This window comes from Argopecten irradians, chromosome 1 (genome assembly GCF_041381155.1).
Source record: "Argopecten irradians isolate NY chromosome 1, Ai_NY, whole genome shotgun sequence".
NCBI lineage: Eukaryota > Metazoa > Mollusca > Bivalvia > Pectinida > Pectinidae > Argopecten > Argopecten irradians.
Genome location: NC_091134.1, coordinates 49,160,833 through 49,265,617, shown reverse-complemented (window position 1 = coordinate 49,265,617; position 104,785 = coordinate 49,160,833). Strand labels below are relative to the sequence as shown.

The window sequence follows — 104,785 nt, the reverse complement described above, 5'->3', positions numbered from 1 at the left end:
TATTCGCGAATATCCTAGTTTCATTCCTGACTTATTTATATGAAACTTCTTTTACATTCACATCTGATGTGCTTTTCTGTTTCTCTTTTGTTTTAGTATAATCTGCTCAATCTATCAAATCTATTACATTGCAAACAACCGCGTCACTTTTACGCTGAAGAATATATATTCCAAAGCAGTACAAATACTTCTAAAAAACAACGGTTTATCATTTTCTAGCTCTAATCATAGTTTATTTTGTCGCAGATATGTCTGACCACAGCATGGGCAGCAGTTCATCATGTTTAAGCTAGCAGCTCTAGAAAAGTTCCCCAAATGTGATGTCACGGGGACCTATTCCGTAAAAGGTAAAATACTGTCATTGTTAATCTTAAACGAGCGAGTTTGCTTAGCTAAAAAGACTATTGTATGACCAGTCTCATTTAGCATGTATATTGGATACTCTAAAAATGAAAATTGAATAATTAGAATATATATACAGTGTAGAATGAAGCGGAAAATGGAGATTGAAAGTACTGCAATTCTCAAAATGCTGGTAACTTTTTGTGATGAATATAATAGAATATAATATCAAAAACTTATCTTGATTCGTGAGTATGGAAATACAGCACATATGACTTTAAAGGCACAGGTCATTTCCATATGTGAAGTCTAAAACACCACCACATGCAAACAGACACACGTATTCTATATCAGATTCCTGATCCAACAATGTATTTATGGATGAGCTATTTCTATCATGTCAATGACAGTGTCAATACATTCAAACAAAAGTTACACTGTAATACCTGAACATAACCTGGTTGAGAGGAGATGATCTAAGGAATAGATATCCAGGGAACATACTCAATGGAACGGTAATGGGACATTGTTTATTCTATTGAATTCACACTGGGATATCATCACTTGTCTCACCTGTCCAGTAATCACGAGTGTGATTCCTTTATATCAATTATTTGCAACCGACGCCCACCTGAAATTCGGGACAAACCTGATCTTTCTACATCATATTGAATTGTGATATTTTGTATCGAGCTTAATCGAGATTTCTTTTTAACGAAATGAGAGTAGACTTCCTCAAAGCTAGTCGATATTTAGAGCTACACTGTTTGTGGTTAAGTTAACAACATTGGCTGAAATGTGTATTTATTCATTTCGTAGAGGCAATATGCACTTTTGATAAGATTTCTTTTTATAGAACCTGTTATGCGTTTGCAACAATGCTATGTCTATTTTAAGTAGTATCCATAGTGCAAGCTGAAAAATACTGTGCCTTATTTATTTTTACCTTTTGTTAATTGTTTGCATCTGCATGAAAGACATTCAGTTATGTTACATGTGTACCTTGTCAAGAAACACCATGGCTAGTTGGTCTATTGTCAATATAATAACGGATGTAATGTTCCATAGTATGCTTCATTGAGATAGAACTGACAGACACCTGTTACACACAGCACTTGTCATTAATTGCTATTCATATTTATATTACGGACGTTAATTATGTGTTTCAGACTCTTTTGAAATTTATGTTAATGGACAAGAAATGTTTTCCAAACTCAAGACTAAAGCATTTCCGAAATTTAATGAGGTAAGTTATTTATCAAGTGCAAAAACTAATTATGATAATATCTAGGAATTAGAACATGTCAATATTGGGCTGCTAAATGCGATATTTAATATTTTCTTTAAATGTGTATGATATCTATATCGATTCCCTTATATTTGTACCGAGCATGACATGATTTTCTATATATATCATTATATCCGAATATATGTTCTTCCGTCATCCCAAACATAATATGTTTCATAGATTATTGTTCTTCATCCTTTCATCCTATAAACATCGAAAAACATCTTCATGTATTGCTGACAAGTTTTTAAACGACATTTCCGTCCAATCGTTCTCTACGTTATTCAACACTCATTAAACTACACTGCTTTGTCTTTCTTTGTAATTTTCGAATTATCATAACATAAGTTATTAAATGCTTTTATTCAAATACATAATGAAACGTTCTTTTTTGTATTAACAGGTACTTGATGATATCCAAGTAACATTTTGTAAAACCAAAGACAAACAGTGTAGTGGAACTTCCTTCTGTTCTATATTATAGAATATCAACAGGCAATCGCTTATCTAGAATTGAAAAGGATTTAACAAAGTGGGCGGTGAACTCCGAATGACTGTAACCAACCAAAAGCCTGTACCAAGGCGGGTTAGAACACGATGTTGAGTGTCACCAACATTTTCTTACATAATTTCATTATAAAAAGACATACTCTACAGGGTTCTCTCTTTTTGTCCTTCTCAAATTAAGTCACAATCATGATAAATCATAGAAAATTTCGAACATTCAGCAAAACAAAACAAAATGTGTTTTATTGTATTTGGCCGTGTTGTGCCTTTCGACCTTCCGAATGATGTGATGGTCAAATATCATAAGGTACGTATACAGAAAGAATACGGAGGTATACCGAGCTGGTGAATTCACATTGAATATAGTAGCAAAAGAATTTGGCTTAGCTATCTCTTAATCAGTGAGAAGTACCGTGTTAAATAAGTGCCGTGTTTGAACCACAGCACATTGCAAATTTGAATTACTAATACAGTATTCTGCCGTTATATCGTCTATTATATAATTGTCAGTGCAAGGGTTGTGTCAGAAGAGGATATATAGTAACCGCAACATAACTCGGACATTGAGTGTGTAGGTAATACAATGATAATATATAGTTGTACAATTTGGTACAATTATTGTCTTCAGAGATTTGTATCAAAATTTTAAAGAATCATTGGCAACCTGATATATTGAGAAAGACATCAACGACTATAGCTTATAAATATTTAATAGAATGATATACAAACGTTTGCCGATACGAGATGTATACGAGTTACTCCCCTTTGTTTGATCGGAAAGTGAGAAAGCTGTCAGATTTTACAATATAATATACACAACATAAACAATAGTTCAACATTATAGCAAGTGATGCAAACTTTCAAAGTATTGCATTAATTAATTTGATTAGTAATATTAAGTCAGTTACAAATTACCAAACGTTGTATCTGTTTAGTATTATTATATAAATCTGGACAGCAATTCGAGTTATCATGTCTTTTCTTATGTTTAGATCTCCGATCATTGCACTGATATACGCGAACCAATATGTATGTATGAAATGCTGCGGGTCAAAAGGTAATATCAACGGTTGTATTCCAGATACCACCCGTCCTTAAAGGCGAAAATATGGAGCAAAAAGTAATTCGAACAGTGAGGGCACAATATTGTCGTATTGCTAATTCGTGAAATTTGCTTGTTGTAACAATTTAACTTTTTTGTAGTTATATGTGAACCAGAAAAAGTACAAAAACATATTAAACACAATGTGATTTATGCATTACTGAAAGCATTGCTACAAAGATTAACCAAATAAATCAATGAAGATTTCAATGACGACATTTAATGTGTAGAATGTGATTATACAGTAAATGAACCTAAACCGCGTCAAGGATTTCAATTTCTATTTTCAACGCTGCCTTGTAAACAAGTGTTTTGTGCTTTATTTGTGATGTGCGTTGAAAACAATAGTTAACTAATACAAACTTCGTTTCATTTTCACATTATAAAAATATTAAAATATTTATAATAATTTATAACAACTTATAATTAATTAAGTGGTATGATATAAGAATAGAAATAGTTCTTTCAAGATATAATACAAATATTGACTTTTTGTAGGTTAATACGAGGAATTGATAAACCTGAGAAAGGTGATATTCCTCTTCATCCACGTATCCACGGTAGGTACTTTTAGTACTTCTGCTGTACTTCTTCACAATATATGTGTTAAAACATCTTTCCTAATCCTACCTCACTGCTGTCTGCCATGTTGGATTTGGATATATTGCCCGATGATTGGCATTGCTCTATTTTGATTGATCAAAAATATGGAAAGACCGGGAATTCCCTGAGTCTGTTTATAGCCAGGTTACCGGATTTGCAATGTCAACCTCTGAACAGGTGTTCATTGGTCTCAGGTTGACATTGCATTTTGTCAAGACCTGTCCGAGCGGTATAGACCAATCAGAAAACGGCAAAACTCAGTCATACAACAAATCCTATTCTCAACATTTAGGTGAGTTAAACTCATGATCCGTGTTGATCTGTCTTTTCAGTTTGTCTAATAATATTGGATGGATAAAAAGAGGATCATGAGCCGAAAAGCGCCTGAGCGTTGTTAAACAATACATAATTCAACGTTGGTCGCCATTACTGACCTATGACATTAACCGACAGTCAGAAATGTCGCGTCGGAAAAACCTCCTCATATTCCCCGGAAGTTGTGACATATTAGTTTTCTCTGACAGAGGACATAGTCACTGATATGGACACACATAGAATGATACACAAGTCTTCACCAAGTGTGTGGGGCGACTCCTCTTAACCCCAGGGAGTCATCAGACGAGATGGGGGCCAAGTAGACTTGTCGAGAATGTACTCATTCAGGCTATCCTCTTCATAAGTGAAGAATGAATGAAGATTGCTCTCTATGTTTATGTCTCATTGCCATCACACGTATGCGGCATGTTATATATATACACAAATGCTTGTTATTTAATTTGAAGACTTAGTGGTTAAACAAGACAAATTCTAAATCAACATTGTATGATTTGCATCATTGCTACACATTAAAGACAAATGCATTACACATAAGGAAAACCTACATAACGTATCTTACTTTCCTTGTGATTTTAATTACCACTTGTTTCATAAGCATATATTCGTTATAAATACAGAAATTGTTCCAGTGAAACGAGAAAAGCGCCAAAATTGTAATTAATACGTTATGTCAAAATCATATTTTTATTGTCAAGAAAAAAAAATCAAAACAGCAGGTAATCCGTAATTGAAGTGTAATGAACGTTGTAAGTCTGCTGTGTTAAAAGAGGATTGTCATAAGAAAAGTAAATTTAATATTATTTTCCAGAATTTCAGTTAAAATTCATGAATATTGAAATAAATGACTATAAATAAAGCATGAATTAATATTAACAGTATACCGCGAATAAGCAACTGTGTTATAAAAATATACTCATTTGATAATGTCATTTAAGCAGGTTATTTCTTCTCAATATTAAAATATTGAAATAGAAATAAGCGAAAATCTCCAGCTGTACAGAGTCTTGTAATTGTACAGTACTTTATGAGTCTATCCCCTCACGTTCGTGTTACCCAGTCTCCACTCCATTGCTTTGTGAACAGGTGGTCTTCCTTCACGCTGTTCTATCCGCTGATATCAGCAACCGGGAGTCTACTCACTTCAGAAGGTCAAAACTCTAAATAAAGGTTATCACAGCAAAACAAAATATAGATCTTATCTTAAACAATTACACGAATGTTCTTTATATGTGTTAAGGAGCTCCATTATACGGTTTACATGATTGCGTTCTCAATGTTCACAAGGCAGCAACAAAAAGAACATGTCACCATTTCGTATTAACAAAAGACGAATATTTTAATAATAATTTAAGAAACGCCTTGAGCATAGCATCACAACAGACTACAGCAGTAATGATGAAGATAATATAGTGGGATTGAATGATTGAGTCAAACCAATACAAGTGTATTTATATATAAACAAAAACAAGCTTAGTACATTTTTGTATTTTTTATTATTATTAAATGGCATCGATGACATTTTCTGTTTCTGACGTTTGATATACTTACTGAAAAACATATTTGGCCATTGATCAGCTTGAAAATTGATAAAATTTATGTAGTTGCAAGGTATTCATCAACACAACAATAAAAATGTTCAAATATAAGCTGTTTAGCACATTGTTACAACAACACATGTATAAATAAACATGATATAAACATTGACTCTCAATGCAATTGTCGCCGTAACATAAGGGCCTGATACAATACTGTGTATGTATAAAGTGCGTCACAGTGAAAATATTTCATCTATATACCACTCTTCACAAGCTCGCATTAACTATTTAACTTCTTCCTTTTGCACTTGAAATTCTGGTATAATAAACAATTCATGGTGGTGGCGGCGGTGGGAAACACTTGTACGTAACATACTTTCAACGTGTGTGCAGGGGCAACCTACGGCCGCTAGCGCATACTGTGTAGGATGCTTATAGTATTGATCGAAGAAAAACAGCAGCAGCATCTATTGAGGGGCTACTCACAAAACTATGGAGGATTCATCAGCGTCTAGTGTGGCGCTCGCCATTTGGATTTTAATATGTTGTACAAGCGCCAAGGCCGGTAAGTTAGCTTGCTCAATTATGTTGTCAAGTTTGTTATAACCACAAAATGAATTTAACATTAAAAGTATACTAACTTGTCCATGAGCCAAGCATATACAGATATGTAGTATGTAGTGGTGGTGAAATATGCACAGTCTCACTGCCTAGTCATCTTTATACAGATGCTATCTATCAACTCACACCTATATAAACGTCTAATAATAGACAACCTGTTCAGAGGTCAAAGGTCAATCATTAACATTTTGGCAATTGCTAATAATATGGTACGATTCACTCGAGGCATAATGCCGAATTGATACATATCCACTTCTGTTAAAGTTAACAAGTTGAAAGCGAGTGATGCTTCTTTTTTCATAAACTGTCGGTCTTCAAAACATGCAAAGCTGAAACATGTGAGTACGTAGATGTGAAATGTATGAAATAGCGTGAACAGACTAAGCGGTAGACCGAAAGATGCCGAACAGTTGCAATACAGAACTTTATTTTTAGAAATATTCACTGGTAGCAAAGTATTTAATAGTACGTATAGCTAGCACCTAGAATGTGTTTATACGAAAATATCCTAGTTCTATATGGAATTATGGACTAAATTTAAAACCGAGGCTATTTAGCTGCTTCCTCTTCGCTGAAAAGTTTGATGCCAGGCAACAGGTTTTATACATATGTAAAAGCTAGCTTGAACTTGGTAAAAACAGCACGTGTAAAGAATGATTCTAAAAATAAACTTAGAATGAAGCAGGTAGATGAATGGCGTATGTGAAGGCGTGTGGAAATGAACAAATTTTGTTCGTGTAATATCGGTAATCATGATCACAAGTGTGCGTTTTGTTGATATAAAAGGTTTTTAATGTCGATGTAAACATATTTGAGATGTATTGACGTAAAAGATATAATTCACAATATGTAAGATATAATTCACAGACCGTAAGATATAATTCACAGACTGTAATAAATTTCAATCACGAAGAGAATACTTACTTAATACATGGGTGCACACCATAAAACAATCATCTGAATATACGCAAGGTACGTCAGTAATTATCTTATCTTAAATATATCAAATACTGAAAATTAGGATGTCTACTATATATTACTAGACATTATCTCGTTTTTGTTAGATACAACACACATGAATCATAGCTAATCATAGCATCTAAAATATAAAGACGATTATGCTTGCTTGATAAATTGTGGTGCATTAGTATTTCATTGTTTGTCATGTTAGTTAGAATTGAATTTAAATCCATCTAAAGGAACAAAAGCTTTGAAAACTTGCAGAAATCAGTTCAATTTACTAATACCTTGCTCAAATGTATGACTCCACGTTATCTACGAGAAAGCCTTTAAGAGACACTTGTAACATTAAAATAAAGATAAGCGACACATGGTATCCATGACCTAACAAATTATCATTTTGATAGCAATTTAATGTCCATTGATATAATTGTCATATGCACTGTAATTATAAAGACATTTATGTTGTCATACACTACTAATAGCCTCGTGTACAAATCCAGTCTGTTTTATCGATTTTATATACCTATTAATATACTGTACTATAGCAAAGAACGAAAAATTAGACTCGTTTGTAAATTACCAACTATTTCAAACCATTGACTGAACATACTGAACTAGTTAAAGGTCAAGGAGAGTCATGTGCGTATCTCTTTTTTTGTAAAACCCAGTTGCACGACATGGTACAGAAGAGAATAAGCTAAGTAGGTGACAAAGCTACAACGTGATTTACACATACACAGCTCTTGTTTATAACAGGAACAGGAAATAGCAGGTCAGGCGGTGCACCCTCAGCCCAACACGGTTCCTAACAATTACAACTCTCAACAATTTAATTACATTTCAACGCTAGTAACATGGTGTGCTCGGGAGTAAGTCTCGTCTCGACAACACTACATTGTATGAATGAAGATGTGTTATACAGATTGTACATCTTTTTGAATATGTTAATAATTTGTATTTGAAACAACTATCAATTTACTGTTGTGTCCTGCATTATCAGTTAACAGTCAACTCTTTTCCCGAAGAAATGTTCCACAACGTCTCCCGAAATGAACAGTAAAATGAGCATATAACAATCTCATAACTGTAAACACGAAAAATATATAGCTACTTTACTGTGCATAAACCACACAGAGGCAAGAGTATTTTTCGTTTCAGCTGTAGAACTATATATCTAAATTGTAATATTGATAACAATGAGGAATGTATTGAGAAATCAATTAATTATCAATGTATTCGCTAGTTATATGGCTATAGTAAGTAGTTACATATACATGTTCATACATTACTGTATTAAAGTGTTAAACACAATATAACATATGTCTATATAAATGTGTTTACTAGGTTTTTAAGATATCTATTTTGATCCAATGGTTAAGATGTTCGAAATCCTACTAACCGTATCCTACCAATGCCAGGGTTGCGATTTTGAAACATTTGTGCATGGTGTAATCGTTACATGGGTTTTTTTTCATAAGCCTACAACTTTCAAATTTTCCACAGGAATGCATAACAGAAGAGAAAATATCGTTGAGTTCAGAAAAACTTCCTTGAATGTTGTTATGTTTACAATATGGGCAATTAGAAAATAGAATTTAGGTTAAGAAAAATCCTTTGAAACTGGGTTCTATTTTCATAAAATTAAATGTCTGAAAATTACCTAGACATATAATGTAAACCCCTACTTTACAACGTATGTTACATAAAGTATGAAGTTTGTCCGTCAAATGCACTCAAATGATAGTGTAACCATAGATGTTAACTGATTATATTTGCACTGCGAGTGTTAATTATGACTGATTAAATTGTGCGATTCTCTTCAGTATAACTAATACATCAGATAAACTTTTCCGTCCTTATCTCATCCTGGGGGTTTTATCTACGTATCAATTTTCTCTCACTTAAGGATAGAAAATGAATATTAATTATAACACATTATAGACATGATTTGCTAACGCTTAATTAGCTATTTTCATGCAGATGTGGAAAACCAGGGGTCGCAAGGTACATTTCATTATGGCAAGTACATAACTATTGCCATTGTAGTAAGTATTTCTTTCTGATACGTAATAATGAAATTTGAATGAAATATTAAAGTCTCAAATATACATTTACATGACCGTAAACGTTATAAAACCTCACTCTCTTCTGATCAAGGAACCATGTGTAGTGCGTTTGGGAATTTCGATAACATACAGAAAATTGTATAAACACATGATTAACATAAATAATCGGCAGACTATATAAATATACGTCAGTGGTGATACAGACCATCCCTGTCTGATGGGCCGATACATTCCCATTCAGGAATTTACAAACATTTAGAAACAAACAGCAATAGTACGCGGAATAGAACTTACTTTATGTAATGTGTGTATGTGTATCATTCATGTAAAATATGCTTACCAACAGTTTTACAGTAAACATGCTATTTTATAAGAGCACATTTTCAAACAGGAAAGAGAAAGTATGCTATAATCATTATTGAACTTCCAAAAGCTAAACACGTCACAATAGTGATGTTTTAAACTATAGGAAAGACTTGTCGATAGACCAGTTTATACAGATGATACAATTAATTATGTATTATGAATTAGCGTTACTTGAGAGTGATAAATATGCAAAAAAATATTTAAAGTTAGTAAAAACGATTCATATATATACTGATGAAATATACATTGCAAGCAAAAAGGTATATAATTGTTAATAGGCACAACCAATTACTGATTGTTTATTGATCAGCTGTTTGTGCTTAACGTCTCATCAACAGCTATGGATATTTAAGGACATCCATTCTGCTCCATGAGCAATGTGTTGCGTATCGTGTGGTAAATGCATGTGGTGTGTTTTGGGAGACTGTGGAATGTTCGTGTGTTTTAGAAGACTGTGGTATGTTCATGTTTTAGGAGGTCCGTTTTATAGTGCAATCACAGAGTGTTTTTTTATAAGAGATACCGAACAGTACACCCCAACCTGTTATATTATAATGACCACAGACAAACCAGTCGTCTGCCTTCCTTTATGCTGAGTGTTTCTCTTTGGTCCCGAAAGCTCCAAACCCTAAAGGTCTTATGGCTTAGATTTGGATGTAACCAGACTAAACTTCTGTTACTAACTAATGCTATAATATACATTAAAGTGGAATTTACTCATGTTACACTTACGTATGTTAAAAATGAAGCACAAAGACCTGTTATGTAAGGATAATAAAAACAGCAAATCATGAATCAGAATCGCGTCTTGTTGGGTGGTAGTTCGACTGATCACTCTTCTGCCGCACAGATAAGGGAAGATCTTAACATAGCCTCATTTACTAAAAAATCTATGTTGACATTAAAGTACCATAAACCATTCCGAAACATGGGCGTGTATTTGGAGGGTTGCAATTAAGAATATATCACCAATTAAAATTTTCTGACTACGTGCAAATCAGATAACTAAAAGAAAGGTCAGCACTTTTACACAGTTGGTGCATGAGGTAATTCGAAAAATATTTCATACTGGATTTTGCAATTCTATAAAATGTCATTTTAAGTTGCACATGATTTGCTCGAATATATGTCTGATTAACAGTGAAAGAAACATACTTTTGAATTAATAGTGAAGCAACTGGCCAATATGATTAGAATTTTAACTTTTGATTTTGTTATTGCCAAAATTATAAGCACGGGTTCATGTATGATATAATCATTTGTGTTTAACCTAATGTAATTCATATCAAATTACGACTTCAGCATTAACTTGACTGGTTTCTTCGTGTAAATGACAATTGATGTATACTGATAGCCACTTCTACATACGAAGGTATCACTATTTGTATATAATTGTGTATAAGATGAACAACACCAATATGATATAACCATATTTTAACTGTTACATATTTACAAATTTAGGAATAGCATGCACTGATGAAATACCATATTAAAGCCGTTGATCTTCGTAGGTTTATCATATTTGTGATTTCGTGCGACTTGGGTTTGATTTTTGAAAATTTAATACATACATTTATGACCAAAAGAAAATAAATGCAATAAACACGTGAGATTAAAATTCGCGGATGAAGAAATTGCATGGAAATACAAGTAAATTAAATTTTACAAGAATTGTGAAAGTTATCAGTTTGCGGGGATTAACTTTCGTGAATTAACCCTGATCGCAAAATTCTCGAAAATAAATCACACGCGAAAGAAAGTTAGTTTACAGTAGTAGCTTGATTTGGAAATTTTGTAGTATTTTATTTTTCTTTGTATGTTGGAATCTCCAAAAATAGATGTAAACAAACATGTAGACGAACACGTTGTATTAATGTTATTTTGGACTGAAAAGGGCACAATAGAGGCTGAACATATATTCAATAGAACTGATTTTTTATTTTGCTTTGATTTTTTTTTTGGCCTTTTATTTCGGATTATTAATATACTAGCTTTATACCGTTTTTACCTCATTATGGTTGGAATCTCCAAATTATGACTTCAGAAAATAAACAGCTAAACGATATCCCACCGCCGATCAGATAACACCATTTGCTTACCAAATGGTGTTGATAAACTATTAATTTTGATATTATGATATTATCGGTTGTTCATTGTGAACTTTTGATAGCAAACATCGCCTCAAACGAACGTAAGGACTGGTATGCTGCCAAGAGACAATGCAAGGATGAGAAGCTGGTGGAGTTTCCTGGGAAGGAGGAAGCCGTCCAGACCGTTGTGGAGAACCTTGATGGTAAACGTCGCGGTCCCGTATCACTGAGAATGCCATATATACTGTGGACGGGTGGACACGAGGTTTACACACACTGGATACGAGCCGAGGGTATGTAACTTGTAATAAATATCAATTGCATCTTATATGTGATAAAATTACACCAATCAACTATTAGCATTACTTATTAATTAATAAATATGTATAGGACTCGCTATTTAATATAATTGATAATAATGACGTATTTTGTCTATTATCTTAAATGTTTTGACGATGCAACACTAACAGATGCCCTTAAGGACATACAATATATCATTTTTAACCAATTCTCCAATCTTAAGTCTAAACAGTATTTTTAGTCAAGCTTATATGCTATTGTTTAGAAGCCTTTATCTGTACGTGCCCGAATTGAACTTGCGACATAGTTTAAATATCGGTTTACGTCGCATAGTGGTTCAAAGATTTGTCAGTATTAGTTAATTTTATATTACTTTATATTATTATTTTACTTTACTTTTTTGCTCTTTTTTGTTTTGGTTTGCTGTTTTTGTTTGGATGAAAAAAATCATCCGCATATAGTATAGTTGCAGGTCAATTGTGTATCCATTCTTACTTTTAGGTTGTCTGAGGGCGGATTTTAACATAAATAACACCAATAGCCGTTTGGAGACCCACACGTTCCGCAATAACCAAGTGTCTGTGTGCGCTATGGCATGTTCAAAGGGAATATTTTTTCGTTTAAATGTGAGTTTGTCATTCTCGCAACGATGAATCCTTATCTATTTTATGAGTGCAGTAGACGCTTATTGTTATGTCATTCCCTTGTAAAAGTGACTTCATGGTCAAATACAAATAAATGACGACTCAATCTACAGTATATATATTTATGTAATGAAGAAGACTCGCCAGAACAATAACAAATCGTTAAGATAAAACATAATTGCCGTAACAAAATTTATGGTTGTCGTATGACGTCAAATTTATAAGGTTACACGTCATCAAAATCGATTTCAAAGAAAGAAGAAGCCATTGGATTAAGAAAATTGTAATGGCAAAATGGATATGAGAAACACATATGATAGTTATACGTTTTCAGAGTCGCAACTGACGACAATATACTTATTCAGCAATCAATTTCAGAATACGTATTGAGGCCGTTTTATTTTTCAGCACTTCAACAAAGACAAAATAACATAACCATTCCTGTCGTTATTATTTCAGGGTGAGAAATGTGAATGTTTTGTTGAATTTGGTATACAGTTTATATCGTCCAACCAATGTAACACGAGTTGTCCTGGTAACAGTGACGAGAAGTGTGGTGGTCCCCAGGCCTATAGTACCTACACTACAAGGAATATACAGCAAGGTAAAACTATTGCGTTGTAAAACTTATGTATATGGCGGCATTAGTTTCAAAATATACAATTTTAATTACATCTATGTTGTAAGATTCTAACATGAAATCGGTTTTAACATAAAGACTACTTTAACAATTTCATTATTTGATTGTCGGAATTCATACCTTCCCCATCAAACTATATGTATCTAATTATTCTGCAACGTCCAAAAATACTGAACATATCAACTATTGTTACGAAATCTGGATGCGTTTTTTTTGTCAAATAACAATGTGAAAATGAAAAGTAGTTTATTACACAACGATATAATTTTATGTTATTATAGCACACAATTATGTTATTCTGTATTTGCTTATTACATAGTTATCTGACCTTGCAATATATTCTGTCTATTACAGTAATGCATTTTGTTGTTCTGTCACCTTTGTTTAGATACAGAGTCTGACTATCACTGTAATACATTCTGTTGTTCTGTCATCCTTTGTTTAGATACAGAGTCTGTCTATTACAGTAATACATTCTGATGTTCTGTCATCCTTTGTTTAGATACAGAGTCTGTCTTTTACTGTAATACATTCTGATGTTCTGTCATCCTTTGTTTAGATACAGAGTCTGTCTTTTACTGTAATACATTCTGATGTTCTGTCATCCTTTGTTTAGATACAGAGTCTGACTATTACTGTAATACATTCTGATGTTCTGTCATCCTTTGTTTAGATACAGAGTCTGACTATCACTGTAATACATTCTGATGTTCTGTCATCCTTTGTTTAGATACAGAGTCTGACTATTACTGTAATACATTCTGATGTTCTGTCATTCTTTGTTTAGATACAGAGTCTGACTATTACTGTAATACATTCTGATGTTCTGTCATCCTTTGTTTAGATACAGAGTCTGTCTATTACAGTAATACATTCTGATGTTCTGTCATCCTTTGTTTAGATACAGAGTCTGACTATTACTGTAATACATTCTGATGTTCTGTCATCCTTTGTTTAGATACAGAGTCTGTCTATTACAGTAATACATTCTGATGTTCTGACATCTTATGTTTAGATACAGAGTCTGTCTATTACAGTAATGCATTTTGTTGTTCTGTCATCCTTTGTTTAGATACAGAGTCTGTCTATTACAGTAATACATTCTGATGTTCTGTCATCCTTTGTTTAGATACAGAGTCTGTCCATTACAGTAATACATTCTGATGTTCTGTCATCCTTTGTTTAGGTACAGAGTCTGTCTTTTACTGTAATATTGTCTGATGTTCTGACATCAATTGTTTAGATACAGCTAGAGTCTGTCTTTTACTGTAATACATTCTGATGTTCTGTCATCCTTTGTTTAGATACAGAGTCTGTCTTTTACTGTAATACATTCTGATGTTCTGTCATCCTTTGTTTAGATACAGAGTCTGACTATTACTGTAATACATTCTGATGTTCTGTCATCCTTTGTTTAGATACAGAGTCTGTCTTTTACTGTAATACATTCTGATGTTCTGTCATCCTTTGTTTAGATACAGAGTCTGTCTATTACAGTAATACATTCTGATGTTCTGACATCCTTTGTTTAGATACAGAGTCTGTCTTTTACTGTAATACATTCTGATGTTCTGTCATCCTTTGTTTAGATACAGAGTCTGTCTTTTACTGTAATATAGTCTGATGTTCTGTCATCCTTTGTTTAGATACAGAGTCTGTCTATTACAGTAATACATTCTGATGTTCTGACATCTTATGTTTAGATACATAGTCTGTCTATTACAGTAATACATTCTGATGTTCTGTCATCCTTTGTTTAGATACACAGTCTGTCTTTTACAGTAATACATTCTGATGTTCTGTCATCCTTTGTTTAGATACAGAGTCTGACTATTACTGTAATACATTCTGATGTTCTGTCATCCTTTGTTTAGATACAGAGTCTGACTATTACTGTAATACATTCTGATGTTCTGTCATCCTTTGTTTAGATACAGAGTCTGTCTTTTACTGTAATATATTCTGATGTTCTGTCATCCTTTGTTTAGATACAGAGTCTGACTATCACTGTAATACATTCTGATGTTCTGTCATCCTTTGTTTAGATACAGAGTCTGACTATTACAGTAATACATTCTGATGTTCTGTCATCCTTTGTTTAGATACAGAGTCTGACTATTACTGTAATACATTCTGATGTTCTGTCATCCTTTGTTTAGATACAGAGTCTGTCTATTACTGTAATACATTCTGATGTTCTGTCATCTTTTGTTTAGATACAGAGTCTGTCTTTTACTGTAATACATTCTGATGTTCTGTCATCCTTTGTTTAGATACAGAGTCTGTCTTTTACTGTAATACATTCTGATGTTCTGTCATTCTTTGTTTAGATACAGAGTCTGTCTTTTACTGTAATACATTCTGATGTTTTGTCATACAGAGTCTGTCTTTTACTGTAATACATTCTGATGTTCTGTCATTCTTTGTTTAGATACAGAGTCTGTCTTTTACTGCAATACATTCTGATGTTTTGTCATTCTTTGTTTAGATACAGAGTCTGTCTTTTACTGTAATACATTCTGTTGTTCTGACATCCTTTGTTTAGATACAGAGTCTGACTATTACTGTAATATATTCTGATGTTCTGTCATCTTTTGTTTAGATACAGAGTCTGTCTATTACAGTAATGCATTTTGTTGTTCTGTCATCCTTTGTTTAGATACAGAGTCTGTCTATTACTGTAATACATTCTGATGTTCTGTCATCCTTTGTTTAGATACAGAGTCTGACTATTACTGTAATACATTCTGATGTTCTGTCATCCTTTGTTTAGATACAGAGTCTGTCTATTACTGTAATACATTCTGATGTTCTGTCATCCTTTGTTTAGATACAGAGTCTGTCTATTACTGTAATACATTCTGATGTTCTGTCATCCTTTGTTTAGATACAGATGTAAACCATCTCTGACATCAATTGTTTAGATACAGAGTCTGTCTATTACTGTAATACATTCTGATGTTCTGTCATCCTTTGTTTAGATACAGAGTCTGTCTATTACTGTAATACATTCTGATGTTCTGTCATCCTTTGTTTAGATACAGAGTCTGTCTATTACAGTAATACATTCTGATGTTCTGTCATCCTTTGTTTAGATACAGAGTCTGTCTATTACAGTAATACATTCTTATGTTCTGTCATTCTTTGTTTAGATACAGAGTCTGACTATTACAGTAATACATTCTGATGTTCTGTCATTCTTTGTTTAGATACAGATGTAAACCATACATGTGCAGCTATAACTTACATAGACGGCACGTGGACAGAACAAGCATCAGATTGCGATCTACGATTTCCATTTATTTACCAAGAAGGTAAGTATTTGACATTGTTCAATTTAAAATACTATGGGCCTGATATATTAGAAGAAGTAAAACTAACACTGCATCTAGACTAACTGTATTAAATGCTAAATAATGTAGTTAATGCATTGAAAAGACAAATTAACGATACTTTTGGACACTTATCATACGATGTCTTCTTCAGAAAGCTGTTTTTACATACTTTCCCCTTCTTTGTCCTCGCGAATGTTATCTTGTATATGTCAGGTCTACTGGGCCTACACATGATAATAAGATAGGCTTTTGATTTTGTTCTCAATGATTTCGTATAGCATTATCTGCGATATTAGATCAATAAACATTCACTACAGATTAACCGTACATCATTTCTTTAACAGAAAGCCACTTAAAATCGACAAGAATCAACTCTACTAGAGCGACATGGATGGAGATGAGAACATTTATAGACAGTACCCGTAACTGGTTTTTTACGGACGTCGACGCTCTAAATAAAGGGAAATTGGTAATACCTACAAACGAAACATACTGGATCAGCGTGTTTCGACGAAAAAGCATTATATGGAACGACGGTACAAGCCTAGTTTGTAAGTATTTCAAATTACAATGTCGTTAAATTTCAAGGCTAAATATTAGTAGCTGAAAATAGATGAGCATCTCGTTAGCGAAATGAAGGTTCTTATGTGGTCGAAGTATAAGCTACTTTATAGTATCAGTAGTTGTTCGTCGATAGCGAATTACAGTGAAATATGATGTTCTAATGTCTTTGTAAGTCTTCTACATTTTAAGAAAACTACCTTCCAAAATGTTTACTAACAAACTATGTATAGTAAAGTATCAGCATTATCAGAAATCCAGAAAGAGCACCAATCACCGAACCAGTAAACATGATAACATTAATTCGTGTCGTTGAAGAACTAACATGTAAAATGTATATTGTAATCCAACGGTAAATGTCAAAACCATCTATGAGGTTAGAGAATGACTGTGTGTTCTTCACCTTTCTATTTAAGATGGTGACTTCACTGGTCTGTGTTTGACCATGGAAAGTAGATCAATAAAGGATTGGGTACTCAAAAAGAGGCCATGTGACGAAAAACATAGATATGTATGCGAGTTATCGGATGTGGAGACTACCAGAGCGCCAGCAGTTATCCCGCCATTCACTAGTCCCCGTCCAGCTCATGGTGACAATATACGCTCTACCATCGTCACCACCAACGTTACAAACATCATAACGACAGAGGTCAAACCACCAAAAGAAATACTAGGAATGAGTAAGTTTACCTACACGTATCCTGGTAATATTGATAATGATTTCATAAATGTAATCCGTCATTGAATATTACAGATTTAACTCTCTTGTAGGAAGGTATTCATTGTGAAGTCATCATTTTGTGAGCGAAACGCACGTCGGTTTCTATGAAAAGTATGACGTAACGCTCGCAAACACATGATGTCACAATTTTGCGGGTAAAAAATTCCAATGTGCGTATGTAAACGTGTGCATGTATCTGGTTATTTGTATTATTTTTATTCTGGAATTAATGACTAAAGGGAAAGTATGCCATACCCTGTTAAATATACATAAACATATATTCTCTTGTATTAATGGAATTCTTTCTTTAAACTATTGTCCAAATTGGCATTGGTATTTAACCAATTATTAATAATCTATAGTAGTCCAAAAAGAATCGAAGATTTAACTTATGATATTATGTTTATGAAGCATTTACTCATGAAATATATGTAGATGACAGTGAGAAGTGTAAATGGAACCCCTATATAGAAGTGTTTGTGTAATTCCAGATGTGCAGCTGTATATTTATATCGTAATTGGAGTAGGATCGGCGGTGTTTGTCACTTTTTTGTTCAGCTGTGGAATCATGATAAGAAAGTAAGTACTTTTTGATATTAACATTACATGAGATAATTTTTGAATACTGTTTAAGGTCATTGGTTCTTTTATTCTTTTTTTATTCAAAATCATCAGAAGCCTACCAAACAACTTGAGTGTAAATTAGCAGAAAATAAACGGAGTTCAATGTTAAGCAGTGTTCTCGATAATTTCAAAATGTCGGTGATTGCATCAGATAGTGCACGTGCCTTCTGTATGAATATTACGTCAAATATGCCATCATGTGGTCCACACATGGTTGTGATATTTTATCACTAGATGCTATCAAAATATTTTATGATGCAAGACCATAATCAATAACCGTTCTGTTCCAGATGTCTGAGAACAAAGCCGAAGAGCAACAATGCTGAAGTAACGAAAACGAGCGTCGTTTCCACTTCCGAATGGATCGACACCAACAACAGCATAGGAGGCTACGAAGAGACCGATGACAGCGGCCACGATCCGGGAGAGGAGCATATTTATAATGAAATAGTGGATGTTGATATTGACGTCATACGAATAAACAACTATTCGGAACCACTTCCGCTCAAAGATCCCACAATCACAACGTCACGTGATTATGCAACACCATACGACGCGATCAAAATTAAAGCTGGTATCAAGAAAATGAAAAGAAAAAGAACAAAAAATTATAGTTCTGTTGGCCCAGTGAGTCCTAATGATAAAGCTCACTGTAGTACTAGTGGTTCAAATATAGGAAGTGACGTCACACGGGCGGATACCAATCCGTATGACGTATGCAATTTAGAAGTTAAGCATAAGGACTCTGATATTTTACCAATTGACCATTCACCAAAGAAAACTGAATTCGGTATACTAAAAAATGAACCTATGTACTCCTAAAAACATGGCACTGAGAGTGTTATTAACTTTTCCGAATGAATTATGCAATATTGATATGGTTTCATAATTTATGCACATAGAGTTAACACGCGGCTTTGATGACTCGTATCACAGTACGGGTTATATCAAGCCTATAATTTATATTGTGTAACGGTTATATCATCGCTTAATGGCATTTTATATCGTACAGGCTGTTACTGATAGTTGTGTATGGAGTCTGGACTACTTTGTAATGATGCAGCAAAAACATTTGTGTCCGTACTCAAGGAATATTGCTCCAGCTGAGAATTATATTCCTTTTAAATACTGCTTTCATACAGTTGGAACATGTTTGATAAACCGCTTTAACACTGGAAATTCCACCTTCAACTTATTATATATTAGATATCAATTACCCGTCAGAATTTCGACTTAATTTGAGAAAATTGATAATTTATCAAGAATTAATTTTTGCGATCCGTGAAATTGTCTTCCTTGCGAAAATTACGGTATCATCAAAAGAATGAGTGCCTGAGAAAAAGATGAACTTTATTGTGAATTTTGAATGTGCTACATAGGTGCGTAAGTTTTCATTTAGAATTATTTCATTAATTAAATGTTGTTGAATAGGTATTTATTGTATAAGAATACTGAAGAATTCCTCGAGGTTATGTTTTAAAATCTCTGACATTGCTGAAATATATATTTGCTTTCTGTGATAGTTATATATGGTGCTAGACATCACCTCGCTAAACTATGGCTATTATTTGCTTGCCTCTTTGATTACTGTGATAATTGTATGAAATGTTACTGTTTAATACTTTTATGCGTAAATAAAAATAATGTGACTATCGACTACAAATTCGAAATATACAATATTTAAGAATCATCATTTTCTTCATCTTTATTATCTACTAGTATTTGTTTTATTTAACAGTATGGTGCTTCTCGAGTGAAATGAAAATAGCTTTGAACTACACTTTAGTAATTAGCGAAAACTTTCACAGAGGCGTCATTCTATATCCAAAACCAATCAGCTTATCATTTAAGTAGTAAACTGCCTTCCTTTACCATCTATGGTCTACATAGCAGTCAATCTTCATAATGCTCGCTAGGTGATTATCTGCATACCTATGGCATCTATAGAGAGCATAGATGACATAGGACGATAGTTTAATACTTTTATTTCTATTATTAACTCATTTTGGGGGTTTTACATTAACATTTTGTAAGATAGGCAAGGAAAACTGTTCACCAACGACGATTTAATCCACAAGATGGACAACCATTTTGACGGTGATCAGTTGACTGGAGTGAAATATCACTTAAAATTTTCACTCGTTTTTGACCAATTAGAATGCAGCATTGACAGTGAAAACATCATTTTGATTTTTACGTCATTAATTCGTGCACAAAAATGACGTAATATTTTTGTGTAGAAATATGACGTTATGTTAAAAAACATACGACGTAATAATCGCAAGGGCAAATAACTCTATAGACTACAATGGCGGATTACCTTTTGGCGGAACTAGTATTGATAGTCTTCTGTAAATGGAAGCGAGAAAATAAATGTGATAAATAGAATATTCCTTGTTTCTTGATGAATATCAGTACCATTTCATCTCGTGAGGTGGACACTTTGATATTTTTCACTTCTGGTTCGCACTCTTGAAAAATATCAACGTTTCCAATCACTTGATGAAATATAACTGGTATTCATCAAGAACAATGAATATCCTCTATTCATCTGTTCCACAGCAATTTATATCTTAATTCGCAAAAAAATATGATAAACCGGTATTAATATAGGCACCAGTTCCGTCTCTGAAGGATTGAATAAATGTGATATGCACGAGTGAAAAAGAGGCAGTTCCTTGAGCCTACAAATATAACTGGGATATAAACATGAGTTATTTTGGTTCTTCTTCTTAACGTCTGGTAATTGTGTTATACCATAATTAGTATTGTAACAAATGTAAGCATAAGTCATTACACCACATAATATGCTTTGCTTTGGAGTTATTAGTTTAACGTCCTATTAACAACCAGAGTCATGTAAGGACATATGCCAAGATTATTGTGGAGGAAAGCCGAAGTACTAAGAGAAAACCACCGGCCAGCGGTCAGTACCTGGCATATGTCCTACATGGGATTCGAACTCACGACCCAGAGGTGGAGGGTTTATGGTAATATGTCGAGACATCTTAACTACTCGGTCATCGCGGCCCCTGCATAATATGCGTATGCGATTTATGTATTTGTAAAGAGACTCTTCTTTAAAAACGGAAAAAAACCATTTCAGTGTCAATTACAATAGATATACACATCTTAATGACAAAAATATATTAAATGATAAAATGAAACTTTCTTCATCATAAACAACCGAAGACACATCAAGGAGCAAGACGATGAAGACAATATGATTTCACTACATTCACCAAAAGTTGCTGATCTAGGTGGTATGAGCCTTCAGGACATTCCTAACCATGATAATTTCTTTTCAAAGCATGTTTTCATCATTTTCCTCGATTATTACACTTATGAAACCCCCTAGTGTAATCGGAAAATACCTCAGTTTTCTTAATCCGCCATTGACTAGTTTGCAGACCTCCGAGATGATGTTTTCATATTCATTTCTCCCATCAGCAGACGACAAATGACACCTAGAACATTTGGGACTCTGCCTGGAAGTGAGTAACCAAGGACAATGTAACCACTTGATATACCGAAGGATGAATAGATGTAAGTACCAGACGTTAAATTTACGACTGAGGAAAGGTGTATAATGTAAATGAAACGGTTTAATAAAAACACTGCCATTTTAGGTAAATATTAAATATTGTCACTAATAATTCATATTTCGTTGAGGTCTTGTAGTTAGATAAATACAGACATTTTCGATTGCCACCAGATGTGTCTGTTGTGCCATGCGATAAGTGTTTGTAACAACAATATTTTTGTCAAAAAACAATTACGTCAATAGCTATGTCGCAACCATAAAACGCGATGGTTCAAACACTGGAATCGTCCCACGAGTGTTCTTGGTAATAACTAGATAATATCGGCAGGACAGCATCACAACAATATCATTAAATGCCAACAGGGTGTAGCCATGCACCGAGAGATGATTCACGATGTATATATCATGCGGGCTAATTATGCTGGTGATCCGTTTACTAGGGCGCGGTAATATAGACCTTTTGTTGCTAGAAATGTTAAAACAATATAAAACATTGCTGTAAAAATATATGCCAGACTTAAAGTGATGCAAGAGTAAAAGGGAAATTTATAAGGTTAACACGATTTTATGTTCCATTTAGGCGATATTGAATTAACAACTAAATATCAACTATGTATATAACAGTGCATCACGTTTTGTCGGAAATAATAAATGTTTATGATTACACTTGTATATCTGTAGTTATCGGGTCTCATTACATTGGGTGATGAAAACCCGACAGAAATGCTTACGAAAGATGCGAATCCATGAAAATCTGTGTCGCCGAATCAACTTATCTTACCTAGATATATGCTTTACATGTACGTATGCGCTTGGTTAGCTTGGGACCTCGCGGTTCTTGAGTGGTTAAGATGTAACGACATCTTCGCCTCTGGGTCGCGAGTGGGTCAATATAGACTGCTGGCGGTGGTTTTCTCCTCTTTCCTCTACCAATAAACCTGAAACTTCCTACATGGGCCTGTTTATTGATATGACATTAATCTAATCAAACGTTAGATTTGTATGATTTATCATTTGAGTAGGGTTTGATTGTGGACTGACATCAAGAGAAATAACATAGTCCCATATAGACCTTGGACACATCGCATACATTGTTTTATCGAATTCGACTTAAGATCAACTTTTTAATAAAAAAACTGAACTTGTAAGCGATGGATATCTCGGATAATCTGGTAATACAATCATCTGATAAAAGGGTTCCTACATCTGGGTCATTTCTGCACATGGATTATAATTAATAATACTCTTTACGTATTGCTTTATACCATTATCAAAATTACAACAGGAATTGGATGTTTTGACAATTTATAACATAAACACAAAAATAATCGCATATACTAGTTAAACTCCCTTTTTAAGCGTTTTATGTACTATAAAGGGGACATTATTTTATGTTTATGCTATGAATTATTAACAGATCTTCAAACTCGTGTGAATTTAACTAATTGTAGTTAAACCCTTTTGTATACACAGCAGATCAATAAAAAATCGTATAAATCTTGCGAGAAATAATGTTTGAGATCATCGGACCTATTAGATGTTTCATTGACAGCCTACGTGATAATTCTGCATTATTCCATTAGAGAGGAAAACTAGAAAATAAAAGACGAAAAAAGTAAGTAAACCCTAATTCCATTCCGTGTGTGGTACAACACCGCGATTGTTTAATGTAGAGAAATGTCGAGTGGTGATTACCACCAGTAAGTGGAGGGAGGAAATTCGTACAAGTGTTTTCAAGTTGGGCACTTTCTAGCGATTGTATTTTTATAAATACAAGCATTGTGAGTATCTCTGCTGTTGTCACCGTCCACGGATAATGCATAATAAGGATAAATATATGTCCATAAATCTTAATCTTTTCATGTACTTGAACAGGGATAGTGACCTCGCCGTTTGTGATGTCATCATTGGCGATATTTCATATTGGTTACGCACAAATAGGCCTATATTTGTATCAGAATGTAAAAGCGCCAAACCAAAAGTATGTCCCCACAGTTATTTTCCCAATATATTAATGGTATATGTTTTTTTTAAATTGTTTTTTTTCATTTGAATTTTCCTGGTCTTATATATTGATGGTGGAGTTTGAGCAAATATGGTACAATTGTAGAATATTGTCTACACTTTTAACTCATATTTACATAGTTGTACGATATTTCATATTTCAAAATATCATTATATTTTGCATCACTTAAACTTTAAGATGTCATTTCCTTCTTTGTTCTTACCAAAATGCCGACGAAAACATTTTGTTTGCTAGTAATACACGGTTTTGTCAAAAAGTTCATAACGAAAAATTATGTCAATTTAATTTTGACAATCTTCTTTACATTGTAATTTAGTATAACGAAAAATTATGTCAATTTAATTTAGACAATTTTCTTTACATTGTAATTAAGTATATCAAATTTGGTTAAAATCTGTTTATAGATTAAAGCAAGAAAATAGAAAGAAAACAAAAATAGAAAAATTATATTGAGAACACATTTTTGGCTTAGCTTATCTTGGTCACGTGATCTATATCATGCAACAGATGAAAACTTTGTGCATGGGTAATTTTGATAAATGTCTTGTGACGAAATCCTTTAAGAGAAATCCAACGAAACGCTCATACGGATTTTACCTGGGTTGGTTGCTAAAGCTAAGGACATCATAAGAAAACGTAGTAAATGTCTGTGTTTTATTTAATTATAGACTGCCTGTCATGAAACAGAGAATCATTTAGACAATTCAAACGCCTTCCGAACTCAGAAAATGGACGTTTTAAATGAAGAATAGAAAAGAAGAGAGCATTAATTAAATATCATGTGATAAAAATACCCTATTACATGCCAACCAGTGCCTGTTAAACATCTATTGTCTTACAGTATTTGTTTTTGAACTTCAGGCTCAGAAGTTTCAACTTTGAAAAGAATGAATGCGTCAAGATACACAAGTATGTATTCATATTCACATTTTTATAACTACAATATAACAAATATATCACAAATGTTGAAAGTTTTAAATAACTTCTAAATGTATATTAACTAAACTAAAATATATGAAACTATTAACATTTAACGCAAAAGACAATACATCTAAACTATGTACATCTTTCTAGCTAGAAAACAATACTGTACAACAAAACCACGGAATGAATTTATGCGTGAAAATATCGTTGTGATGTGTTGTGATTATAACTTGATAGTTTGTATATTATTGTGTTTTAAAGTCACTTTTAACTATCTGCAAAATTATTTTCATTCATACAAAAATAACGACATGATACTAAAATAACGTTTTCATTTAACAAATCAATTTGTCAATATTGAAAAACTTCCCTTCGTCATGTTACTTGAAATCAAATCCTATGATATGACAATTACACTTAGAGTTTTCTTTACCCTTTAACATTTAAATTACAAAACAATATTTTTCCATGCACTATTGTATGAAGGCATTTACATGTTGCCCAATAGCCATGGATTATTTTAATTAAATAAAACGTTTAAGAAACAAAGAACTATAACGTATTTCAATAGTTCATTGAACTGACTATACAATTAACATGAAATTAAACATTTATAATTTGTAATAAAAATATATTTAATTTGTTGACAACTTCATATAATTATGAAAAGTAGTTTGACTATGTAATGACACTTTAACTATACAATACAAAGAGAAGCACCAAAGAAGCACCACGTTCAAGTAATATATATGCGTAATATTTCAGTCTTCGTATTGTGTTCTACCCTAAACACAATACAATAACTTCTTCTACTGTCATACATGGATATCTTAGTCTCTGCTATTGTTCTTATTTTTTTATATAAAATTGGCCTAGAAAACAAGCAGCTCAATCAATTGCATGATACTGTCTTTACATGGTCTGAAAAATACTTTATTTCTCAGAGTTGATAGTTTGAGCGTGCTATCAATTGATGTTCTTATCAAAACTGAAAGCCCGAGTTTCACACAAATGTATGTACCATGAAATCAGATCTATAGATACTGCAAACTCTACAGAATTTGTGTACACACAGTGTATGGAACTTTATCATACAAACAAGTAGGTGTACTACATACCACAACTCTGTGTAAAAGCAAATGCCCAATACATTTCATTTTGAAAAAGCAACAGCGACAAAATGTAAAACTCAAATATATGGTATACTTAAAACAAAGTATATTTCAAACTGTAAATATCTGTTTGGCATTAATGGCCCTATTTGAATCCTAGAAATAGTACATACATGTTTATTGCAGAATAAGACCAACAGGGATAACATAATATGTCCTCAACCACATTTTATGGCATGGGGAAATAAATTAAAATCTGATCATTATGAAATTAAGAAAATAGTGTGTAGATATCTTGATGATGGGTAGACATGAATAACTAATTTTCAAAGTACAGCATATTAAACTTCAGATACTTTACCAATCTGATTCAACCATAAGTTTAATTGCTAGTCAAACACAAATAAATAATAAAAAAAAATATAAGAAAATGGTCCATATCTTGGCCAATTGAGAAGTAAACAAATGTATACTAGAGAATAAAGTTGTTTAAATTATGTTTAAAATACCTTCAGTCAAATTAATATCAGTGTACTTAAAGTAACATGCAATTGAACATCGTAATTATAACGATCATTAAGATATAATGTAAGGAGTATTGAAATTCTGAAAAAAACCATTAACAAATTCAGTGGTTATAGATGGTGAAAGAACATGGGATATAATCACGCGTGATTACATCCCTTTCACCATCTATAGCCACTGATTGGTCCACTGTACGAATATGTAATGTACAACACAAAATTAAAATATACCCTCATGAAATGTTCATATTCATGTCTCATCTCCAAATATATATACACATTTTCAATAAAATCTATCATCAGAGACAAGTCTTACAATTATGCCGGATTTTAAATCTTTGTTTTCAAACCAACCCAAGTATAAAAATATATTGCTACTCTAAAACACGGTTATGACAAACCTCTTAATTGTATACCATAGAAAACACTTCATTAACAGACCTTTGTTATTCCAAGCAAAACAAACTCTTGTTTACCAAGCAAAACAAACCTCTTGTTTACCAACAAACCTCTTGTTTACCAAGAAAACACTTCAAAACAAACCTCTTGTTTACCAAGCAAAACAAACCTCTTGTTTACCAAGCAAAACAAACCTCTTGTTTACCAAGCAAAACAAACCTCTTGTTTACCAAGCAAAACAAACCTCTTGTTTACCAAGCAAAACAAACCTCTTGTTTACCAGGCAAACCAAACCTCTTGTTTACCAAGCAAAACAAACCTCTTGTTTACCAAGCAAAACAAACCTCTTGTTTACCAAGCAAAACAAACCTCTTGTTTACCAAGCAAAACAAACCTCTTGTTTACCAAGCAAAACAAACCTCTTGTTTACCAAGCAAAACAAACCTCTTGTTTACCAAGCAAAACAAACCTCTTGTTTACCAAGCAAACAAACCTCTTGTTTACCAAGCAAAACAAACCTCTTGTTTACCAAGCAAAACAAACCTCTTGTTTACCAAGAAACAAACCTCTTGTTACCAAGCAAACAAACCTCTTGTTACCAAGCAAAACAAACCTCTTGTTTTGTTTACCAAGCAAAACACTTCAATATAACCATATTTTTCCTACACGTATTACTTACATCTTATACATTTCAGGAACATTAACGAGAATAAAACCACTATGTTATAACCATAAATCTGTTGTATTATAGACATGTTTACTGAAAGAAAGAAATTTGATCATCGAATCCCACACTAAAATACATGTTTTACTGAAAGAAAGAAATTTGATCATCGAATCACACACTAAAATATCCTGTTTTTTATTATATATGTACTTTTATAACTAATTTTCAGTTTATTTCTTTTGAGCTCTTCATTTGTTTTGCATCAAAAATATCGTAAATTATTTTCTTTAAAACTACCAGTATGCAATACAAGACCTCAAGAAAGTATATGGGGACATATACAAAATGTAGCACAAACATCAATTTATCTATGTCAGGGGAGATACCTTCTTAAAAATAACAAAATAAATATCACATTATATCAATCCTGTTGACACCTTTGAAAGATGAAAACACACATACACACTCTATCACACATCAATAAATACATTTATCACAATTGTCTAAATTGTGGAAGTATTTATTGAAAACTTTTTAGGAATACTGATACATGTTCCCTTAGTGTTGAGTTTATGATTATAAGTTAAAGCATATATAAGAGTATTTAAAATAACGGAAGACATAATGTGGACAACCCTGGTACATCTATCATGATTGTGATATACTCAAGGTCAGGAATTTGTGATCCCTTATCTCCTGTAGAATCACAGACTCTGACGGCTCCTCCAAGTTTTCCCTGAAAAACATTCATTTTATTTGATAGAAATTAAGAAATAATTATCTTTAATGAGATTTTGTACTTTTCAATAGTTATTAATTCTATAGCTAGGCAAACTTCCGGAATAAGTTATTATTAAATTAAGATAATTGATTGATTAATTCCATTTGCAATGCAAATTCATGTATTAATTTAAAGATATTTTCTAATAGCATATGGCTTCAAACAATTTTCAATGGCTTCAAATAAATGTCAAATACTGGTAATAGATAACATCACAAATCCATAGCATCAGGTATGATGCAGTACATTGCATATAGAACCATGTCACAGTACTCTATTGTTATACTTGATTATTTTACCTGAACATTTCGTGGAGAGACATGTAGTGAAGAGATTCATTAAAACTGTTATTGGCCAGGTCTTCATTCCTCGACTGTTCCTGGTAGCGACTACTCCGGTCCCACTTCATGATAAAGTTCTACAGGGGAAAATATTTTATTTAGATTATTATACAGTCAATGTACTTTTCTTTAACTCGGTAATGATATGTTTATATCAGCTTACCTCTATACATGAAATGATTTCATTTTTAATCAATCTGGTTTCAGTATTTGGAGAAGCAATTTGGAGGCATACATATTTTTTCCTTTCAACATATGAATCAATTAACCCTTGAATATTTTAAAATTCTACAGTAGAATACAAAATTACTAGATCTTGTACAAATCTACTATATACACTAGAGGATTGAATTCACCTACCTCTATGATGAGGGCAGTGAAGAGTTGTAACACAATGATCACAGAGACCAGCCACCATACTATAAAGTAGATATAGCTCCACCTACAAACATTCAAATAATAAGTACTTCATGTATCTATTCGGACATCAGTCATGTGTACCCTATAATATAACATAATAAATATAGCTCCACATACAAAATAATAATTACCATATGTACCTGTTCGGACATCAGCCATATGTGCCCTATAATATGATATAATATAATAAATATAGCTCCATCTACATTTTTTAACTATTAAATATGCATCACAGTTAACTGTGTAAGTGTAAAATATATAAAAGCCTTCTAGCCCAAGAGTGTCTCAATGGTAGCTACAAATATATACATATGTAGTTTCTGAGTTCAAAAAGTTGTACCCGTTTTGACTAGAGTTGAATTGTAGAATGGAATGGATATCAATCAATACGGGACAACAGGTGACGAGTGCACAGCAAACTGACCTGACAGACATGACATTAGTAACTTTCTATGTGATCCCCTCCGATGTGTCTGGCGCTTAATAAATGAATCACATTGATTCTTTTCTTTTTTTATTTTATAAAACATTTTAACTTACTGAGAAAGAGCTTTGGCATAGGCAGCTAGGAAGATACTCCAGTTATTGACTACCATTACATCCCAGAGAACAACAATGGCTGCCTGCAATTAAAGGAGATAATTTTCAAACATGTTGCACATACAATTGTCAATGGGATCAGACAGCAAGCATTGTCTATTGATGTCTTTTCCCTTATAAATCAATAGATAGATATCTGTATTAAAAATAAAATAACCAATCTCAATTGTATATTTGATATCATTCGACAGTTGTTTTTTTCTACGAAAATCCCAATACAAAATCAATATTTTAATGAGGTCAGTTTAGCCATCATAGAATGTTATATTATGTGTATGGTTTAGTTTTAACAACTGAGATATTTTTCAAGTTAAAACTTACAGCAAAGTCATCAAAATTATTGGCCCAATACTCCAGTTGTTGGTATGTTCCACAGTCGTAGTCTAGGCTAAAGATATAACAAAATCCTTGTCAAGACAGAAGATAAAACAGTCATAGAATGCCTGTGCATGTAGAGTTATAATTCACATCAAAATGATTCAAAATAACTCCTTTAGTCCTATTATATAGGAGGAGTCTGTGTATGGAGGTACAACCTAGCTAACACAGACTTTAGCATACTTTATCTTTTTTTCAAAGTTATATTTTCACTAACTATTTAAGTTATATTCCACTAACTTTTTTGCAATTGTGGTGTAACAGAAAAGAAAACTAATTATCCGGGGAGCTCTATATATAGGATGGTGAGTAGTGAAGAAAGAAAACAGTTATTGTACATACCTTGTTCCTGTCTCATTTTTCTCTTGGAATTTTATAGCATCATGGAATAGTTCTATACCCAGTATGGCAAAGGAGTAGTAAATTACCTGGAGGAACACAACAATGATACACATCATATAAAACAGTGTGCAAAAACTTTTAAGAAAATGCCAGTTTTTCTTTTTTGTCCTTTGTTTGGTTTTGGGAGTATTTTCCACTAAATTGTGTTGGGTCTAACGTTTTCAAAAAATACAAGTTTGGCACCCTGTCATAAATACATGGCAATAATTAATCTTTATCTGTGTCATAGTAAACCCGACTTTCTTATTGGCAGATACTTTTTCTTCATATACTATGAAGAAGAAAATCCGAGATTGGCACAAAAACTTGACCTTATCATGACATCACAATAGTGACTTTGACGTTGCGTACTGATTTAGAAAAAAAATAAAAATAAATTTTGTTCGCAAACTTGCTAAGCAGATTCACAAAGTTTGCAAACAAAATTTCTTTCATACCCTGATGAAGTTAAAAACTAATGATATCAATGCTTAAATACATGAAAGGCTATGTTAGACTCATAATTTGACATCTAATAATTCTGTCTTAAAATATAAAATGATTTCTATATGAGAGGCTATGCAATATCTGTATCATATAATATTATGTATATCTTTAGACACATCCAGTGCAATGCCAAGACTTACCAAACTTTGATAAATACTACACATAATACCTTAATAAGTCAATATATTAATGCACATTCATAATAAACAGAATGATAAAAAGATCAGGAAGAGTAGCATTTTGAGTCATTATAAGATTTACAGCTTTAACTAGTAAGATATATATTTTATATTATAACTTACCACAAGGATACCAGCAAAAGCTTTTAGATTCTTTATAAGATCTACCAGGGTGTTGGCAACAATTGACATTGCCTGAAAAATAAAAAAAATAAAAATTCAGAATTAATCCAATAATTGTATTGACTTTAATAGGATTTTTTTATTTCCTAGAAAATTAAGTTCAACTAAAATTCAAACATGTATATTTTCCAGTTAAATTCTTTCTTAAATTGAACACATACAAGAACAGACCTTAACACTTAAACCTCAATAGCATTTATCATTAAAAATATAATCCAAATATTTCCTATTACACTAATATTAATGTTTTATCTGAAGAGGACAGATTATGAGGAGACATAATATCACCACTAAAGTTTGTACCAACATACACACAGTGAAGATTTTGTACCGACCTTTATGTGTGGTATAATCCTGAACAGTCGCACCATGATAAGGATGTTTATAATACGGACAGCATTCCAAAGTGTCAGCTGGTCGTGGACTTCTCCACCTCTGTACAATCAAGTGGGTATCTATTATTTAGTACATACTTATAGAATGTCTTTGGACTTTAGCTTTGTTTGTCATGAGAAGACTTCCACAGAATGTTTAATAGTTATAGAGATATGGAAAAGAATTTTCCCACAATTTTTCCATTTTGTATTTTACAAATACTACACTTTCCATAAAATTAGGAAAAATTATATCATTAATGGTCACATTATTTATGACAATGATGGAATAAAATAATAGATCTCAATTTGATCATTTTTATGCTTACCTGGATAATGGCAGGCCATATTTTGCAATAGAAAATATTTCCAATATCTGAAAATAAAAAAATATTTCATCAAAATAAAGCAATTTACATTTATTTAGCTTCTCTTGTACATGTTCATGTTGCAAGTGGTTTTTATGATCATACAAAATCACTATCAAACCTAAGAATAGAAGAAAAAACATTCAGATAGTAGCTATCATATCTCGTTTTCAAACCTATAGTCAAAATCTATGTAAAATTACTGTCATGGTTTGAAGATTATTAAACATTATTGACCAAATTAAGTAATTACCACTAGGAAAACTGTAGTAATTCCATCAAATATATTCCATCGCTCATACACATAGCGCTTCCAACCAAGTGCAGCAAGCTTCAACGTTTGCTCAAACAAATAGTACAAAATGAAGCCAAAATTCACGATCTGAAATGAAAGAGAATTAATAAGAATGTATGTAAGTCTGTTGAATTCAGTTTTCCTGTAATGAACAAAGCTAAAGAATATTGCAGCAAATCAATTACAAGGATAAGATAAATTTGTATTGAGGATAGAGACAAGCAAGAGAACTTTTAAATGACTATTAACTGTATCTCTGGTATACACCATCATGATAATCATATAATGCAGTCTTGTCTTTCTTCAATAAATAATGTTAAACAACTAATACATGTATATACTTACATTAAGGGCTGATTTACTGGAGTTCAGTGATTTATCATACTGTGTCGCAAGCTCAACCTGTCAAAAGTACATTACATGTCCATCATTGCAAATTAATGCTATTAATGTTATCTATAATTATATACAGTGGACCCGCGATAATCCGGATGCTGATAGTCTGGAAAACTCACAATCTGGACAGAAATATCAGGGAACATATTTCCGTAACGTTATTTATACTCACTAGTCTTGAAATTGGTATTATGTATTATATTTGAATTACATTTGAAGAAGAAATAATTTGAAAGAACTTGATAATCCTCAGAGATAAATGTAAAATCTTTGCTATAGTCAAGTTGGTTGCTTTTCTAAACATAAAATATATCTTATAGTTTTTATACGAACTGCAGTGAAAAAATCAAGATTTATAAAACTATTATATGACACAGAATATGTTCAATGTATTCTTTTTCAGCAATGATATATGTTCAGTTTCCTTCTGTTTTATGTCTAAAGGGTACACTATAACTATATGTAGTAGATCTGTGAACTTTGGCACAGACTTCATGACTACAAATATATTTGTATACTATATACTTACAGAAATCATGATAACATTAATTAACGCCACAAAATTGCCAAAGTAATTGTAACCACGATGTGCAATCACTCGCTGTATTCGACGGAGAATAGGGTTTGACAGCCATCTTATCTCTGGTTTCTGTGGAAAAGTTGCAAGTTAGATTATGCAGATATTTAGTTGAGCACTATCATTGAATGTAGTACTACTGTAAGTTACTTTGAAAATTATCATTGGCTAAAAAAAACAAGCACTATTATCATTCCAAAAATCAGGATATTACATAGCAAGCATAACTTTGTATAAGAGGAAGTAACTCTGATTTTGCACTACATATTTCTTATGTACTTGACAGTACTGAAAATTTCATTTGATCAAAATATTAACTAACATGTAACATGTATTTAGTGTTTAATCATCATACAATCATTTCTACTACACGTGTAATACTCACATGTCGAGTAAAAGATTCTTTAACAATAAGATCAAAACATTCTTGGAACTGTAGATTCTGTAAACAGTCCATCTGATTCATTTGTCTTGTACTCAAGTCCTGAAATAGATATATCAAACAATTCATACATGTGAGAGTTTTCAGGAAGATTCTAACTGATTGTATAGCTTCATTTTGATAATTACCTCCATTTGTTTCATACATTAAATATTGCTTGACACATATAGGTAATGATTAATATATATATGTATGCAGAGAAAGGTATCATTTGAGAACTGCTTGTATATTAAAGTCAAACTACAGAGTCCTATTTCCAATAATGAAAAACATTTGTGTTTAATCTTAAATTATCCACACTTTGATTGATTAACTAATAATTAATTGTTTTATCAGAAATTGTAGGATATAATGAATTTGACTTTAAAGTTTCCATATCAAATATGATAATATGAAAAAAAGTCATTTTGATTTTTTTTTTTAACTTTCTATACCTGAGAAAAAGTCATTTTGACTTGACCTTAGAAATAGCCATTTTTTCGCTTTACAGAAGAAATAGCCATTTTGACTCTACCTGAGTAATAGCCCCTTTATTTTTTACTTTACCTGAGAAATAGCCATTTTTACTTTACCTGAGAAATAGCCATTTTTACTTTCTTTGGTAACGTTACATCCTCCAACACCAGTTTTACTGTCTCTATGGCAACACCAGACCTGAAAACATGTACACATATATTTGGTGATCAATGGATAGCTAATATAGTTTATAGAACTGGATGTCATGGATCTTATTAAAGGCTATGCATATTTAATTACATACAAAGTTTTGGTATGTACCTATATAAAAAGAAAACACTGAACATATATAGGTCAGTGCTTGGCAGCTGGTTTAAATGTACTTTAAGTTCATGAACAAGATGGAGGCCAGAAACATGTTATTTTAGAAACCTCCATCCACCACTCATCACCACAGCACATAAACAACTAAAACTTAATTAACAATTTAACAGCTTCTTATCTAAACAATAAAATATACCCCAGTGTATAATATGCAATAGTTACAGAGGTGTCAAGAGTACAGTAAGTCTACAAGATTGTTACACTATTTAAAGGGACAATTCAGTCTAAGAGTACATTAAAATTTGCATACATACTGGAAACAAACCAGTTCTAATGGAAATTACTTGGTTTACTGTGATATGCCAGAAAAACCCACTGTAGTGAAATATTCAAACTCGCTTGCTGTCTGCCATTACACATTGTGGTCGGATGTCTTAACTTGTATGCCCAACCCTGGGCCTTGCCAGTGCAGTACAGAAATTTTAGTCTAGAACTTCTCAAATCGCTTACAGCAGTGTGTTTACGTTATTAGGTGCATGTTCTTGTCTAAATATAATTTCACCAACTCCTCAGTGGTTATGTATTGCATTTGATTAACGTATGTGACTTTGGCTCGGGTATGTGTACAGCATACATGTTATACTTGCTTAATCGTATTGATCAACAATTTGGAATTTCAACGATATCAATCAAAATACTTAACAATGTCGTGGAATTTGTCATTATTTCTTGTTAAATGTTTCATAAGGAATATAGAGAAATACATTTATGTCATATTTTGCTTCGTGGTTATGTAACATAATTAACCTCATTGAATTGTCCCTTTAAGCTTTTTATGTCAATGGTGATTTCTTTTATAAAGAAATTCAATTTTTGATAACCAACCAGTATCAAAATTCAGATATCAGCAAAGCATAACCCCTACAACACATCAATCTAAATCACCATGTATATTATGTAGGTACACATCTCAATATCTAATCTAAGCAATGCCCTGATATGTCTGACTACACAATCAGTAGTGTAGATAATATGTCAGTGACAATGTGATATGGTGAGGTCAACAACTTTGGCATCAATTGTTAACAAAACAAATTAACACATGATAAGATTCCTTTTAATGTTTATGCTATTTTTTCTTTCAATTTATTTTAAATTAGACAATTATTTTATCAATAGATATTTTGTACAGTAAATCTGCACATGGTACATATATATGTGTCTATCATAGATACTGAATATTCAATTTGGTAAATGTATAAAAAGTGGATTGACACTTGAAAGTTTTAAAGATACTGGACTACATTTCAATATACATACAAAATTATATATGTACAAATATTTATGACCAACAAAACAATTAATATGGCAGTGTAACATGGATAAACATCATACAATTCTTGATGAAATCATTTGTCTATAATGGAAAACATTGTAGAAAGCTATCTGCAAACATAATTCAAAATTCTATACATACACTGGAGAACTAGCCACATGAGTGTAGAGGTCTCGGTCTTTCAGTACCTCGTATGCAGCTCTCACTCCAACTCTCCGCCTCAGTAAACTGGCCTGCATGGAGGTCTGCAGGGATGGACGGAAATTTTAATGTAAATGTAACATGAAAAATAAAATAGATTGATATCTTAATGTCCTTCAATGTCCTAAGAGCTAAATTGTATTGAATCGGACATTCCAGAATTGAACACAGATCAAGAAGTTATAGATTAAAAACAAACAAATATTTAATTTTGGAACTCTTTTGTCTATCAATAATATTGTAAGATAGAATTTTGATACAAAACCTGATTTCTGCTGAAATTACACTGAATTAGTTGTACTTATAACCATTGTGAGGTTTTGTTGGTTTATTTTTGAGATATGTGCAATAGCAAGATATACTAAATAACAATGTACCTGAAAATATCCTCTAAACTGGTTATATATCACAGCCAAAAACATGTTCATAAAACAGTAATTACCTGGAAATGAAAAATGGATTTCAATTTAACATAAAGCAGCAACATTGATTTCTTCTATACATTATATTCAAAACTTTATATGACTTTGGAAACTTCATTTCATATAAGATATCTAGTGAAAAACTGGTAAATAAATCAATATAAAGTTTCTTTTGTTAAGCCTGTACTTTGGGGAATGTCAGAATTAACTGACTTTTTTTAGGGTTATAATACAATTACTGTATCTAAAAAAATCAACTAATATTTCTTATATGTGTCCTTACCAATCAATAAAAATATGATGAAGTAGAGAGCATAGAATCTGTTGTTTTGGTAGGCTGGCATCATCACTGAAAATACAGGAAACACAAAAAACAAAATATCATAAAATATTAAAGGGACAATTCACTCAGGCTAATTCTTTTACATAACCAAGAAGCAAAATTTGGCATAAATGTATTGTTCTGCATTTCTTATGAAACATATAACATAAGATATTGACAAATTCCACGTCATTGTTTAGTATTTTATTTGATACCGTTGTAATTACAAATCGTTGATCAATATGATTAAGCAGGTACAATATGTACGCTGTACCAATATCCGAGCCAAAGTCACGCACGTTAAACAAATGAACTACATAACCACTGTGGAGGTGATATAATGATTTTTAGGCAAAACAATTCACCTAATAAGGTAAACACACTTCTGTCAGAGCGATTTGAGCAGTTCTAGACAAAAGTAGCATTACACTACGAGCAAGGGACTGGGTTCAGCATACAAGATATTCGACCACAATGTGTAATGGCGGACAGCGAGTTTGAGCATTTCACACGCATTTCACCACCATGGGATTTTCTGACATATCACAGTAAAACCGACTGATCTAATTTCCATTAGAACTGGGGGTTTTCCGATATATATACAAATTTTAATGTTCTCGTAGAATGAATTGTCCCTTTAACGGAAAAAACAAGAAACAATTCTGAAAATAGTGTCACAGCATAACTCCATGATACAATTCTGTAATTTTAATTCATGCTATAAATGAATGACAGAGGAAATTGCCTAGATTTGAATGAAGATGTTTGGTAGCTAAATCCTATATCAGAGGTCACCTTTGAGAGATTCCCTTACTTACCGTCAGGGTTATTAGCCGTCGTCAGCAAAACCAGTAGATTCATGAAGGCGTTAGATATAGTTCTGAAATAGGTATGTCCTTCCTGTACCTGAAAATTAATAAATCAATTCATTAATGACCAATTCCATAAATGAGCCTCTGTAAAAAGTACAGGGTAAGTAATTATAAGATTTACAAGCCTAGGGGAAAAGACTTATTCCTACAACAAAATAATTGTTTTAACTTAAAGTCAACTGTACCATGGCAAATCTTAGAGTTAATATCTGAACATTCAAATTACGTGCACTTGAATACTTAAAGGAAAATTTTGTATCAACCAACATAAACGTCTGACTATAACAATATACTCCAAATTAAGCAGGGTCTTTGTGTTTTATAAGTTCAAGTTAACAAGAACCAAATTTAAGCTTAAGTGACACGTCCAGATTGACAAGTCTACCAGAGGTTATCACACATACTACAGGTTGTTTATCACACACATCACATGTTGTTTATCAGACATACCACAGGTTGGTTATCACACCTACCACATGTTGTTTATCACACATATCACAGGTTGTTTATCACACATACCACAGGTTGTTTATCACACATACCACAGGTTGTTTATCACACATACCACATGTTGTTTATCACACATACCACAGGTTGTTTATCACACACATCACAGGTTGTTTATCACACATACCACAGGTTGTTTATCACACATACCACATGTTGTTTATCACACATACCACATGTTGTTTATCACACATACCACATGTTGTTTATCACACATACCACAGTTGTTTATCACACATACCACAGGTTGTTTATCACACATACCACATGTTGTTTATCACACATACCACATGTTGTTTATCACACATACCACAGGTTGTTTATCACACATACCACATGTTGTTTATCACACATACCACAGGTTGTTTATCACACATACCACATGTTGTTTATCACACATACCACATGTTGTTTATCACATACCACATGTTGTTTATCACACATACCACAGGTTGTTTATCACACATACCACAGGTTGTTTATCACACATACCACATGTTGTTTATCACACATACCACATGTTGTTTATCACACATACCACATGTTGTTTATCACACATACCACATGTTGTTTATCACACATACCACATGTTGTTTATCACACATACCACATATTTTTATCAACATACACAGTTGTTTATCACACATACCACATGTTGTTTATCACAATACCACATGTTGTTTATCACATACACACATACACAATTGTTTATCACACATACAACAGAGTTGTTTATCACACATACCACAGTTGTTTATCACACATACCACATGTTGTTTATCACATATACACAAGTTGTTTATCACATACACAGTTGTTTATCACACATACCACATGTTGTTTATCACACATACCACATTGTTTATCACATACACGTTGTTTATCACACATACCACATGTTGTTTATCACACATACCACATGTTGTTTATCACACATACCACAGTTGTTTATCACACATACCACATGTTGTTTATCACACATACCACATGTTGTTTATATCATACACATACAACATACACAGTTGTTTATCACACATACCACATGTTGTTTATCACACATACACATGTTGTTTATCACACATACACATGTTGTTTATCACACATACCACAGTTGTTTATCACAATACAACAGTTGTTTATCACAATACACATGTTGTTTATCACATACCACATGTTGTTTATCACATACCACATGTTGTTTATCACACATACCACAGTTGTTTATCACACATACCACAGTTGTTTATCACACATACCACATGTTGTTTATCACAACTACCACAGTTGTTTATCACACATACCACAGTTGTTTATCACACATACCACAGTTGTTTATCACACATACCACAGGTTGTTTATCACACATACCACAGTTGTTTATCACACATACCACACACATGTTGTTTATCACACATACCACAGGTTGTTTATCACACATATCACAGGTTGTTTATCACACATACCACAGGTTGTTTATCACACATACCACAGGTTGTTTATCACACATACCACAAGTTGTTTATCACACATACCACATGTTGTTTATCATACATACCACATGTTGTTTATCACACATACCACAGGTTGTTTATCACACATACCACAGGTTGTTTATCACACACATATCACTACCACAGGTTGTTTATCACACATACCACATGTTGTTTATCACACATACCACATGTTGTTTATCACACATACCACAGGTTGTTTATCACACATACCACAGGTTGTTTATCACACATACCACATGTTGTTTATCACACATACCACATGTTGTTTATCACACATACCACATGTTGTTTATCACACATACCACATGTTGTTTATCACACATACCACAGGTTGTTTATCACATATCACAAGTTGTTTATCACACATACCACATGTTGTTTATCACACATACCACATGTTGTTTATCACACATACCACATGTTGTTTATCACACATACCACATGTTGTTTATCACACATACCACATGTTGTTTATCACACACATACCACAGGTTGTTTATCACACATACCACATGTTGTTTATCACACACATACCACATGTTGTTTATCACACATACCACATGTTGTTTATCACACATACCACAGGTTGTTTATCACACAACACAGTTGTTTATCACACATACCACATGTTGTTTATCACACATACCACATGTTGTTTATCACACATACCACATGTTGTTTATCACACATACCACATGTTGTTTATCACACATACAGTTGTTTATCCACACACATGTTGTTTATCACACAACCACAGTTGTTTTATTTTATCACACATACACATGTTGTTTATCACACATACCACACACATACCACATGTTGTTTATCACACATACCAATGTTTTTATCACACATACCACATGTTGTTTATCACCTACACACAATGTTGTTTATCACAATACACACACATACACAGTTGTTTTTTCACACATACCACATGTTGTTTATCACACATACCACATGTTGTTTATCACACATACCACATGTTGTTTATCACACATACCACAGGTTGTTTATCACACATACCAATGTTGTTTATCACACATACACAGTTTTTATCACACATACCAGGTTGTTTATCACACATACACACATGGTTACACACATACACAGTTTCACACAGTTGTTGTATCACACATACCACAGGTTTATGTTTATCACACATACCACATGTTGTTTATCACACACATACCACAGGTTTATGTTTATCACACATACCACATGTTGTTTATCACACACATACCACATGTTGTTTATCACACATACCACAGGTTGTTTATCACACATACCACAAGTTGTTTATCACACATACCACATGTTGTTTATCACACATACCACATGTTGTTTATCACACATACCACAGGTTGTGTTTATCACACATACCACATGTTGTTTATCACACATACCACATGTTGTTTATCACACATACCACAGTTGTTTATCACACAACACATGTTGTTTATCACACTACCACATGTTGTTTATCACACATACCACATGTTGTTTATCACACATACCACATGTTGTTTATCACACATACCACAGTTGTTTATCACACATACCACAGGTTGTTTTCACACATACCAGTTGTTTTCAACATCCACATGTTGTTTATCACACATACCACATGTTGTTTATCACACATACCACAGTTGTTTATCACACATACCACATGTTGTTTTCACACATACCACATGTTGTTTATCACACATACCACATGTTGTTTATCACACATACCACTGTTGTTTATCACACATACCACAGGTTGTTTATCAACATACCACGGTTGTTTATCACACATCACAGTTGTTTATCACACATACCACAGTTGTTTTATCACACATACCACAGTTGTTTATCACACATACCACATGTTTTTAATCACACATACATGTTGTTTACACACATACCACATGTTGTTGTTTATCACACAACACAGTGTTTTCACACATACACATGTTGTTTATCACACATATCACAGGTTGTTTATCACACATACCACATGTTGTTTATCACACATACCACAGGTGGTTTATCATACATATCACAGATTGTTTATTACATATCACAGGTTAATTATCACACATCACATGTTGTTTATCACACATATCACAGGTTGTTTATCACACATCACATGTTGTTTATCACACATACCACAGGTTATTTATCACACACATCACATGTTGTTTATCACACATACCACAGGTTATTTATCACACATACCACAGGTTGTTTATCATGCACTTACCACAGGTTGTTGTGTCGTATTAGAGATTGGAGTCATTGTGGTACTATTTGAATTATTCTGCATCAAATAATATTCTATGGAATTATTGCCTGGCTTGTTGATGTCCTAAAAAGAAGAGTTTGATTTGTTATTGATGGTTGTTCAGATTTAATGTTTTAATCAACATAAACATGTCAAAGATGTCAAAGATGATCATTGACTGCTCAAGCACCATTATAATTCAGACAATTTCAATAAGATTCATAAGTCTTGATTAGTGACTTATCCCTAGCAAGTTATTTGGATACGTCAACAAAAATTTACCTTCACTGTCTTAAGAATCAGCAATGGAATTTCTCTTAAGAATCAGCAATGGAATTTCTAAAAATATATTTTGTTATTTCCAAACAATTTTATTTTCTGAAAACTTTGAAAATAAATATAAGAATTTTATTTTGAAATTGACATAAATACAAATAGAAATCAAAGCTTTATGCACCTTCCATCACTAAAATTTATTATGATTTAATCTACTTACTCTTGGAGTAGGAAACAGCAACATGCCAAGGAGTGTGAACACGTATAGGTGTAAAGCCAGCAGTAACAGTACACTGGAAATATATAACAAAACCATGATGTGTACATATTGTATGTAATATTCTGAAACCAAAACTACATGTATATATGAACTGAAATCCATATGGAACCACAAGCATATAATATTTTGTAAAAAAAACATATTTCTACAAAGAGGAGATCTATAAATATAAAATGCATACAAAAAAAATTGATCTTTCTTGTATCCTCTGTGCTAAGGAATATTTATACTGAATAGAAAAAGGAGAAGAATTAATGTTAGAGAATTTATTATATTTCACGGGAAGCTCCAATGTGTGTAGTTAAATGCTCCACACAACTAAGGAACAGATAAAGTCAAGCCTTACTCAAATTACTTTGGATCTCATGTAAAAGCTTTCCTGTATGTTATTTGCTAAGATATATCCACCAGTTATAAAAGTGAATCAATTTCAAAACTATCCTAGCTGTTCACAAAAGATTTATGCAATAAATGGTACAATGAATGATGTTAATCAATTGAAAAACTTACCTTGCCACTTCAGGCAGGGTTCTCTGTACACATTTAACTGTCTTTTTCATCAGGTTTGAGTTTGATATAAGGAAGAACGGGCGTAATATTCTCCGAAATCTTTTTGTCTGTATATTGATAAAAAAAAAAGAGAAATGAAAAATTCAGAAATACAAGGTGAAATATTCATTAACAAAATATATTATTTAAAAGTTTTGAGTTCTTATGCTGCAAGAAATAAGATAAATGTACATTTACAATTTTTTCAATTTGATAGTTTCAAGATTTTTTTCATCATATCCTTGATGTTGTAAACGGGCGTTTCTTTTTCAATCACTAACAAACATTTTTTTCTCACATCAAACAATCATAAGATAAGCATGTTATTGTGATCATGTACTTTCATTTTTTACCTCAGTACAACTCAAGCCGATGGTGACCATCCAGTCAATTAAAGAGAAAGCGAGGACAAGTACGGCAGCAATAAGCCACTTCTTTTTTAATACCTCCACTTTACCAATCAGATAAATCTATAGAAATGAAAAAGGAAAAATGATTAAATTAAGTATCTTAAACTTTATACGAAAGAGAATTATTTGATTTTACAATGTAGACATGTACCAAAATTAAAAACAGTAAAATATGTTTAAAACAAACACGTTTACAATGAATTCATTGTTATAACATAATAATTTTCATCTCCATCACGGTTCCTATTGTAAAAAACTATGCTTGTAACAAAGTGATTTTGCTGGCCCCTTGTGGTTTGTGTTTTACTGTATTATAAAGTCAATTTTCACAACAAATCAGTAACTCAGAATTACCTTAAAACAAACATCAGTTAATAAAAGCAACAAACAGAGAAGTTCAATTCCTTCTGTTATCCCACAAGGAAGTGTGATTCTGTCACCACGGAAACGGATGTCGGAGGTCCAGGTGAGAGAAGACGGAAACTCAATAAAGGCCAGTAAGTGTAGTACGGAGATGACAACTGTCCGAAATCTGAAATAAGACATAAATCTGGCCTATAATGGTTTTGGACAACTTGATAATGAACTGACCTAAATTGAATATTACATCATTCATATCAAAGAGCTTAATGGGTGTATTTAGGTAGCGTATTTGCATACTAAAGTTGTAGTAACATATTACTGCTATTCATTTCAAAGTGTATTGCAAAAAGGAAAAGTGCTGCAATTTATCAAATTTAAAAAGATCCAATGCAAGCACTAGTACTGATGACAAGCATGTTCAAGAACATACTAAAAGGTTTGTTGAATTTGATATGCATACAGAAATGTTGCTTCTAAAAGATAAAAAAAAAATAAAAGTTGATACATACATTTCAATTGGTTTGCAGTGATAGATTCTGTATATGAATAGAGCTTTTCTATCAATCTTGTGGCGTATGTCTCTATACTACAAAAAGAAAAAAATGAGGAAAAATATTATATCGGAATACTATTTACTTAATGTATATGGTTTACATACAGGCAATATACTGATTTTAGCAATCAAATGCTACATGTTTTTGACATGATATATATACAATGCATATAATGACCCACAAATTCATTTTAAAATTAATAGGTTAAAAACTTTTGAAAATGAGGTTAATGATTTGAGTGTTAAATTGACTTTTAAGATATATTTGGAAATTTACCTTAGCAGCGTCTTCAATAAAAACCACTGCTTGCAGTATACTTAAGTCTTCTGAAAAAAAATGAAATAAAATTGAAGTAAATCATTTTGTTGAATGGCAACATAACAAACTAATTTTAACATCAATGTTTATGCTTTGTATAAGTTTGTTTTTTTCAAAAACTAATAACCTATTAAAACTTGAACATCTATGTGAAAAGATTGATGTGAAAAATTACCAGCTAACATAACCAATCTTAGCTTGTCCTGCAATACATGTATTTACACAAATTCTCACATTTTCAACACATTTAATTTGTGCAGAATCAAATAAAAATATGAATCATGTGCTATAAATATTAAATGGATATTAAGCGACATGAGGTGCAATACATATAAAAAACCCATAGATCAATGGAAACAAAATATTATAATACATTCAAATATCATTTCCAATTCTACACTTGCAACATATAACTAAAATGAAGCAAGCAGCTCTTGAATTGATCAGAGGCTCATGACATAAGCATGTAGGAACATACTACCAGAGTAATTACATTATTTTATATATTGCACATGGGGTTGCGTGGTGCCAGTGGTGCTGTGGATGGCATTGTAAACAAAGATGCGTGCTTGTTTTCACATATATACATCAATACAGTCAATTGTGCATGCATTGTTCTGTATCACATGTACATTTGTACATGGTGCTGTTTTTACAGTATTTAAAAAGCATACCTTCAAAGTTTTCTTCGTTTGATAACAGGGATTCAGACCTATTTACAGCAAGACTGACATCTGGGTTAGTACATGCATTAGCTTCTACATGGATATGCTCTTGTGGTATACGGTTAGTAAAATTGTTATGCAAATTATTTCCATCTTGGAATTGTATATTATCCTTCATGTTTTGGCATGGAATTAGACTAACATTATTAACATTGTTAGAACCATTAAAACGTTTGCTAAGTCTAACATTTGCTTCATCTTGTGGAAGCCAGTCACCCGACGATTCACTTGTCATCCTGTTTTGTTCACCTTTTTCATGATGTCTAGGATCAGGAAACGAATCTATGTTGACATTGCTGTTTTCCTCTTCTTTCTCACTTCCGTCGCTTCCTTCATCCATTGTCACGTGAAGTAAACTATTCGGGGTTAACGGTGGGTCAGTTTCTAACCTTTCCATTCGATGACAAAGTTCATATGCTTGATATTTATCAAAAGTAAATAACAGCTGACTCAAGATAACTTACCGGAAACGCCCCTTGTGACAGGAAGTAGTACAGTAATTTTAATATCGACAAACCGGGTCAATCTATCCGGATTAACACAGACTACTACGCGTACATCTATTAAATCTCTGTGGATAAGAAAATACAACTGTATTAACTCTTTTTGAAAAATAAAGATAAAATCTTTAATAATATGAGAAGTCATTATTAATTATGCACGTTTGTATGATTAAGTCAGCTAATTTTCTTGTTACATTACAGTATATGTACAAAGATTTCAAGTAACATATGTAACTTATACGAACAATGTACAGTAAGTAGAAAAGTGCTCAATGCATTTTGACATAAATGTATATTTGATCATTTTTATAGATGTATTTCCTTGCTTAATTTTCTTAAATCCGGGACGAACTTAGATTGTTTATAGCTACTGATTCCCGCTATATATCTGTGAATGATTTCAAGAAATACTTGTCTTCCCTTTTCACTGATTTACATGTATGTCCTTTCACAGTGGGATTCACAAGAAAGAATTAACAAGAACAAAATAACTTCGGCAATTTGCTACAATCCACATCGTGCTTTCGCAACAACACAATAAAGCAAAATTGTCTAAAAGGTATCAGGATATTTTAGATAAAGAACTGAATTTATTACAATATCTTGCATGTATAAGTTGCTTAGTATGTTGTTTAAGGACCTTGAAACGAGCGTGTGGTTTAGAGATGAGTGGATACTTACATGTATTTATCAGAGAGTTAAGAGTGAGTTATGGGCCTGACACGCACATTTAGTTCAGGGAATTCCCTGATTTACATCAATAATATATAATGAACGATTCTATTTGAACTAATTGGTGATTAATTTGATATACATTTTTTTATGAAATACATGACAAATATCTGCACGTCTATATTTTATCTATCATTATCACAAATGCTATTTTCTTTTTATCTTTTGTTAGGCCAGGTGTGTGCAGTATGCTTGGTAAATGTTGTCAACTCCAGTGTACATATACATCGACAATTTTTTGAATCAACATCACGTTGAACACCTAGTTGGAGATGAAACGAATTCAAGGTAAAAATCACAGACAAAAATAATGCTTCATGTTGTCAAGATGACAAAAAGTAACGAGATGACCCCGTCAAAGATATTACTGGGTCTGTCCAGTAGAGAAAGCAGTTGTTGGAATATGACAAATTACGGGAATATATCAAAATGTCATTTCTTAATTGAAGCCAGAATAAAAACAAATATCGCATATAAATATCAAAACTGGCGTTTGTTTCTGCTGAAAACTGTAGAACAGACTGAATAATGTTCGTCTAGTGATTTCATTCGGGGTCAAAATAATATTTGAAAAAAACAGTGCACACCGTCAAGTCCAAGTGAAGTAAGTCTACGAATAGGATCAGTGATGAATACAAGAGTTGCGCAACGAGAGATGAAAGAAATGTAGAATATGGAATAGGATGATCATACATAGACAATATATTGACAACAAAGGATCAGGAGAAAAAATCACATGTAGAGAGTGTTAAATGATGTTATCTAGAGAACAATGCGAAGTAGAAAGGAAGCTCAAAACTACAATAGGGTATATGTGATGTGTTAATTGACTTAGAAGTGTGTTTCAAGCAGCAGGAGGAAACGTGATATAGCAGAATCGCTGTACTAGGTGTAATTTATTACTTGAGTGCAAAAATGTCGACAGAGAAAGAAACTTCTCTGTTGATTTAGACAACATGGTAAGACAAACTCTCTACCGTTTTTTAACATATTTCGTGAGATAAAAAGGCAAAGAAATATTATCTATTCATCACTAGCAAAATGCTATGACTGCAATTTGCATATATTCGCTGGTTTTCACATACATATCAAAAACCAAGAGAAAAAAGTTCATTTTAAACAGAAGTTAAAACAATTTTTTGTGCTTCTATTTCTACAAAATTCATACGGTCGATTTAAGATACAATTTTGTGACTTAATCAGTTGAAACCAATGTTTAATGATACTAAATTCCATGTAGTATTCAAGAGGCATCATGTTTAGTTACAAGACAAGCATTAGAAATAGGGACTTGTCACATTCACTGTCACCAAATAAGCTGTGAAATGGTTGTCCAGGGTGTTTAGATGGCTAGGGTAATGGTTGAGTAAAGAAAGTCGCAATCTTGAATGTGCCTCCTGTTCCCAGTCATAAACACATATGTGTATTATTTAAGTATTAAACACTACCTTTCCGAAACGGTTTTTGATTTTTAAAATGGGAATGTAAAACGAGATTAATAATTTAGTCGAGTGGCAAAAGTTATTAACTTAACGTTAATACTATACTTATTATCACCTCCTAAACAATTTAATTAAAATAAATAAAATGTTAATTTTCATAACGCGGGTCGTCTTATGATTTCCCCCGTCGTCCTAAATACCGCGCGGTAGTTGACGATCACTGCGGCAGACGGTAAAACAGCGAAATGACTCTCCATTGTTATCATATATTACGCAGGAAATCTTGCATATGTTTGGTGTTGCAACCTCATCTTAGGCCATCGGTATATATTTTCTGAGGTAATTAATGTTTTTAAAAAATCTTTATATTTTGCTCCGGAAAGGTAATGGGCCTTTAACATTCCCATTGAAACATTGTTAGTACATGTAATTCCAATGTATGTCATTTATAAGTTTAACATCATGGTAAATTTTGTACTTGTATTGTAAAGGCCGTTAAAATACACACGTCAGGAAAACAGAGTAAAACAACTGATCTTTATTTTGGTTTTTTGATTTTCATTCGAAAATGCGTCAGGAACCACAATATTTCTTGTAGAATTATTTTCAACCAACACTTTATTATATACTATTTCTTCAACACTTATCAATAATTTTCATATAAGAAGTGCATAATCAACAACAGTCATTCGTATTCCTTATAAAAACCGATGATCACTAATAGAACAAAATAAATGATGATATTAATAATGATAATGGCATTTTGACGACTTTAATAACAATACATCATGTACATAATTAGTGTAATAATAACAGAAAGTATAGAAAAGAAATCACACATTTTCCTCTGGATATCGTTCTGAACCGAATGTTTATTTATCTTGCTGTTTAAAAGTCATATGTATTTTAATTTTAAAACTCATACACAATTTTAATTGATAGATAGGTTGAAGCAAAATGTGAATATTGCAATCTCATTCGTTCGTGCATTTCAATAAAAGCAATAGATTCATAAATTATCTTATCCAAGAGAGCAATTTGATTTTATCCCAGTAGGAATTAGTTAAAGTGATTTCTTTGTTACTTATAAAAGCAACTTTCGATAAAGAATGATCACGAGCTATTGGAAATAATTATCGGGTATTGAATGACCCCACTCAAAAGATAAACAAGTTTGATTAAATGTGATCGGCTGATAACCACTTACTAATTTTGATTAAACTCTATTCACGGGCGACCTAGGGAATGATATGCCGATCTCCAGGGGATATATCAAATAGGATTCTATAATTGTTAGATATATAAGGAAATCTCCATCAGGCGAAGTGCATTTTTATTGGGTCTAATTAAATAGTTGCACTGTCGAGGGCTATAGGGTTAAGTCCGAGTAGACATTGGGACGGGTAAAGACTACCACTATAAAAAAACCATTCATATATATTGTATTCACTTATACTTTGATTAACATATATCATTTCATTAGACTGCATGATAGCGAATTCACAGAAATGTGTCTAATGTTTGTCAGACTGATTTTCCTTATTCTATTCTCTATAGATAACAGTATGCAATTGAAACTCGATAAGTCGCACAAGTATACCTCTAAATCATTGTTAAATTCGAAGTAGATGATTATATCGCACAAACCCTTTGTTATACATTAAATACATTTAACTCAAATTCCTGGATTATTCGAAGGTTTACCATGGCGGCCTGTCTTTGAGTTAACGAGGTTTTACTATATAATACAATGTCATAGTAGACAGTGTCATGTATTGTTGAGAAGAAATGTGTCTTTGGAAAAATGTTTCTACATATAATCATAATTGCAATTAACTGTTGCTGTGTTCTTTATTAATATGTTGATTTGGGGATTTTCTCTCTCTCTCTTTGGTTGGCATCATACTTTGGGATTGGTTGTCACAACCATTTAGCTCCCAAACGCTTATGCATGTATCAACCACACCTATTTTGCACTAAACATAAACATCCGTGTCAACATCAACATATTTTTTCCCCTGAAATGTTTGGCAAAGACATGCCAACATGCCTCCCTGAATGTAATCATTGGAATGATGAGTTGCCTCAATGACAACGGTGTAAATAGCAGTTCTATAGCCGAGTAAGTTTGTTTGGACATACGCCTCTCGTAGTTTAACCCCGATGGAAAACTTAATTTCATGTCAACCGAATATATTTCAAAGGGAATAAACACCTATTCAGTATGTTAAACTGGCTTATACCTTTTTTTTTTACTTTTACATTTCAAGCTCGCCGTTTTAAGTATTTCTTACACCAAGACGTCATTATCGAGTTTATAACCTCACTCACCGCTAAATTTTCATAATCAACTGTACTGTTCCAGTCAAAGAGTTACGGGATTTAAAATAGATCATCATGGATGAATTAGTAAATATCATTACTGCCGTTAACACGCACAGGTCACCAGCACTATAAAGCAAGATTTTTACCACTTACTCTACACAGGTGTGATATTAGACTATTCACTTTTGCTATCGTTTGATAATTGATTTTTGTCGCACGCGAGTAATAGTTCAAATGCACAGATCTCGTCGTCAGATTGGAAAAATATTAAATCGAGTTAGGTTCATTGATGGTACACATGTATTCAATACATATGGAATAACTTGTTTATGCAAAAGTGTTCACAGACGCCAGTAATTTACTAATCGTAAACCTACATTAAAGAAGAGCAGCCAGGGTCGTACTTTATTCATATTTATTTACGATATCAATGTCAATTATAATTGTCCCTACAATATTGAATTCAAATTTAATACATGTATTATTTCACATCTATATAATTGCATTTAAAAGTATTACATTAGGGTGTTCATTTATTTTCCAACCCGCATGGAGACGAATATCCTTCTTACACATCAGGACTTGGAATTCAAGATAAGTTTTGGGGCAATGATATGTGGGCTTTATGTGTAATGAAAATATACAAGAAAGCAAGTTTATGTGGAATGGTAAGTAAAAACAGTTCAGGTTATAAAAATTATTTGGCAAAGGTTGTTATAAGATAAACGTATGACACCAATTAGATGATATGTACATAGGACAGGAACTGTATTGATAAAACAGTAGAGGGTAAGAGCCGCATTTTCTCGTGATTTAGACAGCTTGCAGTTTTCAAGCCTCTGAAGTTAACTTATTGTATATATCCATGCACAGTAATAATGATAATCTAGAACATTCGCGAACCTACATTGTTTTATGTCAGGCATAATATCCACATCTATAATTGTAAACAGGACATAATATATATTTCAATATTTGTTCTCGGTGTATACACTTATTATGTCATATCTACATTTCGGTGAAATGGAACGCCTTATCTAGACAATCGAGAGGAGACGATCCACTTCAATACAATGTGTTAAAATAGTACATCTTTTGATTTGTAAGTATGTCTATCTATCTAATTGTCAGGGAGCCTTGAGGAAAACGCTCAATGCAAATAGCAAGTACTTGTGATATGTTTTTAACGTTAAATTGTGTCACCTTTTAAATGTTTGCAACTGTATCATGAGTTGTCAGTAGTGTATGTAGCGTCAGTCTGTCTTTAGGTCGACTTCTATCAGGGTCAAGTAATAATAATAGATAAACACATGGATACAAAACGTATTGATACGACTGTATATAGCACGTTATGATTCGTCCGAAATAAGAACGTTTAAACTCAAATTTAAGCAAAGTAATTAAAAAGGTGATAATCATTTCTACTTCTAAAATATCAGGATATCTGGTAGTAATTTGATCGAGTCATATGCATCATAGATCTATTGGGTTTTAGGCATTATACATATTATATATTAGATTGTAATCATACAAAATCAATATTGAAATTGTGACATGATAAAGCATTATTAAATATATTATCAAAAGTTTATTTCGTTAATGATACGTTAGGATATACTAACACAAAAATCAACACCCCTCTCATCTCCCAGTCTCGTAATGTTAACACATTCACTAGAACGAGGACAATTTATACTCATTAAAGGCCTGGTTTGAATGTCCAGGGTTGGTCTTCAGATTTTCATTTATAGATTCAATTAGAGATTATGGATTCAGACTTTGTAAATGGTTCCAATCAGCATTTACAGAGAAGGAATATCAAGACCATTCTACGACATCAGCTAAATATTGGCTTTATATGTAAAATCACAGTGCTTATTGCATATGACAGATAATTCGTTTGCATGATTTGTTTCAGTGATATTGCTTGAGTGATTTTTGGTCTTACAATCACGGGTCGTGGTACCTATTTTCAAAGACAATTAATCACACTTGACTTCATTAGTAATGGTAAGGCTTTTAACTTTACTTAATTGAAACCCTAAGTGTCTCCCGATTGTGTAGGAATAGTGACCAGTGGTTTTTCACAATAATATCTTAGTATTGTATCAACAATAAGCCAATGAGATATGTACGGTTGTAATCAATGACGGAGACAAAAGACATGAAGATTGCACGATCTATAACTTTCCCAGCGTATATAATCAAGGTCAATACTACAGCCTAAACTATTAAAAAATATGTATGTGAAAATATTGTAATAAAGTGATCCTGAAGTATCAGCGTCCTAAGGTTCTTAAAGATAATATAATTTATCACATAATCTCCCTGATGTCCAGTGATTTCGCCCGTGTAATATTTTTGCATACGTCACTAGTGTAATATGACCTGGAGCGATTTTCAATGGCTGGAAATTCATTGTGACTTCAGACAGAAACAATATCAAAGACGTCGGGACAAAATGACGAGACGTCAGGATTACGAGTACGGCGGGACTAAACTCATCTCGAAGTTTTAATTTTTGCTCGCCAAGGCTCGCGAAAATAAAAACTTCTTAGACTCGTTTCATAAAATCTCATATGAAATGAACACTCATGCAAGATCCTATATATACAATGTAAATTAAAATTATCCATCTTCATATAATGAATCATACATAACGTTCCTCAATTCAACAAGTCCAATTATTATTATTAATCCATTATTATTTTTAGGAATATTTTATTTTAGCAGGGTTATTTACCAGTGGAGAAGAATAAAATGCTCAGTATTTCGTTGATACCTCTTGTTAAGTTTCTTGGGCAGTTAATTTTAATTCATTAATTCATTTTTGCAATATACCGTTAATTTAAAAGTAGTTAACGAAAAAACGATAACATATTGGAAAATATGAGTTGATATAGAAAAATTACAAAACGGACCTATCATCCATTTTTGGAAACAAACATTAATTCTAACTTAAGTTATATAGGTGTATGACATAAGTTTGACTGAAGTCTGCATCTTTTGTTTTGATTAATCGATGCTTGACTAGGATACTACAACATTATAGAAGACACGTCCCATACAAGACTGCCATATGAAAAGTACGGACGCCTAACAGTATCACGTAGGAAATATTAATTGAATTTTTTTTAAATCAGATTTTCATGTCATAAACAATTATAAATCAATATAATTCTTATCTACCACATATCATCCTCATCACTGTGCCCATACATTCTCATATCATTATCGCATTACCAGACACATCTTTCGAATACATTACAATGTAACTTAGCACTTACTATATATCATTACGCATTCATCATTCATTAACTCAGCATTTATTATCATTATAATAGTCGCATTTTAAGTAGTTGTTCGTTCCATCCAAAACTGAAAACCTTTTTTCTTGTAATTACTAGAAAATATCTCGTATATACGAGATAAGTTCTCGTAATAACGATGTAAGTTCTCTTATAACGAGATAATAATTTCGTAATTACGAAAAAAAATTTGCGCAAAACGAGATAATTATTTTGTGATTACGAGAAAAACGTTTTTATCTCTATTTTCTTTCGTGATTCTATTCGGCTTTCATAGAAAAGTGACTTAATTGAATTTGTACAAATGTTTGTGATGATAGCCTCGATGTTTGACATTTTACCATTAACGCTCTAAATCTAGGTCACCAATTCGAGACCAATTGGTACTACATTAGCACAAATACATATAAAATCAAACGAATCCTGTCCTAGTAGAGATACCGAATCAACCCGAGACGTGATCGTCCATTTATTTAGTTAGTAGTATTCTGGTGGTTGCCGTTGAGACGTCCTTGAGTTTATACACTTACATAACTACATTTATCGTGAACACACTAATGTACTCATTCCTATCGAACATCACTTGTTGTTAACTTTCGTCAATCATTTTTTTTCTTGTTGATAAAAATGGTATGAGTATCTCAATATGCTAGAACTAAAAGTCAACACATTAAACTAATGGCCTAAAACATCTGATAGTGCAATGACTGACGTTGCTATAAAATGCCATCTTAAACGTGGTTGTGCTTTGGTCTCCATTCAATGTCCATAATTATTTTGACATAGTGGTTTCATAAATGACTACCAATGACGCAGAGGGTAGATACTCCTCTAGAATGTCTGGTTCTAATATCTTTGTTATGGTACACATCGTGATTTCATCTCGTTTAGTTTATTGCTACCTTTTACGTTTGTATATTGATACGATTACCTTACCATGATACATTTGTACTTGATCATACATAAACGTTCACTGTATTCTGTCAGATAACACAAGCTTAAGTAGATTGTCTGTTGTAACACTTTCCGACAGCATGGATATCAGATTGTGAATAGTATTTTATTCGTTTTTTAATCCTTCTGTAGTATTAATGGTTAACCCAGGCGTCAAAACAAATCATAGAAAAGGTTATTGAATATTCGATATTTCGTTTTTGTCTCTGATATATACACGTCGCGATCATAGATATTAATGTACCATCAAGTCATGACTACTCTTCAAAATGTTTTGATGTCTGTGTCCATGGCAATATGCTTTTATTTTCGGTTATAAATGCAATTGACATTTCAAACTTTCGGTTGTTGACTATATTGTCAGCCTTTGGATATAATATTTATTTCTATCGTCTATCGAAACCAAAGGAGACGTATCATTACACAGACATGATATGCACTTTGCATTCTGTCTTTCATTCAATGACAGAGACTGTGATCTTACGTAACAGTGGTTTAATATCTGTTTACGGCTCAATAAACACCACACAGGATCTGTATATGTTGCATTCATTGCCCTATAACGACAGGTGCATGTGTAAGCGTTATGTTGTTCCAGACACAAACTTATTTATGTAAACATTCGTGATTTGTCAGTTTATAATAGGTGATATATTGCAAGAAAGAAACCTGAATATAGCGAATATTTTTTACCAATAAATGAAGACACATGTGCACATTTTGATGTGGTAATGATACTCTAAGTATTAACCATTTTAAAATGTTCGAAGTTATTTTTTTTAATAAATTATAGCAACAAATTAAATAACACGCAAGATTTGAAACTGCGCACGTATTTTCTATCCAATTTTACCACTCATCGATTGAGAAATAGCTAGAAGAAAATTTACACTTTTGTTATTATTTTAGTTATTTTGGCTATTAGCTAACATTAAATACGTATTCTGAAGGCCATGACAGAATTAACTTGAACATAACCTTGACCGTTTTACACTGTATAAACATATGAACCTAGGCCAGGTATATAATAAGCGTGAAATTTTAAATAACCACGGCGTTTAAAATCAAAGCTGTCGTTGATTCTCAACGTATTGACACTGGCACTTTAAAATGTTTACACAGACTATTTGATGACATTGATAAGAAACATAACTGTTTGACATTAGTTCAGATTACCACGATGATTGAACATGCAAATGTTTTCATTAGGTGGCGACGATAAGCAAGACAGACAGACACAGATTAAAATAACGATTATAACATATCATTTGTAACATATATATTCATTAATTATGTAGTGCCAATTACATTAATTATTAACTCTAATATACCCGCTATCCTATTTTTACGAAACCCTTTCCAAACGTACCATATCAACAGATAAGTTAATATCTTTTGAAAGCGGTTTCATCATTTCAGTTTTTCTTTATTCTCACTGTAGCTTACGTTGGCAACTTACTTTCGATCAAACAGTTATTAATATGAAGAAACTTCCACAGAACTTTACGATGGTAACCTTACAGTTAAAATGCGTTTAAAATCAGTTCATAACCACAATATATGCTAATGAAAAATAAGACTGTCAAAACTTAAAAGCAATACAGTATTTTCGTATATCAATTGGAAGATCCTTATTAAAATATATTGGTTTCCGAGTTTCCAAAATAGATACAGTACTGAATGATTTTGTCGCATATATGTTGTTTTAAACCTTTGCTGATCAGATTTCTCTTTGAAAGAAAACGTTCATTATTCTTTTGAAAGGGAAATGACTGAAATCCAATTCATATTTCATCAATGTAATTGTAATGTAATTATAATGCACTGAATGGATAGGAGGGTGTATTAAATACATTTTTATTTCGTTAATTGGTGTGTCAGGCTTCGTCATGACAGTCATATAAGTCAATAGACTCGTCCCATGCACACAATCGCTCGCGAATCTGGTAACATAATACTCCCGCCATTCAAACTTCAGGTAAATCACAGGTACATACTTTTTCTATCAAGAGCTATTAAAATACAATATATAATCTCTTTGTAGACGAAAACATAGAAATGATTGATTGTACACACAAATATGTATATGAATAAAAACCACATAATCAAATTCAGATGAGAAAATCAACATATCGATATTTAAATAACATGGATATATGTGTTAGTGTAGATCCCGTTTTGCTCTATACACAGTCGATCCGTTTGAAACCTGAGTGAGATGGATTATGAATATAACACAATCTCCAGCGTATAGAGAATCACAACTGTTTTAAAAGTGCCGTGGATACCACCATGCGATCCATTGTGCATACCGTTCAGACCTATCAGCGATATATAACGTTACCTGTTCAGTATATTACTCTGCGCGATCAACCAAGTGATCAGAGAAAAAGAAAACCCATATCCACTCTACTTTCATGTTTCTGATTTGCTAGTTGAGCCATGGTATGCGATGGTCGTTGACTTTTATTGACTTGGTCGGAAAAGATTTAATTGTATTATATACAGTTAGTGGACTTCACTCAATTGGGTTCGGAGGAAAATGCTTTTCATTCCTTGATGATATATACAGGTGAGTCTAATACGTACTATTCACTTACCTTGACTCCTTACACCTGTATATATGATATACAGATCATTTGAAATAATATTTTGGAATATATGTCATACTTTGTAAGCTCACATTGACAGAGGTAAGTAAATAACTGATTTTACTTTATTTACAGACATTTATGATGTTAGTCTCACCGAGAAATGTAGATTATTGTTACTTTACAGTCCGTAAAACCTACAAAAATATACATTTTTGTCATAATAATAGTTAAGATAATTTAAGGAATACGTTTTGTGATTACATTCAAAATATAATTAAATGGATGACCAGGGGAAATAAAGATAATATATAAACTAGAATTTTACAATTGTCTCTTTAATAGGATATCAGAATATTAATTATCTCGTGTGAGGTGTTTCGTATCACCTTACGTTAGACGAGTCAGATTTTCACAGGTACTTTTATTGCTCCTACCAATTAAGATCATGGTGAACAGCGACACATATAAAGTATTAGAACCGCATCAACAGACAAAGCTATATTCACGATAGAGAACTTGGCACATAATCGTTAAGTTCCATATTTAGACATACATTTGCAGAAATCTTGTTTACGTTCAATATACTGCTAAACTATTTAATTAAAATCAATTTTCCCGCTTGGAAAATCTAGGACATCGTCTTTGCAGACCTTGTGACCTTCTAAAATGGATTACCATTAGGGACCTTGGTAGCCAAATCGTATAATGTGTCTTCCTGTATATTGAGGACTTCCACCTCTCGATCGACAATTCCTTTACGAAAAATGAGCAGTTGTGAGATTGAGTTAGTCGTCGGTCGAACATTGTCTTGCTTGTGTACGTTTGATTCAACACATCTGGTGAGAAGCATAAAACAAAGGAAAATCATGCATTATTAATGAATCAAAATAACAACCGATAGATTTAGACAATATTAAGGCATAATATCAAAATGAAATTTAAAAAATACATTCAAGATAAGATAACTGTAACGTTTTGTGATTTCGATTTACCCACCAAGGTTGGATAGGCACTGAGTCATTGAGGAACTGGATAAACTTGATCAGAATGTTTGAGTTAACTACAAGACATTTTTGTCAGTCGATTTCGATTGCAAACAGTTTTAATATTGGTAACGTCTGGATACCACTACATATCTATCTATGATACAATTCTACAAAAGAATTTATCGTGACATTCTTGAACCGGGCTTTAAGAGCAAATCAATGTCAGATTCTTAAAAAGACATTCAGTTTGGCATTAAGTTTGAATTTAATAATAATAAAAATAATCACATTCCGATTATGATGTCAAACCAATGGATCACGGAGAAACATAAAGGTATCTCAATATGGTTTAGCGAATATTGAGATATTTGTCCTTGGTAAGACCAATAAATCATATCAAACTTCTCTCTGGTCCTGACAACCAATGTCACACGTTGTTTTAAAAAAATACATTTACTCTTTAATTAACATTTTAAATGCTTTGGTGTTTACGTATCTATCAGGACGCGTGATTTACAGTTATTTGTACAAGGAAGTTACTATTTACCGTAATAGAGCAGACAATGAAAACTGGTATTTAAATCCGATAAAACGATCAAACTCAATTCTATACTACAAATGCCCAATGACTAATTATATGTGTGTACCGTTAACGTTAATTCGTTTCTAAATAACGAACGGGGTGACGGATTGTTTGATTCCGGGTAACTGACAATTAAACTAAATCGACGACAAAAAACCGGTAGTTACAAAGACCTAAGGCGAAATTTAGAGTAAAGAAAATATTTCAAGTAAATAGTGAAAATATTTTTAGAAAGCACAAATATAATTGTACGATGCATATAACTTACATAAAAGTATAAACAAACATTTATCTTATAAGATTTCAAAATTAGAGTAAAATATTAATCTTGAACTACAAATATCATGATGATAACTGTAATTTTGATCAAGGTTAACAATAACAAAAATTTGGATCCTGGTTTTTTTTATTGCTAGAAACATACTAAATCCAATTACAATGTAGTGTTTTTCATTCTTTTAATCTCTTCTATCATTATCTGATGCAAATGATTTTTTTAGAATTATTTAGAGTTTTCATTAAGCAATAGAGTTACCGGGATATCACATCTTGTCAAGATGTGAGATTATTCCGTTAGGTATTTAAATCATATTAATTTGAATTTTTGTTTTCTTTTAAGTTTTGAATCATATTTTGAATTGCAGCCGAAAAAAATAACAGATATGTTTTTATTATGGAGTTTAGTACTCTGAAATTAAAAAAAAAATAAAATGTAATGTGAAGGCGCTTCAATGATTACACAAGAGTAATCATTTGAGGCATTACGCTTCACGATTAACTTAGATTAAAGCCCCATTATGTTTTGGGGTGAAAAAATATCGTCATAAAGTACCAAACTTTGCTGAATTGTAGAGCATATATCCTTATGAAAATATCCGCTAATAAAAAATGGCCAACATTTCCATAATATAACGATATTGAACGAAGACGATTCTCCGCTTTATTTCTCTATAATTCTTCTCCATGACCCTACTGGAATGCACATTAGAACTCTAAACCCAGTTTAGTGAATTCAATATTCTCCCACGGTAGATGTGTAATAACTTATTTCGATCGTTATCGGGTAAATCATTATCTGACTTCAATATATATATATGTATATATTAAATATAACTACATCACTTTCTTAATGTCTACGGATTGTCATTATCTGTAAAACTTCTTACACTATTGTCCATACGAAAGCAACAATTTGTTACGTAATTAAAAATTTATTATCAATAGTGTATAGTTGAATCTCAGGAGAAGACTAAGATAGGATATGTATGGAGTTTAATCCTATTGACATTTGAATTACTTATAAATAAGATATTTGGAAATGGGAGAAATATTTGAAACTAAATCTTAAGCAAAATGTTATGTATATATTAGAAAACGAATCAACTCTCTCATGTAACGTGAGGAGACAATCATATGTTTCTATAGTGTAGAGTTTACCTTATTTTGATTTATCCACAAATACTGGGTTTGCAGACCTGATCTCCTTTTTGCAGCCATCACAAAGGATGACGCATTGCGCTGTGATGAAGGCATGAAAGGGGCGTTATCTTCTGCAGTACCTGGCCATAGTTTATCATCTTAAAAGTTTTTCAGATAAGTCTCCGTGAAACTCCATGTAATTTCTATAGGGTTTATATTGAACTGATAAATGCCGACTGTGTTACGATTATTGACACGTCAAAATACATATTGTCTTGCTCTTTGAGACCTTAATAATACATGATAATACACATTTCACCACATTGCACCTAAATGTGTGCGATCGGGAGTCATCGATGAAGCAGACACTTTCCGATTTTGTAGTTTATATGTATGTATACATTTTATGTTCACTTGAGCATTTCTTGACAATCAGATAAAACATCGCATAATAACTGAACGTTAATGATAAAGAACATAATTAAGCGTTCACTCTATCGGGCAAAATACAAATGATATATATATATAGATATATGATACAAATTGTTTGTTTATTTGTAACCTCCCTTTAATCCAAAGCATATGAAGAAGATGGATCAAAAGACAAAGATCCTACATTTGTATCGTTTGTATTGGTACTCTGAATGTGTGTTTTAGGAGATTGTGTCATACTCGTGTTTTCTTACTTACTATGAAGTATTACCTCACAGAAGCACGTTTTCACATTGTTTTCTCAGACATTACCATTTGTGCAATAACGTATCTCTTTTCCAGAGCCTCCGCATGATATATATGAAAATTGCATTTTACAATGGTACATTAGAGACATGTATATCCATATTTTATGTTAATAAATTTAGAATATTTAAGAAAAAAAATCAATATCATTTGTGATCTTTATCAATGATAATTGCACATAACATTAAGTCGGAGTGAATCTATCTCTCTCTAAGGTACTCAGCATTGAGATTTTATATAATGTATTATACTACCATAGGTTTGATTTTATCTGATATCCTATAGTTACATTTTTTAGTCATTCAAGGACACTCTGTCCTATCCATAGAACACTAATCAATTGATGATCAGCACCTGGCCATACTGTACCACTACCTGACGTTATCAGATATTGACGGTTTATGGTAGGATGTACACACATAAATCACAGTATTAATATCATAGTTTCGAAATTCATTTGAACGATATTTTTTTCTCTGTTTGGTTTTCATGGTGTATATATTGTCTATGCATGTATCTTGCGTGGTATCATTCAACAATAGTTACATTATAGGTAAGTAAAATATATATATATATATATGGCTTCATTTCACTTGAAATTCTGCCTAAAATGTTCAGAAACACCTACGAAATAACTTGATTCGCTCTGGTTTTATTTGGTACTGATGAGAAACATTCTTGTTGTTGTTGTTGTTGATATTTTGGCCAACGTTACAAACTATTTTTGAGTAAAGTTATAGTATAATCCAGACCCTTGTTTATAATTCTTTAAACCAAACGTTGAATTATAGATATACAGGGATGGCCTTAAGAAGCCAAAGTGAGTTTTCTCACTCGCTTAACTCTCATGAAGTAGAAAAGATCAAATGTAATGACCCGATCGTCTTGTACATTGATATACATTCCTAATACACCTATAGATTCCGGATTTAAACATGTATCCTTATTCATAACATTTGAAATTGTAAACATTATCAGCCTTCCACCCCGCCTCCTGGTATTGACACAATGTCTGTAGTTTGTCTACGGGTACATTAACACCCCTCTATCGATGACTCTGCCTTCACACAGTGGAATTTACATACACGTAGAATATTTTTCTCACGAAGATTTAAATACAACGGAAATGGAATAACTCAGCGTCTATTTCTTAGAGAAATATTGACGACCAAAAGAAAGATTTCATCCTTGATCTAATCTAGAAAGACATCATTAGAATTGACAAGTTAAGAACGCACTTCCTACATGTTGTGTGTTACATGTTCTAGTAAACATACCAAAGCGTCAACAAACACTATTCATTTTGGCATCCGACAGGAGATATTGAGACGAAAATATTTAACAGACCTTATGCGTGTTTCATATAATTATTCAACATTGCAAATGGTTCGTAATACAGTTACACGTGAATCCACCATGTAATCTGTTACACAAATAGGTCACATTGCTATTGCTGTTAACTAAGGATATGAACCATTTGTTATAATTATCATTTCTAGGGATCGAGCAATATTGATATCGGATGTATTGCCACCACTCATTTCAATTTTAATATTTCGATTCCATTTGCTATTAGTAAAATGTTTGATATACAATGGATCACATAAAAAGTAAGACTCTTTTCCGTAGGTTGCACTTGCCAACATCATGTAACTGATTGACTGTATTGTATACACACAATCAAGTATCCAAAGTGATTTGGTAAGACTAACACATTAAGATATTTTGTATATATTTTGTATACAATTAAATGGTCCTGGAAGTTTTAAGTTTAACCAGGCATCAGGTGCCTGTAACGTATATATGAGTAAAAATACCTCAGTTGTAATCAAGATATAGGCAATTGCCCCTTTTACCTACTCATCTGCTACGCATAGACATATTTTTCTGAAATAATTCGATTTTAACATTTTTGGTTCAGATCACAAGCTTAAATAACGTTCCGAATATTTGCCGTAGTTTTTAATGATCATACCAAATAGGACATTTGTTCCATTAACCGTTATTTGGTTTTTAAATATTCCAGTAGAAATACGAGCCTTTTACGGATGTGTTTGATAGGAATAGTTAAAGTGTCACTGCGTTCATCAAAGGGCTTAACCGTGATATATTGTGGAGAACGTATGTATATATGTGTAATACCACTGTCTAGGGGTTTACACACATAAAGTTTAACCGTGACAAGCCGATTGGAATAATGTGATGTTGCATCTATTTATTGAGACGAATTCAATGCAAGGTTATTGTCATTGGCAAGAATGGTGAAATACCAAAATTCATTTGACAACTTTATTAGCATGTGGTAAATCCTCAGCTGGGAGAAATCGCAATATCAACATTTTTATCGGGAGTACCTCTAACTTATCAATCGACTCGAGTATAAAGAAGCTTATTTGGTCCATCTTTTATAAGTCATTACGTACAAGTATTGACACTAAGATGCACAATATCGATTTTATTTCACTTCTTAGATAAATATTTCAAATTCCTTAGACCGTATGTTTTAATCATATTACGCTATTTTATGTGAAAAAACTTTATTCCTGTTTTTAAAGCCGTTCATACTTTTCCGACAGCTGACAATTTAAGACTTTGAGTGTACCTAGATCCGGTTTAATTTGCACTTCCTTATATTGTTACAAAAGGTAATATTGATATCGATAAAAGAAATATCTTATCTTAGCAGAATGAGGTATCGCTTAATTCTACAATACCTTTTGCATTTGGATTTCTATCAATAGCTATGTGTTTTGTGCCAACTGACAGACAACGTTTAGATGTTGATAATGTTATTTATTGATACATGTAAAACACACTGAATCATAATAGATTTGTTCATAATTGGTGTATCTATTCTACATTTGTAAAAGTGGAATTATCCACAATTCTCTTTCATTAGACATCTTTAATAATGTCCAGTCGCGAGCATATTTTTCATATCTTTTTTAGTTTTGAAATGTGAATAAGTAGACCAAAATTGAGAGTGAAAATTATACCACAAAAACAGTATGAAATGTGATTTCATTTATAATTTATTAACGAAACGATCCACATTTACAGTATTTGGAGATAAATAATTCTATATCATTAATTATTAGAACTTTCATTAAGCAATCGGCATACAAATATATCACTTCCTGGCCTAATCCGTTGTCAATATATCTCACAGATGTTTGCGTTAGGTACACAGAGACGTACGATCCGGGGTTTCAGTATCTAATGACTACTTGGCACGAAGGAGTCGACTAAGGCTTCTATTACCAAATTATATTAAATGCCTGCCAACATCAGGTATAGCGTAATAAATATAAAGTTTTTTACCAATGCCTTTGTTAGTCTGTCAATACGTTATATGGTATCGTATGTGGAATTCCTATTGAGGTTTAATTACAAACCATGTTCAGCAAACTTACGAAGAAATACATCACTTTCACTGACTCAATAGCTTCAGAAATTATGGACTCTTTTAACAAGGAGACGCTGGGGTCGTGGTGGTTTTAAACTGTGGTATTTGACACCACTTAACTATATTTGCATAAAAGATTTACAATAAATATAAAATATCAAAGAGAACACAATTTAATGTCAATATATTCATTACTTTGTGTGGTATTATGATGTAGTTGACATAAGAAACCTATGAATATCCTATAACAAAAATCAACAAATCATGACTATACTCAATACGTCGTTCCGTAATATGAATTAATCATTACAAGTTATCACATCGAGTTATGTTATAACACCACACACGGTACTCTGATATCGGATGTGTTTGATTGATGGTCTTTAGATGAACATGTGTCTAGACTTGATTTTATTTTATTTTTAGATTTTATCATTTAAATAACTTATATAAAATATGTATTATGTATTTCAGTGGAAAACATGAGTTTCGATAAATCAAAATTTACCTCAAGATGTGTTTTCGAACATTCTATAAAAAAAAGATAAAAAAATGAAATAGCCAATAATAAGGACTAGAAATACACCAATGGTTCTTAAGAATAATGGCAAACGCTTGATATATCAATATCGATGCGACACTGGTTATCATCACCAACGTGGAAATGATTGTCACAAAAGTCGAAAAAAATGAAATTAAAAAAAAATCATAACTAACTTTCTTTTCAATCGTCAAAATGAATACAGTGTATAGAGAAAATACATTGTACTTTAACCAAAATATTTAGTATCACATCCTTAAAGCTGATCCAAAGTAAATCTGATAGAAATCCTCTGATAATTCAGGTTTTAGGTTTTAGGCATAGTTTTAGATTTCTGATATCACCCGTAAGACAAGTTGTAGGTAATTAATAAGCTTTCAGAATGTAGTTTCTGCCCATTTTCCCTACGAGTCTTCGACATTTTTTAATGGTTACTAAAGGTGAACATTTTCATGGTTTTTTTCAATTTATAAACAATCTACCTAGATATCAGAAATCGTTAAATTGTGTTTAAATTACACCATTTGAAATTTGATGCGAAATAAAAAGTATTCTTTTGGACCTCCGAACTAAAAACCCCTAAATTGTCTTGCAATAATCGTTTGATGCAGTGCCAAAATGCTGAATTAGGACTGTTTCGTCACCTTCGATCACGTGCCTACATGACAGATATACATTCAATTAAAACATGCACCGATTCACATATTACATATTCAGTATACCTGTAAATGTCTGACGTAATCTTAACATTAAACCATAATTAAGGTAATTATTTTGAAAGGCCGTGCCGATCAGTTTTACCTGATAATTTCTGAAGGTCAAATATTTTAATATTCGTTTAGAAACCATCAAAATTTTAAATGTTTCAAAATGGTTTTTGCTCGTGGATCTTAATGGTTTCATTTCGGGGTATCCAAATGAGTGAACTTTAACAGATGCTCTGCTGTCTTGCAGATATTGTTTTTGTATTAAAAGTATTTAACCACTTAGTTGTATTATTGAGATGACATTCCCGCTGTAGTTGTTTGAAGTGTTTTTTTTGTTTTTTTTTTTCATTTGAAATACATTTTTATCAGCTTTTTTTTCACAGTATACAAGGACAAATATACGGCGGCATATTAGGGCCACTACATATTTTTTTTTAATCTTGTACGTACAAGTTAATATCTTGTACGTACAACTTAGTATCTTGTACGTACAAGTTAGTATCTTGTACGTACAACTTAGTATCTTGTACGTACAAGTTAGTATCTTGTACGTACAACTTAGTATCTTGTACGTACAAGTTAGTATCTTGTACGTACAACTTAATATCTTGTACGTACAAGTTAGTATCTTGTACGTACAAGATATTAACTTGTACGTACAAGATACTAACTTGTACGTACAAGATAAAAAAAAATATGTAGTGGCCCTAATACGCCGCCGTACAAATACAAGAGAAACAAACATTTTTTTCACTCTCATTCTCTCACTTACGTACAATATTTAGTATATTTTGAATGCCTTGGTTTCCGACACCGAAAGACACTATTTTTTTAAATATTACATCTTTGTAAAGAAAATACTGGATTACATTCAAAGTGCATCTACAATGCATTTGTATAAGATTTCTTTATGCGAATAGTAGTATTTATATTCATATATTAACTTCAGTTTGACGTAATGCTACATTTCATAAGTTTCATTTCTGCAACATAATAAGTAATAAATTGTAAAATATGAACGAATCACGAGATCTTTTGTAATATGTTGGTTTTATTCATATGCGTTCATTATCGATTATTATTAATAGTATTACGATTAAATATAACTCAAGTACTATATACCTTATTATATTATGTACATGTATTATTTATTTTCATTCTATCGAAGATGATTTATAAAATCATGTACTTGAAATAACCTACCTTTACAAAATATTGATATCATGATGAATAAATATTATAACAAATGTAAATCAATAAACATCATATATCAGTAATAGGAACTGTTGTAACAATGGCTTTAAAACATAATTATTTCATTTTTATCTCATTTATTTTCAGATATCAACAATCCATGTGAGACTTCTGTACAATGAATCACCTATTACTGTTCTATAGACATTTTGGAATTTTCTGTTAAAATCGGCCAATTCAAACCTACATGTGATGCAATCAATGTAGACTTCAAACCGAACAAACCTTCAGAAAATTAGAATTTACAGAAAAAAGGATCTGAAAAATTCTGTGTATGTCATACAATATCGACAAGCTCGTTTTTAAAATGCAGCATATAATTTTAAAACGGATTTATTTCTCATCGTCATTTAACTGAAGTTACTGTATAGATTAATTGTATGGGTAAAGTGCCAACCTCCTTCATTATAAATTGATATCATTTTAACTTTATAATTAACCGGCTTGCTAATGGTGACATTACCGATATGTGTAACACGCTATTTAATTGGTGCACTGGGATCTAGATGAAGGTATTGTGTTGAAAGCATCACGTGATACTTGATGTATAAATATTGACACGCACTTGTTTTGCGTGATACATGTCATTGCATTGAACGATCTGTATATTAACTTAGCACGATGTTGAAAACAAAGAAACCTGTTCAGGAGCACGAGTCTGGGATAGGGATCAAACTAGATTATAGTGAAACTTATTTCGAAAATGAGATTCTCGATAGCGAACTGGAAAGCAAACTTGCCCAGATCGGCAGAGAGCGATATCGTGTTAGTGTGGAGCGGGCTGAAACTCTTAAAGAAGCACGAAAGGTTGCAGAAAACATGCAACAATTAAGTGACGCCATCAAAAAAGGGGCGATTGCAGATTCTGTGAGTTTATTCTCGGGTGGAAAGGATAAAATGAGTGACAAAAGTGCAGAGACAAGTATGGATAATTTGTGTAATGATGTGAATCGGATAAATACTAGCAATAATCGTGAAGATTCTGACACAACCAGTGATACCAGAGGTAGTGATATAGATTCAGACAAACCACGACGTGCCATGAATACTCTGACAATGTTCGCTCTCTCCATGCAGAAATTTGCGTCACCAATTAGGCATCGAGTTCCAGCGCAAATTCCTAATGATTCTAGACCGAAACAGGATAATTCGTCCACTAATCGGCCACCACATCCACAAAAACGACAGGTCCGCTCGGCCTTTGCACGCCCATCTGGTCAACGGGCATTTCCACGGCTTGAACGGAGACCAAAATCACAGAGACCTATCACGGTCCGACAACGTAGGATCAAAGATGGCGAGGTGCTTGAGGCTGCGGATGTCATGCCTATTGTTGTGAACGAGGTTAGCCTCCATAAAAGAAAGCAAACTAGGTCGCGTAGGGAACTTGCGGAAATGAGTAAAATGGAACAGAAGGAAATCAGTTTGAAAATAGACAGGGAAGAGGAGAGAAAGAAAAAACTGTTTTCGTGGGCTAAGGGTGGTAATGAACTTGAACAAAGAATCAAATGTTTTGTTAAAAACTGTGAGGATTTTAACAGGAAACGGCAGCCACATGAAATGCTGTTGGAAACTCCGAGAAGGTCAAAAACGTCTATGTACTAGAAAAAAACCCACCCAAGAACATGATAATAAGAATTGTTAAACTCCTATGATGCAATTATTTTCATATTATTTCAACAAAATAAATATTCATTGCTTTAATGGTACAAGTAGTAATATGTTATTTTTGGGATGGCCTTTTATTAATTTTCTCAATCAACAAATATAGCACGAGTTAATTCTATAATATGGAGCATTATATAATTATCGTAAAAATGAACCTTGATTTAACGTTGAATACATAATTATGATCAATGCAATACTGATATTATCTAAAGAGTAGATTTTTTCATATTATATTCCCTTCAACATAATTCGTTTGCAATATGAATAGCCAATATCAATACTAAATATGTTTTAGAGTACCAGTCATTTTAACAATGAACCTTTTAGTGAAGTATAATCCATTGTGATGTTAAAATCCGATCTTGTCAGCCATGAAAATGTACTTTAATGAGCAGTAATATATTCATTATATATTAAAAGCAAGGATATTTGCATTTTAATGGTGTACAACAATGGTGTGCCTATTTATTACAAATATTGGTTTGAGTTGTAGTTGAAGTGCAGATTGACATTTTGACTGACTACGCCATAAATTGATGATGTTATATGGGGAAATAGAATGTCGACGTTGGGATGATTACGAAAGAACGGTACAGCGGTAGTTTGTAGGACTTCGTCGATGTAACGCCTTGCAGTTAGATTACCGTCCACGATATCAAGGGGCGACCTGCGGTCGAAGGATATCCCTCCCCACACCATATGCATGACACTGCCACCACCCCAACGTTCACATTCGCAGACGCACGAATCGACGTAATGCTCTCCCTGTCTTCTCCACACGCGAATTCTACCGTCACTATTACAGAGATGGAAGCGGGATTCATCCGTGAACAGTACCTACGCGTTGTCATTGGCGCATGAGCCAATGTCGATGCCTCCGGGTCCACGTCAGGCGATTTTGACGTCGACGTTGTGTCAACATGTTCCCACGGGAGGGCTAACAGGCTTTCAAACCGGCGCTACGCAAACGTCAGCGGACAGTAGAAACCGAAATTCGTCTTCCATTGATACCTATTATTGTTCTGGCCGTTTGGGAGGCAGTTTGGAAGCGGTCACGGAGATGGGTGACCCGGATGTAACGGTTCTGTCTGTCGATCCGACGTCGCTCGTTACCTCCCAGGGCGTGGTCTATCATTCAGAGAACCCGTTTGAAGGGACCGCTGATGAAGTCTCACAATAGTAGAAGGCGAACAACCCATTCTACGCGAATTTCACGCCGCTGAAGTCGGCCTGCCAACATATCCCTAACTTCGTGACGCTGGGTATCCGTAAGTCGTGACATCGTTTTTCCAAACAAAACGGCGTTTTCAAAATCTGAATGTTGAAAACAGTCTTCCTATCCACAAGGACTGTACATGTGTAATGGGTAGACCAAGCGCGCATTGATACGGAGTGCACGTGCAGATAGGTACTTTTTCAACAATCGACCGCTTCACGGCCCTAGAGCAAGCTCAGTTATGCGAATCATTATTGTATACATGGGTAAGGTGCTCAAAGTTTTACATTCTAATTTGTTTGATATGAACAGAACATTTAATTGCGTTTTCATCGGCGCTCAGTATGTATGATGGATACTGCCTCTTATCGTAGCGATAGGATACTACAGATTAAAGGGACAATTCTCTCAGGCTAGTTCTTTTACATAACCAAGAAGCAAAATATGGCATAAATGTATTGTTCTACATTTCTTATGAAACATTTAACTCAATATATTGACAAATTCCACGTTATTTTTAAGTATTTTAATTGATACCTTTGTAAATACAAATCGTTGATCAATACGATTAAGCAGGTACAGTATGTACTCTGTACCCATTCCCAAGCCAAAGTCACGCACGTTAAACAAATGAACTACATAACCACTGAGGAGGTAATAAAATGATTCTTAGGCAAGACAATTCATCTAATAAGGTAAACCACTACTGTCAGAGCGATTTGAGCAGTTCTAGACAAAAGTTGCATTACTCTACGAGCAAGGGACAGGGTTCGGCATACAAGATGTTCGACCACAATGTGTAATGGCGGACAGCGAGCGAGTTTGAAAGTTTCACACACATTTCACCACCATGGGCTTTTCGAGCATATCACAGTAAAACCGACTGATCTAATTTCCATGTTGTCTTAGATTGAATTGTCCCTTTAACTGTAAATAGTTGTTGGATGATAGAACGTAAAACAAAACAATCCAACATCCTGGTAGGAGAAAATAGTGTAAGCTCGTCAATGAAATAGACACGTAAACTAGTATGAAATAAGTGTTTCTAGCTCTTAATGCCTTATCATCCATCGTAATGTGATTGAGTTTGATCGTGTGTAACTCTAAACGCAGGGTTAATGGGCTGGGAGCAATGTAGGGTCTATGTGCAATCCCCCGTGTTTTTGACTAGTTTTGACAAATTGATTTCTTTTGAAGTGATATTTATTTGAGATGTCATTCGCCCATCAAAATGCTTAAAATATTCATTTTTCTTTATAATCCTATTTGTAATGACTACGATTTTAATATTTGATTTTAATTGTTCTTTTTGTTTAGCAAATGTTTTTTCTCAATTATAAACGCCTATTCTGACATTTTGATACCTCATTTGTTACATTTTATCAAAAACTGAAAAATATAGATAATGTTTTCGTTTTTGATCAACATTCCTCAATTCTGCCAGTATGATGAGGCTATAACCGGAAATTAATTCCCGTTTGCCAAGTAACAAGTTGATTTCGCAATCGATGGACCATAAGGGTTCAGTTCAGTAAAACATTGGTTCGTTACGATGTGAAGTGTGATTTCCTAGGAGAATTATAGGTAAACCCATACTATCATCCTTTTGATGAAGATAGTGGCAATCTAGGTCTGATTTTTTTATATAATTTGTCTAAAACGAGAAATATTCAGCTTTTTTGTTGATGTGTGCAGGTAATAAGACAATTAGATTTAATACTTATCATAAACGTATTTTTACCATTTTATCACTCCAAAATAATTAAATAACACCTTCAACTACATCAAAATATAAAATGACTTATTCAACCTTCTCAATTCAACGAATTGTGCTACTCAAAATGGCGCGAGTTCCCTCCCCTAGGCCAGATTCCATGTCATCTTGAACGGATACAATAATATGGAACCCAACGTTTTATACTAAAATTATATTAAAATATGTATTCACATTTAAAACATGAAGTAAAAAGAGAGAAAATTTCTATCACAGCTTACATAATTCGTACATTTGCTACATGGACAAACTATGTTTTTTAGCGTTTCCCGTCGAGATTATTAAGCATATGTTATCTACAACTAAAACCCTTAAACAGAATTCGGTGGCGTTTTTGTTCTTCCTAAATAACAATATGATATACGAGATAAAGGATATTTTTCACAGTAAGTTCAAACCACGACTTCAATAACAGGGAATAACCGTAGAAAGCAGTCAGAAAATAGCGATTTTACCTGTGATCAACCTTTACCTGCTAACCACGTTATAACCATTTGCATCTGACCTTTACATAAACATAACATCCATTAATATACCAGTTCTGTCGTACATTCCATCTGCCTAAATAGTACAAGTTGAACGATATTCTCTTGGTGAACTAATAAACGTATTCTAATACTTTTATTCACTTTATAGATGGAATATAAAGCAAAATTAAAACACCAATCTACGTGAAGCTAGACTAGATTCTGTGAATTTGTCACTCAGATGAAGCTTATAAAAGCTGATGGTGCTTCGAAATCATAATAATAACATTTAAAATCGAAAAGAGTTTATAATTCTTTGGAAAAAAAGACACCATAAATATAGAATAACATGATGAAAAATACATCATTTTACTGGCGGTAATGGTATAATATGAAACATGTATCGATGTGCGATAAAAAAAACTTCGGTTGATCATAAATTAGAAATGATTCGTTATAGTTAGGTATTACATAAATATGATTATTTTATGGATTTAACAAAGCTAACAAACGATATCATCTGAAGTCACAGTGACGAACAGGGCCCAGTTTCATTCAACTTTAAGGAATTCCTTAAATTAAAATCTCCATAGGAAAGTATTACAGAGGTTAAGGAAAAATCCTTTCTTAAAATCAGTAATGCTTTCCCATAGATAAATTTAAGTTAAGGAATTCTTTAAATTTACGGAATTGTCATTAAGCTGAACCTAGAACGTACTCTTGTACAAGAAACCCGTAAGGAAAACGTGACAAACATGCCATGAGAACTGCCAGGAGTTCCAAGCCTGTTGTCAGACTAATACTGTAACATTGGTTTCTGATATGACGTCTACGTTACAATGTAGACGATATACCAACAAAGACTAGCTCACGGACATCCATGCTCAGGAGTAATTGGACCTTGTTAGGATGTCATTTTCCCACTTTGGACGGAGGTGTGGGAGGCAACATCGGAAGCCGGATGGATTATTCACGATTGCCACCATATTGTTTAATAAACCGCTCTCGGGCTATTACGAAATTTGCGTGTGTCGATATACTGGGAAGCAGTTTTATTAATAACTTTTGTTGCGTCTGATATCAATGATTAAGACATGATTGACCTGCGGCAAAATTGGTTTCTTAACTAGAAATATGAATCGCTTTGTATCCGTTTACACAGACACCTATATCGTAACAAACACGTGCATCCACTGATATAGTTTCGGAACATTAAAAGACTCAAGGTCAGTTCAACGTGGACATCTTATAAAGAAAGATCACTAAAGCAAAATGACGGGGACTCATGAAACATACACAGATATATCCAGGAAAATTTCAAAGTGTATTCTGTTTTAGCAAATGCTTTTTGCTCAGAGTCCTTTTTTGAATGACAGGACATACACGCGGTGCAGAAGAAACAAGCTTATGTTTTAACTTGTTTTAAAACAATACTTCATAGCCATTTTCAAAACAAAACTTTGTTCTTGATCTTTTTCTTCATATGACGCATGTTATTTTTTTTCACCTACTTCACGTCTAACGGGAGGTCCATATCCCATAGAGGACAGCGCAATGTCCCCTACCAACGCGATGCCTTTTACGAACGCAACGTCTGCTATCAATCCAAGTGCATTAACGCTAGGCACTCCCTTTCCAACACCATCCAAACCCCCGCAGATATCACTATAATTATGCAATTAGCACATTCGTAACACTTTTAATGTATCTGTTATTATTTATTATTCTATTACATCAAAAAAACAAATCAACTACTTTCAGTATAGCCCATGCGTGAGTCCACCGCATGTGGCGCTCTTGTGTACTACTTATTACGTTTATTGTTTGTAGAAGCATAGCACTCCTCCAATAAAGATGTCTTTAGTCCAAACCAAAAGTATCTGTTACGGAGAGATCGGCATGATTCTAAACTACGCAGGAAAGAATAGGATTCAAACAACAGGTTGAATTGGTGTGGGTATTTGATGATGTACGCAAGTTATGTCAACAAATGTTTGATAATTACACAGAAACATTTTAAAACAAACTTCACCCGTTTTATTTTAAACACAGGAGGAATATCAAAATAAATTGCCGAAAGCAGTACTTAACTATTATACCTGGATATTTTGAGAAGAGAGTTTTGAAGATATCAATTGGAGATCTTTGAATCTAAATTCATAAAATAACACTCCCAATTTATCTGTCATTATCACTATTATTTATAATGTAAATGTCCTAATCTTATTCGTCGTGGTCTTTGCGTGTGTCCGCCGGATGTGATGTAGGAGTATACCACTCCTCTTCAATTTGGTCCAAACCAAAAAGTATCTCCTAAGGTGAACGCCACATGATTCGACACGGTGCCAACAGCAGAGATGTGCCACTAAATGGTTGTTGAAAGGCAGCGATGTGCTTTTAACTTGTTAAAACATACTTAAGAGAGCTGAAATAGAAAAGTATCATTTCCTTCAATGGCGGTTTTAGTGGCCGATCCTTTGTTATGGTATTTACCTTTGCCATATTCTATGCAATGTTAGGTATTGAAGATTAAGCTTCAATAAATATAATTTGTATGTGTGAAGGCAGGATAATTTATGCGAATGTTTTTTTCGTTGCGTCTTTAATAGAGATAGTCATTTGCTTTCGTCTGCTTGCCACAAAAACGTGGGAATTTGCATTCTGCTACATCAATTCCACCTCTCATGATCAGTTGATTTGAGATTCATAATGGCCAATGCTTCAGAGTTGGTCGAAACGTTCATATCTAACACATCCGGATGATACTAGGAATTAATGCATTATCCATCGATAACACTAGCCAAGTTTAAATCAAGCTAGATTTGATCGCGATCAAAACACGGGATTTCCACCAATGTATTGATATAAGTAATGATAAGATCTTTTTAATATTTTTTTTAATCTGAATTTTAATTTGACTCTTTGGCCCCGCCTCTCAGGCACCTTTTGATCTTCTATACAAAGATATTCCGAATAAACTTGTAGTACTTGAAGCCTTTTACCAAACTACAATTGTGTCATGGACGTGAGGTTGGGTTGGGGAACTCGCTCTACTTGTCTTGATTCTTCACAACAACAAAAAAAAACACATATGTTTGGTTTCAACTCCACGTTCATTCTCCTTTCTTATGAAGATCTTCGACCAATGGGAAATAACTCGTACAATTAGAGTGACGATTATCTCCCTTTGGCCACATAATGTAATATCATCACATTCGTACAACTACATGAACGCAACATCCAACACACAAAATAAAATCGCCGAAAGGAAAATTGAAGTGTTATATCTCCGACATTTTGAATCATATGACCTTGAAATTAGTCATTATATGTGTCTGAGATCATGCTCTTTCATATCCAATCTTCAGAAAATTTTTCGGAAATCTCATTCAAACGGTAAAATTTACGTTAAAAAGTGAACGAAATGACATATTCGGAGGGCTATATTTTCGCCATTTTCAAATTCATGAATTTGAAATTAAAATCCTGTGCAGATAATATGCCAATGTCTATATTTAGAAAAAATCAATATCCAACATTAAATGATAAAAGCCCTACGAGCTCACAAATTACGGAAAAAATAAAGAAATGACACAAATATCCATATTGGGAGAGCTATAATTCCACCTTTTCTATATAGCCCCTTGAAATTCATAAATTTTAAAGATAAAAGTTTATACAACACGGGTACGAAAAATCAAGACTGTACATACAGGTTTAAAGGCGCTGAAACGCTGAACAAGGACAAATAAAAACTAAAATTTCGATTTTTTGATGTCCTATATATCCGCCATTTTGAATCTTATGACCTTGAAATTGGTCATTTTATGTGCCGGAGAGCATGCTCTTTTATAGACGCCCTTCAAAACATTTCTATGTTAAAGTTCATTTTTGACCTTTGTTTGACCTCATTTGACCCCTTAGCGAACTCGTGACCTTGACATAATTTCTGATAACATGTAATGAGAAAAAAAACGTAAATTGTCGCGATCTTCCTGAAGAACGAAACGCACATGTTGTGTAGCGTACGGTTATGAAAGAATGAGCGTTTAAAGTTCGTTCGAAAAAAGTAGTTTTTTACGTCCGTGACCTTGACCTTGAACGTTATCTTCCAAAATCGAGCGTACGTTTCAAGAACTCGTGTACGTACATAAGGTGTCTAAATTTGAGCGTCGTACCTTGTTCCGCTTGTGAGAAAAAGTGTTAAGAAGGTTTTGTAGAAATAATAAGAATAATAGTAAGAAAAATCAGAACAAAAACAATAGGAATTTCCATCCTGAATGGAAATCCCTAATAATAATAAGAAAAAAACAGAACAAAAACTATAGGGATTTCCATCATGAATGGAAATCCCTAATTATGATCGTATGGATATGCCACTGATTTACTAGGTAATCCTTTGTTCTATGATGCATACGGCCTTGATATGTAAGTACATATGTATGTCTTTTTTCGAACATTTATGTGTTTGTTTGCATACGTATCATGATATATCCGTTATAGCTGTAATGCGGTACCGTTTATAATCTTTTGAAATTAACTGGCTGGCTACGAATACACTATCGATTGGTGTTTTAAAACTAACGAATAGATGGTGATTGAAACTGAATAAAACGTGAGAAAATATTATTTCGACTAACCAGAACTAGAAATCTAGAACTGTTATTATACTGCACCTGTAGAGGAATTTGTTCTTCATAGAAATAATGCACTTCATAACGCATTTCCACAATGAATCGTTCTGGTGTACTTTCGGAAGATTTGTCGAGTTTTTTTTGTTGTTTTTTTTTTCAATTTTTAACTGGCTGATTTCAGGATATGCTATTAACTCTCTCAATCAAACCCCTACACTACGAATGTAAAGATATAATTGGGATGTCGTGTAAGCCTCTTCTTCACATTTGAAATGTAACCGTCTACCTGGGAAATGATCAGTAATGACCTTTTGCTATTAAGACCACATACATAAAGCAAGAAACATAAGCAAAGGGAAGGAAATCTACCATATTATGTGTTCAGGCAGGGCAGCTTATAAAAGTAGAAAATTTCCAGTGTCAAACTGCAACAAACAACATCCATATATGGCGGTTTCCGCCGACTGTTCATTTACATGTTGTTGTTGTTGTGGTTTTTTTTTCATTTATTATTTTTTTTTTATTTTTCAATGTTCGTTTGTCCAGGTTCCCTGTTCTAATCATACGTAGAGGAAATTGCCTGTAACTAGCCTAAAGCTAATTATAACGCCGCCCGTCCAGGAATCATACCGTCCCTTTTAATAATTGTAGCTGTTGAAATAATGTATAACAGTCGTAAACTATGCAATATGAATATTTTTTGTTGCACAAAAGAGCTGCAAAAATCCTGCCGATAGCTTCAGATGATAGATAACCAACGTTCCCTTGGTCTTATTTTCGTAAACAAAAAACATCAACGTATCTTTTCAATCGTTTGTTTCCAGCTCATTCGATGGAACAACATGATATATTGAGATGATGTTGGAACGGATCATATCCATTCACGTGACACCTGGTGTCTATATAGCCTTCAGCAGTGTCTCCGACAAGGTTTGTGTAAGAATCCTTAGACTAAGAAAGTCATACATTGTCCGCATTTGGATGCCTTCTGAAAGACATGAACGAAAATATTATATCATCGAGCATTCCAGATCAGATATGGTTTCCAAGTGTTCCTTGTACAATTATAATTAATACTTACTACTAAAATCTACAATGTATTTCGACAAAATGAATTCGATGACCATGAAATCGCAAAAATACCACAGATTGGTGTTTATATAACGGAAAACCGATACATCAACTCAAAATGCGAGATCAATTTGATGTTAAGTACTTTGAAAACCAAACTTATGATATCTTAGAACAATAATCGACGCTTTGTTGAAGGTGAATGCCATATTTCCGCCTGTATTTGAGGTTTTGTACATTTGTTGACTGCTACCTATGTCATTTCCACTGAGAACTTAATCTGCAGTATTTGATTACATGAAAGCTTTAAATCTGTACCTGCTGGTGAGCTATATCAAACAAGATAGAAAATATGTGTTTATATAAATAATTAGACAGGAATTTGATGCAATGTAAACAAAATATAACCCGTCAACCGTGATCACATTTATTTGTGTTATCTTCTACATGTCCTGTGCATTTTAGACCCTTTATTCCATCGATATATCCCAAAAGGCAGCGGTGCGATCTGTGTATGAACAAAACTGCAATAAAAGAATATCCCTACACATCTCAGTTCCTATAAATATTCACTGTTCGGACTTTACTTCATGAGATCTTCAACAGAATTTCAGCATATAATTCATGACAGCTTTTGTTGAGTACTGGTAACTACTTCCGGCAGGCCCATAACAATGGTAGAACCCCTGCAGAGATCTTTCACATCGATCAGACGGACCGATATTATTTCCACGAAGCTCAGACACATTCAACGAGCAATCACTACAGTCACAGAAATGAAATGATTGAAAACAGCATGATATTATGTTCTCTGGGGCTGAGCGTTGTCACAATTGATAGTTTTGGTAAAAGAACCCAACGGATTCGCCATCATAGTGTAAGACGTTGCTCTAGATGTTCATGAAAGCAACAACACAATGTTTCACCGAGCAGAACCAGTCACAAAGTGCCAAACAATTTTTGTCCTACCACGTATTAACAGTTTTCCATTGGACGTGGTTTCACGATACAATTCAATGAGTATAAATTTGTTACAATTACACTGTATGGTATTCTGATCTACCAGAGGTATTTGCCGTTGTTTCACTCTGTCAGTATTTCTATCTGTCAGAGCTGCCAGACTGTGTTTCACTTCGTCAGTACTGACGAAAACAAAAGAATGGAAAAACCCTAATAGATCGGAGCGAAGTTACGGATGAATCAAATCCAAGTTTCGGAAAGTTTTAATCCCATCAATTATCAGTAATTGATCCTTAGTCTAGCTGTCTTTGGGATCTATACAAAAAGGCGCTGAAGATTTCAGGAAGAATAACAGCATAACAGGTTTCAACAAAGGTCGATGTGGTTTTAAAAGAACGGTATCGGAACACGAGATAAATGATATTTCTATTGGTCTAAGGATAAAAAAGTCTTATGAAAAAATATAAATATGCTACATGTTTAGACAGTTAACAATTTAGGAAAAGTTATGAGCATTGAGCCTCGTAGCACTCACTGATGATGACGACAAGTTTATAAATTTATCAAGGTAGATACTCAACACATATGTATTTTTTCTTCACAAACGATTTCATGTACAGTTTGGTCGCAGCGATTAAAAGTCTAAACCGTTACCTTTTACCAGTGAGTACTGTACTAGCACATCCGAAGCTGTTATCCATCACTGTGCTTTAGGATTACAGTTATAAATTTGCGACTATAATTATAGAGCCTCCCAACGATGACAATTGAACATATTCTGTCTGGATAGTCCTACATTTGAGATATCATCGTACGTCCGAATAAATATACAGAATGCAACAATTTGTATTAAATTTATATATCAATTTAATATTCAGAACTGGAAAAAATGTATATAAAAAAGATATTATTCAGTATCAGTGACGTTTGACGTTTCTACTTTCCTGTTGCCTACGTTTGATGGTTTTGAATAATTGACGAATCCTTGAATGATGCATTGCCATGTTCAACGCACATGATGGCGTAGAACAATAGAAACACCTGTGGGAAAATTAGTCTATCAATCTAAATATGCCATCTTCTATGTTACTGTCCCATAGATCTGATTATAAATTCATACAAACAACCGAATAACCGAATTCCAAATCTCTTGTATTAATAAGGTATAACTTAATTTTCTCGTCGTGACGAGTAGGTGGGGATATATTAGGAATAATATGGATCGTCATTAAAAATAATCCACTATTATAATAAAATTGTCAAAACTGTTACCATACACTGTATTTATGAAGAATTCTCCATGGCGTCTTTGATAATACATTACACCTCTTCTGTCTTCTAGTATCATTAATACTCCTTATCTGTCATCTCATACAACTTTGTTTTTTAAACACGTGAGGTGGGAATTTAATTATTATTCTTCCTGACTATGTACCGACCTTACTGGATATGCATGAATCGCTTGACATTTCAGTTAGTGCGTGGATCCGAAGTTAATCATACGTATTGATACGGGGATCAAGGAAGAATTAACCTTATTATAAACTAAATATACCGCTAGTAACTTCAGTCACTATGAAGAATTTTGCGTCATCAAGACTTTCTACAGAGATTCCTACCTCAAATGTAAATCCTCTTTTAATCTTTGAAGTACAGAATAGGCATGGCATAATCTACTATAGAGACCGGCGTCTTCTTTCATTTCTGTGGAAATTTATAACATCACCCACACTACGTTTTCAGTCTGAAGAATCAGTGTATGTAATGGATCGATGAATTTATTAATCTTTAAATATTATTCTTCATTCATCTATTCCTTTATGAACCCATTCCTTCCATTTCACCTCACATAACATTTACAGATTACAGGGCCGATCCTAAATGAATTGGCAGTAGCATTGATTCTATTACCTGGTAACCAGATCGTTGTGTTCGTATAACACTGGCTTACTTACAGTAAGGGGTCAAGCGTGGTTTTACGGGGAATAATAATATGCCCGCATGTAAGTAACAGTATTAATTCTAATGTATGATCTGTCAACATGTTGGAACAATATCATCTGAAATTAATTTGGTGATAACAAATATTTCTACTACACATTTTACTAAAATTAGGAAGGTTTGGGACAACCGCATCTACAACGAGCCATGGCAATCAAGATGAATCTTTACATGCCAATACAGGTTTCATTTTGATGCAGATTACAGTCCAGCCACAGGTTGAGCAGACAAGAGTTCAATTCAAACTGACCGATATGTTTAATCGTTAATATTTATCAAGAATATTAATCATCTTAAACAGAAAGTCTTGCTATTTATGAACGATTTCATGATGGATCACAAATACAAAAAGTCGGGTCTCCCTGATTCCATACTCGTTTGTTTTTGGTTTCTATTTGGAGGTTGTTTTTCTTTATGGAGGTTATTAAGGCTGTTTTCTCTTTTCCTTTTCTTTCTCTGTTTACATGCAATCGCCTCTGCATCTTTATAGCTTCAGGTTTTTATTCTCCATTGTTCATCCTTATCGTTAATATAACAGGCCGTGATGGCCTGGTTAAGATTTCCCACCGCAATACAACCACAAACCTTTCATCTCTGAATCCTGAATTCGAATTCCAAAGGGGAAAGTTGTCAGTTACCGCAAATCGGTGATTTTTCTCCGGCTTTCCTAACGTTCGAAACCTGACACGCTATTAAATGATGCTGACTGTTAGCTGAACGTTACCCCTAACCCTTATACAATTTTTAAACATATTGCATTAAATATATATTTTTGTTTTTTGTTCTAGAATTGTTTGGGAAAATATTCATTATTTCATTTTGGGCTTTTATCCGCTTTAACTTGTCATTTGTTCGGATTTTCGGATGAAATTGGTAAAACATGTTTTCTATGATAATAATAATGAACTCCATGACACCCTTAGGAAATTCCCTAATGCCGTGATATCTCGTCCATCCAAACATCGACGACAAATCGCCCGTGAAGAGGAGTGTATAGAACTCCTACATCCTAACTAACGATCACGTTACATCGCTGCCCTGGCCTTTTATTCAACCGATTCTTTCCCGTCTCAATCAATCCCTGCAGCCCGACCCTGTTTCGGACTAATCAGCCAATCGAACAATCGTGATTTATCAGATTGACAATGACAGAGGTCCACCCCGATGCTTCCTCAAATGATTATCACACGTTATGGTGGGTACGCATTACTACGATAATACCAACGTGTGATATGACGCTCTCACAGGAACGGATATAGAAAATCAATTTACTGATGCCTATAAATTAGATTCGTTTGCTCCAAGTAGTAGTTACATACTGTCGGACATTACTGAAGTAGGGATTGTGATCTCTGTTAATACTGTTTCGGATACTCCAGTGGCTGAGACGTTGGTAGTGAATGCAGGGCGAGTACGACTGCCTCAGCGACATGACATGGCTGTGAGCATAGATAACAGTGCACGACGTTCTCTACAACAGCTCACAGCTTTACAGGATATTCTATACTTACCTACGCAACTTACCATACTGGTGTATCAAAGTCGACAAAACTAACATACGATCAAAGAAAATTATATATATATATAAATTTGAAATTATTTAAAATAACCCTGCAGTGGCGTGTTCCTAAGAAGACCTATCCTTACTTTTCAGACATTTGACGAACTATGGTTAAACTACACGTACTGTGCTCGTGTTCGGCTCTGCTTCTTCTGTCGCTCTCTTGTTCAGCGGAATACTACATCGGTAAGCTGCTAAACCTCTTTTATATAATCATATATGTAAATATTCTGTCATAAGTATTTCAACTTTACAGTAATACCCACATAAAAGTATTATCGTTATTTCTTTTATAATTCATATATGAATGGAATCGTACATCTTTTTCTTGTGATTGACTTTCTCCTATGATTGGCTTTCTATTGAAGATTCGTTGAGATAATATCACACAGCTAACTTTGGTTTCTCAATGTCTGAATGTATTTTGGTATTAACTTATCTTTTTGTGATATCAATGGATGCTCTAAGCATAATATTGTTTTATTGTTCAACTTTTTGTGTTCTCTTACAACTAGTTTGGTTAACATATCATCTAGGTATCTGGTACGAACACTGGATAGTGATGAAACTATGGACCAGACATCATTTAATGTTTGTCTATGAATCTGCTTTTTGATCATGGTCGAACTACAAAACAAATTATAAATATTTACAATCAGACCTTTAAAATGTAATTCATTATAAGTTAATGAACATTTAAAATTTGGAAACTGTGATGGTTTTCCAATTGTCTATCCTGAATTGTCACTATACGTATCATCAACATTTCAAAATGCGCTAGCGCGCATTATAAAGATTGTCTGCAAAGCTCTGCAATCTTTATAGACCATAGACTCCAAAGGCAGATAATTTAATGACATCAAATGATCAAAGTCTAAAAAGAGCTTACGCGATTTGTTAATTACTCTTATTGGCATTTGAAGTCAAAGATTAAAAGGGATGTCAAATACCTCTTGATCATTTTGAATAGTAACATTTACAAGATATTGATATTTTTTTATTGCGTTTGGCTTTCTCCTGGTATTCCTGCTTTCCTCCTCCATTTCTAACATGGACAAGGTATTCATGAATCTGGTATTGAATTAGACAGAAACAAAATCAAACCGAATTAAATGTTGACATACATGTAAGGGTAACATTACAACAGAGACTTGTAGATTACCTAGGCAGTTTGTAATGACTAACGCATATGTATTACATGTACTGCCATGCCTTCAACTTAATTCAAATGAACTAATTGGATCCTTTTGACTTTGGTTACATATAGCGATTCTTCATTAAATAACACAAATATGACATAGATATGGAAATATTTTACCGATACCGTTGCATTTATTCAATGTTATAATGTCATTTGAGTGTGGTTAGACTGTAAGTAAATGGAAGATGTAAACGTTGTGATTTTAAGTGTTTTCCCAGACATCTACACCTTAAATACAGCAATTGAATACGTTTTCTCGAAACAAATATACATATCATGCAAGAGTTCCTTAAAGTATATATAATAGTATTTTTGATGATTAGAATGCCTCTCTACTAGTTTGTGCTATCTTGTTTATATATTTTTAAAATGGCAATATACAGACAAAAAAATAGAAAGACTTTGTTATTTCTGAAATGGTGCTGCTTTAGAATGTTATCAATTGCGTGGTTCTGTGTCCGTCATATCAAGGCTTGTTTGAGAGACTCTATTTATTAATATGGCGACTAAAATAATATGCATACGTCAGAGATCGTGATTTAACTCCTAGACAGGTAATCAGAACTTCAGATAAAATGATTATATTTTAATTTCTTCGAGACGAGAAATAGAATAAGGAAAAAGTTCATTAAAGAAAATAAAATCAGTTTTTGACGTTATTGATTCATCCCTTTGGATTCACAATGAATTATTCAAGCTTTATAAATAGACGAGTTCAAATGAGTCTCATGGGGGACGTGTTTAGTGCGATACTACTGACGACTTATAGGGTACGATTTCTCTTTATTGAAAAAATGTATCCCATTTGAAGTAATTCTAGAAAACAGATTTTGAAACGTCGATTGATAAGATAATACATGACTCATATTTTTTTTAACTTAATTCTAACTACAGACGATGTAAAACCATCCTCTCAATGCTCTAGCGGTTACTTGAATTGTCGTTATACCTATCCTTGAACTATCGTAATAAACTGTAGATTACAAATGAGGGATAACCAATCCTTAACTTTAAAGTCAATAAAATAGAGTTATCAAAGGATTTTTGTCATGTGCATGGAATAGATCACACTGTCTGATCGTATGCGCATAGGGTAACATAGGACCTTCTATAATTTCGCATTTATATTGTGATACTAACCTCTTGAGATCGCGGGTGATGGTAAATTAGATTTCAGTTTTCTTGAGATAATATGGGTTTTCATCCTCTCTTTTGCATAATTCATTTTTTACAACATCAACAGCCAAACACATTGGTATTGAGAAATCTGTTCCTATGGTCATGATACGTTGCAGTGAATATATGTACCAGACTTTCATAAAAACACCATCAAAGGCAATTAACACTGATTCACTGATTTTTTTTTGTCGTCTCTGTTTCCAGATGGGACGATATCTTAGCAAAAAAGACTTCGAAGTATGAATTCCAAAAGTCATAATCTTTAAAGATTCATTTCGACTGATAAGAAATATACTGACTGATATCACAGATTACAATTGAAGTCAAGATTTTTCGTTAAACTGATAAATAACACAACATATAATGAACGTTCATTTCTCCCATATGCTTTGGAATTAAGTTTCTATTTTTGATGATTTATACATACTATAAGTATAACTTCAGTACAGATCATCAATGACAATCTGATAGCATTACACTGATACACTCAGAGGTCTGTTAGTTAACATTAGACATCACCAGGAACCTTATAAATCTGTATCAGGCATTGGTGATGCTTGTGATCTTCTTTCGGTCGTGTGGGTTGTCCATTTTCCGAGCTCATTAGTGACAAGATAATTATAAAAGATATAAATGTACAACTTGTTCACCTTTTTTCAAAGATCATTATAAGCCTATACTTAAAAGAAGAAAAATAAATTTATCTCTATTAAATTGATATAAACTTATAAATAAGTGTGAAATTATAGACTGATTACATAATTTTAACAAGCGTGATTTTCCTTTCAACATTCGTAAGCAACATGGTATGTTGGATACACAATGTACATATACTCTCAAAAATACGTCACTGCAAATAGGAAAATAAGGATCCAGGGAAATTTAATTCTAAATTCCGTATCCTTACGTATAGTTACAGTGCAACATATCTTTAGTCTGACGTGTTTACGAACCTGCGTCGATCTCAGAGTGAATCCCTTTCATTGCAATTTCTGATAACTCTTTCGAAGTTCTATAGATTATGGATAATGAAGACTATTTTGAAGTTTTATGGTCGACATCATCAGGAAATATCATGTGTCCCGATCCACACTACTTGATATGTCAACGTTTATTCACAGACGATACTTGATTTTCATCTGAAAATTATACCATGACACCAAAAGTGAATTACCTAGATTAGCGTTGGATGTGTAGTTGATAAAGCATACAGCACTTGCTTTCATGGAACATCTGGTGTTATTCTCAGTATCTCACATGCTATATCAATTTTTGATTGATGACATTGTTAGTTGGATTAAGGTTCTGTTATTGAATCAGTGTCTATTTTATGATCAGCACGATTTATAACAGAACAATGAACACGAAAGGCAGTGATATTGATGTCGAAAGTGATATATTGATATCAGAACGTTTCGACACTTTTAGATCAACAAAATGTAATGTAAACATCTTAGGGCCGTTTTCATGTCACATATGCTTCTTTTTATGAGAAATGACATCTTAACTTTAATAAGTCTCAAGTGTATTTGACATAAATGTTGTGAGGAGGTGGGCGAAGTTCAAAAGCAATTGGATTAGGAATAGAACTAGTTGGATTTACATAAAGGTTATTCATAGAAAAGTCTATTGCTGTTATGGTCCTATTGGACCAATAAGCGAACTTACATAAGGGTTGGGCAAGTGCGTTAGATTAATGGAACAAAGGTTTTATGTTTCTTACATACAAATGCCGGGAATGGTTGTCAAGTATAGCACGATGGTGATATACTTTTGAAACAAAATATAAATAGTAAATCTGTGACGTTTTGTGATATTCTCCCGGCGATAAAATTGCCCATTCTCAATTTAAGCACTTCTTCTTTTGTGCACGTGAAAATACAATCAAAAGCCAGTACTGTTGCAGAACTTCCTCAATCATAATATACGCACATTTCTTTAACATTTGATGTGTTTTCCTTAATTTTGACAAAGGACAATGGTAAATAACTATTGTAAGCAAAGATTACGATTTATACGATAGCTGGGCAGACTAGTTATAGGATATAATTTGCAGATGCGATGGATATCATGATTATTTTTCTTAAACTTCAGTTATTTTGGATGCATATTTGAGTTACATACATCTAACTCGTTTATTGTCCATTCAGAATTCATGTGAAGTCATTTGGATCAAAGGTATTGAAGCATTACAATCATGTTACTATAAATATTTGCTACAACTGTCGTTGTTTGACACACATTACTGTCTCTATGACGTTATTGCTACTGACGAATATGGAAACCGTCAGTACCATAGACGTCACAAGTCAATTCGAGTTCAACAAACATGTAGTTCGTTCATGATACTGGCAGTATATTTTCATGAAAAACATATCATATTAACTACAAAAACAACTAAGATTTATCGGTCATATACACATGATAACAGTAGAGTGGTCATATTTCTCTCGGGTTATTATTACGATCTCATACAACTCAATCATCAAACCTCGTTATGGCAGATGATTTGTAGCAGTGTTATGATGGTCTGTTGTATCTGCCGATTCCGATCTGCAGATTTGGAAGTAAATTCTAGACATGATTGGAATCGTTACAGAGGTTAACCCTAATTGGTAAACCCCTGGCGTATATAGGGTCACATTAACATGATTTAGGTACGGGGGAAACGGTAAATGGATCATGATAAATAATACTAACAGCGTTAGGTATGTCCTAGAGGTTTATGGGGACAGTTGTGACTTCATTAACGTTTTTTGTTTAGCTGTATGTTACGTTTTACTGACAATATATCAGTTTTATTATAACAAAATTACACACTTATATCCAGGGGGAAGTTACGTTAAAATGATATATATACAGTACCTATCAATTTCTACTAATTCATTGTGGATCAAAATTGACATTCACATATTCCATGGCTTTGGATGACGAATGATAGTTATCATCCATATGTCTTGATAGAACCTCAAAAGGTAAGACGATTTTTATGATTTAAAAAGTAAGACGATTATAACATCGTAGGTTTTCAAGGGCTGAAAAATATTTCATGAAAATTGCTACACTATCATTCTCACAACTACTTCATTGTTTTTGATTTTTTTAGTAAACGTATTGATCATTTTTCATAACAACTATGAATATTCAATACTCAACCGCCGTTACAACAATCACATCACATTATCGTATAAATTATCGTATATTGTCGTATATTATACTTTATTTTAGATATAACTAGTGAAATTATCATCAAAGTTCAATGGCCGATTACTGTTGATAATCACGATGAAATGCCATTGATAACCGAATTTTATATTCTCATTGAACATAAACCGACAAACTATTGCGACGTTTTGGTGCTGTGTTATATCTCTTTGGCTTTTGGCTCAGTAGTTCCAGTTCCCAAATCAATGTACATCAAAAATCTATCTGTTACAAAGTAATGGTAAAAGGTTTTCCTAGTAAGTCACAACTTAATGCCATGGATGGCTTATCAGGTGAGAAGTTTAATTTTGAAGACGAACATCAATTCAGTTTACAGAAAGATATTTTACTACTAATCTAGGTTATAAACAATTCCTAGTCTTGTTCGATAAAATGTTTTGTATCTGGTTTGTTTTTATACGAAACAACAATGCATATGGTTAAGACCAGCACAAGCTATTTTTTGCATCTTCTGCAAATCTAGAAATATGTTTGAAAAATAACTACAACTATCTTGATAATATTCTACCTAAGAGGACAGTGGCATTATGTGTAGAAGCCGTAGTCTTTATGTGCAAAAACAAACTGCATTACTTACGAACGTAACTGCAATTATTTTTTATTGTATTATTGGTGTGTAAAATATAATTGGCATTTTCAAATGTATTCTTGAGAGAATGGAAAGAATACAACCGACATCAAATAAAAGATATTGAAGTAAATATTTCATATATGTAATAGTTGTTTCTGTGCAATTAGGCTTATAGCTTACAGCTTAATTATTAAAAAATATCTATGATGAATCTGATATATTCACTATAAAGGTGCGCTGATTGGTTTTTTTAATTGCTGGCAGGTATGTGACCACAATTTGATCAAATGTGTCTCCTGCAATTCGATCAGTAATTAAGTCGTTATGCCCCTCATTCGTGTTTCTTGTGATAATCTATAATGGAGATGAGTAGATAGAGGATATTCCTTGTTTCTTGATGAATATCACTTATATTTCATCGAGTGAGGTGGAAACTTGGATATTTTTTCACGAATGCGAAGCCTCTTGAGATGAAATACTACTGGTAATCATCAAGAAACAAGGTATATTCTATTTATAACGGTTTTTTTCGCTTCCATTTACAGAAGACCATCACTACTAGTTCCGCCAATGTATTGTAAAGAGTTATATGCCCTTGTGATTATTACGTCGTATTTTTGCTAGCATAACGTCATATTTCTGCACAAAAATATGACGTCATTTTAGCACACAAAATAATGACGTAACAATCAAAATGATATGTTCATTGTCAATGCTGCAATCCGATTAGTCAAAAACAAATGAAAATATCAAAATTGATATTTTCATTGGAGTGAAGTATATAGCTTTAATGTTCATCGTAAAACCTTATATTTCACAGCGAAATATGTAATAAATATGATTATTTAAGGAAGATTAAGACGTAACATTGAAATTTATCTTTGAATACCCTATCGTAAATATACACGAGAGGAAAATGATTACATTAATAATTTTTAGTCTAAATCTTCATAAAATGAATGAAGTTACCTGTAATCTGTTATTAGTGCGCTGTAGGCTTTTAAAGCCGTGGACATGTTGCTTGTACGTAGTAGAGGATATTGATACCAATTGCTTGAAATGAACTCTCAAATGCTTTTTGCTTGTGGCAATTTGGATTCCAGTTTGCGATACTTACTACGGCTCGGTGCCGTCTCTTGAGGATATCAGGAATCTTTAATTAGATTCCGCCAGCTAATTCAATCGACTTCTTTAACGAGACTGTCTCGAGCAAACCGTTAACGTCAAGTAGCAGATCGGCGACAAATACTACCAAATGGAATTGATCTTACAGACAGGCGCCTCCCCTGTTGACGGTATCACGTTTTGCATTGATCTAATTATTCAATTTGACACTTTTCTGAGACTGATTCCCCAAACTTCAGTCGCCGTCGTGTTGGCCAATTGTAATATGATAGATGGTATGTAGTGGTACATGACATGTGATTGGTTCGATTAGACATATGTTTCCACATTGTGAACTATATAGGTTTTGATGAGAGTCAATATCTGATGAAAACTGTACAAACACATGGCCTCTTTCGAACACATCCACAGGGATACACTGACCGCTTTCTGTCCATCACAATTTCAAAGGAAAACGGAAGAATGACACTGCAAAACATAATTTGACATTTGCAGCAAGTGTTTTTTATAAACTGCTGATTGAATCACACTGCCGAAGCAGGAATGTCACCAACCATATTTTTATATAGTTTGAATCACAAAGGGTCAAAACCTACATCATATTTTTCATTTCATCATACATTTATTGCAACTCTGCAGGTTTTACCATATATGTATTATTGTTAGTTCAGATAACGAGGTATATCTTTTATTGTTCCACTTCATTACCATTCTCTGGCTTCTGATTGGTCAAAATGTAAACGTTCGTTGCCATGGTAACGAAATAAAGACTTCTGATTTTCTAAAATATAGACTTCAACCTATTCCGATATAAATTAGTATTAAGGAGTTTTGAAAGGATGCGCAATGCAATAGTACGGCTGCCGAGGCGTCAGGAGACTTTTGCAATGATCGTCTATTACAGATATAATTTTTTATCATTATCAAAAGTAACGACTTTGGCAGTTAATTGTTTTAGAATAACTCCAAAATCCGTGTAGATGTAACCATACCAATAGTAACAGAACACCTCATGAAATATCCTTCAGCTCGTTTTGTATCCATGCAAGTCAGTGGTTCAGGGTTTTTATCATATGACTCGGATATTGCCTCCTTTTAATTGATTTCTATCCATTTCATTATGACTTTCTGTTCTAGTAATATGACATCATTAAAACCACCATACTACCGTGCTGGGAAATTAGAGACTACTTGCATAAATTGCAAGTTCGCTATCGTACACCGACAGAAAATCGTTTCCTGGCGCTTAATCTAAAATCTCTTTCGCAATTAGTCTCAAAATCGAAACCAGGATTTAGTTTTAATCGTGATACATGTAAAGGACGCATAATATTGGGTTTTTTCTATACGCTGCTTTTCTAATAAAGTATCAAAATTATATTTGATTTTTTTTTAAAAAGAAGAATGCGTATTTTGTATTTCAGGAAGAAAATGTAGGCGTGAAAGCTCAACCAATAAAGATAAATTTGACCATGCAAATATGACATTATTTTTTAATAAGCAGATTTGCATACAACACCAGGGAAATCAGTTTTTTATTGGCAAGATTGTTTACCATCTGCAACCTCCCAAAAATGGTTTACTTTTTAAAATAAAAAACTCAGTTATGTGTGCTCATAGTAACGCAACATGTCATGAAGGTTGGTTTTGAAATAAAGCTTGTTGAAAGATAGGAGGGACTTTCTGTTTCCTGAATCATTTATATAACGTTTACATCGATACCCGTGCGAAAAGGAAAACACATGGAAGATGCTAAATAAAAGCTATACTAATAAACCCAATAATAAAGTGATTTCATTACAATTAAAAACTTTGCTGGATAATATAGATATTGTACAGAAATCCATTAGATGGCAATTATGTTGCTTCGAGAATTACAAGGGATGCAACCGTTAGTTTCTGATACGTAACGCCCTATTATAAAGGCGGACTCATATTTATGGCATATGCATTGGCATGGGGAGTGTATGTTGAAAGACTCTGGTATTAGGAGCTATCACATTTCAATGCCACCTTACACAACCGATCAAATGACTCCTGTCCCTGTTCCCATTTTCTACATACAGAACGTTAAGCAGAAGATGACAATACCATAGTAGACGAAGAAAAAAGAAAATTACCACAGATTTTGCTGTGTCATGACCAGAGACAAAACCAAAGTCATCATATCAGGGGCATGGCTACGGATATACCTGGATAATGTCATGGAAATGTTTTATCACAATGTCGAATTTAATTGTTCCGTCTGATGACACCAAACGTAAACATCCAGAGATGCTATGATGTAATGCAAGTAACTAGCAGTAGCAATTTCATTCTACCTTTATCGTGTATAATATGTCAAGCAGTGTATGTAAGGATGTTCGATTGATTTGGCAAATAATTTTGGCGTTTCCTTGGCGGGCTTATCATCTAGGTAATTTTCTATATATTGTACTGCAATTATATGCAACATATTATCATATAGCTGCCTAGCATGAGACAGCATGTGACAATCCCAATGTGATATTGGGGTTTTAATGTGTTAAAATGATGCAATTTTCGCATAACTGAAGATCATAAAGTCCTTACGAAATGTGCTGAATGGCATGGAGTAGAACGTACGTCATCGTTAAGATTTGAGAGACAATGAATGAACAATAGAAAAATGATTCATATGCTTGATACTTTTTATAAGCACATGGAAATGTACCATTTAATATTTAGTTTCAATCAAAGACAAGACTATACTATTAAGCGCCATTTATATATGATTGTCGCGAAAAGAAATAAGCTACAAATGTCTACGTTTTTATTTGGGTTGAATTAGGCTAGTATCAATATTTATATTAGTGGCAACATTGTGTAGATAAGAAAAGTTTAAAGTGCACGTGACTCATGACAGTTTCGTGTTCCTTTGGTCATTCGCCGTTTTACTGATCATTATGTCATATGTATTATCCAATTCACGTGAACAAGACCAGTCTATAAACGCCGCATGTCGCCATGGTAACTAAGCCGCCATTTTCACTGCCGATTGGACGAATGAGCCATACTCCATCAATGAGTAACTCGTGCTTAAAGTCCCTTTGAAGTTTTCTAATTACTTGCCTCTGTCACTGTGCATGTTGACTGATGTTTGTGGTGTAAATATTGCCCGATGAGTGTTCATTAACGATTTGTTATCCTCCGGGGGGGATTGAACGCCAACTCATTCAATACGTGTTTAAAGACCCGACCAGAGCGTTAAATTAATTGTCTATAACTTATTTATGATACACTTTAATTTGATATATAGCCTGGCCACACAATTACCACCATAAAGACTGCATTGAAGTAGATAAATCGTATGTTTGGCAATGATATCTGTCATTAAATGATACATGTTTTACTGGAACTGTGTTAAAGGCTAATTACATGGTCTGCCAGTCAAACGTGTAAAAGCCTTTCTTCAAACAATACATGTTTATTGATAAAGTTATGAAAAAATCTGTCCATTCAACAAAAGAACAGATTTGGGCCTATGTGTAAGCATACGTGGAAATGTTTATGAAGATGGTGTAAATAGAGGTTACACAACGAGTGGCTGTTGGATATGGACTATTCATTCCACACGAGTGAGTTATTTTTTAAAAGTTACAAAAGACACGAGCTTTAGTCGTGTGACCTGTTTCTACCACAATTATATCCGCTTTTAGCCGATAGAAATACGACGAGAATAAGTACGCTATCCAACAGCAGTTTTGGCGTCAAGCGGCGATCACAGCATAGCATGACGTCACTCGATTATTGATGACGTTGACAAATGATGACATGACACTCAGAAAGACGTAGTTCGGTCAAAGTTCACCGTGTCAGCCAATCAGAATGCGTACAGAGTTTATACCACGTGTGGTATAAACAAATTGTTAATCAACAGCTGCATCGTTTATTTGATACCCTGAGAGTTGAATAACACTGACTATTGTGGTAGAAAGTTAAATATGTGTCACTGCTTGCTTTGACCTACGTACATTACTTAATGGCTGGGGGTTTAACTGAGGTTTTTTTATGTCATGCAATTATGTCGTGCCTCATAAAAATAGGACGCTTTATATTGGTTAATCCAAACATTTTATAGCATCAATACAGGTAACTAGCGTTCTTATCATTGTCTAAACTCTTCGAATTATACATGTAAATTGTATCCCATGTAAAGAAAGAGGAAAATACTAAACTTCCATGACAAGTTCAGCGTGGGAAATCTTATTATCTTTAAGGTACCAAAGTCATATAGGCATCCATTATTTTTGTCATTATAATGTTATTACCAAGATTTAGTCGCATGGAATTTCAAATGTCTTGGGGGACTATTATGTCTATGGAATTATTATGCCGCTGTATTAGCCAGTTAGACGCAACGTTACAAACTGCAACGTTTGCTTTTACATTATGATAAGATACTTTTTTTCTAAATCAGTCAAAATACTATAGATACATAGTAATAGATTGAATTATTAATATATATTACTGACATCTGCACATGTGAAATGATTGTTTTTCTATCAGATCATAGGTTTTTTATTTCCTAATTTCTTTGGGTGAGTATAATGCAAATTATTTATATAAACGAATATCTGTGGCCAGACCTTGATATGATTTCCTGGGTGTAGCGTTTCACTAATACTATGTTAGTCCTTAATGTTCATATGCTTTCAAATCCTCGCCATTCACTTTCTCCTAACATGCATATAGCAAGGGGACTCTTGTTTAATCTGCGTAGTGATTTCAAGACAGGAAACCCAAAGTGGCGTATAATACTCCGTCCGGGATCGGACAACGTGTCAAACACGGAATCAATTCACTATGGTTTTATGTCGCCGTCAAAGATATCATCATTAAACAGGTTTATATGATCTCGATGGAATAGATAATAAAGTTGTGAAGATCGATTGACAATTTGTAAAGAGTCGAACACACTTATCGTCTGCAGGCAACCGGTGTCAGGAGATCGAGTTACGATTTATACATTGGATTTTCTTAATGAAATATGAAATTTATCTAGCTTATTTAGCATATGTTGTATAAAAGCAACGATAAACACGTTAGCAAATAATATCAATTTAACTATACTAAAGCACTTGATGCTCCATAATGATAAAATCATTGTCAGGTAGTATCAGTCAGCTCCAATGATGTAGGGAAACAGGAATAAAACCTATGATATAATAGAATACAAAACATACAAATAAATTCACGCGAATGAAGGTTAAAGCTTCAAACCAATCAAAAGAGATCTTACAAACATTTTGCGCTTCAAAGTAATAGAGGGGCTATTTTTTGTGCAAATATGCTAAAGATGATTTTAATAAAAGAAACATCGCCATCACCATTTCATCTTGGATGTGTTAAGTCCACAGCAATATATTTGTAAAATTAACAGCCCTAGATTCCGCCCAGTCCCCGGGCATTTTGTAACTAAACCATGTTAGATGATATTGAATGTTTTAAAATGAGATTATAAATATTGAAGTTACATATATCAAGTTATTTGTTTAGAGCCTAATACAGATCAGTATATCAGTTTTATACATTCAATCCGTTTAAAGAAAAAAGGAATCCCGATAATTGTTGACATGGGGAGCGAATTAGATGTTACTGTTAACAATGATAACGCCCTATTTATTTGACAGTATCAGTTTTAGACACATCCTACTTGTAAAGCTTCCCAAACGAACCCATGACTCCCAGATTGCAATGAAGCATTGATACCGTTAACACCCTGGTAACTGTTTACCATGAAAATCATTCGCAAATATAAACGAAATTAATCATGGTCAAAATTCCTTGCATTATCTAAAACGTAAAGACTGCTATTTGAATTGTTTCATTATTTCTCTCGGGAATTAACTCCTCTACTACATCTATCAACCGCAGTGGTTGCTAACAGACGCAACCCTAACGAATGATTTTGTTTTCTAATTAAGTGTGTCCATCCATGATAAATAGCCGCCACAGCTTTCTGACGGAGGCCGCTCTATATAAGTTTACAATAATCCTCATTAATTGGGAACGCGTTTAACGGGACACGTTTCAGATTGGATTGCATGGCCCATTAATGAGGTTTTGTCTAATATGAAGCGGACTTTTCTGTGAAAGTAATTGATATCAGATACATGATATAGTTTCGGTACGGATATACTTTGATGGATTATGTCAATGTGTTTGTCTTCACATTCATGTGAGCGTTATACCCACAACCCCATCACCGTTATACTGCATCCAATGTGTTCTTGCATCTAAGATCAGATGTAATTATGGCGATAAGTGACTGTTCCGAATAGGACAATATTTTAGCCCTGAAACATATGTTTTCTTGTTATATTTAACTCGGCAGTGGAACTCATTGGCACGACAGTGAAAAGATGTTGTATGTTTGTAGAATCACATAGCAGCTCCGTCTACTGGTAGTTAATAATATTGCAGTATATCTTGTCAAAGCCGACCTTAGTATAATTGTATGACATTTTCTTTATTGATATATAGTTATTAGAATATGTATAATCCAGTACACTAGTGGCTATACCTTCCATTTAACAGTAACGTAATGATGAATGCTCACTGGTCAAAGTCAACTTCATTGTAAGACTACATGCAGATATCAATATAAAATCTATATTATAAATGTTTACTGGAATAAAAAAAAAAGTTCACAGATATATAAGATTATTGATTATTCTACCATGGCGATAATATAGTGTTTGATTGTAAATGGATATTTGATTTTGATTATTTCGTCTTTGCATCGCGGTTAGGTATCGATTGTTTCGTCATTATTTTGTGAGCGTAATTCACGTTTTTTCCCCCGAAAAGTATGACGTTACGCTCACAAACACATGACGTCACAATCAATACCTACCCGCAAGGGCAGACAACTATGTTATTACGAATACTGGTCTGTTTCTGTTTACCGTCAATGTGATAGTTTTAAAGAACTATCAGCATACTAACAGTAAAATTGGCGGAAAGCCATTGACTTACATAGAACATGCACCACTAGTGGAGCGGCTAAAGTTGATTTTCCGACAAAATCGTTCAAAGTTTGAAGAAAGCATGAAACTTTGCATATGGCTTCTTCATGACTTTACGTTTCAGGAAAAAAATGGACCCCAAAAAAGCATGGCCCCTAGCGGCTAAACGTCTACACCCATATTATTGATACTTAGGAACATTCTGGTAGTGTTTAACTTCATGTAGAAGGACCCCCATTTTGTATTTCAAGATGGCCGCCAACTTTGCGAGCTATATCTTTATATATAATGCATTTAAATGGATAAGTTGACTTTAAGCAAATATAGTGAGAGTACTTATATTTGCGTAATGTTTGATACATAAATAATTTGATTCTTATTTTAATTTCAACATGACCGCCATTTTGAAATCCAAGATGTCCGTTTAAATTAAAGTTGTTTTCGTATTTCACTCTGTAAGTGATCTAGCATGAAATAAAGTTAAAACTCTGAAAATGTTGATATATATGAAATTGCAACTCTGCAGGCGTCATCAGAGGACCATCTTTCATGGGCTTTATCAAATTCTCAATTGGAACATCCTCAAAGTCGCAAGTCAACAGCGATTGATCAAATCACTGCCCATTTGCAGATAACACACACCAAACTCATACCTTGTCACTTCTATGGCGATAATAGGGCGCATTCTCTTCTGTTTTTTGACAGTAAATCCAGTTGATTTCTTGTCACTACCCATTACTTTCAATGTTGGCAATCGCTTTTAATTTGAACGTGCAGGAAACAGGAACACCCATTCCTACATTCTAGGGTATTGGTATCTTCTACCAAACCTTAATACTTCGTCTTTCTCCTTGCAAATCCTTCCTCATAGCGTAACTCCTATGGAACTGTCAAGTCATTCATAACCACTGGAGAACATCTAGACATACATGTCACCTTATGGTGTCTGAGAACACAATCCACCTTATTTCTCATGTATATGTATAAATTCCTTCTTTAGATCATACATACGTCTGTCATCCCTATCTGCCTTTAGCAAAGCTGATGAAAGTGTTTATTTTAGTGACTAGGGCTTCTTTATTTTTTTTCTCCTTTCATGATGTCTGTAAATATACTTTGAAGACGAATCCCAAATGATATCCTTGCATTTAGTACTTCTGCCTGCATGTTGCATTTGTAGACAGTGAAAAGTATACCAATAGGTTATTGTGATGATGTAGTGAAGATCCTAAGTATCAATGATAATAAGTACCAATAATATGGGTGTAGACGTTTAAAAATGTTAATTTGATTTTTTGCTCGATAATTTACAGAGTGAAATTCGGAATCAACTTTATTTTAAACGACCATCTTGGATTTCAAAATGGCGATCATGTTGAAATTAAATTAAGAATCAAATTATTTACGTATCAAACACTACGCAAATATAAGTACTCTCACTATATTTGCTTAAAGTCAACTCATCCTTTTAAATGCATTATATATAAAGACATAGCTCGCAAAGTTGGCGGCCATCTTGAAATAAAAAATGGCAGTCCTTTTACATGAAGTTTAACCCTACCAGAATGTTCCTAAGTATCAATAATATGGGTGTAAACGATTTCAGTTTGGGTTAAGCCGGTATAGAACGTGAGTTATGGGTCACAGAAGGTGGTTTTTTGCGGCCATTTTGAAAACCAATACCTGAAACCTTATGTCGCGAAGAAGCCATATGCAAAGTTTCATGCTTTCTGCAAACTTTGAACGATTTTCATGCTTAGCCGTTCCACTACAACACCTTTTCACATTAAATGGGACACTTTAAAGTCAATTTAAAAGAATCGAATATGGTCGTAGTGTATCAGACAATTTAGTAAAAAAAAATCTACCTTTTTCGTTGAATTTGTATTTTTATTATGCCTTTCTGGTAGCACACAAAACATATGATAGATATTCATGCTATTTGCTATGAAGTTTAATAGTAAAAACAATTTATTCATATTGGTTTCTTTATTCTATTCAAAATTCGAATTTCAGACAGACGGTACCATGATAATGTAAAAACAATCCATACACACTGCCTTCCAAATTGTTATAATATTGAAAACGCTAGGTGAATCTTTCAAATACGTTTTACAATTTATCATTGAAACCTTCAAATAAGAAATCGAATTAAAAGATGCAATTGCTATTATGATTTGTACCATAAAATTAGAAAATGTATAATTTTATAAAAGCTGCATTGCATTATTTCGATAACTATTTTAGATAAATCAATTGCTTTGTTAAGTGAAAAACAATAAATAGCAAATACTCATATGATAAATTGACTAGAAAAAGTTCATCCAAGTTTGATTATATATGTTTTTCGTTATCATTCTGATAAATATCTAACAAAATAACAAGGATCGATTCGATTCTTTGCATCAAATAGGAAATGAAGCCGCAAATTCATATAAAATAAAATTTAAGGTGCATTTATTTTGTATTTCTGAAAATCCTTCTTTGTCGTAAAAGAAAACAAAACATTGGGTAACCAATTAGTTCAAACCGTCATAAACCTAATTGATTTGGCGCACGGTCCTGATCGCTTATATTTAGACACCTTGATATAACATCTACACTCTTAAGTTGTATGGTTATAAACTTCTTTCGCTCTCCTAAACACAAATTGATGGCTTTATGATCATGGATTACGAAAGAAGAATAAACTTGTAGTATCGTGACGTGGAGAGATCGAAGGATCAGATCCCATAAGAGGATGTTACTTTCTGTGTCTGTATAAAAAGTTTATGAATGAAATTGTATGGAAATAAAAAGAGAACGAGGACCACGTATCGCGTATTGGCTTCTCGTGTGTAATCACTCGAAGTTCCAAGACGACCACTATCCAATTCCCTAAGCTAAATGAGACAATGATTCTCCCGACATTTCCATGGAAAATATCCTTATTAGAATAAATGAGTGTTTTATTGATAATCGGAAGTCTTAGTATTGGATGTTATCTTGTGGGTTAAAATAATGTTTACCTCTAGTAGATGGTTGATATATCTTTTTTTTTATTACGGCAGATAAATCGGTTTGATTTGCCAGCGTCTGTAGAGACAAACGTTCTGATTAATATATTTCCATGGAAATATATGGAGCTAAAGGATTAACCTGACAGGAGTTTGTCAAAACATGATAGAAACTATAACTTGATTACTTTATTTGCTCAGGCTTTGTGCTGATCATATAAATACACCAAAGAAGAGTGATTTCAGAAATAACGACTGGGTCTACTAATGAAATAACCAATACCAATTTAATCAATATGAGCGGCTTACAAAAGCAATTTTCAGTACTAAACGAGCTTGTAGAAGGACATTGAAATTGATTTATGAATTACATTACTTTCCTTCCCTTGTATCCGTCAAGGTTATAGAGCCTCAATCACGTCTATCAATTTATTTCAATCTTGTGCATGTTTAATAAGTTTCTTCGCCAAGTCGTTCCTGGGCCACTTTGTTTTTCGAATTTCAATCCGATGAATGTCTGAAGATGTAGAATTATTACATCAAGTGCTTTTAGGATACTGTGTTCAGTGTCCTGAAACAATAACTTGCCTTATTCTCAAAATAACACAATGTGATGAAAAAGAAGTGTAAGCATTCGATTTTACCACATCCTGGGGCGTCTCTGCTTCATTACCACTATCCTGTAATTTCGCACAAGAGTCTTGTCTTTAATCACACCTTCTCCTGTTATCTTAATTTAAAAACACATTAATGTGTGTAATTATTTTACAGGTGACGACCTTGGATACTCTGATTCAGCACTAGCCACTCTCCAGAAAGTCGAACGGTAGGTGAAACCCAATATCACAATGAGACCAATCTAACTGAAATATGGATATTACACAAGGAGTTGTATCGGTTTTGACATTTTCACGAGAAATAATATTTTATGGTACTCTCTGCTGCGAATTTCGATGTTGTCCATTAAAAATTCATTACTAAATCGGATGTATATCACAACAATTGGTGTTAATGAAATCGCGGGAGAGTGAATCTAAAGTTGATTAAGACAGGGTTTTTTTCTAAAGCGATTTTTCCATCTATTGGCAGATGTGCTGATAAGATATTGCTATATTAACATTTAGCGTTCCGATTGGAACACATCAGATTCTGCAAAAGGGACTTCCCCTTATTTCAATATTGAAAAATAAAAACTTTTTCCTTAAGAAAATATCAAATAGCAGTGGCAGGGAATTGAAATCGTAAATCAAATGCAGACGTCGGTTTTACTTTTCAAAATGACTTCAAAACCATACAGGGCGATTTAAATGTCAATGACAGCGAAATTGAGTGAGATGTAAGTTCATCGGCGCAAAAGCATAATAATGAATTTAAAAAATGTGCCAAACGCGGCTTCAGTTTACCAGTAACTTATCAAGTTTTATGTGGTATTGGCAGCATCAGAAATAAAAAAAAATCTGGTATTCACAATTGTATTTTCTCTGGAGGAAAATCAATTCGGTCTATGTGAAGTACCCAGGTGTTGGTTCATCATTAGAGTTGAAAAAAACGGGACAGACAAAGATTGAGTTCTGACGTTTGTTTCGTAAGCACTGTCGTAATGTAAACATCGGAGCAACCATTAAACTGGTGGTATTTAGATATTACAGCTGCCACGCAGTGAATACATACTATAAAACGCTAGCTCTCTAACGAAATATCCTTTTAGCGCCATCTAGTATAACGTTCTCTGTAACATGTCACAAAAATAAAACAGTAATTTGATTGAATGTGGTTATTTGATAACTATGACATGGTGACATTGAATCTTTATTGTTTTCATTACATCTTAATTAATCAATACAATGAAAGCATATGATAGCATATTCTATTTATAAATTTTATATTGAATAAAACATCGCCGGATGAAAGAGACATAAATCAACACAAAACACTCCTGTTGAATGTCAAGTACCACCCTAACTTTTCAAATCGCAAAATCATCAAAGGATCTAAATAAAGTAAACTTTGGTGAGTGGGTTAAATACACGGTATCAAAATTAAAAAAACCTAATAAAACCTAACCTAATATTTTAAACATTGAATAATTTTAATAGAGCGCAATGAAATAGTTTTCCAGTAATCGTTCGCAGCTTCCCAAGGGGCATCATTGGTAAAGGAAAAGGTCTTAAATACAGCTACATAACACAACCAAGATGGCAAAACACTTTAAAGTATAATTTTGCCTAAGCGCTAACACGGATTTAGTACCGTTAACAAAGTAACAGATAAAACGAAGCGATATCAATCCAGTAGGCGACAATCCGTAATGTTAGGGTAAAAAGAAATAACTTCCAAACATAGAAATCATGAAAATGCATCCTTTCTATCAACTGAATGTGCATGAGAGCATGGTTGATACTATTTCTCTTTCTGCTTGGTTCAATTGTAAGATTGCGTGGGGTACTAATTAAGCAAGATGTTTTAACTTTCGCTATGTTGCATCAATTTACTTCCACTTTGTTGTATTAATTGTTATTTAACTTTTTTATTTGATGCGACCACTTGGGTCTTATACAAAGGCTTGATTTCATGAAATTCAGCTAGATTAGAATATCCCGATGAGATAAGGTAATTTTTTGTATTCTCCACGCCTATATTCACACATCCTTGACATTCTAGGGAATACTATAATCACTGCCGTTATATCCGCCCCTGGGGATATGTCAAAGCAAAACTAAAGGCAGTTCATAAAAAAAGGGAAAAAAAATCAACCACAATGTAAAGTATTTTGATTCTTTTGATGAAAATCAAAGGATCAAACACTATACCTGCTCATCTGTTGTCGCACACAGAGCCTTAAGTTTTAATGTGACATATCCCAGGGGTGGGTATAGCGACAGCGATAGTACTTATTGAAGTATCGGCATTAGCAAGGATGGTCAAAATCTTCAGCTCCTTTCATATAATTTACAATTTCAGCATTTATACCAAGAATTCTTTGACATATAGTTCATTCCGAGAAAACTATTTTCAATCATCCAGACTGTTGTATGAGATCGACACTTTGAAGTTTGTAACCCATAACGCATGATCATTTTGAGCAAATGTAATCGTGTATCAGATGTATTTTGTATTCATTCATGACAACGGGTGAGATCCATCATTTTGATTAAATTTGGATACTTTATTTTAAATCCTAACTTTTCAGACGAAATCTACGGTCAAGACGTCGTAAATGTCAGTCGTGGAGAAGAAAGTGTGTGCCCTGGTCCTCGGAGGCTCGTACCAGCTGCTGTGGAGGCCTAGCGTGTAAATGCAATCTCTGGATGCAAAACTGCAAATGTACCACGAAACTTTGGGGATAGATGGTACCTCAAGTCACCACCGCCGTCACCACATGACGCTGGGAAGCCGATTGGTACCACTGATAACCCATATAAAGGGGGACAGAATTTGTGAAGATCATGGTGGCTTTCTCCAGCGCCATTGTGGTGAAATTATATGTCAACGCCTTCTTGTTTGTATTCGTTCGGAAGAATGACGGGTGTGTTTAATATTTAAACATTCACTTGTAAATTTTATTGATAATAAAAGAATATATTGTGTAATACATTTGCATTGTGTTTTAATATCAATGTAGTAATACAATTAAAGTGATTGGATATGATAGGAATAGAAATTGCATATCATTTTCCAAAATGAACACATTATCGCTGAAAAAGAGAATCTTAGTCTATTGGAGCACTTGGTTCTTTGAGGTACCTTTTCCACCAGTTTTTTTTCTATCACATCTTGTTCATATTCACACCTTTGCATCATTTCGATATTGAGTTATCATATTATAATTTTATAGCATTTTTGGTATATTTAAAACATAATGTCAAGTACTGCTACAGATGTTTTTTTAAGAATACATTTCAATAGATTTTGAATTCAGAATACAAATTTGGTTTCTTTCTTTCTTTCTTTTTTTTTCGAAGAAAATTATAAAGATAAATGAAGCAATTTTCAAAGATGTTTTACAGTATCTACATGTCTTAACCAGGTAGATGCATTACATCCAATAGGTTACACGCTTACGTACATGCAATACATTGTTGCTGTAAGCCAATCAAGCTACTACACCTGCGAGACGTTGATGAATAATTCATAAACATTCATATTCATGAATTAAATTCATGAATATTCTTCAATTATTCATGAATATTTTCATGCAATTCATGAACTTAAAACTTCAATGAATAATGTTTCCTCTTCCACACGGCGGCAGATACAGCAGCCATTTTGGATTGTGACTGTTTTGGCAGGAAATATATATTGAAGTTATGTGACTCATGTGGTCATGTGACAAGTCATATGACTTCAGTGGATATTCATTTTAATTGATCAAAATAAATTAAATAGCATGTCAAGAATCATTCATGAAGTTTCATACATAACTGATATTCATTAAAATTCTTAAAAATGAAAGAAACATTTTCATTCATTTTGAAGAATTTTAATTAATATCAGTCATGCATAAAACGTCACGGATAATTCTTGACACATTGATCATGAATAATCATAAATGTTTCATGGATTCATGAAACTTCATGAAGAGTTCATGAGAGTCATTTGAAACATATTCATGAACTTTTTTTTTTCATGAACCACAATCTGCTAATATTCTTGAAAGTTCATGAATCATTCATGAATATTCATGATGTCATGAATACCATCTCGCATGGGTTGCTATACATAAGACTATCCTATGAAGTTCTCTATATTTATATAACACAGATTTTTCAGGTTTCGAAATTTACCTGTTTACAAAACCACCTTTTGAAAAGTTGTACATGTTTTATATGGGTCATATTTAGTGTCAGGCATTATCAGGTTGGTAAAAACAGGAATTTGCCCTAATGTTTCCGGAG

General features: G+C 33.2%; 4 protein-coding genes and 1 long non-coding RNA gene across 7 annotated transcripts; 3 read left to right on the top strand and 2 right to left on the bottom strand.

Moving 5' to 3' along the window:
• Positions 1-4,236: 4,236 nt before the first annotated feature.
• Positions 4,237-20,335, top strand: LOC138331147 (uncharacterized). Its single transcript, XM_069278620.1, has 9 exons — positions 4,237-6,278; positions 11,900-12,112; positions 12,621-12,745; positions 13,223-13,367; positions 16,613-16,717; positions 17,083-17,289; positions 17,716-17,979; positions 18,512-18,599; positions 18,935-20,335. Exons 1-9 carry the CDS (start codon positions 6,206-6,208, stop codon positions 19,464-19,466), a joined length of 1,752 nt encoding a protein of 583 aa, XP_069134721.1. The 5' UTR covers positions 4,237-6,205; the 3' UTR covers positions 19,467-20,335.
• Positions 20,336-24,853: 4,518 nt separating this feature from the next.
• LOC138331139 (uncharacterized) lies at positions 24,854-27,711 on the bottom strand. The gene is made up of 2 exons (XR_011209670.1): positions 27,318-27,711; positions 24,854-27,215 (listed from the first exon to the last, which is right to left on the bottom strand). It is a non-coding gene; the product is annotated as an uncharacterized lncRNA (long non-coding RNA).
• A 330-nt stretch (positions 27,712-28,041) lies between these two features.
• Positions 28,042-46,255, bottom strand: LOC138331128 (two pore channel protein 2-like). 2 transcript variants are annotated; one of them, XM_069278601.1, is made up of 26 exons: positions 46,010-46,255; positions 44,994-45,043; positions 44,673-44,749; positions 44,155-44,332; positions 43,744-43,860; positions 43,352-43,458; positions 42,782-42,854; positions 42,265-42,369; positions 37,942-38,029; positions 37,085-37,150; positions 36,757-36,821; positions 36,320-36,423; positions 34,635-34,716; positions 34,006-34,104; positions 33,573-33,692; positions 32,993-33,049; positions 32,606-32,734; positions 32,314-32,360; positions 31,946-32,045; positions 31,551-31,622; positions 30,703-30,788; positions 30,304-30,370; positions 29,923-30,005; positions 29,323-29,404; positions 28,921-29,039; positions 28,042-28,576 (listed from the first exon to the last, which is right to left on the bottom strand). In XM_069278601.1, the coding sequence occupies exons 1-26, from the start codon at positions 46,155-46,157 to the stop codon at positions 28,489-28,491; spliced, it is 2,409 nt and encodes an 802-aa protein (XP_069134702.1). In that variant the 5' UTR covers positions 46,158-46,255; the 3' UTR covers positions 28,042-28,488. The 2 variants fall into 2 exon arrangements, with proteins under 2 accessions (XP_069134702.1, XP_069134694.1); XM_069278593.1 differs by lacking the exon at positions 46,010-46,255 and adding an exon at positions 45,710-45,999.
• A 5,055-nt stretch (positions 46,256-51,310) lies between these two features.
• Positions 51,311-68,964, top strand: LOC138331112 (uncharacterized). 2 transcript variants are annotated; one of them, XM_069278585.1, is made up of 2 exons: positions 51,311-51,430; positions 67,340-68,964. In XM_069278585.1, exon 2 carries the CDS (start codon positions 67,874-67,876, stop codon positions 68,855-68,857), a length of 984 nt encoding a protein of 327 aa, XP_069134686.1. In that variant the 5' UTR covers positions 51,311-51,430; positions 67,340-67,873; the 3' UTR covers positions 68,858-68,964. The 2 variants fall into 2 exon arrangements, with proteins under 2 accessions (XP_069134686.1, XP_069134677.1); XM_069278576.1 differs by lacking the exon at positions 51,311-51,430 and adding an exon at positions 57,181-57,596.
• A 13,240-nt stretch (positions 68,965-82,204) lies between these two features.
• LOC138310685 (uncharacterized) lies at positions 82,205-103,482 on the top strand. Its single transcript, XM_069252012.1, has 3 exons — positions 82,205-82,790; positions 100,662-100,716; positions 103,081-103,482. Exons 1-3 carry the CDS (start codon positions 82,712-82,714, stop codon positions 103,235-103,237), a joined length of 291 nt encoding a protein of 96 aa, XP_069108113.1. The 5' UTR covers positions 82,205-82,711; the 3' UTR covers positions 103,238-103,482.
• The last annotated feature ends 1,303 nt before the right edge of the window (positions 103,483-104,785 follow it).

What these genes read in the sequence shown, in the direction of transcription:
- LOC138331147 (XM_069278620.1), top strand. Translation starts at nt 6,206, where the DNA reads ATGGAGGATTCATCAGCGTCTAGTGTGGCGCTCGCCATTTGGATTTTA. An exon ending in TACAAGGAATATACAGCAAG is followed by an intron (nt 13,368 to 16,612) that starts GTAAAACTATTG and finishes TTCTTTGTTTAG; the next exon opens with ATACAGATGTAAACCATACA. An exon ending in AAAAGAAATACTAGGAATGA is followed by an intron (nt 17,980 to 18,511) that starts GTAAGTTTACCT and finishes GTGTAATTCCAG; the next exon opens with ATGTGCAGCTGTATATTTAT.
- LOC138331128 (XM_069278593.1), bottom strand. Translation starts at nt 45,995, where the DNA reads ATGACAAGTGAATCGTCGGGTGACTGGCTTCCACAAGATGAAGCAAAT. An exon ending in ATACGACACAACAACCTGTG is followed by an intron (nt 38,030 to 42,264) that starts GTAAGTGCATGA and finishes ATTAATTTTCAG; the next exon opens with GTACAGGAAGGACATACCTA. An exon ending in AAGAATCTTTTACTCGACAT is followed by an intron (nt 33,693 to 34,005) that starts GTGAGTATTACA and finishes ACTTTTCCACAG; the next exon opens with AAACCAGAGATAAGATGGCT.
- LOC138331112 (XM_069278585.1), top strand. Translation starts at nt 67,874, where the DNA reads ATGTTGAAAACAAAGAAACCTGTTCAGGAGCACGAGTCTGGGATAGGG.
- LOC138310685 (XM_069252012.1), top strand. Translation starts at nt 82,712, where the DNA reads ATGGTTAAACTACACGTACTGTGCTCGTGTTCGGCTCTGCTTCTTCTG. An exon ending in TTCAGCGGAATACTACATCG is followed by an intron (nt 82,791 to 100,661) that starts GTAAGCTGCTAA and finishes ATTATTTTACAG; the next exon opens with GTGACGACCTTGGATACTCT. An exon ending in ACTCTCCAGAAAGTCGAACG is followed by an intron (nt 100,717 to 103,080) that starts GTAGGTGAAACC and finishes CTAACTTTTCAG; the next exon opens with ACGAAATCTACGGTCAAGAC.